General features: G+C 33.1%; 2 protein-coding genes and 1 non-coding gene across 3 annotated transcripts; 2 read left to right on the forward strand and 1 right to left on the reverse strand.

Annotated features, from left to right (window-relative positions):
- The first annotated feature begins 48,850 nt into the window (after positions 1–48,850).
- Trnak-cuu lies at positions 48,851–48,923 on the forward strand. The gene has a single exon. It is a non-coding gene; the product is annotated as a tRNA-Lys (tRNA).
- Positions 48,924–56,396: 7,473 nt separating this feature from the next.
- On the forward strand, positions 56,397–67,332 carry LOC124359210 (regucalcin-like). The gene is made up of 6 exons (XM_046811773.1): positions 56,397–56,483; positions 64,337–64,524; positions 65,276–65,476; positions 66,110–66,337; positions 66,879–66,985; positions 67,065–67,332. Exons 1-6 carry the CDS (start codon positions 56,434–56,436, stop codon positions 67,311–67,313), a joined length of 1,023 nt encoding a protein of 340 aa, XP_046667729.1. The 5' UTR covers positions 56,397–56,433; the 3' UTR covers positions 67,314–67,332.
- A 2,295-nt stretch (positions 67,333–69,627) lies between these two features.
- On the reverse strand, positions 69,628–110,668 carry LOC124359211 (protein glass). Its single transcript, XM_046811774.1, has 7 exons — positions 110,473–110,668; positions 89,691–89,854; positions 80,585–80,777; positions 74,288–74,458; positions 73,807–74,198; positions 72,547–72,651; positions 69,628–71,309 (listed from the first exon to the last, which is right to left on the reverse strand). Exons 2-7 carry the CDS (start codon positions 89,852–89,854, stop codon positions 71,063–71,065), a joined length of 1,272 nt encoding a protein of 423 aa, XP_046667730.1. The 5' UTR covers positions 110,473–110,668; the 3' UTR covers positions 69,628–71,062.
- Positions 110,669–127,692: the final 17,024 nt, after the last annotated feature.

The following is a 127,692-nucleotide window of genomic DNA, read 5'->3' on the forward strand; positions in this document are numbered from 1 at the left end:
TATGTTAACATATGAGTGAGTTGTTGGTTTTTTTTGAAGAAGATTGGACGATTTTATAGTGTAATTAATCTTTTTTAAGCTCTCTTTAAACATGAACACTCAAAACACAATAAAAACTTCTAAACACCAAATATTTAAAGTTTTAAGCGAATGTCTCGTACGAATACAATTTTATATTTAATTGCATCATCTTATAAGTACAGTTAAATTGCATTCAAAAGTACGCAAATAACCTGAGTTGAATTTCAACAAAGTAAATTTAATTATTCGAAATAAACTTAAACCCATTATAGGTGACACTAATTTCAAGTAAATGTCAAAAGTAAATTACAGATAAAAACTGCGAGTATAGGCTTCCTAACATATCATTTCCAAACTAAATTTTGGCTCAGTTTTAGTTTTAGTTATTGTATATTAATTTTACTCAAATCAGAAGTGTACTAATTTTATTACAGTTATGAAAAACAGCAAAATCAGCAGGTTCTGATCCATTTCAACCAACTGTTTTCACATACGGTATACTTAAACACTATTAAGCAATGAAAGGACAATATTTTGTTCATGTGTTAAAGTGAAAACAATACTTTGTCCAGAAGCCAAAATCTCTACTAAGTCTGTCTAACATTAATCATACAGACTGTCAAGTGATGTAATTAATATCACTTAGTCGATGTTTTGTGGAGTTCCACACTTTGTCATCAAAGAAGCAAAACTGTTTGCTACTTTTCCATGTTTTCCCCTTTAATAATAAATAATCTTCTAATTACATTCTTATGTTAACTGATATTCGTAGTGCTGTTTGATGCATAAATGTTAATTAGTTCGAGTCCAAACCCTGGAATATTAGTAATTTTACAGTATATAAAAGTGCATGTACTATAACATACCTTAACTGAGAAATATAACCATTGTTATAGGTTTCCTACTTTCTTTGTTCAGGTATTAGAATTGGAAAATACCTACCAAAAGCCTTGTTTTTTCATCAGTATAGGAAACGGGAGACCAAAAAATTACCCTACGGGTATAAACTTAATAGTATAATCACTTCAATAAAGCGTAGGTTGTATCATCATTGATAGACGTTCTTATAAATCTTATACTTATACAAGAAGTTTTTAGCCTCCAACAAAAATATATCCTATCGTTAAAATAAAATAATAAGCAACCACTACATGCACCAAAAATCCCTCCAGAATAATTTTAATTGCAATCATTTGGTTATAAAAATATTATTCACCGTACACGTATGGACGTGATAAATGTTACACACTTTCGTGCATGTGTGCAGGTGTGTGTTTTGCATATTATTTTATTTTAACGAAAATAATAAAAGTTTAATATCTTGTACACTTAATAAGGTTTTGCGTGAATTATAAAATTATTTAAATCATTGAATGAACTCATTCTTCTAATGATTCGTGGCTCGTACCCTAGTAATGAACTAAACATATTAATTCGTTTATGGTATTCACATTCGATTTCATGTATTGCAGAATAAGATTTTAAATATAAAAAAAGGAAAGTAGATTAGGTAGAGTTAAAAGTTTTTATTATTTTTTTATTGAGTGGCTTAAGAATTAAATTGATAAGTTCGCAATGCTATTACTTGATACCAATAATTGAACAAGTACCTGCAGAAGTACGCTGTGACCTTTTGACCTATAAATCAATAGAGTCCTTACTTGAACCAAGGAACCTATGTCTTAAGTTTCAAGGTCATTTCTATCAAAGGTTGTCAAACAGATAGACAGACAGTGACATGATTTATAAAAGAACCCAGTTGGTCCTTTATATTCTTATTTCGCAGCAATGCACGCTCAATCCCAACTCAATCAACTCTAGTGTTTTATTATCTACAACGTTACGAGCTAGTTCGACTATAATAGTACATGTCTGCTCGATAATGTATTCGTTTAAAATGTCACAGTTGCTGGCACTGAACAGAGCTGGCGTGTAGGAGTGCGCAGCGCGGCGTGGCGTTAATCGACTGAAACAAAGGGTTCCATGTTTAGACTAATTAGAACGTGTTTACATTCGGCCAGAGACATACAAACTCGTGCGAGCTGACAAAGGTTAACACGCTTGATAAACTAACGCAAATATCGGTTAACTGATGTACTTTGTACCTAGTTGTAAACTCCCACAAAATTACATGCATTCTGCATTCTTATACTTTATTAATGATTTAAATTCAATTATTTAAAATTTGATGAATCTATGATTATTAGTAACCATAATTTACATTACATACGCTACAGCTACATTAATAATAAAATAAACTTATCAAGCATATACTCCTGAGGCATATAAGGAGGTTTTATAGTATATATTATATATGTTATGTAATAATTCATTATTTTATTGGAGTTAATGGAAGTTATTTTAATACATTAAGGATAAAAGAATTAATCTTAACCATGGCCAACGATAAAATTGATTCTAAATCACTTGAATGTTATAGTGCATTATGTACTAAGAATAGAAATATATATCTAGCATTATCTATTCTTTACATTTTTATTAAACTTTCTTTTATACTACTGAAAATATTAAATATAAAGCCAACTGACAAAATTAATAGCCTGGATGTAAAACAGAGGTAATATCTCGTGTTAAATTAACCAGCAGTTCAATTAACATTAAACTACAATAATAATATCCCGTTTTATGTAGAACTTAACTGGCATGATTTTATTGTGTTATCGCTTGACAAATGAGGCATTTGTGTAAATTTTTGAACTATAAATGTATCAGTAAATGTTTTTTACAATATTCACTTTTCTATAGCAATCATATTATATTATTAGGGTACATAATAACTCCATTAACTTATCATTATTAGTAAACAATTTTACTAAAGTAAATCCCTTACAACCGTACAAACTACTCTATTAACCACCTCAACAAGTTGAAAGTAATTTAGTTTTCGCCTCTTTTAAATCGAAGTTCTCTTACTATATTACACAAAGCTCAAAATAAATATTGAAGATAGGCTTTACACATTTTTGTTCGTTTTTTAAGTCCTAGCTAACATTTTTTTATTGGTACCTTTGATTTGGAGACAATAAATCTAGAATAAATAAATAAATAATAGAATAAATCTAGAATTCCATCTTCAGCCATCTACATGGTCACAAACATGGATTATCTCTGGGTTAAGCGTAATACTTGGAATCATACGGGCTTAGCCTATAAGGGGATAGTAATACATTTTGAAAAGTACTCAACATCATGATTATGACTTAGTTCATCTATGAACGTAGCTGTGTGAGCTACAATACATATCAATTCCAATGTTGGTCGGCAAATAACTTACAACTCGGGAGAATTGCCATCCGGCGGAAGATTCCATATTCACTCGGCCAGCCCAAAAGTGGGGCTTTTATAGTGAATATATACTGTATAATGTGGTTTGAGCATGAGGATAATTTTCTAATAGGCCCAAACAAAATTTACCTAAAATAGAATAAAGGTAATGAGACATTGGAATCGCTAGCTCGTCACCAAATACACATTTCCAAATGGATTAAATTTAAGGTGACAAAGTGAATTTATTAAATCAAATAGTATGTGTACCATTCTACCTGATTCATTCTTAATTTTTATTTTCTTTGTTGACGTTCTATGTTTATCGTGTTCTAATAGCCATTTATAAATATCTTCTTATTTCTTATTTTGATGATATATATATATATATATATATATATATATATATATATATATATATATATATATATATATATATATATATTCTTTGATCTTTGCACTACAACACTGAGCAAACTATGCGTACTTAATATTTCTTAAAACGTATAGTTTTTCTAAAACGTATAATATTTTTATCTGGATCAACTCAGAGCTCAAAATTGTTTGCAGAAAAAATTAAAATACGTTTTTCTTATTTGCCTATGACAAGAAGCTGAGAAATCGCACTTAGTCCTAAAAGGGCCTTTACGCAGCTTCCTGAGTGACAGGATATTCTGATTGGATAAGTTTGGGGGCAGGGGCCGCCTTATGTCAAGATTCATAAGGAAGAATTTTAGGCATTAATCTAAGTCTTGTTTCCTTGGAAAAAGACGAAGATAGCTCTGAATCAACCTCTCCAGTCAAAGTTGGCAAAGTTGTACACTCTTTATGTCTAAGCTATGAACTGCCTTTAACAAATAGGGAGTCCCACCAACTCCAACAGTCTTATCCCCCTTTAGACTTAATCTATCAATCTACTTTTACACCCCGAAAACTCAACATTTGCGCTTAGTGATGTGCCGATAATGTACACCAGTAGGATTTCCTATGTTTTAGTGGCACATCTGTCTTTGCTGTACCCAGTTTAAATTCAACTGGAAAGTGTAAACAGCCTGAAATGAATCGTCCTGTTGCAGGCTACTATCAAGAAGTTTTGTTATAAAGACTATAAATATAAACAAATTTATAATAATAATTAAATTAATTACACATTGTAATGTCATAAAACAATGTTGTAGACAGGCAATGTTGATTACATTTACAGGCTCTTACAACCTCTTATTTTCTTTTAAAGTACACTCGTCATACAGTGGGGGGGGGTACCTCGGAGGGATTTTCAAAATGGGAATATGCCTATACTAGCTAGAGACAATCAGAATGTAAAATTTCAATATGTGTGAGAGATTTCATAGTACACACACACATATATGGTAAGCAGAATATCATATGAAATTAATACTAATTTCTTATAAATACCGAAAATATCTGTCTTATATTAACTAACAATACTACTTAAAAATTTAACTTAATGTAACCTCTCTATAAACAGGGATTATTCCCTGGTCGTATTTGTTCGTGGCAGCTATTTTGGACTAACTTAATTTACTCTTATAAATTATTTGATTACATAAAAGTCCATTTAGATACCAAAGTATGCAAGAACTAAAAATAAAGGCACTCTTTTAATTTTTTATTCTTTTCTTTTTTGAAAATAATGGAAATTTTTATGTTATATGTTTTGCTGTCTATAAATAAACTCTATTTCATTGCATATATTTGATAAAGTGGTGTTTTGATTATTACAAAGTTATACATTATGTTTAACGTTGCTTATAGTTATCGTAGTGTTGAATTACAAACAGATAATAGTTGGCGTTGAGATATTTGGATATACGTAACATATATTGTAGAACATTAGCGGATATGGCTCAGCAATGTATAATGTACTTGTATAATCAGTTAGTAATGTCAAAAAGAAACATCAAATGCAGGGTTTAGCTGACACAGCAATTGTGGTGTTTACGGTACAGCAAAACTACACTTATCACTAACTCAATAACGTCGACAAGTTACGTTACCTACACTATCCAGAAGCACAGCAATTTTAGTGTTTATGGCAGAGCAAAACTACACTTATCCACTAACTCAATAACGTTGGTAAGTGAAGTTACCTACACATTCCAAAAGCACAGCAGTTTTAGTGTTTATGCAGAGCAAAACTACACTTATTACTAACTCAATAAAGTTGGCATTTGATGTCAACTACAAGATTCAGCTGGCACTACAGTTACACATAACGTAGCTATGATAGAAAGTGTTAATTCAGTTTAAATTTTGAGTTTACCTCCAGTTCACCTTCATTTTTATTGTAGCGTCTGGTACCTGCATATAAAAAATAAAATATAAATCTTCATGCGATTACAACCCTATTTTACTTCTACGGATATTTCATCTTTAATTTAAGTCCTAACCCGTATGTTTTCTAAATTTAAAATTTTTGATATGTTGGGAAATTGGAGAATTGGTGAGTAGTAGTTACCCACGTCTTCGCACGTTATTTCAAAAATTGAAGGGCATAATCGTGTTATTTAAAGATTTAATAATTAATCTGTATGAAATCATTCAAACAGATCAGAATAATTTTCAAAAAAAAATATATCTATATAAATAAAGATCCAGGGAACCTACTTTCGCCAATAGCGTTAGCTTCGGTCCAGGAAATTCACTTCCAGTCTAAGGTATTTCAAGTACCATAGTTCAGTTATCCTCGTACCCTTAATCAATGAAACACATACATCAACTTCGATCAAAAGGCATGTGCTTTCGTTCCTTTTACTTAGTTTCTGGTGAACTTCCGGTATAAGGCATTTCCAGTGTCATAAGTTGAGTTTGCCTTTTTAAAACGATAAAGTAAGTCTTTTTATACATACTTACAACAGAACAATTACTGCGGGAAAAATGTTTGTATTCCAGCCGTTTGAATTATTTTCCGGTCTAAATTATTTACGGTTTCATAGTTGGGTTTCCTTTGTTGCCCCGACGACCAGGAAAAGATATACCATTACATTTATGCATTATATAGGTATCGAGGATCAACTTATATTAAAAATGCGTCTTCTTCCAATCTAAAGTTTTGATTTATTTTGCCATAATTGATTTTAATTATTACCCCAATCAGGAAAATATATACGTAAGCTAAAATAACACCACTTTAGGTCAAAAAAAAGGAAAACCCTAGAAACTAAGTTTATCCAAAATTTCAAAATAATCATTAATAAAAGGGTTTAGGCGATACAAGTCTTGTTTTTCAAACTGCATTATTAGAAAGAATGAATATTTGAGGTGTGTGTATCTATACTCCTGTTATTCCTTAAGGTACAGTAAAAATTCCATGCACAGTATGGACGAGGCCAACCAATTTCGAGTGCTATATGTGCCAAACATCCATTTTTTCATCAAAGTGTTTTTTTTTTTTTTTTTTTTTTTTTTTTATAACAGCGTTTTTACAATGTTTCCAATTTATTACAGTATAAATTCATCATGTGTGCAATCTGTAGTAAAACGTAGATAGTAAAACAGTCTTTGCGATGTACATTACATTTCTGATCAAAGACTGTATGTTTAGTATTTTCTGACAATTAAATGTCAACAAAATTGCAATTATTTTTCGTAAATATCATCATTATTTTTTCCTGATTCTAAAATATTCCGAGAAACTTTTCCTACTTTTCTTTTCATAAAAACCTTCTCGGACTCAAAGGAATGTTGGAAATAAATTACCGACTTGGTCCACCCACTTTCTGGTTTAGCGCTTAGCAACGCATTTAGCAATTTATTTTTATTTCTAAGATTACCACATAAAACAAAATTATATTAATTGAATAGGAAGTATTGTTAGGAGACGTGAATAAGAGAATTCTGAATTGTCTGATAGAGGAATTTTGGTTAAACGATTCAAACTACTCGGTTGAAATCAAGGAAGTGAGAATACCCCTTGCTATTGCATTGGTCTCCATGTATATGACAAGACAAATTACAGCTGAAGTTATCTAGCTACTTTAACTGGTCATCATTGTTCACTAATTACTAGTCTACTAATTATACTTATGGCAATAACTTAAACATTTATTTACATTAACTAATTAATATTAAAACTAATAATTACTATAATTTATTTTATATACTATTAAGTGAAATTTATTCATTGCTTGTATAATTCCTTTATAACAATTCCTAATATGTACATATATATATATATATATATATATATATATATATATACATGCTGAATCAATAAATTTTTTCGAATTCAATGAACGATTTGGTATTGTATTTTTATTGTTTCGTAATTATGTACTACCTTACCTGAGGCACGTAAACAAAGCTCCGTCACTTCTGAAATTCATAGCAAAGTGTAACAATACGAGTACAATGACATCCCCATGCATGACTATGTATTCTCGCGTAACCAGATCCGATGTTTTATTTACATAAACGTTAAATGGTATTGCTCCCAGTACTTCGAACCTCGGGGTAACTAAATATTTAATCAGCTATTTCATAATTCCAACAGTTTTCTGTAACATAACTGTATGTTTGTTCTATAAATACTGAATAATTTCTATAAAGTAATTTTCAGAAATTTCCTGTAAAGTTACGGTTTTAATTCTACATTTTGTGCGATTCCAAAAGATTTAGAATTTAGATCTTGTTTTTTGCAATCATGACCGAACTTATAACAGTGATATAACTAAAACAGTTTTCACTAAAAAACAATACTTAACTTTAATTTGGACAGTTTATTGTAGTGTTTTTCGTTCTATTAGTGTATTAATTATTTTATTCCTGTATTATATTAGTACAGTCAACTCCCGATTATCCGCGGAATAGGGTGGCTTGGCGGCCGCGGATAACGTGATTCACGGATAATCCGCAAAACGTAAAGAAAAGCAAAGAAAAACTCGAAATAAGCAAAGTAGGACATTTAATGACTTATAACTAAGTTTTTATTACATTTAAAAGGCTGGAATAAGTTCAAAGTTAACATTACGTACCGGTATTGTATACCGTTACGTAAGCCTACAGTTAAAACAGTATCGAGTACAAACAATTTTAAAAGTTAGTAGTACTGTACTGTACATCATAGCTAACTAAAAATATACATAGTCGGGAATGAAAATACAGTACTGTTCTGTAAATACCCTACTCTAAATAATAAAACTATTTTATATTACATTAACTGAAAATTAATTTGCTTTAAAAAAATCAGTAAGTTTCTTCTGTTTTGTTTTGTTATGGCACTTAACCCTAATTTATGATCTAAGTTTACGTAATGTAAGATCGTCTGCAACTGTCCCGAAGTCTTCGCCCTCTAAATATTCAATAAGTCGTTCAACATGTTGTAGAGCTACATTATGTAGTTAATATTCCACCATATTACTTATTACTTAGTTATTAATTCATTTATCACTAATATGCATACAGTAAGTACAGTACATAGGCTATCGTTCGCGGATCGCGGATAATGCGCAAAGCGGATAACCCGCCCGCGGATAATCGGGAGTTGACTGTACTAGCAACCCGGTTCAGCTTCGCACGGGTCCAATACATTTTTCATTTATATTGATTTACTCAATCATAAAAAAATCATTGATTTTTATCTTCAAGATTATGATCTTGATTAGAATCTTCCCATAAAACCTCAGAAGAATATAACGTACTATTCTGGCCAATAATAACCAACCGCCTTACTAATCAAATAATATTATGAAATTAGATAAATTTATACTATAACTTCTAAAATTAAACTTTAGACTTTTATTATTACTAATAACTACAAATTATTTTTATACACCATACTTACAGCAGTTTTTCGTTGGACAACATAAATAGGTTACTCTTGGAAGTTAAGGGGCAACATGTGGTGTTAGCCATGTTATCCATTTTATATTTTATTATATTCTTGTAGTATAATAATATGGGAAAATTTTTAACAAAACGTGAATACTTGAATACTTAATTATAGAAAGTAGGAAATATCAGTAAATATTATAAAATCACTTGGATAGCATGAAATTCAAGTAATTTAGTATCGTCTCTATTTCCATTCATCAAACTATGAAATTATGAAATATGGAATTTTAGTGTTATTTATGGTTCAAAAATTAGTATGGTTAAATTTAATTGAAGAGGTAAATTCCCTTACGTAAAGGGGTTTATTCAATGGACAAGATGTGCGTTTAATAAACACATTGCATTTGGTCTCTTTGTTTTGTATTTTACAATATTTGGAAAATGTCAAAGATATGGAACATACTGTTCTAAGTAGACGTTTAGATAACTTCATCCATAAATCAGAATGAATACAAATTCTACGTTCAAGCATGAATTAGTATAATCTTAAAACCTAAGGTTTCTTAAATAATATCCCTCAGTTACAAGTCAAACTATTGCCACTGCATTTTTTTCAAAATTATTTCAACGTTTCTATCAGTGCTCAACAGTGTGAGAATAGTATCATATAAAACATACTACTAGGAGTATGTTTTTATCCATGATAGTATTAATCAGTTCAGCAAGGTACTATTAAATATTTACCTGAATATAATAGACTACCACTTTGATATTGATTGATGTTCTTCAATTGGCCTTCCGGAATATAAAGTCTATCCGAACACTCCAATAATTTTGATACATGGAAAGATAAAGAGTTGCTTCTATTACTGGATTGATAATGTATTATTTTGATAGACTAGAATATCAAAGCTTTTACTTGAGAAGTGGTAATAGAGGTAACAATTTAATTTATTCTACCAGAAGTATAAATCTTAAACTGTTTAGGTTACCATAAGTCAATAAATCACAATTCAGGCAATCTTTTTCCTACGCTGGTCAAAAATATTTAATCAATTGCCTTTGTACATTAAGCAGATAGAAAACTTTAAGGCATTCTGTAGCCTACACAAGTAAAAAAAGTGGCTTTTTTAGAAAACCAGAATTAAGTTGTTTATTTAGAATACTATTATAACTATATCTGTAAATTTTTACATGTTGATAACTGTATAATTTAATAAATTTTAATAAGAAAATAAGTAAAATTAGTGTAAACAATTAACTATTAGTATAATATAATAATTTATTTAGGTTCGCAAAATTATTGTGGACGATGCAAAAGCTCATATTTTTAAATATGTTTTAAGAAGCTAGACATAGAAGTTTATTTTGTTTTAAACCTGTAAATTGGAAATTAATTGTTGTATCCATTTTAGATTTTTATTTTTTTTCTCGCTGACCTCACTACTTGTAAAAGAGGTCAGTGTACTTTTCCTATCATTGATAAGTTAATTCAATTTTGTAAGTTTAGAGGAAATAAATCATTTATTCATTTAATATATGTTATTAGAAAAGGAACAAACGTAAATAGCCTACTGTAAAATGCTTGGATAAGTAATAACTTTTCATTTATAAAGAAAAGAATCTCTAAAACTTTAAGTATAGGTTAAAATTCACCAGTACTATTAAAGGTTCATGCATCACATGGCAGTATTAGCCAATATTGGAAAAGGTTATACATTTAATGGTCTAAAATTATCTAACTGTAACTCCATTATTGTTACTGTATCGATGTGTATTTTATTGACATTTACTTGACATCTGATGACTGTGTACAGTAACTATAGCTCCGAGCTACTGAGAAATAGCATTCATTGTGTTATAAATTCATGTAACATCCATTTCATTGTTTTGCTAATTTTACCATCATTTATAAAATACTTGTATAATACTCATTGTTGTTAACAATTTTAAAAACAAAGAAAAGGTTAGTATAAAAATAGTTAAACAAATACATCAGGTGGCAGAAAAATAATAACGACTGGTACATGTATGTTGGTACTAAACTGCCATCTTCGGCAGTTTCAAAAACGCAAGCTAATGGATCTCGATGTTTTCGTATTTAAGAACATAAACACATAACAAACAATGAAAACTTATTACAAATACCTACTAAATTAAATCACATAAACGTTGACATCGACGTTTAATTTATCAATCCAGGTGGCGGGGGACACTTATTCCATTTGTGCATAAAAAGGTAGGTATGCAACTCCTTAAATGATAGCTGTCAAATTTTTATATGTATTCAGGTATTTTAAAGGTTCATATTTATTTTTATATCCTGGATTTTTATGAGTTTTAGATAAGAAGTTACAGCAGGCTGAAGTAATAAATTGTTAGGAGCAGCCTGAATATGATGTTTTGATTACCGAGACAGGATTTTGTTAATATTCTTGAATAGCATGATAAATTTCACTATCAACCACTGCTGAGTCATGACAATTAAAAATAAAAATAATTGAATGAGCGTTAGCAAAGCCTATAAGTCGTGGGGCTGGGAAAATCACACTTCTGTCTCCCTGTTCGTACAACATCCCAAAAACGAACTGCTCTATAAGAATTAAATTTAGCATCAAAAACTACATTTCTATATTAGCAGTTCTATAATGGAACATGTCACTCCATGAGTTTAGGGTGAGTGAATATTACTACATTGGTCTTATGGGTAACCATTATGTCTACCAGAAAATAGCAGATAAATAAATCTGTAAGCAAATAAAGTAAACTCATAAGATAGTTTGACATGTGACATACTAACTAATTGAGCCTAACTATCTCAACATCGCCAAAACGTTATTTTACGATCGGTTTATAGACATTTATTAATTTAAATACTTATAAGAAACTCAATTCAATGAAGTAAACTCATAAGATAGTTTAACATGTGACATACTAACTCAATGAGCCTAACTATCTCAACATCGCCAAAACGTTATTTTACGATCGGTTTATAGACATTTATAATTTAAATACTTATACGAAACTCAATTCAATGAATTAAACTCATAAGATAGTTTAACAAGTGACATACTAACTCAATGAGCCTAACTATCTCAACATCGCCAAAACGTTATTTTACGATCGGTTTATAGACATTTATAATTTAAATACTTATACGAAACTCAATTCAATGAAGTAAACTCATAAGATAGTTTGACATGTGACATACTAACTAATTGAGCCTAACTATCTCAACATCGCCAAAACGTTATTTTACGATTGGTTTATAGACATTTATAATTTAAATACTTATAAGAAACTCAATTCAATGAAGTAAACTCATAAGATAGTTTAACATGTGACATACTAACTCAATGAGCCTAACTATCTCAACATCGCCAAAACGTTATTTTACGATCGGTTTATAGACATTTATAATTTAAATACTTATACGAAACTCAATTCAATGAAGTAAACTCATAAGATAGTTTAACATGTGACATACTAACTCATTGAGCCTAACTATCTCAACATCGCCAAAACGTTATTTTACGATCGGTTTATAGACATTTATAATTTAAATACTTATAAGAAACTCAATTCAATGAAGTAAACTCATAAGATAGTTTAACATGTGACATACTAACTCAATGAGCCTAACTATCTCAACATCGCCAAAACGTTATTTTACGATCGGTTTATAGACATTTATAATTTAAATACTTATACGAAATTCAATTCAATGAAGTAAACTCATAAGATAGTTTAACATGTGACATACTAACTCATTGAGCCTAACTATCTCAACATCGCCAAAACGTTATTTTACGATTGGTTTATAGACATTTATTATTTTAATACTTATATGAAACCCGATTCAATGAAGAAAAATGTAAAGGTATCTGTGATAAGACATATCGAGAAATGTTCCATCTGTAATCTAAAAATGGTTCACGATAATTAATTTCTACATAGATAAAGATGGGTTCTGTGGTGCGGTGCATGTCCAACTATCGAATTTCGGGTGAGCGTCGTACTCAGTAGCATGTACAAACTCTTTTCCGTAGGATTGACTGTCGCTCTATCTGTCAATACGAAATGAGCTATAGATTGGAAGTTTTTCATTGAACATCAGCGGGTGTGGCACACTCTTACCTTGTGCTAAAATAAAATAATTCAAAAAGGATCAACATAGGAATCTGAGGTAAATGTTAGATTACCGAGTACTGTAGAACTATAGTGCAGACCTAATGAGTTGTAAGATGAGACCAAATAGAGCTTAGTCAGGACAAGAAATGCTATACACTAAATTTTGTGCTGTATAACTGACAAATTGATCGCTGAAAGAAGTCAAAGATCGAAAGGACGTATTGTCCAGGTAGGTAATTGGGTGGCAATGGGGTAGAGAGAGAGTGTGAGGGGGAGGGTGAGAGGCACCGATTGACAGTTCAAAGGGCAGTGCGCCGAAAAATTATAAAAGAGGTGGTTTTTGAGGAGAGAATGGAAAGGGGAATGCTGATGGCTAAGTATTTCGTGTCAAAATGCTAGCAACTTTTTGTGAATTGGATAAACAGTTGATTTGATTATTTATTATCTTCAAAGCACAGTATAACTATACCCTGTAACATTAATGTCACTTGGAACTTTTCATTTCAACATAATACAAGAGATTCCAGTGTCACTTAACTTGTTTAAAAGTCAAATTAAAAAAATACTAGAAATGTTAATTAACATGAAGAAACAGAGTTTATAATTCCGTTAGTGTCAGGATTAGATCCAGTTTATTGAGATGGTAAAATAAAACCTAAATTTGATACTAATTTTTTTGATGTTAGTTATATTAAGAATCTATTAAAGTTTTTTATTTTCAGCACACGTGTAGCTTAGCCAGTATTATATGTAAAATTAAACGATATTATAATGAATTTTAGGATGATTATTTATGAGTACCTAATACAGTTAATTTCAAAGAGCCTTACACACAACACACAAAGTAATTTTTAATCTTATTATAAAGTAACATATAAAAATGAAGTACACCACAGGTAACAGGTTTCCTGCCAGTTCCATGCAAATTTCAGGCCTATAGCTCAATTTCTTTTCGAATTACGGAGGGTTAAGCAACTCCGACGCTTAGCCAAATCCCTTGGAAACATCGACTTTGCCTGTGTAAAATTAAAATTTATTGAAAAATGGGAAAATGTTAAAACTAGGGCTCAATTCATTCTCGAGGCTTCATAATTTATTTTACAACTTTACCACTAAATACTTGTATGCCCCATCATCAAATTCGACATTGCCTGTATAAATTATAATTTATGAAATAATGGGAAAATGTCAAGACTATGGCTCAATTCGGTCCCGAGACTTCATAACTTATTTTACTTCTTTACCACTAAATACTTGTTAGGATTCGGAGATAGCATATAGAAAAACTCGTTTAAGTATATTCACGAGGAATTATAACTACAGTGTCATCCACGTGTACGAGATCGTCGGATTCAATTGAGTTCAAGCCAGGGATTTTGTCTCACATTCTTCCATTAAAATATTGGGAAAAACAGGTGATAGAGAAGACTCATTTATACTCACTCATCTTATTTCAATTTTACCCTTAAGTTCAAAATAGTTGTATTGAAGGAATAATTTTATATGGAGCATAAAATTAGTTTTCATTCTTATTTAATTATTATTACTTTTATTTTTATTATTCCCCACTCAAAATTAGTTACAATCATTGTTTGTAAAACGAAGTGTGTTAATTAACTAAACTGTTTAAACAATGTTCTAGTAAATTATTGAATACGTAGTGTGGTAAAACAATTCATTGATTTATTAATCTGAATAAAACTATTTCTATTTACACAATTTATAAATTTAATCAAATAAATATAATAAAAAATAATATGAATAGAAGTAGTCCCTAATGTTTCTATTAAATGTTGTTAGTCTGTTAAAGTACCATGATATGTTGAACTTACTTTACGGGTTAATACACAACACTACACATTATTTATAGATTTCAATATTTCACAAAGTTAATTACGCACAAGTATCTAATAGCCTTTGAATCTCAATTATGATCCTACTGTGTAACAGGATACCAGGGTAAAGCAGTGCCTTCATGCAACATGAAACATAGTCCTACTCTCTACACTTTACCGGCAGGCTCTCTGACAAGCATTACGTAACTTACATTACACAAGCATTACGATACTGTATCAATAGAAAACACTATATAGCAGAATTCATCATTATATCCGGTAAATACGATAGAATAGGCATGCTATACGACTAGTAAAAAGACCGCGAAATGTGTTAAGAGCTGACGCAGTGAATTGTTTAAGCCTGAATTAGTTATATAGAAAAAGATTGATAAACGAAAATTACTTCCTTCGCTGGGACTGGTAGACTATGTATATTTCCAGATAAGAAACTATTTACAAAGCTATTTTTATTTTTAGCCGCTTGTTAAAAGCGTAACCTAAGTTGCGACGATGCGGGTTTCTAGCGTGCCCTCTTAACTGAAACAAACTTTCTCTCTCTCTTATTATGCATTGATACATGCATACCTAGAGGAAAGTGTTAGAAATCAAACTCCATGAGGCTAACTCTTCTACAGGACGGTTATCAGAAGCCTTTATTCGATGACAAGTACTATAACATATTGGTCTTTGAGGAATGTTTCATTCCCAGACCATATCCTGCCTCGGTACAACAGTTTTATAACTTTCAACTGAAAGTGTGATCAGCTGTTTAATCTTGTAATGTTACAACAACGTTTCGAAGATTAGAATATATGCTTTTCTTCAAGTGTAAAAATACTAAATAAATATAAGCACAAAAGAATACAAGGCGATGAACTAGCCAAAATTGAAGAAAATACACAACAAGTCAGAAAAATTCAAACATTGTGAAGTTTATAGTTGTGTGGAGAATCACAACCGTGGACTGCACTATACAGGTGCGCTACACATAAGATTCAATTCAAACATTGTGAAGTTTATAGTTGTGTGGAGAATCACAACCGTGGACTGCACTATACAGGTGCGCTACACATAAGATTCAATTCAAACATTGTGAAGTTTATAGTTGTGTGGAGAATCACAACCGTGGACTGCACTATACAGGTGCGCTACACATAAGATTCAATTCAAACATTGTGAAGTTTATAGTTGTGTGGAGAATCACAACCGTGGACTGCACTATACAGGTGCGCTACACATAAGATTCAATTCAAACCACGAATGTGAGAGACACACACTCATTCGTTAAAACAAGTGCATACGTTTTTTTGTGTAATACATACGTATAAATTGTGAGGTTCTAGTTATTAGAGTCTTTATATTGACATGAAAAACTTGACGTTAATTTATATATGTTTGTTCTTCTTTGAGTGTCAAAACAGAAAAATGTAATATTTTCTCAGATTAGTTCTTACTACTTCTCTCATTAATTAGTTCTACCATGCATTCTCTCATTAATTAATAATTGAAAATTGAGAAATAAAAACATTCACTTAATCTAAATATATGAAATTCCTCATATTTTTCTCAAGCCTGTACAATTCCTCTTTTGTTTGAATGGAGACAATTATATCTAGACTATCATCTATTCAAGTAGACTATTACCCGTGTCAAACTGTTTACAACTTCAAGCGTTTAATTAATATTTTATAATTACCAAAAAAATTGTTTACATTATTTGGCCATCGAATTGGATTGTTTACCATTGAAGGAATATTAAACAAACAATCAACTGGAACTGACAGCTTTATGTATTGGTTATGAAGAATAAATTTCCAAGTTAATTGCAAGGAATATTTACACTGTCATAATTATGTATCAACAATGTATCTTTGCACAAGTAATGGACTCGAAATCTATGATTTAATTATAAAACATATCCACCATACAGTTCAAATAAAATATAACCAACGTTATGAAATTTTTTATTGAGACCAATTCATGTAACTTAGATGTGCACATTCACAAGTCTTGAACACGAGAAGTCAAAGCCCAACAGTTCTTGAAAAAATGTCCTTGCATAGGCAATAAGAAGATAGGCTTTCCCCTTAAGGATTATATCTTTTTAGTTTTTCAAGACATGATATACTTTTAGATGCATATATAACCCTCTGGCTTTAATATACATAAAAATATATCTTACACTGTCATTATCTATCAGAAGAACTATTTGAAACTGTTATATTCTATTGTGCTCACGCATATTTCCGTCTGACTTTTATTTTTGAGATGCAGATCAGAAATGCTTATACCCCCTAGAGATATAAAAAAAGAAACTGTTATAAGCTTACTGATAGGCTTCAATGACGTTCAAGCAAATTCCATTGCTTGACATGCACCATTCTTGTCTATTAATAAGTTTTACGCTAAATTTAGAGTCTATGGATAAAATTGTTCTCGCTAAAAATTTCAAGTTTTATCATATTTTATAATTTTATGAAAAGCTAAATATTAACATATAAGAATAATAAAACAACCTATTAAATTTTAAAGCTAAGTTTATTTGAACTAAAAAAGAATTTTGCAATTAATTAATTCAATTGTTTTATGTAACATTGTGAAGAAAAACTATTTGAGGCTGCAATGGTTCATATCACAAACAATGGGAAGCATCTTTATCTCCTTGGTGTTTACCGTCCCCCAGGTGTAAATATTCAAACTAGCTTGGACATCCTATCGAACATCCTGGACCATTATCAAACTCATAATAAGTCATTAATTCTGGTGGGAGACATAAACATTGACAGTTTAAAACCTAATAACCATGACAGCCTGATGCTTGAAAATGAGTTGGCAACACAAAATATGAGAAGAATTCCTCTCCCAGCAACTCGCATTACACCTGACACAAGCACATCAATTGACTGCATATGTACTAATCTTCCAGACCATGACCTTAGTACAACAGTCTTACAAACTGGGCTATCAGATCATACAGCTCAAATGTGCAGTCTGGTCTTCAGCAAAAATAATACCACTTCACAAACTCTAAGGCGGCAAATGGGTAGGAAAAACCTTGACCAGCTGAAATCCCTGCTCTCCATAAAAAACTGGGATGCTGTCCACAATGCCGAAGATGCAGAATCAGCCTTTAACAATTTCGAAGGAGCACTGCGAACTGCCTTGAACATATCTTGCCCACAAAGGAAGAACAAAAATAAAACAAAAAGCAAGCCTATTGACTACTATGACCGAGAATCAGCTGAGATCAAAGCTGCCTACTTACGGGCCCTGAAAACCTATGAATTAACTGGAAAGGCACAAGACAAAGCAACAATGGTAAACATAAAAAAGACGTATGACATCACACTAAGGACATTACAGCAAAATGCTAATACACAGAAAATAATTACCTCTAACAATAAGTCAAAAGCTGTATGGGATCTTATAAACACAGAAAGAAATGCCAAACAACCTAGTCAAAACTGCCCTGAGCTCAACATCAACAATACAGTTGTTGACAATCCGATTCAGGTAGCTGACCAATTCAACACTTACTTTACTCAAATAGCAGAAGTAACAGTTCAACAGAACAATCAACAATTGCGAGGCTGCAGACTGGAAGAGGATCAAAACCCTTCAAACACTCCTTTAACACAATCATTTTATCTGACTCCCACAACATGCAAAGAAGTAAATCAAGTCATACATAGCTTAAAAAACAAACCATCCAGTGGCATAGATGAATTCTCATCAAAAACCGTAAAACACTGTGCAGAAGAATTAACTACCCCTCTCACATCCATAATAAATAAATCTTTCTCATTAGGGCAGTTTCCAACCAAACTGAAAGTCTCCAGGGTATATCCAAAGCATAAAAAAGTACCAAAAACCGACCCAAAAAATTACAGGCCCATATCATTAATTTCAACTTTTTCAAAAATTATAGAAAAAATAGTACTAAACAGGTTAATGACCCATCTCAAAAATCAAGCCTTAATTACTGACTGTCAGCATGGATTCCAAAAAGGAAAATCAACTATTTCTGCCATCATAAGCCTTGTTGAGTCTATAATCGACAGCATAGATGAAGGACAATTTGTAACAGCCTTATTTTTAGACTACAGCAAGGCTTTCGACTGTTTGGGACATGAGCTGATCCTAAAAAACTTATAACTTTAGGAGTAAGAGGCTTAGAAAACAAATGGTTTGTCAGCTACCTTAAAGAGAGATCCCAAGTTGTAGACATCCAACATACTACAGCTGGCCTTACTACCATGTTCAGATCAGATCCTAAACCAATAACAAGAGGAGTTCCTCAGGGATCCGTGCTGGGACCTATTCTATTCATTTTGTTGACTAACGACTTCCCAGCTCTAATTCACAACTACAGTACCAGCTGCATAATGTATGCAGACGATACAACCCTCCTTTTAAAAAATGACACAGCTCAAGAATTGTACGATAACTCTGTTGGATCTCTTCAAAAAGCCATAGCCTACAGTAAACAAAATGATTTAGCAATAAACCCTGACAAGACAAGACAAGTACATTTTAGCAGAAAAAAAATTCTACCCACTAGTATCCCCAATGTAGCAGTGGCTGATCAGATTAAGTTTCTAGGAATAACTCTAGATAATGGACTCACATGGGCAAACCATGTAAACAACATCTGCAATAAAATCAGCACTGGTGTCTATATTGTTAAACGCATTAAATGGGTTGGCACTCAGGAAGCGGCAAAAATGGCATACTACGCTCTAGTAGAATCTCATATTAGATATGGTCTTACAATCTGGGGAAGCTCCTCGGGAAATCTGAAGAGAGTACTTGTACTACAAAAGAAGGCAATTAGGACAATTGCAAACCTGGAGTCCCAGCAAAGCTGTCGTCAAGCCTATCAGACCCTAGGCATACTAACAGTACCTGCGCTCTACATCTATGAAGCCATTTTATATGCAGACACACTAAACCTGCAGACTCATATGGACCTTCACAGCTACCCCACACGCCATGCCTCTAGATTCGTCCTACCCCAACATAGAACAGCCCTCTTCGAGAAAAAACCGTCATACGTAGGCCAAAAACTGAAAAACCTCCTTCCAGACCACTTCCGGACCCTGACTGGCAACAGACTGAAGAGCTTGCTTAAGAATTCCTGTTGAAGAATCCTGTGTACAAGATAGAAGAGTTCCTGGAATTAATGAACACATCTCCTTAATTCTACTTATTGTAACTTGACAAATTACTGTTCTTAATGTTCATGTAATAAATAAATAAAAAAAAAAGTTCGTTTTTGAGTTAACGTGACAGACACAAATGATATTTATCCAGTCCCTCTATTAAAAGGCTTCGCTAACGCTCAGCAAAAAAGAACACCTGACAATAAATTCATCATAAAGTCACTACTCTTCTCCTATTATTGCTGATATGTGACGTGACTTCCCTCACATTTCACGAGGAAAATGAAACGTTATGTGTTGTCAGGTACTTCATCACGTGTCTTTATGACTCGTACAGCAGTATCCACCGTTACGTCATACATTACTGTAATTGCACTGGCATGACAAGGTATTGGACAATGTGTAGTAAGTCCCCAAGTACAAGCTAGTTCAGAGTGGAGAGCATTACAACGCCACATGATCCGATACTCCACACTGGGCTCGTTGTTCATTACACCTAATTGTTCCATGTAACGGGAAAGAGTTTCTTTTGTGTGCAATGATCCACTAGCACAAGTCACGTAATTAAATCAATTATCGTAACATAGGAAACTATAAATAAAATTTGATTGCTTAGTGATGTACTTTTCACATTTTAAGTACATACCTTAGTTTTTATCACAAATATTATGCTATCTATCTACAAACGTTCAAAATTTTAAAAAAGCTACGATTAAATTATTAAAATTTACCAGTATTTACTTTTATGACTAGTATTTACCAGCTAGACGCTTCATAACTCGCGTAATAGTCCTCACTGAGGTTGAATGAAGAAACGTCTATTGTTCATTTCATTACGCTAGTTACTACGGCACAAGTTAAACTTACATATGATTATACTTATTCACAATAATCACAGAATAGTACAGTACATTCTATTCTGTGATTTACTCTTGGCCATCATGGTTGCCATAACACCAGTGTATAAATGTTCGCTAACGCTCAGCCGGATCCCAGGAAGTGGCATCCACCATCACCTAACTGTATGCTGCTTGTATTGAATTGAAAACATGCAAAATTTTAAGCCAGGTCGTTCTAGAAAAATAGTGCGAACTAGGATATAGTTTTCCAGCACCGGGCCAACCTTCGCATAGGCTTGCCAAATAAAAATAACTATGAAAATAACACGAATTTCCTTGTAATTCAATTTGTTGACATTATTTTATACACGCAAAATCGTATAAGACCAAAAAGTCTTTAACATGTGTTAGTCCAAATCAACCTTAAACACAAAATTCGTGAGAATCCATTTAACGCTTGTAAACCTTGTAAAAAATCTAATTGAAGTACATGCAAAATCATGTCCTGTAATCAAATTTTTAGCAGTAACATAACTAATCAAACGTATCCATTAAATGAACTACTGATTGCAATTCAAGTAATATAATATATATTATTTATTTATATATGTATATATATACTATTCGGCATAAATAAAAGGTCACAGAACTGTGGTGCCAAACATATGTTTTTCATGCGTAAGAGTATGAGTAGTTTTTTATTCAAATTGGTTGTATACACCATGAATCCCAGAGTATTCAGAATTTAAATTACAAAGAACCCAAACACATACAAACTTAATGTGTTAGGATTTCAGTGACTTAATCAGAAATGTTTAGATTTATGAATAAAAGTTATAATTTGATCTATAATTTTATTTTTTACCATCAAATAAACAAAAGTTTGTTATCTTTTATATATACTTTCATATTATGTTTTCAAACAATACAATGTATAAAAACAGGTTTGTTCAAAAAAATAATTTGTTATGGGATTGATAACTTTAGTTTCTCATTCATTTAATGTACTATGAATAATCAATAATAGCCTAGAATACTACTTACTCAGTAAATAAAAGTCGGCCCAAGCTTTGTTTGAGATAATTAATTGACGTCTAAATCCCCGTCTCCCACAAAGCCACCGCTAACAACTACTGCTTGCTTTATACTTCTTGTAGATCTCTAGCTTTCCAAGTATAACAATAATTACCGGTATATTATTTTTACTCTACATGCATTACCAAAACACGAGGCTCGAACTCCCCAATACATATATTATATCTTATGATGCAATACGTATAATATATTAATGCTAAAATAAACATAGGGAACTCAGGTGGGCCATACTCTATTATAATTAACTTATATTTTGTAACATGTTCAGAAACTTGAATATAAAAAAAAAACTTTATATATGTGTGGTATAGTGTTAAATAAATGTTTGAACATTGTTAAATACGCAAATACATTGAATTGAATTAAATTGAATTACTGTTAGTCCTGAAATGATACATTACAGAGGCCTCGCTGCGTACAATACTTGTAGAGGGGAACCTTTATAACTATACTCTACTTCTGTTAAGAAAATAATTACATTCAATTATCTCACAAACCCTAAATGTAGTATTTTTAATTTATTATGGTGAACTCTGGAAAATCATACGCATTGAAATTATTAATTAGGAGTGATTTAAAGATATTTACTCTATTGTTATTATAAGTATATATTAAATCATTTTCATTAAAAATTCTATTCATTAATTTTTAAATAAACCTGAAAAATTTAAAATGAATAAATTAGGCAAACAGGTCAGTGGTATTGACTAGTGTGAATAATCATAGGACTCGGTTAACTAAATGACTCATTAGTCTTATAGGGTATTACCCATTCCTATCAGTCAGTGTAATAATCGATAAAAATGTATGGTTGTCGGAAGAGGTAGATAAAAAATTATGTACAGTTAAAACAAGTTTTAGAATGATTACTTGTCGTACTTTACTATTGGGCAGCATCCAACAGTTATGTCGTGCACATAAAGATTGCTCAAGGTGAATTGAGATAGTATCAATCAGTTATGTGTCTATTAATTTTTATATCAATTGAGATTTATTCATTTTCTACAAATTGTTTTAATCAAATGTAGTCATTACAATTTTATAACTTTTTTCTCGCGAATTTGATCACATGCTGGCGAATTGTGTGTCTTTGTTATATCAGTGTTAGGTGTGATTGAAAGTGTTCAATTGTGTAAGTGGAAATTTGAATACTCAATTTTCCATGTAAATAAGATAATCATGATAACTACAGTTTTATAATTATTAATTTTATAATTATTGGAACGTTTGTTGTAAAAAATTAAATATTTTCTTCAAATAAGAAGAACCTAGTAAATAGTATATGTACAATGGAAATTCCCATAAAATTACTATTACTGCTATTGCAACCAGAAAAACACCCACCAAAACTGTTATAGTTTTCAAAGCTTACATTTATCTGTATCTATTTCCAAACATTGTGCCATTTAAATAAGACAGGTTAACCATACTTATCACAGAATACTAAAATAAATACTTTTTTTACAGTCCTATCTTATCGAGATCATCTTGCTTTTTAATAACCACTACGTTTTTGTTGTTTTCATGTCTTTGAACTAGGATTTTCCCGTACTGAAACTACACGAATTTCAAGTTATAAAATTTAACTCGAGCTATAGTCTCTCTTAACGGACACTTGTAGAAATAAGTATAATTTGCATTTGAAGAAGATCTTGTTACCAGTATTCTTTTCAGAATGACGAGCTTTGTTCCTTACTTCAACCATATATCGCGATCTAAATTTGAAATAAATTGTACAATGATAGTGGTGGTTTACCATCCATCCTTTTCTGAAGTATACATAATTTATGTATTTCTTGTGAAACAAAAGGGACACAAATTTCACTTGCCAAGTTTTTTACCACGAGTGGTATCTTCTTATCCTAATACTCTCCCTCTTATGGACACCGCCTGCATCTCGAGGTTAACGCGGTAACCTATTGTTCGAGATCATTCACGCTATCAGTGGGAACTGTAAAAGAGCCTTCACTTATGTTTAGCCTCAAATCCCTCAGTCCTTAGTTTTTTCCATTTTTTACTTAGCTACCTGATTTCTTCGATTAATGCATCTTACTTACTTGACATAAACTGTAAGGAATTCTTCATTTGTTCACGGATGGAATGATGTCCATAAGGCTATCAAGTTTCCTGTCAATATCTCGTGTCACCAACTCCTTCCTTCTAAAAGAAGAACACAACCCACTTTCCTTGACCAGTCTTACCCAAACTCCTCCAAGACTGAGATTTTATGCTACATTCCTCAAAAATATAATCAAGGTCATATAACCTACAAACCATAAGTCAGAAGACTATCTTTGCATAGTCAACATTTAGGATTAGTTCCATCGTTCCACATTGTAGAACATGTTAATTATGAACGAACTAAGTAAGGAAAAACTATATTCCGCACAAACAATCCAATTTACACGAAGTTCGGGAGCACACAACCAGACAAGTACCAGACAACGATTTGATAAATTATTATTACTATTATTATTAATTATGTGTGTATATATATACAGTATATATATATATATATATATATCATTATTATAATGTATGCCAGAATATAACTTTTAGTTCCTTAATTTTAAAACTATGGCTTATCAACAAATATATTACTACTATATTACTATATTATATTATTAGTACTTATAGGAGTTTTAGCTATTTCCTCCATATTATGGCAAACATAATTACAACCGCTGTAGCAAAATCCCAAAATATTTATTGGTAAACGGTTCTGAGGTAGTCTCTGGGTTATCCATCTTACAAAAATATTGTTATATAAATATACTATAGTTTTGTTTTTAATTTAATATGTATTTTCAATGCAGCTTTGTATTAATGCCGATTGCTTTATTACTTTAACAACAAATAGTAAATAGCATTTTTATAAATTTTCTAGCTTCGTTGCTTGGATGTGATGAATATTTATACTATCAAACCGACATTACACCTAAGATGCTCCCTGTTAATGTAGTTTACTACATTTTTACCATTTATGAACTTGATGACTATTTGATTTCATATAGTGATATTGAATGATTACCCAAGTTGATACGATATCAATTAGAAATGTACTTAAGTACGAAAACTGTGAAAATACAAATTTAATTTTATAGTTACTAGAAAGAAATTTACGTCAATTAATTTAAAAAGTGTAACGTAACAACATACTTGAACAGAAATATTATGTTTTGTACACAATCTATACGGAATAAAATTGAAAACTCAACAACCACACACATTTATCCAATCTTTACTTTCTCAAGGCTTGGTCAAGTTTAGAAAGTTGTTTACCACACAGTCGTATGGCTTCATGATAACAGAAATAAGGACACTTAATTTGGAGCAGTTCTTTAAATGAATACAAACCATTAATAGCAGAGAGTAAACGGGTCGAATATATTGAGTAATTGAAACATATGTGATAATTAAGATTTACAGTATAGTGTGTTGATTAAATGTCAAAGCTTCTTAATATTGTTGGAATGCCAAGTAACGAACAAAATTATGTTCTATATTTGCATATTAAACTTAATAAACTCATATTATGTATAACAACAAAAGTTTCCTCAAAATCGTCGCTGAAGTCTTCAATGCCTTAGTAATCCTCTTAACGATTGCCAGCAAATTCATAATCTCTGTCTTGGCTATACTTGATATTTTTTTATATAAAACTAAAACCTCCGCTATTTTATGCAGAATCCCGTTTAAATAATACATTACATTAAATTTCTGTCTTGATTCAAACGATATTAAAAATCCATTTATGGGCAAATTTGTAGTTTGTTTAATTGTATACGATGTATAAAGTTTAAATTGTGAAATGTAAGATTAGAATTACCGACCAATTATATGACCAAAAACTAACAGTTCCATACTAACAATACTTGAAAAGATGAAATTCAAGTATACAAAACTAAATTTACATTTTTGCTATAAGTACAAGAAACTAGTTTTTAGATGAGGAGCTCTGTGTTAATCCACATTACCTAACTGGTGCCTGTACAGCACACTCCAGTTTAGCGTATTAACTGTTTTAGTCGGTATGACACCAATATTCTACAGGCAGATATGAGTTTGCTACAACTCATTAATTCTTCTGGGGTTTTTTATAGTATAAATAAAATGGCCCACTGAAATATACCTATCCAAAGAGCGCCCAAAATAACATTCTCAAGATAGCCCAAACGAGATTGTCGCGTGTGATAACCCGAATCGCGTGAACGAAGGAACACTATCGACCTATCGCGTCCATCTCACAGAGCAAATCACAGAACAGCTGTGTGTCATTGTTATTGAATTATACCCCGCTGTATTCAATTAATTTGATGAGGCTTTAAATATACTAAAACTAAGGAAAAATCATGTATGAAATTAAGATCTAAAGGTGTCATTTAGTTTGTAAAAATTTATTTTATATAACATTTTTAACACCACATAAATAATGCAGATATGGGTTTAAACATGTCCTAAATTATCCCTTTCTGTCGAACATTATTTAGTTTTTTAGTGGATCTAAATTTTCACTCATCTTTTAGTTATTTATTAATTGTTTAAAGGAAAGTTAGATTACCTCTGACAGGCTTGGAGATTAACGGCCATTCTCAAAAATAAGGGGAGAATTTGTGGAAACTAAAAAAATAAATAAAATAATTATCAAAATAAATAAGGAGAACAATACGAGAACAACCATAATGTAGTGAAATCGTTCCCACAACGAAACTCTCCACCCAAGTAATTTTATCATAAAACAATACATCTTCTAAATGGAATTATTTTTGTATGTCAACTTATGTGAAAGATCCAGATAAAACAAAATCAAACTTATTATGAAGATTTATTGTGATTAACTTTAGAGAACGATGGCCTCGTCGTGTCTGGTCGTCGTGGCAGCGTCATCTTACAATTGATTAGACGTGTGTACTACATTCTATTCAATGTATTACAGAGTTTCTTCGACAGTAAAATAGTACATTAACTATTCTATTTCTTTATGCATATATATATATATATATTATATGTGTATATATATATATATATATATATATATATATATATATATATATATATATATATATATTCATATCCCTTTTTTAAACTACATAAAGGGTGATCCCAACCAGCTAAATATTTCAAAAACTTTACTTCCAGCATATTCCCTCCGTTTGGAAAAAAAATTTTGTACCTAATTCATTGTGTATTATACAAAAAAAAAAACTGCCAAGATATTTCTATTCATTATTTTAGGAGAATTTTCCCTATCTGCTATTGTGAGCCAAATTATTATATTTTAAGCGAATATTAATTATTACATGGATAGCTAAAGTTATTTTTCATTTCTGCTATAAATTATAAACAAAAATTAGTTCCTTACAGTATTAAATGTTTATCTTATATGCATCTTTAAACATGTTTAGTCATTTGTTTACCAGATAGGTATTTCTTAAAATAGCGTCGTTTTTTATCGGCCGTTGCGATAGCTCTTAATGGAAGGCTCCTAGAGACTTGAAACTTGGTACATAGGTTCCTCTTGGTCCATGAAAGAACTCTATTGATTTTGCTGTCAAAAGGTCAAAGGCCAGTAAAGTTACAAAGGGCACTAATCGGGAATAAGTTACAGTCGGTTTGGCAGATTTTCGTTACGTTCTGTCAGCCCCGTCGATACTCCGCAGTATCAGTTTATTATTTATTTACTGGTTTTGTGTATTCGAATAAACGTACATTTGTAACAGTGTACGTTAAATAGTTCATTCCAGTTTCAACTGTGCCTCAATATGTAGAGAGTTTAAGACAAGAAAGTAAATCCAATTTGAAAATGCTTAGATTAATGTCAGTAAATTCGTATGAGAGTTCTAGAAAATATTGTTGAATTCGTCAATAGATTGATTGATACTCTTGTTCACTCTTGAAACATGTATAACTACTTTACGTATCTCCAAGAAGAAAAAAAAAATAAAAAAAAAACTGAAAAATGCTCCTCTATCAACCATAAAATATTGGGGTTTTAAATTCTTATACATTGGATTCCATATTTGTAATAGTATATGTAAATAAGTAGTTAATATATGTGGAAGTTTATTTCGAAAAAATGATTCAAATATTATTAAACTGATGAGATTTATCTGAAATATCAGAGTTTTACGTAATCGGATTAATACAGTAAAACCGAACCTCATTTATAGACTAAACAAAGTAGGTTACGTTATAGAAAAGAACGTTAGTTATTTTGGTGAACCTGACATTGTCACATGTTTTCGACAACAATGAATGCGTCTGTCCACAACATACGCTAAAGCATTGTCATTGTAGAATCTACATATAAATACAAACTATTTTCCTATTTTTTGTAAGGTAAATTATTTATATTGTTGATATTTATTTAATATCTATATTTATTCACAACTTGTGCTTAAAACTAATTAGAACGTGAAGAATTAATTTTTGTGGAAAACGAAAACAATGTGTGTGATAATGGTGTACCACTTTTGAACGCTGTATAGCCTTCATACCGTCTAGATTGTATGTACTAAGAATGTGCTTTGCCTGATAATCCAGAATTTATTTAATTATTTCCTATTCCTTAATCAGAGGAAACCTTCAAAAGGTACCGGCAGCGTCTCGGTGATGTGTGATTCTTATAATTTTGATAAAGTTACATTTTTCAAACTCTGTTCAATATAATGAAGTAGAATTTTGTATTTGTACGGTGGCCATACATGCATACAAGAAAAATGCAAATTCATCCTTTACAAATCAAAGTTTATAAAAACAGTAGTACGTCTAAACCAAACATGTTTATATTGGTAGGAATAAATCCAAACTATATCATTGCACAAAATTAGGCGCGTTACACAACACATGCTTACAATTCAGAGAAGGTGAGTTGATGGCACATGAGGAACGGAGTAGATCGCACCTCTAAAAAAGGTAGTTCTATTTTTATAACATGTAAATATGGCAAATATTGGAAATCCTGTTATTCTTTCAGATGAATACGTTCCTGAATTAATTAGGTAACATATTAATATAAATAGTGCTTTAATAAAATAATCTTAATAAAACTGTATAATCTTATCACACTATTAACAGTATACGGTATTGCTATCAGCTTTAAACCAGGTACGATTTCAACCAAGTAATCTGATATAGGGTTTTATCATCTGCAACCATCTTCTCCACCTACAGTGATATGTCACTGTCCTGATAATCTTTGGCAACGAGATTAGTCTTACTGCCACCGCACCGGCGAGGAGCAGCACAGTAATTTGTTCTTGTAATGCCGACGACACAATCCAGTTCTAACTCGGAGACCAACCTTATCACATGCGACCATCTCTTCTGTCCATTCTTTAGAAACATTGCGATGGTACAGTAGTCTACAGTGATAGAAAAAATACCATTCTTTATTTCTTATTCCAATACACTAAAGTCGTCTGAATACATTAATTGTTTCAGTTTTCACAAACAATAAAAAACGACAGCGATTACAAATCAAACATAGATATTTTTCCCAATATAAAACATTTACACTAAGCGTCGTGTCAATCAGCTGGCAATCATCTTATAAGGAAAGGTACAAAGACACTCAAGTTAATATCAATCGAACAGAAAGTTCCACTTTTATCAGTCAATTACACTGCTTTACAATCGACTGCTTTATAGAACTTTCTCTTAATAGAATTTTTTACGTGGAATTCAAGACCATTGCGTGAAAATTTTATTTTAAATTCAAATTAACTATCAATTCAACTCCATAAACAGCACTGACTGACGTAAGTTAATATAAACCAACGGGATTTATGACAAAACATTTTGTCAGTTAAAATATATCAGCTGTTTGATATATATTTTGCTCCGGGCTTGTATGATGGTATGTATGTATACACGGAAGGGCTTGAGCTTTATAATACGAGTTTATGAACACGATAACTGCCGTAAATTTTGCAATATCCCTACTAAAGCTAACTCAGCTAAAGAAAGTGTCAAAATATTTTACTGATGCTGAAAAAAACTTTGAAGAAATGAAAATATATGAAAATTAGGGGTATGGTTTGTTTGAAACGGTTACTCAGCTAAAGAGTGTGTCAAAAGATTTAAATAATGCCAGAACAACATTGACAAACTGAAAATACTTGCTATTACTATTTATTAATCTTGAAAGTGTATGGGAATTCAGTACCACCTTCGAAAAATAGAAAAGCTTTATCAAGATTAGAAATTAACATATACTGAAAGACACATTCAAGTATCTGTATTTTATGCAATTCTGCACTCTGTGATTTCAAAATTTACAACCGGGTTTGAACCTGTAGGAGAATTCAGCAATGTATTCTCAATTTTTTCAATGTTTCTGAACGGTCACTGGGATCTCAAAACCCAAGAAACCAAAGAGAATAAATACAAAATTGTTATTGACATAAACATGCAAACAAATGTAGATCCAAGAATGTAGATTCAACAATATAGCAATATAACTGTTTTATAAGTATGCAATCGCCACAATTCAAATCAAATAAATTTGTGTTTAGTAAAACCTGTACGGTTTCTAGATGAATGTAGTATTTTACTTTTGAAGTATTTAAAAGAATAATTTTGTTCTTTAACAATATTTAATAAATAAATACATATTAAAATATTACTTATTTCAATTTAAACTTCCAGGTTCGTTTTTTCCAATAACACTGCTAACAAAAACTGTTCTTGCAACATCAAAGGATGAAACTTTGAATGGGCTCTCTCGGTAAGTGGCTATTCAGGTAAACTTCTTCTCGGAGACTTCTTTTTCTATTTATCTTAAAGCAACAGTTTGCAGGTTTGTACTGTACTCTTAGTATAATGTATTGCGGACAAATAAATATGATTTCAAAAGGATCTATTCGTTTTCACTAATCATTTATAAACATAAATGTTATTCATTTACGTGTTTTCTTAATTGCTAATCAAATAGTATATTGATGCTATGCCAAGGAGAGACACATCAGTGTGTGCTTTGTAATACGTGTAGTGTACTAATTAACGGAATAGAGGTCCAATATCCTTCCCTATTCCCAAGTACAGTCAGTGAACACACGCTAGTACACCACAAACAGTTTGGTTTGCCCTATTAAATTCCCTTATTTTATGAAATTGTTAACAAAAATGAAGACAAAAAAAGGATAATCTTAAATTTTATTATAAAAAGTGTGGCATTATAGTGGTTTTAAATATTTACACTGGTGCCTACCGTCTTTAAGAAAAGTTCTACATTCTGTAAAAATAGTCAAATAAAATTCGTACTAAAATTGAACTTCAACATTGTTCAGGAATGTATTCATGGTATAAACGCTATCGACAGAGAACACCACTTAAAGTAAGTCTCGTAAAAACCAAACCAAGAAATGGCGTTAATTCAAATATGTTACTATGGTAGAGAATTTACAGGTAGGGTAGAAGTCACTAAATGTGATAACTTATCAATACAAAGACAATACGAGAAAATGACTAGGTGAAGAGCACAAACTTACTCAGTATTGCTGGTATTAAGTTACATAATACATAGTGAAGTGAGTTTTTGAAACTGAGACTAATTGAGGCTTCATACATAATAAGGATATACAATGCTCTAACATCTATCTGTAGAATTTATGCTTCGTTATTTATTAACAGTTTATAACTATTTTAGAATACCCAAATGAGGAATCTCAGCCAATAAAGTTTGGTCTTACAGCTGTACGACGTTTTATATCCAGTTGAAAAACATTGGAATATATGTAAATGCGAAAGGGTTATCCTTTTTCGTCATTCACTCCCGCCACCAAACTACAGACGGAATCCTGTCCTGTCTTGAACTATATTTGGGCGTCACCAAACCTCTGCTTCACACTGTTAACGCTAGCACGAAAGTCATGATGCGGACATAATTAGGAAGAATTTCCCTTCTCACTCCACTTACCTCCTGCGGGGAGTGAATATTGTTGCAGCAATGAGTCTGTGTTCGTACTCTTATTTTTTTTGTAAATCTTGTAATTTTTTGCTGGGTCCAACTGATGTTTTATTTTCAATGTATAACTTTTTGATATAAAACATTATTTTGGCGTATTCTTTGCTACATTTTTTTTAATTTGCATTCTTAACACGAATTTGACACCTGAAGAGGAGGACCGATACCAGTTCTCGAAACGTCGTGTTTCAGGTTATAATATAGATTATTATACACAAGTTGTAATATTTTCTTACGTAATAACTCGTATTTAATTTGAGATGCACTCTTTTGCCTATCTAATTCTCACTCTTACTATACTTAAAATACAATGTAAAAATTTAGAAAAGTAGCTGGTGAAAATTACACTAAATGTGACTAGGTACTTCAAAAATTTCAAGGTAATAATTTAGCAAGTATTTTTCCTCCTCTTTATCGTTATTTGAAATTATGCAAAATTGAATGTTTTTAAGTAAACTAAACATTATATTAATTTATATAAAAAAATACAAATTTTATAATCTAGACCTAAAACAGGATAGGTTAATGAAACATTTATATTAACAAATACGAGTTAAAGAGCTACATAACTCACTTTAAATTGGCCATAGACGTTGAAACTGTTCTTTTTTAAATTCTATTATTCAGTGATTCAAACTACTCGGCCACAATCGCCTGTAAATGAACCGTTTGACAAAGAACGAAGCAATAAACATTAACCCTAATAAATCTAATACAGCAAACGTCTCGAAATTGTTTTTATCGCAATTACAATACAGATTGTAACAGAAAAGAGGGTCACAGATATTTTCAAATGGCAAGATAGGTCATGTGGCTCATTATTTTGAAGATCGCTGAACTCTGAACAATTTGGAACAACATATTTTTTAATGTCTTAAACCTTATCCAGGTATTGCAGGGATTTTGGAGATAGTATTTTAATCGTATTATGGTGCTTTGGTACTAAAACTCATGAGTATCAATTTTTTATTGGAACGAGCACAGAATAAGTGGTATGACATACAACCAAAATTTAAATATACAAATTAGTTTTATTTTAGTGATTACTAGAAAACATTCTTGAATCGAATTAAAATATAGTATTTTTCAAATAAGTTGGAAACTATAAGAGACAGATATTCATTTAAATTACCTTTAATTTGATATGCCACACGACCTTTGTTCTTATTTAAAACTTTTTTTGGACACAAGGCTGTAGTTTTTCGAATTTGAACACTTTGATGCTAAGAACTTACAAAATGGTAACACTACATACCGTTTTAACGCTTATCATGATCTCTTTCAAATTAAAAAAATGACACCCGCAAATTTAAATACAAAAAACCATAGTAAAAACGAAAACTCAAAAATTCCCGCTAAATGGACAATACTTAAGAGGTTTTCAAAAATGTTGTACCAGATAGTTCAGTGTTCAAATACCGTATGAGATTTATTGGTTTTACAGGTTATTGCATCGCTCTATGTCAAACGGTTCAACCACAGGAAATTGCGGCCGGGTGGTCTGAAACACCCTGTATATTGTCTTTAATAATAATGTATAATATTATCTACGTCATAAAAAATAAATCGTGAAATTGCATGCTAAGCGCTAATTTTAAGAACGGGTGGACTAATTCATTTTTGTTTAATATCAAAATTATATATCATATTAACAGTTATTAAATACTGATTTGTTTAAACGAGGAGTAAAACGGTATTTTTATTTGTACATCCAAAGTAACATCCATTTGTAACATCAATTTTATGTATTTATCCTATTCCTCATTTACTAATAAAGAACTCATACGGGACTTCTTCAACATTGAACTTGTTTTATTCTGACGTTTACTAACAAATAACGTTTTTAATGTATACAACATTGTTTTATAGAGGTTTGAGTAATTTTTAATTACATTTTACCATTGATAGCTAATACAGTGGCTTAAATGTGCATTTTTATCAAAATTGTTCTTTAAAAGATAACTTATGTGCCAAACTTTGCCAAATATTGGAGTTATAGAATAAATTGGGACTCTGAGGTGTAAACTTAAACAATTAACAACTCTCTAGTAGTGTGAAAATGGCAAAATCAGGGTATGCAATATATAAAATATGAGAAGTTTTGTGGCAAGCTGACACTGTTTATTCCTCTGCTCATCTTATTCCCCAAAGTCTATGCGCTAGGAAGGTAACGAGCAAATTAGTCGGAGAGTTGGTATGCACTACGAGGAGAATATAGTGCTGAGGTAAAGTGCTGTCATCTAATTACATGTAGAACTTTGCTGCATACAACATGTACTCTAATTTATTTACCAACGTCAGCACATATCAAGTGGAACATGCCGTTAATTTGGGATTTTAACTCAACAAATAACTTATCAAAGGTGGTTCTGGATAGTACTTTGCAGTTTTTAAAATCACATTTTTCTATTTTCTGTTACCAGTTTATCGATCTCCCATCCACATTTCATACAAAAATAATGGTAGTACACTCAAAAACTCACTTATATATTATATGTATATATATATATATATATATATATATATATATATGTATATATATATATATGTATATATATATATGTATATATGTGTGTGTGTGTGTGTGTGTGTGTGTGTGTGTGTGTGTGTGTGTGTGTGTGTGTGTGTGTGTGTGTGTGTGTGTGTGTGTGTGTGTGTGTGTGTGTGTGTGTGTGTGTGTGTGTGTGTGTGTGTGTGTGTGTGTGTGTGTGTGTGTGTGTGTGTGTGTGTGTGTGTGGTGTGTGTGTGTGTGTGTGTGTGTGTGTGTGTGTGTGTGTGTGTGTGTGTGTGTGTGTGTGTGTGTGTGTGTGTGTGTGTGTGTGTGTGTGTGTGTGTGTGTGTGTTAAGAGTAAACTTTACACGGTGCGTCACCTACATGTATTTATTTATGCGGCCGAAATGTATTAGCTTTCATTGTCTCGGTCACAAATTAGAGCAAATAAATAGGAGATACAATAAAACTAAGTCTACGAGAATTATATCTTATAACTACAGTATGTTATGGAAACATAAAATATCAGTATGGTAAATAAATTATATTAATTATCAAATTAAATTACGAAATGAACTGTGAAATTTTTGTATCACAGATAAAATTTTCAATTATATATTTCATATAAAATATCTTTGTATTATGAAATATCAGGATAGCGGGAGGATGGCGGTTGCCCATTAAATCTACATTCTACCGACTGTGCCGGATAACTCTACTCAATAATGTAGGCCCTAATGGTCGAATCCACTCAGTTGATTGTCTGAAACTAACTTATAATACAAACTTTGTTAGCATAAAATTGTCTATACTCTAATAAATTGGCTCAACCATTGACATGCCCACAAACAAAAGTATCCAACATTATCCAATATTGAACGTATGTGAACCTTAACGAACGTAAGTTTCAAACCAACGAAACACTCATCACTGTTTTCAATATTATCTTTTGCCCACTCCTCATTTTAGTTTAACTCGAAATTTGGGTTCATCTAACTTGCATTTATGGAAGTAAAAACTCAATGTAGAAAGAAAATGTATCATAAATTATAAGAAAATGTCACTTTATACAAATATTGTTGGTTTTTTAAGTCTCATTGGCTTATAATACTGAATCTTTGAAAACGTAATCAGGTTTTCAATAAACTGCACTAATATCAAATATTTTTTATACATAAGTCGTGTGATTTTTTCGTGACCTTATAATAGTGATCTGAAAAATCAATTTTTTCAGGTTTTTGCATGCACTAATCTAAAATTTTGTTTCAGTACAAACGAATACAAACTGTTTTTACACGTAAACTTGGCAGTTCGACTGTGTAAAGCTACTATATAAAAAAATTAAATAAACTCTTGTCTATACGTTTTAATTTAATTTTCAGTATTAAGAAAACCTTGTTCATCACATGGAGGAAAAGTGTTTCTGTGTTCATGCTTATTTCCATAATTGTACAAAAAACACACACTTTTTCTCCTAGCTATTAGATAAACTATTTTTATGGAATTAATCTGTTTAAATATATATTTAATATATTTGATAATATTACAGAATGGAGAACGTATAAATGTTTAACAAGTTATAGAAATACAATTATCATATGTTATATACGTACGATAGTTATCACAATTCAGTTAACACAATCTCATTCTTATTCCATGATTCTACATAAACATTTCTGGAGAAGTATGAAAGCCACCTTCACTCTATTAAAAGTTTCACTGAGACGACAACCGTTTATTTTGATAAAAACTTTTCTCTCTATTTTTCAAAGTACGCTATCCAATTAAATGTTTTAAAATGGTAGACATTATAATAATACAACATTTTATCTACGTTAAGGCTCAAACCAAAGAATAAATATTCTAATTTCTCTAAATATTTCAATGTTTAAAACTACTTATGGTCTAGTGAAGTTGTAAATAGTCTGTTATGTTCATGGATTACTATTAGCTTATCTACTGATTCAGCGATTAATTTGAAAATGACAGTATCGTCAATATTAAAAACAATATTATGTCAAATGAAAATTTTGTTTGCCTGATAAACGTAATAACCAGGTTTCAGTTAGAAATATATCGGCTATCGAAACGATATAACTGGTAGATACTACACTGAATTCCTACTTTTGACATATTGTATACATATGTTTCATTAGTCTTCAGACACTTTTTCGTATGTTAGATTATTGCACTAAAAAATATAATAATTTCATATTTAAAAATTAAATTTCTTAAACTTACTACCAAGTTTCTACCACAAATCTAAGAGTAAGAAATATAACAAATTTAATGTTTATCAAAACGTATTTTTATAGTTGTCCTACCTATAGAAATAAAATTACTGCTGATATGTTGGAAGTTATGCAACATTTTAATTGATTTTATAAAATATTTTACAAACATTCCCAAAATATTTTTGAACACACCCAAAGTTGGGAAATATCGTGGTCTCTTAAACAATATTTGACTTGAGGTTAATATTCTTTAAACATTTTTATATTACACAAGGGTACCTTACTTGTTTGTGTATACCGATTACATAAATGACACTAATAAATAATAATAATAATAATAAACGGGTTATTGGTAAGTAAATGTTAAGCTTATATAAAAATAATATCCAGAACTTTATGCGAGCTGTAAATACCTATCCGACCTACCGATATAGGATGTCTCAATTTGGTCGTAAATAATACTACAATTAAAGATTTTTTTCATGAGAGTTCAATTGTTTATGGCTAAAATAAAGAATTTAATTTTTATAAATGTTTGGATTTTAGTTTTTATTATTCTAACTATGACCTGGAATTATAACAATTTATTGTTATTGAAAACAAAACTAATAAAATAGTAAATTAATAAAAGGGGAGTGTTAAGACACCGTATGGGCGAAAACTATCTCTACAACTCTCGTGGTCCGAGATCGCAACTATCTGGAAGATCATGTGCACAAACAAATATGAAATTCCGAAAGAATCTTCAGAAAATTATACTATATCTCTGTCTTGACTCATGTATTCCATCTTATGACACATCCTGACAGTCCGTTGTCAACGTCTTATTTACCTCAAAAACGATAGTCAAATTGTGCTGATTTTCGACACTGAATGAGTGGGAATTGTGGAGATATTATGATGAAACCCAAATTGAGATGAGCATATTGTGGGATTGGTTTCAAAGACTGAGTTTGTTCCACGTTGAGTTTCAATTCAAACTCCTCACGGTTATATGACAAAGATGGTAGTTTTTAATTGCTGATAATTTTCTAGGTTACCCCCCCCCCCCCCCAAAGGGGATACATAAAATAAGTAACCTTGTTTTTGTAACAGCCGAGCGTATGACACAAGGTACTGTTCGTACAAACATAGACGTACAAAATACGAACTTATATACAGTTCAATATTTATAAAGCTCGATATTTTGTCCCTTGGTTAGCTAATTTTGGGTTTTCGATCACAAAGTACGGCACAAACACATGAAAGCAATCTGTAAATAATTTTCTTAACAGTAGATGAACGCAGTTTTCACGAATATACATCTATTTTGTTTTGCATATTTGAATGTTATGTTACTCCTCATACATACTCTAACGCCAAAGTAGATATTTGTTGTTGTTACAATTGAAGACAAACTATTAAAGGCATCAACTTGAAATCTGACAGAGAAGGCACGATCTTTCACATAAGAAATGTATAAGCTCTCCAATTTTCTTTGTCTGCTGGACTACGATTACCTTTAACTTAGAAGTTTCTCAGTACCAAGTATATATAAATGTAAAGTCAATACCTTTTTACCATGGATGGTACAGTTCGAATTCTAAAAAATATTGAAATGTACAATAAGTAATACTTAAATAGGAAAAATATTTTCCATTCTCAAATTATTAACATATATTCATTAACTCGAAACAAGATTGTATAATCTATAAATTCAAGGAAAAAGATAGAGGATGTGATTTGTAGTTCTTAACACGTCATTTTCTTCTTTTTTTATGTGTTATCGGATATTCTCAAAAAGTTTTGACTTAAGTTATAAAATAAAAATAATATAGGTCTACTTCCAGAAAGCTACCCAATTAAGTTTTAATATTACAGCATTTAAACCCATTCCGTGCGATTGCTCTTGGCCGCAGCTGCATTGGTAGGATAGAAAATTTCCATATTTGTCGGTAATGGTGACCACTCCCCCTCCAACCACCTCCCTCCCCACCAATAGGTCATCTTAGATTATGCCTATGGTAATATGTAACATGCACAGAGACGGTATAAGAGAAACAAAATTATGCCATGCAATTGCTATTAACAGATTTGGGTTACACTCTTACACTACAGCGCTCATAGTGACGAGAGTATACAACTCAAAGATCGATAAAGCAGTTTGTTCTACTTGTGCTGCTACCTACCACCATTCTTTGAAACTTACGCTTTTTTGCCTAATAAGAGTACGCTGTAATTGCATTTTTAGAATATAATCATCACAAACTATCTCGGCTAGCTTTTCAATATTGGTGTACATTTACTTCAACTAATTAACTCAACCTTAATAATACATCTAATAATGAAATAGATCTTAATGTTTTAACATTGAACATATGGGGGCATTGTGAAAATGTTTGTGTGTTATTATACTAAGTGTTTAATGTTTCTCTTCATATCTCAGTGAAATGAATTCTTCTCCTGGGCTACACTCAACACAGTTAATGTTGGGATATAGTGTCAATAGTTTAAATTCTTTAATATTCCGTAAATAAATCTGAAAAATGTATGTTAATGAATGCAATTGGACGTTTTTCTTTGGATTGTGTTTCAAGGTAAGTTTTTGGGCGATATCAAAACGTCTCTTTCAAACGTCATGAATTTATTGTAAACCGTTTTGAGTTAATAATCTTCTGCAAAACTACGCATACAGACAGAAAACTAATTTAGAAAGGACATATTGTATCATGTATTATTTTGTTAGTTTTTACCCCTTGAAAAACATGATAGGGTTTGATCAATGGTTGCGATATGTACTGAAATCTTTGCAAAATATATAATTTTATTACTTTTGTATTTTTAAAATTGTTTAAGTTACCAAACTGAGATTAATAACGTTAATAGTTTATGAGAAAGATTTATTGCACAGCCTATTACAAGGAAACAGCTGTTAGATACCAAACAGCACTATATAATCATTAACAGTTATTTAAAACTATTTGCTCATTGTTGTTTAAACTCTTGAGTCACAACGTTCCACTTTATTTCCTTGTAAGAATCTTCTTTCAGTGTGTCTTCATACTACACATTTAAATGCCTCAGCCAAAACAAATTCAAACTTAATACAACAACTATTGACGGTTATCGGAAGCTGGTGCACAAACTAAAAGAGTTGCAGGTCACCTTTCATACCTACCAAATCAAGCAAGAGAAAGCATATCGCGTGGTTTTAAAAAATATGCACTTTTCCACTGATGTTGCGGACATTAAGATTGCTATTGAATCCTGTGGGTTCCAGGTTCGCAACGTAATGAATATGAGACAGCATAAAACCAAAGCACCTCTTTCAATGTTCTTTGTTGATCTGGAACCAAATCCGTGTAACAAAGATATATTTAATATCGGGTACCTCCTTAATGCAAAAATTACCTTTAAACCACCGCTCAGGAAATCCGAGATCGTTCAGTGTAAGTGATGTCAAAGTTATGGACACACCAAAACGTATTGCTGACACCCTTACAGGTGCGTTAAATGTGGCCAGAACCATGACACACGGGCATGTTTGAAATCCAGTGATACCCCACCCACCTGCGCTCTATGTGAGGGGAACCACCCGGCGAACTACAAAGGTTATTCTGTGTACCGCGAACTTAAACAAAAATCGTTTCCCCCGATCAGACCCAAAGTACCTGAAAGTAAAACTCATGATCAATCACCTCCGGGAGCCCAAGAAGTGGTAAGACCTCCCAGTCCATCCACTGTTCGAATCCTGCCGGGACGATCATATGCACAGGTGGCATCCAACTCGATGTCTGAAGATAACAGTACTCAAAACGCTTTAAGTAAAAGACTTAACGACTTTTTCAGCAAATTTGAAAAAAATAATGATACAACAGGCTGAACAGATAGGTACTTTAATGAACCTATTGTCTTCCGTCATTTCGAAGCTAAAATGAATAATTTTTATAGAATAGCACTTTGGAACGCCAATGGCTTGAGTAACCATACTCAAGAGGTTAAAATATTTCTTGGTCTTCATAAAGTTGATATTATGCTTATCTCCGAAACTCACTTCACAGATATGAAACATTTCAAAATTCCTTTTTACTCTCTGTATCACTGTAATCATCCAGATAATACTGCTCATGGTAGTAGTGCGGTATTGGTTAAAAATAGTATAAAACACCATGCCATACCAACTTATAAGTATAATTATATTCAAGCTTCCAGTGTTGTGATTGAAGACTGGTCAGGTCCACTAACGGTATCTTCTGTGTATACCCCTCCTCGTCATAACGTTTCATACCAGCAATACAGCGACTTCTTCAATACCTTGGGTTGTAGATTTATTGCGGGGGGTGACTTTAATGCCAAACACACCATGTGGGGCTCTCGGCTATGCAATCCCAGAGTCTCCTCAAGACTATCAACGACAATAACTATCAATATTTTTCTACGGGAGAACCGACTTATTGGCCTACTAATCCCTTAAAAATTCCTGATTTGCTTAATTTCTTCGTGAGTAAAGGTATTTCCCAAACGTACACACGTGTAGAATCTTGTCTTGATTTATCCTCAGACCATTCTCCATTGATCTTCACTTTAAGTTCATCTGCCATTACTACAGAGGGTCCACTGTGGTTAAGTTCTAAATATACTGACTGGGACCAATTTCGATCTCTTCTTGATGAAAACTTGCATTTACACGTTTCCTTGAAGACAAATGGTGAAATAGATGAAGCTGTTGAATTGTTTAACAGGACAGTCAGAAGTGTGCTTGGCAATCAACGCCGTATCAACGAAATGGAACCACTAATGGCCTGAACTACCCTCTTAGCATCAAGAAAAAGATTGCTCAAAAAAGAAGACTTCGTAGGATTTGGCAAAATTCCAGGAATCCTCGTGATAAAAACAACTTCAATAGAGCGGCGCGGGGATTTACTGCTAGTCTAACTCCTACAGAAGACACGAAATATTCAATGTGGAAAACTACTAAACACATGACTAGTCCAAGAGTGCCGATTCCTCCGATTATCTTGCCAGGTGGTGGCTGGGCCAAGAACAACAAGGAGAAAGCTGAAGTATTCGCTACGCACTTACGCGATGTGTTCAAGCCCAGTGACTCAGCTCAAGCTCCTGACCCAGAAATTGAATACTTATTAGAATCACCTACCCAACTATCACTTCCTGTTGAGCCCTTTACTCCCTCTGAAGTAACTGAAATAATTATGAAACAATTGAAGCCGTACAAAGCTCCTGGGTATGACCTCATTGCAGGAAGGATTTAAAAGAACTGCCGAGGAAAGCTATTATGTTTTTGACTTTTGTCTTCAACGCAATATTGAGAATTGAGCATTTTCCAGCACAGTGGAAATTATCGGAAATTGTCATGGTAGCTAAACCTGGGAAGCCTCCACATCAGGTTAGTTCTTATAGGCCCATAAGTCTATTGCCTGTGACTTCAAAAGTTTTTTAGAAGCTTTTTCTAAAACGATTTTAGCAAGTTATTGATAGCGGCAACCTTATCCCCAACCATCAGTTTGGTTTCCGCCAGAAGCACTCTACCATTGAGCAGATTCATCATGTGGTCAATTTAGTGAAGGAAGATCTGGAAGCAAAAAGATACTGCTCGGCTGTTTTTCTTGATATCAGTCAGGCTTTTGATAAAGTTTGGCATGAGTGTCTCCTCTATAAATTAAAACTAATTGTTCCTCATTCTTTCTTTAATGTCATCAAGTCCTATTTGTCAAACAGGTTTTTTCGAGTCAAATTTCAAGACGAATACTCCGACCTCCACAAAATTGGGGCGGGCGTTCCACAAGGCAGTGTATTAGGTCCCATCTTCTACACCCTCTTCACATCTGACATACCTGTACGAGCCGATGTCACCATGGCCACCTTTGCTGATGATACCGCTATACTAGCCTCTCATGAAGACCCAGGAACTGCATCCCAACGACTACAATCTGAGCTGGATGACTTGTCGGAGTGGCTTGTGAGATGGAGGGTGAAGGTTAATGAAACCAAGTCCACTCATGTAACTTTCACAACAAGGCCTGCTAACTGCCCACCTGTCTCTCTTAATAATGTCCTCCTCCCCCAATCTGAAGAAGTTAAATATCTGGGTATGCATCTAGACCGAAGACTAACTTGGCGTTCTCATATCTGGCACAAAAGATTATTTTTAAACTCAAAATTCAAAAAAATATCCTGGTTTTTAAACAAGAGGTCGAAATTATCATTAGGAAATAAGTTGTTAGTATACAAGGTGATTTGGAAACCTGTTTGGACTTATGGTATACAGCTTTGGGGTACAGCCAGTAACTCAAAAATAGAAATTCTCCAACGTTTTCAGTCTAAAGTCCTTCGGAACATCCTGGAAGCTCCGTGGTATATAACTAATCAAATAATACATCAAGACACCAAATTCCCACAGTAAAAGAGGAAATAACTCGCTACAGCAAGAAGTACCAAGACAAGCTGTATTCTCATCCGAACTACCTTGCGATGAACCTGTTGGATAATAGTGCGTCAGTTACACGTCTGAAGAGACACTCAATCCTGGACTTACCTCTTAGGTTCTAATTTCAAACTTTCTTGTTTATTTGTGTTAGCTCTATCGCTTGATAGAGTCTAACTCGTGTTAATTTATTATTTTATCTAATTTACTTATTGTTTTAAGAATGTCTGAACAGATTGTAAATAAAATTGTCAAAAAAAAGTTATATTTTCATACAATACACTGTTTAGTATGTTTTTTTTATTAATGTTTACCTAGTTTTACATTTCAAGTATGATTCCCTTTAACTAATGTACCCTTCTATTGAGTATTTCGTGATTAACTAAATCTTTACTTAGCTTTTATAGTATAAGATTTGTAACTATGTAATATAATACATTCTAGTATTAAGTAGCAAGTTGGGCTATAGTTTATAAGTTTAATACCTGCGTGAGTTTGCATGCTCTTTAAAGTTTCGTAATCAGTGTTTTTTGTAACAATTTAAAAATAATTACTATTGGTAAATATTAAAAACCTGTTTAGCTGTAATTTACAAAATAACAGCAATTTCATTACAGTAAAAAATATATTTAAATTTTGACAAAATAAAAGCATCACTTTTATAAATTTAGAAACTAACATACAGTTGTAAATTACGACAATTCAGTAACAACAATAAACCATATATAATATCTTTAAATCATTAATAGTGTAAAATAAATAATAAAAGAGTTGTTACATAACTGCATGATAATTTATAACAAAATTAGAAAAACTATTATGTATAAGCTGTGTCAAGCAATGCATATTATGTTAGTCAAAATGTAATATCTACTACAATTAAACTTAATAATATACCATAATCTTTTTGGTTAATTTCAATGCCAGTACCAAAATGGTCTTTAAAAGATATGATGTAGTTAACGTACAACTGTTTTAAGTTATTAAACCTAGTTAAGTTACCTTAACTTATTTTCTTACTATATACTAGTGTATAAATGTAAAATAGTTACCGTATGTACTGAGCTTAGCAAGCTAAATTGTATTTGGCTAGTAATTGTAGTAGATGACTGGAAGTTCACTTACGAATACGACCGAAAAATATAATTCACCCGGAGTAAATCGCAGCAGACAATCTATGAAACTAGCTAAAGAGCATGATAAAATGCGGGAAACGTTAAAATTTTAAGATCAATTAACGAAGAGTTTAACTGTAGTTTTTAATTGTATTTTTGTTTGGGTAATAAATATCACGTTATCAATACTCACTATAAATTAGTAAAAAGGGGTTTCCACCTCAAATGCAGCTTTCACCAGAGCAGAATGTAGCTGTGGAAGGAGAAGGGTTACGTGAAGAGAAAGAGGTTGAGCACTGGACGTTTACTTGCAGTACCTCCATGGCCGTCTTCATCTTACTATCCTTTGCCTTTGAGGCTCTCCTGTTGCGGATTGTGTAAGTAGCACTATAAGTCGTTTTCATATAAAAATAATAGGTTACCTACAGCAAGCACATATTTGCCCGTAATATAATAAGAATATCCACCTTTCTTAAAAGATTTGAACAAGATTTTGTAAACAAGTGATAATTATTAGAAGGTATTCACATCTTAAGAACTACTTCCGAGTTATGTATTTTAATTGTAAAGAGCTCGTTATCACAGCACTGAATTGGAAAACCGATTCATAATGAGCAAAAATAAAAGTAACATTTGCTAAATAAAATGGATTTTTCAATATTTTAATACTTATATGATATATTTTCAACTTTTTAATAGTTTTTCATTTAGAAAGCCAATAGTAGGGAACGAGGATTGAGAGATCACGCGTTGTTTCTTGTAAGTTCCAAAAGTGACTACAATGTGTATGAAAAATTTACGATATGAATATTTCATAAGTAGATTTTTTATACATCGGTATTTTGGTTTAGTATATTCTCTCTTTGTGAAATGAATTCAAAATTAGCAATACTAAATAATTTATTTAAGAAAAAATTAGGTAACGTTAGTCTCTTCTGAGGCATTCAGTTTAGTATTTCCTTAGTTTTAAGTAATAAGGCATGTTAAATCATTTACATAGTCATTTATTTGACACACTGGAATATTATAATTTTGGGTGTCTAAATATTAAAGATATTTTATTATTTTATATTTTAATAACAATACAGTATACAATTTTTGCAACGATATTCCAACTTTATTTAATAAATAATTTCGATCAGAAAACAGAAGATAATAATTTGTTATAAATAGTTCAAAGCTACTAGTATTACATTTTTTTAAATAATAGTAATAAAATTTGCAGTAATACAAAGTATTGCAAATCTCGGTATTTGTTTATTTAAAACCTTTAAGGTCCATAAAGAGGAAAACTATGGACTATTAGGACTATATAATCCTAATGTTTACTTCACCTAGTAAAATAAAGGGTTCGTTTTAATTACTTATTCAAAATCTGTTTTTGTATGTAAAAAGTCTGTATAAAATTGGTATTCAACTCAACGTTCTGAGATTATATGAATTAGTGAGTTATTGAATAAGTGTTACGGCCTCCTTTCCTTATTTAGTAATTCGCCTCAGTTCAGAAGCGCTGACGTGACAGGAGCAACACCCAAACATGTGCACTATTGTCTGATACCCGAGGTTTCGCTCTCTACTTTGTTCTAAACCAAGGTATTCTAGGCAGCCTTTTTAAATGATAACGTTTCTTAATACAGTAGTACATAATTTTTAATCTGTTCTAGTTAGCATTAATATTCTATTACATTCATTTTTATATTTTCTGAAATCTCTTTTCTGCTGATGAAACATTAATTCGCGTGAGACACAGGCTTGGAATTGGGATCCATACTCGTTCCTTAGTGCTCATCTGTAAGGTGGCATAAACGCCCACTTATTAATTTCAGTTCATTATAACTTGAATAGTGTCAGATGCATATATGCCTGAAATCTATGAACACATCCATTTTTAGGTGACCATTTAGAAGTAACATAACTTGTGTCAAATTGTAATAGTATTTAGTTTAGTTTTGTATTCTATTACATTTCAATCGTAACGGCATTTCATAAATTTAACTTGATTTTCAAATCGTTATTCAAATCATCTGTGGTGATGGCGAGTAAATCCTTGTGTAATGTCAACTTTCTGTTCATTACTTTCCAATGTAAAGCAGTAATACTTTACCGTTCCAATGTTAAGAAATAACTGTTTACTACTATCACTTTGATAACGTTTTTCAGTCATGGGAGTTTCTGAGATAAACTTGTCCTAAAAAAAAGTATAGGTTAAAATCATTTCATTATTTTGGAGTTTTAACTCAGTGTTTCTAAAAGTTTTATACATTATTTTTTTAAGAAAGAAATACAATTTTATTTGGTTGAATTTGACTTGAGCTGAAATGATAGTACAAGCTTACAACTGTGTATTTTTTTATATTTTAAATATACTGTGTAAAATCGCACCACCGAAAAAAATTATTCTTCTAAATTAAAACTTCTTTCTCAACTTTTTTTATTTTCTTTCACAGACTTTACTTTATTACTTTATCGTCCAAAATCCAAGACACTGTACTTCCGATTTCTAAAAACAGAAGTTTTGTGACAAATTTCAAAAAATGTAAAAATTAGGCTGAAGATTGTCTACATAACATTAATACATCAAAAATACAAGTATTTTGGAAGCTACGATTGGTAAACATTTCACTATCCCGCACTTGAATGTTACTACGTGTGTGTTACTACAAGGGTGTGTTACTACCAGGGTGTTACTAAGACGATCACAATAACTCGTTTTGCTGGCAGTCAACGTGTATATTTTCACAAATACGAAAGCATAGTTCAATAAAAACACTAATCACTATATCTTTTTAGTTACTGATATCTATTAGTATTATTTTTAAATACACACACGTTTATATAATGGTATTGTTTGGTGCCTAGATATTATTATAACAAAAGGTAATAACTAATGTTAATACAAACCGTAAATGATGATCACAAAACATGACGAAGGAGCATTGATTTACCATAACCAATTGACGAAGAGCGATGCGATTCTCCGCGTAATTCGCTTCACCTCAGCTCGGCCCTGATGACGTAACAGTTACTGACGCACGACGGTACGTCCACCGGAACTATCGTAACTTGGCCCAGGAACTGTTTATATTTCTACAGTAATTTCGTTCTTTTCATTTGTTTGTTACTTGTTTCCGTAAAGGAAATGTCACTCAAAAATGTAGAGAAGTTTTACCAATTTTTCAACCTCTTCTCTCAATAGTGAACAATAACAATGCCGTCATGGAATTATTCCAAGCGTCCCACAGTTTGATGGTTTGACAACTTTATACAAGACAGGTGTGATAATTTCAAAGTGAACTGTTGTAAGAGTTGTTTTTATCCATAACGGTGGTAAGGGAGGAAGTAAGGAAAGTATAAATATGTTTAAATCACTACTGAATTTTAAACATTTACCATCGCCATAACAAATCATCTTCCCAATTAAAAGTTTTAAATACAGAGTGTGTTGTTCTCTTCTTGTTTCATTACAAATGATTTTAGAAAGGAACTAAAAATTCAGAAAGAGAAACTAAGGGACGTTTGGACACTTGCTAGTGTAACGTAATAAACGATCTCAACTTATGGGTGGCGGAAGAGTTAGGAGGATTCGAAGACACTTCTTGTGTTTTCGGTCTATATCTCAGTTAGGGCTGGTCCTACCGATAATTTACACGTATAAACAATATAAGCTGATAAAATTAAGATCAAATCTTTCAACGTTGATGACATATAAACTCTCGTATACATCCAATGGCAACACATTTTGCCAAACTTCTGTCTTTAGTGCCTCGAGTTGCTATGACCTAGTTTAGAAAAATAGAAATGAAATTAAATAATTTATTACAATTGTAAGTAATAATGTATTAAAACTAAGCGCTTCATATGTGTGTGTGTGTGTGTGTGTGTGTGTGTGTGTGTGTGTGTGTGTGTGTGTGTGTGTGTGTGTGTGTGTGTGTGTGTGGGCGCGAGCGCACGCGCGTGCTTAACATTATAATGTAAACTTACTAGTAAAATGTAAAATATAATGGTATAAGTACCTTTTATATGTGAAACAAATTTTATGATGTTGACGAGATGTTATTCAGATTATCCTTTAGCATATATTTCTAATAAATAAAGTATTATTAAAAAAACGAGGATACCAATCTCTGTTCCCGAACATGTATTCCATTGTAATATTATTTAGTTTAGTTTTGTATTTTATTACATTTTAATCGCAACGGTATTTCATAAATTGAACTTGATTTTCAAATCGTTATTCACATCATCTGTGGTGATGGTAAGTATCTCCCATATTTGTGGTAAATGGGAGATGATGATATGGACATGGGTTTAAGCTCCCTAAACCCTAATACGGGATACTCCACTGAATCTGTGACTCTGTATGACTTCACTAATCACAATATTTATCTTTACTTCAGCAAAAAATGTCCTATATTATGACAGCACTCTTAACTAATATGTAATACAGATTTACCTACTGCCCGGCTAGCTCAGTCGGTAGAGCATGAGACTCTTAATCTCAGGGTCGTGGGTTCGAGCCCCACGTTGGGCGTCTTATTTTGCTTCCATTAGAATTTTACACCATTATTTACAATATTTAATTTTTGTAAAGAAAGTTTCACTTGCATAACCTGTAATAATAATTTGAATTCGGCTTCCGTGATTTTTGTTTAGTTATTTTAGATATCGATAACTACTATTATGTATCAATCGAAAATCCTTATGTTCAAATGAACCTTTTGGGGGTTTCAAATACATCCGGTTACACAAATTTGTGACGTACGCCTATATTGTAAAAAAATCAATATTTTTTATATTTTTATCTTAAAGTATAGATTTTTCTGAGTTCAGTAATATATAATACATATATATTTGGGTTATATTTATATGCTAAAAAAATAATTATAAACATGCTAGTCGGGCGCACGGATCCGTGGTCAGACGTATCGAAGACGTTCTGAACGATAGGATATTGTTTTGAGCATTTTAATATACATAACTTGCACTTTTTAATATTACTTAATATTATTTTAATATTATTTTCACCAGACCTGCTTAAAAAAAAGTCTCCATGGTCAAACACAGAATGTAAACGAAAGTTTTAATTCTGTGTTGTGGACGCGTATACCTAAATTAAATTTTGTAGGCCTGCAAACACTAAGATTTGGTGTTTTCGACAGTATTATTACTTTTAATGAAGGAAGTCAAGGCAGAATAAAAGTGCTTAATGATCTAGGTATAAAGCTAGGCCAAAACTGTGTTTATACCCTACGTCAGATTGATGAGGACCGAGTGAGGAAAGCCGAAAAAGCTGGTGAAGAAGAGACAAAGCAAGCTAAGAAACGGGCAAGAATGGTGAGGAAGAAACTAATTGATGATGATAAGGCCAAGGAACAAGACTATGAAGCAGGAATGTTTTAAAAGGTACTTTTCAATTATATTTTTATATACATAAATGTGTTTTGTGAATTACCGAAAATTTACTTTTTTGACATAAATGTTCCTTTTTCTCAGGAACTAGTTGTCCAATCTTCATGAAATTTATATCATATATATAACGTACGTATTCATACAAGCCCTGCCACTTTCATAAGTCTAGGTCAAAATATAAAAAAATAAAAATTTTTTTAAAAAACAAATAATTGAAAAAAATATTGAGTATTCTTAAAAAATTTCTAAAGCCAAAAATATTGATTGGAAATCTTTAAAAGTGGCAGGGCTTGTGTATAATAGTATGTTTTAGAAGTGCTAAAAATTTCAATTCGTTAGGTATCATAGTTCTTGAGAAAAATGAACATAAATATTTGAAAATTAACATCAGCTGGTATAGGGCGTACATCTCCCCTTAATGTAAACTTGCAGACATTAATGTTCTATTTCTAATCGAAATAAAAACCCATTAGAATAATAAGTTTTTAAAAAGTTTATATGTCATTAACTGTGACATATACAAAGAACCTATAAAAACAAAATATGTAGAACATTTTATGAGCTGTCAATTTGTATGTGTGGAAATTTTCTGCAGGATCAACCTTTAATGAGATATAGACCAAAAACCGAAACAAGGGACCTTTGACCCCTTCTCTTAAAACTACTCTTAGGGTTCAGGACTTTTAGTATGTTATATTACCAGGTACTCCGAACAGCGACCTGTGGTTTTTTCCCGCTTAATGACTGAGTAGCCTTCTAGGCCTCTCCATTTACCATTCGTTGACTAGACTATATAATCGACAGTTTTTTTATACAAATTTTGAGGTAGTCTATCAAAAATATTGTAGAACAATATGCTTACTTAGCATATGCTACAATTGTGTGCTACATTGCAATTAATTTGTAGCTTACAGGGAAGCGGAAGAAACCGTTATTTGCTTGTAATGACTTTCTCTGTTAATTTATTTTCTTTTTTGTCCTCCTCTACATTTCTTGCCACTCCCTGCTGATTAAACGCCCAGTGCGTCCTTGCATCACAAAATGTTTTGTTTTTTTTTTTTTAAGTAATTCAGTTACCAGTAATAGATTATTACAAATCTGTTTCATCTTTTCTTTACAATATTCCACACTCCATTAGTAAGTTCTGAGTTATTTGCATATCAGAATAAATTGCCTATATTGGATGAGTTTAAATTATTATCATAAATTGAAAATGTATTTAACTTATTTGTTTACGAACTGCGTAAAATATTTTACAGTATTTCAACAAAATCTATTGATTTTACTTCCATTTGATCAATTTCATATTTTTTTACTGTGTGACAATTTTGCCAGTATATTTTCCTCTATTTTTTTTCGTGTGTATAGAACTAAAACTGCTAAGTAAATTGATTAAAGATAGGTTTTGATAAACTTTGAACATTTTAGATAAACATATATCAAGTTACAAGTTAGAGAATTATATACTGTTTACTTTATTATTTTAAATAATACAGGTTATTAAAACTACTATTATATCATCGTACATAATTTTATAGATGAGTTACTGTTAACCAATAATTTGTATAAGTTAAGGGGTGTCGGACAGGTCTATCTATCCCATGCTATTTTGTTGATTTTTAGGAACACATTTATCCAAAACTATCTGACTTAGGATGCTGCAATTTTTTTATTTTAAAGTACATGTATTTAAGTTTTGTATGAACGGAGGGTTTTTATTAAAGTATTAATTTATATTTTTTACAGATTTTAAAACTTTTTTAAAAATTACGATGGAAAAAATGATTTAAAAATTGTGCAAAAATATAAATATGAATGATTTTAATGATCTCTCTGTTTAAAATGTAAAGCTATTAAATAGAAACAAATTTAAAAAAAAATCAAGATGATATCTTTTGTGGTTCTTGAGATATATGTTCCTAAAATAAAAAAACGCAAGTTTTCGGGAAATCGCATTTTAATATTTTTAAGAACTGATGTAAACAAAAAACTTACAATCAATGCATTCCAGCTCCATATGTTGGATTGTCTGGGTCCTCCATCTCTTCATAAGTGTCTTCTAGTCTCTTTTTAGCTAAGGCACGCTACTTACGGCACTTTTCATTTCTTTTTTCCATTTCTTGCATCGCTTTCTCTGCTTTATTTTACCCTTAGCTCATCCAGCGACTTCATTACCACAATGCATTGATTGCCTGGGAAAATTCCTAGTTTCTCTAAAACTTCTAATCTAACTATGTTACCTTTATTAAAGGTGGCAATAGCTTCATATACACCAAATTGTAGGGTTTTCTTCATGACGAATGTTGTCTTTGGGATCCTTGTCCATATAATATTATTCAATGACTCGTTAGGATTTTGAGTTCCTTTGTGCAGGCATTTTCGTAGCAATTCTCGGTTTGACAAATCTCTGAAAATGGGTTTAATTTCCTCCATTACTTCTAAAGGTAAGTGGGTGTGAGCAGCATGGTCATACATTGTATTTTCAGCTATCGCTCGCTGGTATTTACACCAACTTTCGTCACCGTTTGGACATAAACCGTCAAAATTGGCGCTGCATCACTCTACTAATATGCTTATAGAAAAAAAACTAATTGACAAAAATCTATAAATGTGGTATGAAAAGAAAGCTAAAATCACAAGCTTTAAAATTACGTCAAAAACAAAACAAAATATTTTTTTTGTGAAAATTCATTTCCGACCCCCCTTAAGAGATATAGTTAGAATAATAACTTTAAATAAACCACCTTCGTTGCGTCACCTTTTTCAACATTAGCCGGGAGAATTAATTATTCCAACGGTTAAATGTACAGCGTTTTTTGGTTTAGAGATATGTTTGCCATTGTTAGCACCCATGACTCCATTTAGTTTTCAAAGCACAACTCATTTTATGAAGTAATCACTACGGCTATCTTGATTAACTACTTTTATTTTATCTATACCCAGTATAATCTGCGTTTCTAATCAATTACAAGTCCATTGATTATGAATCCACATTCATTCCCTCACAACACGGGTTTGTGTTCCTTCACAATATTTCATCACATTTTATATCTTACCCTTTGAGAAGGTTATATTCGGTTAACACTTTTATGTTTAGCGACATATAGGTGAGAAAGTGATGAGAGCAATTTGTTAAAGAAGAACTACTATTATGAAAATAGTGTCTTCTCAGAAAAAGTGACGGCGTACGCATTCAATTTATATTAACAAAATTGTTGTTTAGTTACGTACATGCCCGCGGTTTCGCACGCAATTTCCTGTTGACATTTCTATATATCTAATTTTTGTTCTAATACGTCAATGGAAACTTAAAAATCAGCTGCAATCAGCCAATGATCTAAAAACGTGAGTGTTAGGTTAAAATGTATTAACCGAATGATGATGGCCTTCCGCCATTTACGAAGGCCTCTGGAACACTCCATACTACAAACAACTATATTCTAAGACTGTATGTTAAACAATGAAATATATGAATTGCAAAATTTCGTAATGAATAAAGATAAATCTCGAAATATTAAAACTTATTGGTGTTTTTATTGAATGTATATTGACTGTCTCTTCAAATTTTTCTCTTCTATAAGAGTATTCATTTGTTTTCGATAATAAAGCTATATGTTGAACAGTGAGATGTTGTATCTTCTTCCTGGACGTGACAAGTTGCGTGAAGGCAATTTTATCACGCTTATTTTTTATTATTTCATAAGGAATTTTCTAAAAAATCACATCATTATTTTGACTGCTTACTACAAGTACTTTACAATTTTCCGTAAAATTTAGCCAACGTAAGAGGTCTTTATTAAGTAATATCAGTTCACGCAATATCAGTGCACGCAATTTCCTGTTGAAAAACGGGACATTATATTCATCGTGTCATATTCTTTTTCCATGACATTCTAAACACTCCAGAGATAATTAATAGTCGCTCCAAGATATTCCAACCTCCTGATCCATTTTAGATTTTTTTAAAGAACAGTGTTTTGTGACCATGAAGTTGTGGAGTGAAGCAGTTTTTATATGATTCAAATTTATATACAACATGCCATGATAATTTATTGGATTGCTCTGACGATTTCAGTAACAATTGAACTATTTTAGGCCGGTTTGGAGGAATCCGCTGAAGACAATTTACTAATTACTAATACAATGGACTAATTATATGATGCACAGTGGCTTACCTTACATATATATTATGTTAGTGTCTATGGGTAACAGCTTGAAACGATAAGCAAAATTGCTAAAATATTTAGACCCTGCGTGTAGGTGAGTACTTCTGATTTGAAAGAATTACATTTTCTACACCATGTTTGAGTACGCCACGCTGCCACACTCAAAACAAACAAACTAAACGTATATACTTATAGCCATTGTAGTTTAATCCGGTCGAAGGTACTTCTAATGCCATAGTTGAGTTGGTCTTGTTTCCCCGGTCAAAAAAACACACGCGCACACACACGCACGCACGCACGCGCGCGCGCACGCACACACACACACACACACACACACACACACACACACACACACACACACACACACACACACTGGTTTTTGTAAAAGTCTTTAAATCTGTAGCAAAAGATAGATAGTAACACTATCTTTAATTTCTGCATTACATTAATGATCAAGCGCTGCATTCTCAACATTTACTAAGGATTTCATTTCAAAGCATAGTTTACTAAACCTTCCAATTTTATTACCTGGATGACGTCTGTGCTGGATAACGTATAAAAGTGCTTAGATAAAATGTTTAAATAAGAATTATTTTTATTTTTAATCTATACTTTCAAGGCTATAAATATTAATACATTTAAAATGATGCTTAAATTGATGAAATATGTGGTTGTATTATATTATTATAATGTATACATAAGAACAGTTGAGTACTTTTTGACAGGTACTTTTAATAAATCAAATGTATTTGCTCCAATTCATTTCTTATGGAAATTTTGACAACTTTATCACCAGCCCTGATGTCACAGAGATCATGCAATAAAGCACTGAGTGATAGTTTAATATGTTCTAAAATTTAAATATAAACAAATATGCTGCCTGTTTGATGAACTCCAGCTGAAAGTGATAACAGCTGTTAAGTACCAGTTCACTTTGTATTACGTGTCGTAGCGCAGTCTGTTGGATCCAATGTAAAACATTCTAAAACCAACAACAATCTATGAATAAAAATTAATTCAATAGAAATTTAAATTGGATCGAATTGTGTAACACTAAACCATTCTCGAATACACCTGAAGACACACATAAAATTTCATTAAAATCGGTCCAGCCGTTTAGGAAAAGTTCAGTGCGTACACATACACACAAAAGAATGATATCTTAGAAAGAATTATATATCTACTTCTGTCAAAAGACAACTAAGATAGGTTTCACAACAGTCTTTAAATACATAGTAAAAGCTAGGTTAGAGTATTTTGTCTTTTATATTTACATTGCTACACTGTTAGCAGTTACTGGTTGGAACGCAATGTAGTAGGCATGCACTGCACGTGTATGACCACTGCTGGTTCAAGTGAATTTTATCTATGACACCAATTTTGAGTATGCCTTGTTGCCAGTGAGTGATTTATTATGAATTTATAAATTTAAATGTTTATATCAGAGAATATTCCCAAATTTTGTGCAGGAGACAACGCATGTTTTAGAAAAAACTGCCGGGGGTTACCTCTCGCATTTCAAAAAATTCTACTTGAGAATAAAATGATAAAATATCAATACATTTATTTTGTCACTTGTGAATACTTATTTACATAAAACTACATTATTGACATACAAATGGTTTAGGGTCTCCTAATTCTCACAAATAATCACATTTTTCCAATGATATGTGAAGACGTTCTTGACAAATATACTTTTCACGATCTGTTTTAAATCTTTTAATTTTTTTAAACAAAAACTTGACATTTAATAAAAATTAGCAGTAGCTGCAGAAAATATTATGTTAATTAAATTGTATTATATTTTATTTCTCGATTATACTTAACTTTTCAAATATTTTATGTTTTGAGCATATTTTACGAGAAGCAATTACAAAAAATGTATGGAATTGTTTTAAACGCATTTAAATAGGAACTATATATGACCATTTCATTTTCAGTAGTTTAAGGATAATCTCAGTTTTTCAAAAATGGTTTGTAAATAATAGAACAGCTGCAAAATTAATGGTTCACGTAATGTGTGAGAAGTTTTGCGAAAAAATATCATTGGAAAATTCTATTACCACATTAGGATCTAACAAATTTTAAACTACTGGCATATGTTAGAAATACAAGTTACTCTACAAGCACATTATTTAAAAAAAATTGCATTACAGTAATATATTAAAACATATATGTTGTGGAATCAGCTACATGTTGCAAGTACTCATTTCATGGTCGGTAGATAACAGATGGTAACAGGTATGACTGTTGTAAGGCATCAACATTATCAGAAGTACACAGACCAATTACTATTACCGCAATTACTATTAATTAGCAGCAACAGTAAACGGTTGATATCCCATGTGTAAACTGGGACAAATCGCAGTCGGACGCGTGACGGCCGTGACCCTGGAGTCGTAACTACTGTCCTTGCCGGGAGTCGCGGTCAGTCAGTCAAGTCAGTCAGTCAGTCAGTGAGTAGACATGGCGACCGTAACCACCGCAGTTCTCTGGGTAGTGCTTACTATACTTAGGTAAGCTAAATTGTTTTTATCTATAATATAATTTTATATTCCCATTCTAGGATACGAATTACTGACATAAAACGTTGTAAATAATAATATGCTAATATCCACTCTATTATATACGAGTACTTATCACTTCGCCTTCTCCTTATAACCAAAAGAAGGACATCTGTTTTATCTACTTTTTGCCTTGACTCGCATATTGTGAGTCAATGCCTTGAATTCATTTCCGTCCGTATATTGTATCCTAAAATAGTCCAGTACTCGTATTTCGAACATTTTTCGATTAAAACCGTTTAATAATCTGCAAAATTAGGTAATTTATAAATTTAATGTATGCTGTTGGAAATTTAGTACTGAATTTTATTTAAACTTTGAAATATGGTTTTAGATGTTTGTATCAGTTGGAAAATGTATATAGACTATTGGGTTTATTCTTTAAGACTTTAAAAACTGAAAATGTTTATTATATAAAATATTTATTACTAACTACGTAAAATTGTACATATTGGATTACCAAACGGAGGTTTATCAATCTGTCAATCGATGTAGTTACGTTCGGGTTACAAGTCTGGAACTTATATTTGTATGTACCTATAGATGCATATATCTTAATTAAGATACAGGGTTAATAAACAGTCTGGAGACCAGGCCCGTAGCTAGGCCCTTGGAGGCCCCGGGGCAGAAAGTCCATTCGAGGCCCCCCTTTGTTATATATTTCGCACTTTTTTAATTAATAGATATAAGCATACAGTAATTGGATCTTTAGGCTTAGAATTTATGTGCATTTTTTTTATTATTATCCTATTATTATTATTATTACCTTTTTTTTCTTATTAAATCTATAATACTTAATTGTTTGCTTAAACTATGTTTACAAATTTCTACGGTTAAGTCATAAACTGGTAATGATTTTATATGCAAATTTGTATGACTCCTGGCCCGGGTGCCATTAGTTTGGTTTTTAGAGCCATTATTTTTTCAGCTTACCATTGTGATTGGTATTCTATTTATAGTGCTGAAAGGAAAATGAAAAACATAATTATTTTTTCAAATTTTATAATAAAAATATAAATATAAACAATAATAAAAAAATATATAATAACAATATATAATAAATAAATAAAGACATAAGTGCTGATGTCTTAAAACTTTTTAGGTCTCTTCTTAGGCCTACATCCAAGCAATGTAGTTTAGTAGATAAACATACAAGTAATATCATTAATTATGTAATACCTTTGAATACACAATAAATTGTATATTTATTTATGGTGTTTATGGTAATACTGGTAATACCATTAATTATATATGATCAATGGTGGTAATACCCACTCATTCTCAAGTTTAAAAATTGCCCAACTAGTTTGATAGTGAGAATGCAACTGAACTTACTAAAAAGACTTTCTTCTTGACTTGACACTAGCAAAAACATCAATAATTCGGTCAAAATCTAATTTTTCGGGCTCTGTCATTTTCAATAGACAAAAGAGCCAAATCAGTGAGACGTTGTTGGGACATGGAGCTTCGCAGGTAGTTTTTGATGAGTTTTTTAATTTTGAGAATGATCTCTCTGCCTTTGGCTACTGTAACAGGGACTGTGAGGTACATAAAGCATGCTGTTAGTACATCCGGGTAGGTTGATGCTAGGGAACTGTTTTCAATGAGTAGGAGATTTTGCAACTTCTTTTACTTCTTTGAAATCCTTTAATTTTGGATTGAAAAAAGCATTCCTTACTGATATAAAATCTGAGCTTTGAACAATGGCGTTACATCATCTGAAAATCTGCTTACAAAATTATCAGCTTCACAACGCAGTTCTTCATCTGAACATGAGGCCAGGAAAGAAGGGTGAACAATTTTATAGGCATCAATCACTTGCTTCATGCCTTTAAAACGGTTGTCAATTTGTGACACAATAGTATCAACCATTGGGAAGAATATTGTCACTCTGAAATTGCTTTTAGGATCTGTCAGTCTTTGGTCCTTCACAAAGTTCATCAAAGTGCTTTTTTACCTTTCTTGCACGTTGGCCAATAAATTCATGGGTAATCGTAAATCCCCCATTTTGAACATACTTCTTCTGCTTCACTACAGACTTCTTCAAAGGACCAACGAAGTTCGGTTACTTTCAATAAAGCATTGCCTAGGAGATCGTACGCTGTCATTAAACAATAGATTCCGTTTGCAAGGATTTTGAGGCAATGTTTATTTCCCCTAATATTTTGCACTGGACAGTCAAGAGCAAAACAAAACTAAAAGATTCTAACCTTTTTTTGAGGCCCCTCAGCTTCATTCCTTTCCTTTGGCTTTTTGCTTGTCAAAATTATTTTTATTTAAGGCTTTCATTACATCACCGAACCTTTCCTTTAAAGCGTACACAGCTTCATATCTCCCCTGCCCAACGTGTAGGGTTTAAAGTCTTTAATGTTACCTTGTCTTTAGGAACAGGAGCCTTCGGATTCTCTGTACAACCAGAAACGACTTTTAGTTCTTGCCACCGAACAATGCTGTGGCCAAAAAAACTGTAAATATTTTTGCACCGTCTCAAAAAATTGTGCTATTTCTCGATTGCATTCAACGGCATCTTTAAGAACCAGATTCAAATTATGGCTGGCACAGTGAATGAAATAGGCATGGGGTTGCAAGTTCTTGGATTCTCTTTTGTACTCCATTATACACACCACTCATGACCGATGCACCATCGTATCCTTGTCCTCTGCATTTTTGTTATGTGAAGGCCTTTTTCTGAAATTGATTTTATGATGACGTCTTCTAGCCCCGAAGCGGTTTGGTCAGTAACTGCTGTGAAAGATGTAAACGTTTTCACAAATTCTCAACTCACAAGGTTTTTCCGAGTTGGTCATGGTCAATCTTTACATAGCGAAAAACTTCGCTTAGCTGATCTACTTTACTTACATCTTGTGTTGTGTCGTAAATTATGGAGAAAAAAGGCGCACTCAAAAGCTCTTCTTTAATTCCACTAAGCACTTCACTAGCCATCAGAGAAATAATTTCATTCTGAATTGTTGGACTGAGATAATTAACAGTACCACTTGGCCTTGTAATTAGATCTTCTAGGATAGTGTCATATTTTGACAGCAATTCAATCAATGATAGAAAATTACCTTTATTTCTATCAGTGATATGCCAACTGTCTCCACGAAAAGGAAGGTTGCATGTTGCCAACATAAGGGAGACATCTAAGACCCTCTTCAAAAACTTTCCTCCAAAAATTCCGCTCCTCCTTCAAACCTTTTTCTAGTGCATCGTCTATTGAGCCATGACGTCGCCATTGCTCATAAACCAAGCAGGAATCAGCATGGTGCTGTGAATTCTCATGTGTCTTTATGCGATCAGACAAATGTTTCCAGTCCCTTAATCCTGAATCCCATCCTCCTACAGGTCCTTTCTGGGGAAACAACCAGCAAGGTTGGCAATAAACACAAATCCAATTTGGACGAATAGCACAACCAAAGTTCTTTTCAGTTTGAGCCCAGACTTTGACTTCAGGGTAAAATAATTGTCTGAAAAGGACCTATCCTTGTTTTCCATCATATGGAAATGGGCCAACTGGTTGATAGGGTCCTAGTCCTAATTCAATAATTCGTTTTTTCACCTCTGGATCGATGATCTGGTCTGGAAAATGGGGTTCTCCGGTGTTTAAACAAGTTTCATTAATTTTATTCGTCCGGCTACATTCCACCTGTAAGTAGATTGTAATGCATTAGTATTTTTTTTCTTACAAACATGATCATAACAATAGGGAGTTACTGTAATTCCATGTTTACATGGAAGTAATACTGTTTACTTCCATGTAACCATGGAATATTTTATCGTAGGGATTCCATGTTTTAGGGCGATAAAAACAGCATATGTTGTTATGTTGAAAAATATAATATAAGTATTCTGTACTTGGCATGTCTACTTACTTGATCATTTACGCCGATCAGTTCACTGCTTGACGTAGGACTTGTTGGAGGTTTGGCACAATTTTTCTTGTTGATGCCCTAGCCCTAGGCATGTTACTTCTTCATCAATACTTTCTTCAGCGTTATCTTGAGCTGTTAACTTCCTCTTCAATCTCATTTCCTGGGACTGAGGCTGCAATAAAAAATAGCAAGTCAAAAATAACATTAAGTTACATATAACATATAATTTAAAGCCAATTTTAATAACATTGTAAAGATATAATAAAATATAAAATATATAAAAATATATAAAAAAAATATATAAAAAAATATAAAAAGAGTAGATTACATGGCCTCATAAAATAATGAATGTGCAAGCGAGTGTGGTGCATTTTTTACATCATATTATCACAAAAAGATATAAAATTACTATGATAGATATTCATGCTGTGCTGCTGTGCATGTATAAACAAATAAAAATACCTACACAGAAAGAAGTAGAAACCAAAGGGAATCATAAAAATCACATAAAAAATTAAATGACCACTACACAATAGTAGGTAATATGTAGCCTATATATGACTAGTGATAAATTCACAAACAAAACATTGCTTATGTAGATTAGAATAGATTGCAGTCTGAGTCAGACACAGTGGTCTAAACTCAATCAAACATCCAAACTCTAGTTAAATTTTAAACACAGTTAATTTTAACATAGTTAAATTTTAAGATATTAATTATATAGTTATTGGCCAAGCTAATTAATTAGGCCTAAATACCGTATCTAAATTCAAACCACTCACCAATTATTGGTCTAGTTTCAGTACTAGATGTAGATGTGACATTAGTACTTTTAGTTGTAGTAGTACTATGTTAGTAGGACATAACCAAGCAGATAGGGTGGAAGAACACTTTGAAGCATCCTCTTCTCTTTCTTCTTGTCTTGCCTTTTCTCTTTGCCCCCACTTTGATAGCTTCTTTTCATTTTTAATAAATACAAGAATAAGAATACAAATTGTATAACACTTTAACACCGTAACAAACGAGTAACGGACGAACGCCAAAACGTCAGTTTTTGGTGTTAGTTTACCATCAACATAACATAACCTTATCCGGGCTGTCTGTCACTAGCTCACTAGTCGTAGTCACTCTCACTGTTCGTCTGTCAGCTGTGGCAGAGGCAGTCGGCAGACGGAGCCGTCTACGTCACGTCGACGTCAGGACGAGTTTATTACTGTTGGGGATGGGGGAGAATAAGGTGAACTAAAAGTGCAAACTGCATTTCTTTAATTGCGTAACAACTGACAGGCTGATTGATAGTCTGTCTATTTTTGTTACGAAATCTCTGTGAGAACAATATCTGTCCATTATTTTATATTGAAAAGCTATTTTAAATATTTTTTTATATAAAGACATTTTGATGATTCGATGAAATATCCCTACGGACCCTACAGTAATCAATAAATTTTCACATAAAACTTTAATTTCATTTTCAATTTTTCCACCTTCATTTGGGGGCCCCCCCTGGCCGGGGCCCCGGGGCAATGCCCCGGTTGCCCCAGCCTAGCTACGGGCCTGCTGGAGACCCCCTGTACGAATTGTAACGGCTCACACTACAAACCTAAACACTGCCTACATTTATATCATGTTATGAAGTACTTTTTGGAAATATTACTACTTCACAAACCCAAAATGTGGGATTTTGGAGGCAGCCCAAAAATTTCAAACGATAAACCCATTGAGTGATTAAAGTCGTGACAAAAGAAAACTAACAATGCACACTAGAGGCATCTCAAACCAGTATAGATAATTTAATTGATAATTCAATAGTGGATAATTGAAAGTTTTAAAATACAGAGTTAACTTTTAACAACCTATAAGCATAAGTAACCTTTAAAATCGTTGAAAATTTTTATTTTTTAATTTTTTTCATCACCACTAAGTAACTTCTTTTTAAATTATTAAAATGGAAAAGATCACAACAAAGTTTGTATTAAAATATCAAACATGTAAAATAACAACAGTTAATATAATTATTGGGAAAGTACTATATTGCACAAGTTATGGACTTTGACCTGTGTAATCAATCGTTTTACTAGACTTATCAGAGGCTTATTATATTCAATACTATTATATAAAAAATGAAGAAACTGTAAACATGACTTGTTTATTTACTGACTCTACTCGTAACAGCAACATAATACTGAATCACATTACTGCATAACAATCGAATCAACTGTTTAAAATGCAACAGCTGTTTTTAATGACGACACATAAAATACCATCAATGTCTTGCCGCACTGACTCGAGTCACATTGTTCTTTACCTACAGCATGGAGTTAAGCGAATAGGAACGTATTACATTGTCAATGATGTGTGGAAACGTTATACTAGTAGGTAGTACTTCGTGAATTCATAACAATGATAGAAAATTGTCATTAGATTTCTTTTTTCCTTCATTGGTAGCATTAAAAATACGGGTTACAAAAATATTTACTTTTTCTACTTTGTAACCTTTTATTGAAACATGAAAAGACACAGTGTGGGGCTTAAAAATTTTAATATTTTAATTCCTCTAAAAGGTTACTTATGCTTACTTAGGTTGATAGTGGTAAATTATGACTTCTAAAAATTTCAATTGGTCGCTATTTTGTACTGGATTCAGATAAAGACCTCTAGTTTGAGTTGTTACTTTTCTTTTATCAGGACCAATAGATCCAACCAAGTAACTCCATTACACTATGTCACATTATAACATGTCATATGACTCTACTCAATCAGTTTCCAGATTTGGGTACTTTGGTATTACACCGATCACATCGCTATTGGGGGGAATTAAAGTGTTCTATATACAAACAAACGTTAATATTCCACAATTACTATGTCAACTTCAATTTTGTGCTTGTATTACGTAATCTTGAATTGAAGTATGTAGTACTTCGAGGGGTTTATCTTTTTCCGCTAGATTAGCTGCAGGGACGTAGCCAGCAAGGAGGTCAAGGGGTTCTCCAAAATAATCCCTCCAAATTTTCAGCAAACGATTTTTATTATTTAAATAATTCAGTATTACTGGCATGTACTACTGAAAGATCGTTCTCAACAAAGAAACGGGTCAAGAACTTTATGAGAAACAAAATGGGGCCTTACTCTCTGTCCACTACGGTAAAATATCAGTTGTCTGGATCCCCCCAAAATTCTTTCCTGGTTACGTTCTTGATTAGCTTGTTGGCGCTGAAGACCGAATTGATGGCTAGAGGCATATCTGATCGGTAATTTCCCGAGCTCAGATCACTCTCCATTAACAAACACTTGTACAGTACAGGAAAAGCAGCGGAAGTACACTATTATAATAGCGACGCACCGTCAAGACACTGTTGCAGCATTGTACAGTAATTGAGTGCTCGACTTTGAACCACCGTGAGGTGAGGAAGGATTTTACCGTAAGATAATTCATAATATTCAACGACAAACATTGGTTTACACCACTCTAGTGAGCAGATCAACCGAAATCCCACACCGAAGTAACACACTGCGATTTATATCTTTATCCTGCGATTTTCTAGTTTCCGTCATTTTAACCATAAAACTAATACATTTTTCTAATTTTATTTTTATATAATTTTTATTTTTTTTAATGAAGCTCTTTCTTAAACGAAATAAATCTACATACGAAGTATCAAGTCTCAAGGAACTTTCTATCCAGTATTATGGACAGTCGGACGGACGGAATATCTACTTTAAGGGGACCCGGGAGGGTTCTGAATATCATAAAACCTGCTGAAGTGGTTCACTACTAAACTTTATGTTCGCAATAAATGATCTGTGTTTCTTCCGTAGTGTCTGCTGTCACTTCGCAATAATAAGTATGTACTTGTATTAACTGTTTTATCTAAATATGTAACTACTCGAAGCTAAGTCTTTCATTTTATTGTGCTACGGTCAATTACGTTTCAGGTCCTGTCAGTGTGAGATCAAGGCTGTTGGGGATGCTCCGATTATCTCCCGGATCAGTCAGCCGATAGCACACGGCGAGGGTCCTCACTGGGACGACACCGAGCAGGTACTGTACTACGTGGACATCGCCGGGCAAACCATCCACAGATATGACCCTAACACTCAGCTGGAGAAGACCATTACGTTCAGTAAGTTACCGAACTTTACTACTGTATACATTTCCGAGCCTTCTAAATCTAGTGCAGTTGAGGGTCAATACTTCGTAGAGCGTTGTGAAATTATGTTGTTTTCTTGAACAGTGCACTCCCGATCATGATTACATCTGACAGGATTCAACCCTATTGGTCTTACTGAATAATAAGCCTCTAACATGGAGTATTGAAGGTCTGGACAGAACGTAAAGACAATCAGACTAAGCTAAGATGTTCCATCTGAATGTAGAATCAGCCAAACCAGGCACGTGTTAAACTTGCTTAAAAATGTCATTTTATAAATTCATAGTATATTCTATTTCTTTACTAATTTGTGCATTTTGTGTTTCCCTCCTTGCGATCATGGTTACCTGTAAATGAAATGTAAAGATTAAGGATGGTTTTTAACAGTTTGAGCACAAATTCAATATAGTTCTTTCTTGAACCAAGTGGATCCTATGTGCCAAGTTTCAAGTCTCTAGAATGTTTCTATCAGGAGTTCTTACGCGTAAGGACGTGTTATACGGACAAACAACAACACGATTTTACGAAGGCAATGTCGGGTCCTTAATCACCTTCAGAAGATATTATCAGGTCTTTCGACCACCCACTCAATCAAACAACATTCATGATAGTGGTACCTCAGTTGGTTACTGAGTTTTAAACAGTATTTACACAACCATTTAAAATATTGCTAAGTATTTGTTCTATCCAGAGTAAGAAGTCCACCTCGTATCTGTCTGTGAAGGTAAGCCGGTCAGCTTGGTGGTACCGATCAAAGACCAGAAATACAAGTTTGTGGTGACCCTCGGGCTGGACATGATGATTCTCACGTGGGACTGGGACTCGGGCTTCAACTACGTCTCGCCCCTGGTGTCCGTGGACCAGCACTCTCCCAGGAACCGCTGGAATGACGGCAAAGCGGACGCTAATGGTAGAATGTGGGCAGGTACTATAAAAATACAAACCTATCTGTCATATAAAACGTTGTAAGACTTCTCTTAGAATTATCCACATCAAACAGTGGATGAATACAAAAGAACAATAAAGTTTGATGTACATTGATTTTATTATTTAGTAACTGAAATTATAAAACCCTATATTTTGCATGAAATTACATGTTTGAAATTTATTATATAACTATTGTAACGTTATATTTTGCCTGAAGCGTTACTATATACATGTATAAAAAGACGAGTAACGCCAGGATTAGTTTCTCTTTTTAATTAAAAAAAGGTTGAGTCCTAAAGTGTTATTACATTTTATTCCATTAAGTATGTTAATTTGCTATTAATTAGTTTATATAAAGTGCATAAAATAAAGTAGACATACGTTTTAAATACTCGTTTTTTCTGTTCGAGTGTAGACCATAAATTATAAACAACAAATAAAATCTAAAAATTGAGTTGTTATAAACTTTTAAGGATACCAAATGCACTGGAAAAAATAGTGCTATGGTGTAATGCTCATCACATATATGAAAATCTGCTAAAGGACAATCAGTGATAGCCTGTACGAGCATTAAATGTAATCATTTATTTGATAATAATCGTAGTAGACACATGGACTTCTTATGTTGCAGGCACTATGGGGTTCGAGGAACCGGTGGGGGTGGTCGCGATGAACACGGCCACATTCTACAGGGTGGACAACAACCCCTTGGTGCCGTGCCGTGCCGACTTGATGCGGAGACCTGTCAGCATCAGTAACGGGCTGGCCTGGAGCAGCGACAGTCGCACCCTCTACTACACGGACACGCCCACCCGCAGAGTCGACGCGTACGACTTTGATCTTGCCCAAGGAAATATATGTATATATAGCATATTCATTTACTAACCCCTGAATTGAATCAGACACTAGCGATCCACAGAACAAAATTACTTTTGGTTCTTAAAAATAGCAGTTATTTGAATATTATAAATGAAATAATGTACTCTTGTGCCAAATTTGTTCCATAAGGGGTCTGAATTTAAATATGAAACTCAATGTTATAATATTTAGTATATTACATATTCAGTGAATTAAACAAATACAATTTAAGACTACTACACACTTTACTTTAACTTAAAAAATCGGTATTTTATTCAACTTAGTCCCAATTTACGTGCTAAAATAAATGTGAAGTAAATAATGTAGGTGTACGCCCTACCAGTTCGATTATAGTAATGTTTCAACACCATATTATATTTCATATTAAATTAACTTAATTAGATACAAACTTCAGCGTATTTGCTTGTTTTCATATAAATCATGTGTACTTGCCTGTCGGAAAGAATCTTTAACCAGTTGTTTCGTGCCAATCGTGATTCTAAGAAAATGAATATTTTTAACACCAGTTTTTATGGTTGCAGCAAACCCCAGAACAGTGTTTGAGTTTGGCAACACTGCAGGGAACCCGGACGGAATGACGATCGACTCAGATGGGAACCTATGGATCGCTTGTTGGGGCGGGTCTCAGGTAACCCATGCTACTGTCCTTAACTTTGTTTTACCCCTGTTCCCTTGTGTGTGAAAGAGACTAATGTGGACTGCTCCAGGTGATCCAGATAGATCCAAACACAGGCCGACTGCTGCGCCAGATTAAGCTGCCAGTCGAACGTGTGACATCTGTAGTGTTCGGTGGCCCCAGACTCGACACCTTGTTCGTCACCTCTATGCGCGCGGGGCTCAGCCCCAAGCAGCTCCGTCAGCAACCACTGGCCGGGGCTCTGTGGCAAGTCACCAATCTTCACGTCACCGGCACAATCAGCAACCCCGCTATAGTCAACTGCAAGTGTAACAGTTAATAAACACGCACACCACTCAGTTGTTTTCGTTTTCTTCAAACACAATGTCAATGGCTCTGCATGGCTATTTGGTGTGACAAATTTAAACTCCCATCAGACTTGTTCACAATTGAAACTTTATAAGAATAGTACTCGTATAATGTTGAAAGTAACCATCTTTAACGTCACACTTTTTGTTGTTCATATTGCAGACACTTTCAGCTTTAAAGTGTTTTTTTTCTAGTTTTGGTACATCGTAGAGTCATGATACTTGTAGTAGACGCTATAGTCGTAATTTAAAATATTGTAGATAATTATGTCATAACTACTAAACCTGATAAGGTCCAATTCGTTTTAGGTTAATATTCCTAGAATAGCTTTTCTAGAAATCTTTTACATATGTAAAAACCAAAACTTTGCAAACAATCTAAGACTAGACGCCTTACTGAGGTTAATACTAGGACCAGTTAACAGAGTTCGGTAGTGTTGCATTATATCAGTAAAAGTTAGTTTAGGCTCTAGCCACAGGAAAGCGCTGAACACTATTCTTCAGAGATTTCTTTGTTTGGTGTTCTTATATTATTAGAGCTTGTCCCTCGGTAATATGGCATTGCTCAATTTACGATACTGGTACCCATTATAGACGGAGAACAAAGTTATGACCGAAAACCCCAAACATTGTATAAAACCTTTAATTGTACAAGTTACAAAGAAAATAATCATTCATACGGATGATATGTGCTGAGATCGGGGGATTATTTTAGTTCTGAGAAATGAAGTCTGGACTTACCTTGATAATTGACATCCCTTCCATACAACAAAACCACATATCGTCAATATTTTAACATTGCAAGCAATAATACTGGTATGTGTGTGTGTGTATATATATATATATATATATATATATATATATATATATATATATAGATGTGTGATGATAAAATGAGTTACATGAGCATAATGTTTCATTATAGATTTTTACTCGAGTTTCAATTAAGAGTTTTGTATGATTTAACCTATACTGCTTATATAATAAACATCTAATCGCAAAATCTTCATTTTTTAGTTTCTATTTATTTACATATATAATAAGTGGCAAATATTTCACAAAAGGTCAACACTATCTACTCGGGCCGACCATCTCGTTTGGAAAATACTATGCAGGGAAATCCTATATGTTTTTCTAAGCATTCCCGTCTTTGAACGCTTCTAGAAAAGTTGTGTGTAAACAACACACAATAAAATTAAACAACCCATAGAATGTGATCACTTCATCGCAACATTAACTCTACAAAGTTCAGGCTATGTGCAGTACAGATGCTATAAAACGCCAAATTGTTATGTTCAATTATGATGGTTTGATAAACAATTCAGTTGTTAGTCGGACCAATAAACTCAAAGAACTATTAGGCTTAATAGTCGACAGGAAAAGGTTTCTCATAGTAAAACTATTTTCTGAAAACAAACAAAAAAATATTCGCTCAATAACCTGTATATGTTTTATTAAATCAGAGTTAAATTAATCTTCTTACAAGTTGTATACAGAATTGTTCAAAACAAACCACGCAAGAACATAAAACCAGCACTGAATTTGCGAGCTTGAAGGAAACATAGGTTCGGTATCGTGTTGTTTGACGTTTAGGTTGCAACCTGTGGCAAGGAATGGGAGGGTGGAAAAGGTTACATCTTCCGAGCATGCGCGGCGCGGAGCTCGCGAGAACGTGAGCAATCAGCGCCAGGCAGGCACCACGGTTCTTGAAAATTTCTCACACCCGCGCCACCACTCTTAGTGTTAACAATTGGTTTAGAATGAAAATGAAGCGACACTAACCATTCTCTTCACATTAAGCATGCTTATAAAAAGAGCAGCTGTAAAGCATTTGAACTTAATCTGTTATTTTAATTTTTAACAACGAACGTACATTTTAAGCACTTGGATGTGAATGGCCGGTGACAGGGAGGACAGAGGGGAAAGCCAATGCCAAAGTTAATAGCTGGCTGCACCACATAACTTTAATTGTTACCGTTTAATCATTTACTACCTGAGGCTCTGACTCCAAAAACCACTCTCCTTATCCGTAGCCCAATTTATAGCATTGCGTGAGATTGAACTACAATCCCTCACTTTCCCCACCACTGTGAAATATGAAATCTGAGATGACCCCCTCTCTCCACAATGTCAATGAATACGTTACTGACTACACATACACATCAGACATTTTACGTGCGTGGATCAGATATAGTTACGCACTCATATGTTTTAAACATATGAAGTGCATAATCGTCAGTCCTACCCACATGGGTACACACAAAGGTCATATTTAACACCAAATAATAGTTTCCATCAATTTATTTGAATCTGTAAAAAATTACTTATCACAGGAAACACAATATGCCGTTTTACACAAAATGACTAGAATAGCTACATTGACATGTTGTAATCTTTGGTTTAATCTGCCTTAAGTTAATTTACTTAGTCTAATATATATACTTACAAACTATGCTAATGTTAAATTTACATCTTATTTGTCACATAAAATGACGATGATGTTGTTTTATATCCAAAACTGTTGGAATATTTTCAAATTGTGTAAATGTATTCGATGTACGAGAACGAATTCTTTTTCAAAGTTTTCGACCACTCTACACTCAGATATTTTCAGTCCAGTTTTCGTTAATTAAAAATTATAACTAATACGTCTAATAAACGTGTAGGTAAGACACGTATTATGGTTACAAAATCTCAATTATAATACAAGGATCCCCAATCGAATATTATGCTGAGATCAGACACTGAGATCGACCGAAGTTAGCGATGGCCATTGTATATAAAATTGTGGATTTTCTGAAAATAGTATAAACTCAATTTATACTCAATTTTATCTGGTAGTTAGAAAATAATTGGGGGTTTTTCGGGGAAGCACCTATTTTATTGCCAAGCAGTCGATTATTGTGTATAACTACTTGTTTCGTTATCAGCATCATTGTTACATAATAGCACACAGGAAAGCAACCATCTTTTCGTCCATTATTACTTATTAAAGATCAAACAACTACAACCAGTTAATTTCAAATCAGTAATCACAATAATTGTATAGTCAATCAACAAAATACTAGAAACAATGACGAATGTATTTATTGCCATTGTTGTAGGCATGAAGTTCAACCCACTTTGTGTCGGGAATATACTAAAAATTGCGTGAAATGTGTAAGAAGTGTTGGCAAATTTTAAAAGGCATTAAATTTAAAGCTTTAATTGTTTTTAGAAAAACGTAAAGTTACTCAAACTAGTTAATATCTTGCAGTCATTTTTGGAATGGAAACTTTTCACATTTCATGTGATCTTATACTAACACTAAACACTAGTTTATTTACAAACATGCATTCTAAGAAGGCACGTTGGATGGGTTTATATTTTAAGATTGATATCAATGAAGAAGCTACTTTTCATCAAAGAAAGCAAAATCTTATTTATTATTTTAATCCTCTGAAATTATTTTTTTCCTCTTGTTTTCTCCTACCTTCGACCTATATAAATTATATGTAACTGTTGTATCATATATTATAGTTGTGTTAACTTTATATGTAAATTTTTTCATACATACAAACACTTTCCAGGAGCGCTTATTGTTCTTCATTCTCTTACTTTTGGAATGACGAACATTCGATAATCAATGAAAGTAGTCTTCTTGATTGATAGTGGCTGATGGTTAGTTCTGACACCAGCAGTTGAGGTGTGAGCGACTCAACAGCCAGGAGGGCTTGCACTGTCACGCGGGCAGCAGCAGACTGCCAGCAGCACTGCCATGCACACGCATGTGTCTATTCAGGTTACCACTTTGGGAGAATCTCAGCAAGCAGAGCTTGCACTGGTACGGTTTTTCCCCCGAATGTATCCTGAGGTGTTTGGTGAGCGTTGATGAGTCAGAAAACGCCTTCTTGCAAAGTCGGCAGCGGTACGGCCGCTCGCCCGAGTGCGTGCGCATGTGTGTGGTCACTGAGGACGATTGGGAGAACCTGCAACACCATAATAAGTGAGTCATCGCATACTAGGAGTCATTACAGCTTACAACAATACAGCAATAATGTCCTGAGCAGTCCTACAGTGACTATTGCGTCTAGACGGTCATGTGTTGCGTCATACAACACTGTGGCCAGTGTTACGTGTATGGAAAATTACTGATCTGTCTCATCATCTGTTGCAATAAAAAGGAATCAGCTGTTCTCGTAAACAAATACACACTTGATTCATTCATATGTTTTGCAGACAACATATAAAAAAGCAGGCAGTATGTGACCATAGCATGTCACAGTGGTAGTCCTCAACGAATCATAGTTTGTTGGTAGTCCTGCTGACTACATATGGCAACACTGCCTCAAGTGTCATTGGAGTACTTTCGTGCAGGTTACAATAGTGACTGTGAGTACAGTGCGTAAAGGTATCTAACATTACAAAATGAATTCCTATGACCTTGATTCAACATTTTTGCACAATCATTTACTACAGCCTAGGACAGTATGTTCTGAAGATTTATAAAAATGAGAAATAAAATATGGACATATGTCAAATCGAAGTACTTTAATGTCCATTATAAAAATTAGTGAATATAAATTAAAATATAAATTAATTCTGTTTCGTTCATACACATTAGCGGGCAGGTCATGGACAAGAGAATACATGTGTACAGGATAGTGTTAAGATCATTTTTGTCACCATGTGAGAAATAATTTTGAAAACAGAATAGTAGTACTTAAAGAGATTATTTTAAGACAAAATATATTTTCAAGTGCCTTTGGTATTCAGCCACCAATAGTCACATTGGGTTACTAAATAGACAATTAATATTGTCCACTTGCTACTAAAAATCTAAATTGACATATGGAAGTATATTTCGGTACATTGGTATTATCCGGAGGCCACAATTTTTCAAAATCTATCTATATTTCAAAACTGTGAGAATTATATGTCATTTACACCATCGGTCTTGTTTCTGCCTTCCAAGAGGAACTATTGGCGAGAAATAAGCCACTCTTCAGATACTTTCAAGTAGCTTGCATTGGCAGTTTAATGGAAATTATACAATATTATTTCATCCACTTTACATCAACGAGTGCTTTATCGACCTATGTTTTAAACACTACAAGCAATATTTCTAGTTCTAACCACTTATAAACTAGTATATAACTGGCAAAGTGTACTGCCAGAGATGAATGCCCTTACTAACTATAAGTAGTACGATAATATATGAGTTACCTCCTGGCACAGATGGGGCAGCGGAAGGGCTTCTCGCCGGAGTGAGTACGGACATGCGCCGTGAGGTTCGCGGCCTGGCTGAACGACTTGTTACAGTCGTCACATCTGCACACAAGAGCAAACTTCATTCATTAATAAACATAATATGGACATATAATGTTAATATTAACCATCTCATTAAATAAGGCAAAAATGTATGTATTAATATCTTCACGCAATCTTCAATCTCCAAACGTATATCCTATACATACAGTTAGAATTTGGGACCACATTATAAAGAGCTATGTACGCTCAAAGTTTCTGTATTAGTACAGACATCAAATATGTCTATTACCATAGATTGTGACTCTGTCAATAAATATTGGAACTGGGGAATACAACTAGGTTGAGCCTCCTGTTATGAGACAGAACGATTATGTAAACCAATGTTAACTACTTTGTGATAACTTTTGGTATACCTTTCACCATAAACAGGATCCTGTGATAGGATCAGTATAGTATATAATATCTAAAGTGTTTTCTTTGTATAGGAAAAACAAGGAAGCTAAAGCTGAGATTAAATTAATATATATATATATATATATATATATATATATATATATATATATTTATTTATATGTATAAAGGATCCATGTATATACCAAAATTAAAATGTATATAAATAAATCTCTTATTTATAGAAATGTAAACTTATACAAAATTACGCGTTTCTTCATTAATCACCAAGATATTAAACCCAAGAAATGTCAGCTAAATACTGCATTAATAGTTTTCTGTGTGCACTATGTAATTAATTAAGCGTAGATCCCAATGGTGTAGTATGTGATCATAATACATAGTCCGAATATGCACCCTATTCTACGTAATTTTCTAAGGACTTTTTATAAATATACATTAGAGTTTAATTAAATCCAAAAGTATTGTACAAAAAAGTAATATAATATAATAAAACAAAATCTTGAAGTATCTTGAACACCTTTGAGTAATTCCAAAAAATGATACGTTCACAATTGTAGTTAATGAAGTTTTTGATATTTCTGTATTACATACTGTAAAATATTAAGTTTGAATTTGATAGTATATTATTTATTTTAAGTTACAACTTTTCCAGCCTCGGTAGAAACCGATTTTTATTTTACAATAGGAAAATTAAAAACAAAATGGTTTTATTGTATCTGTATGTTTATAGCCATTAATCAGATTATAGTTACAAAATTAGTTTTACTCTTACTTGATTTTTAAATTGAGCTTGAAACTGACCTGTAAGGTTTCTCGCCCGAATGTGTCCGTAGGTGGGTCTTCAGTGTGCTAGGTCGAGCGTAGGTTTTGCCACAAATGCGGCACAGGTTGGGTCTGGACGAGTCGTTTTCCAGAGAGCCTAGGGCGGGCGGCACCTTGCCGACACTGGGCGTAGGCCGCTTGCTGGACCTCAGGCAGGAATTGTTGGGCGGGAAGGCGGCAGACTTGTTGATGACGGGCTTGAAGGAGGACGGAGTGGAAGAACAGATGAAGGGTTGGTCGGGGGGAGGAGGGCGGAAGTCGGCAGTGAAGGAGTACGTGGCACCCCCTGGGTAGGCGGGCTGAGGACTCAGCAATGCCTGACTCTGGTAGACTGGCGAGGGGTTGGACGGCGCCGCGGCTGTCCATTGCATCTGTTATCAACATTACACTGTTATAATCATTTGAACGTATCACGATCCAGAACTAAGCACGTACAGTATCACACCAAGGCGCAGTTTACCTGAGGACACGTCATCTGGTGCTGAAGATTGTCAGTCATGGTGGGCGGGTAACCGTGCATGGTCATGTTCATGCTGACGTTCACGCTCATGCTCGGGAACACTGGCGCCTGGTGATGGTAGCTGCTCTGCTCGTATTGTGTCGGAGCATAGTTTCCTCCCGGTGACATCATCTAATAACAACCACTCCGACTTATTATATTATAATGGTTTTCGTTAAAAATCATTACTCCCACTTGTAATACAAAAAGAGAGTATTGAATTTTCTTTACGTTTGTAGGGTTTGATTAAATAACGGCAGAACAAAATCATTACATATGAATATTTATTTTTAGGATTCAGATACGACTACAGATATATTTAAAAATTTATAGTTCAAAAATTTGTAACTATTGACTTTTCCATGTTTCTACATCTTAAAAACAACCTTATATTGTTTGTATAAATGTGCCTTAACCAGAGAACGAGACATACATGAATATGAGACAAGAGGCAGAGGTAACTACCGTTCTGGAATGCACAGAACGGTGGTTTATGAACATTTGCCTTCGCAGGCAGGTGTTAATTTTATAAACAGATTGCCGAACAAAATGAAAAATGCCTCAACGCCTAAGGTGTTAAAAACTCGTATCAAACTCTGCCTGGCTTTAAACGCTTTCTACAGTGTTGATGAGTTTCCGGCATTCAACTGGGGAACCACGCGATGAGCAAACTGACTCCAGCGCCGAAACTGGGCGTAATTGGCATGGAATGAATGTTTGAATGTTGTAAGTTTAAAAGTGGCCTTGATATGGGGTGAATACAAAATATTAGGTATGAAAATTGACGTTTTCTATGCAATGTATATTGTTAACAGCAATTAAACTATTTGATTTGATTTTATATTACTCTATGACCATATTTGTTCATTAAAATTAATTGAGAACATTAGGTTTGCAATTTAAATACATCAAAAACCTTAAAAAATCAAGTTTATAAAAAAATTAAGTTTTTGGGTAATTTATAAATTTTCAAAACAATATATACATAAGGGTGGGCAGAATAAAGCTTAAAAGGTGTGTGTGTGTGTGTGTGTGTGTGTGTGTGTGTGTGTGTGTGTGTAGGTTTTTTATTTTCAACAATGAGGCCATGAGATGCCAAGTGGGGTAAGTGCGCATTTTTTTGGTCAAAGTGAGTTAAGCACAGGAATGCACAGCTTAAGATACAGAAAATTTGGTAGACAAGTGAGATAAGTGAAAATAGTGACAAGTGCTGCTATCTAGAATATATTGTGAGAACAATCTCAACAATCAGCTGATTTCAGTTAATGGCCAAGTGGGATAAGAAAGTTTCAGAAGCCAAGTGGTGTGAGTACCACATGTCTCAGTTGGCTTCCAAACAAGACTGGATTTCTTAGTTTGTGCAAAATCATGGACCTTCTGGAAATGGAGCATTTGAGTTCTTCTGAAGAGCATTATTCCCAGGTAACACATTTTTATAATTTTAATTGTAACTTTATTACGTCTGGTGCAAAAGAATGAGCGTTATGCACTTGGTTATAAAATATTTCTTCTAAAATATTAGTATAACCTCAAAAGATAAATTGGTGGGATAGAGATTCAATGGCCATACACATCTTGTTTTAAAGCAAAAGATTTATTTGCATACTTAATAAAGGTAGTCCTAATTTACAAATCTGGCCAACACAGACTATATTAGCCATGAACTATGAACCAATTACATTAATTAGGGTTAAAAATTTCTCTGTTGCTTTTATTTTTTTTAGGTAATAGTTTACTTTAGCTTACTTTGCATGAAACAGTGATTTTCCTTATTGAAAGTAATTAAAACGTGTTTAGGAAAGCAATAATGAAAAAATAAAAGTCATCCTTAGCTACAGTGGTGTTAATACATAAGTAGGCTACATTAATTGTTAGCTTCATATTTCTTATGTTCCTTTTATTTACTATTTTTAAATTAAAATCTGGAGTTTTGCTTACATTGAGGGTTTATCCCTCATGCAGGAATCGTTTTTAGTAGGTCTTTCCTCAATTTTTTCTTCATTATTGCTTTTCTAAGCACTTTAACACTTTAAGTACGTACTTTCCACAGAGAAAATCAAAATTTCATGCGAAGTACCGCAGCTAAAGTAAACATTTACCCTGTTTTGGATTAAAAAATTCTTATAATAAAGTTAGTAAAAAACCGTTTTAAAAATAAACATAAAATTTAAATACATTCAATTCTAAATTTGGTTAAAAAAAAACATTAGACCGTGCTAAATACTTCACCAAAAAATTCAATTCTAAATTTGTGTAAAAAAAAACATTAAGACCGTGCTTTAATTTAAAAAAATTGATATATGTACAAGTAACCCGTGCTATACTTAAGTTTAGCCTACAAGTTTCAATAAACCATTACTTATATAAATATTTATACCCAAAATCTACTTCCAGGAGATGATAGGGATGATCAAGACAAGACCTATGAGCCTGAATCGTCAGAAAGTGACAGCAGTGACAAAGAGCAATTAGCTAACGTTTGAACCAGCTTAAATCGAGCGCCCAAGGAAAAGGCAACGTAAAGAAGGGATGTGGAAAAGGAAAAGGGCGTCCACATTGAGAAATAGTGGTCTGGAGCATAAGGATCGGTAAAGGTAGACTTCGTGCAGCGAAAAAAAAAACTGAGTATGTTCATCAGTTGCAGGTATGGCTGTAATGATAAGTTTAATGATAAACAACGGTCTCAGATTTTCAGTGAATACTGGGCACTTGATAAACTGGAATTTACAAACATCTTACCTGTTCAATTTAGTTGCTACAAATGAAGTAGATAGAGAAAAACTTAATGCAAAAAAAGTTAGAATGTTAGCGTTCAGTGCAGTTTTGGGGGGGATAAGAGTTTGCAAAAAGTTTCTTTGGTAAAAACTCTTGACATATCTAATCGACGGCTGGATTATGTTGTTCAAAAAAACCTACAAAGTACAGGTGCTGAGTCTCTCCAAAGGATTTGAGAGGTAAAGCTATACCAGGTAATAAATTACCTGATGATAAAGTTGATGAGGTAATTGGTCACATTCGTCCTTTCCAGTCTACATAAGTCACTATTCTCGTAACAAAAATCCGCATGTGCGCTATTTAGATTCAAGTTTAAACTTGAAGTTGATGTACAATAAGTATAAAGAATCAGTGCCAAAGAAAACAATAAATCTTCTGTAAAAGAGAGCTTTTATCGTTACATTTTTAATACTAAATTCAATTACAGCTTCAAGAAACCCAGCACTGACACTTGTAACACATGTGACATATTGAAAAATCAAATCGATCATGCAAAAGCTCCTAGTCAGAAATCTGAGAATCTTACCAAGAAGGAATTGCACCTTAGAAAAGCTGAAAGTGCGCATAAAGCAAAAGAAGAAGCAGTGACATTAGTAAATCAAGATGAGTCCAAAGTTGTCATAGTCTTTGATCTCCAAAAAACATTACCAACACTAGTTCTGCAATGTAGTAAAGTATATTACTGTCGGCAATTATGGACATATAACCTGTGCATACACAATGCATGTACAGGAGAAGCAACTATGTTCATGTGGGATGAAAGCCAATATTCTAGAGGCTGCCTAGCAATTGCTTCTTGCATATTAAAGTTTGTATAAACAGTTTTCCCCCTACAGTTAATCATATCATCGCTTTTTCAGTGACAACTGTGGGGGACAAAATAAAGAGCTCTGTGACTGTAAAGTTTTAGTCATGGTTAACACAATTAAAAAAATTGGTTGACCATAAATTCTTTGTTCCGGGTCATTCCTTCAATGAATGTGATAGGGACTTCGGTGTGATCGAGAAGGCCAAGAGATACAACTCAACAGAGATTTTTATTCCTCTTCACTGGAGTGAGATCATCGCAAAGAGTAGTAATAAAAAGTTCATGGTAGTGAAAATGGGAGATGAAGATTTTATTAATTTTGCCGCCAATATTGCCTTTTTTGTCAAATATGTAGTAGGAATCAGTAAATTTACTTGGCTAAAATTCAGAAAAGACCAACCTTTCACTCTTTTTTATAGTTCTTCTGTGGTAACAGAAACTGTTTGTTTTTGATAAAATGAATATTGCTGCTAAAAACATAGTCAATAACAAAGAAGTAACAGTCCTTCCTCCACTTGGAAATCAACAGAAAAAAAAACTAAATTCAGTACAAAAAGTACATTGACCTGCATCTACCTTTCAAACCCCCGATTCAACATGATTTTTTACATCAATCTACCACATCTTAAAAAAGGTGAACGTGTAACTAAGCCAACTACTCGCCGAACACCAACTCAGGCTGGATCTTCAAAGGAGACAAATGAACCCCTTGAAAACGAGGAAATTGAATTTGATAAAGTAATGGAGACTGGAGAGGAAAGCATCATGTAACATATTGAACTTAAGTTGACATCAATTAAATTAAATGTATAACTTCACTTTGTATCACAAATTAATGTTATTTTTCTCAGAAAATTTGTTGGTTCTTATTTTTCAAGAGTAATGTATTCCTTAAAAAATTGATTTACAGATAATTGTTGATCTGATGTAGAAAAAGATGTGGCCAACAGTACTGGTTACCTGATCTATAAGGACAATACTTTAAAAAGCCAAGTGGGGTAAGTACTTGTTAATAAGAAACCAAGTGGAGTAAGTGATGCCCTGAAGTAAATAAAACGGTGATATAAATCAAAATACTGATTTTCTGAGTTGATTTTTATGTAAAAAATTATCTAAATAAGATATACAGATGACTACCAAAATATATTTTCAATCAAATAAAAATTAAAGTTCTGCGGCGTAAAATACTTTAAACACATTTATCTCAAAATAGTGAAAAGTGCACCTATCCCACTTGGCATCTCATGGCCTCAAATGTACTTTTACTAGCTTATATTCACATATGCACGCCTCTCATTATTACACTTTTAAAACAGTATCCTAAGCACTCCTGAGATATTTGCTTGTCATTGGAATACATACAAGCACCAGAAGCACTTCCGTATTATAACTGTTGAACTTTAAGGTCAGTGGGTCAAAGCATCGAAGATGAATAGTGAGATTGTTTTATGTACTTCAGGTACCTTCAGACTACGTCTATGAAGTAACACGAATAGCTATACAAAATTTATTTTCGATTTGTTGAATATATCTCAAAATTTGAATAGTGATGCTAAAACATTTTTCAGTGGCGAGATATTAGAAAATGTCTGTTTCAAGGAGAAAATTATGGCCAAATATAAACTGTGTTTCAAACCTAGATTGTATTTAGTTTCACGTTTTCTACTATACAACAACTTAGGCCAATAGAATGGAGTTTTGAGATCAGATAATAATCCTATGAAAATCTCCAGATCTTGGGTTGAAGTAAGAGCGATCAATTTAGCTCGTGTTTTGGTCGAATAGGTCACTGACTCAGCAACTAAGGTGAATGGAGGGATTGTGAATGGAAGCTGTAGAGCTTCCTACAAGGGGTTTCTTCCAACAAATGACTCAACCTGCCCCACTTCGCCCACTCTTTCTTTCTAGGAAACAATTACTAAATAGACACATGCAAAATTGTTTCCCTGTTTCATTATGTTCTTAATGTTTCACCAGTAGTTCCAATCTCCAAATTTAAAAGTTTAATATCATTACAGTACCTTAACAGAGATCATTATTTGAAACGTTTCCTCGTTTTATTATTGTTATAATGACTTTTTATACCAATGCTAACAATTTCTAACAATCGGATCATAAACAAAAGGGCTAGTTCAACACTTATGAAGGTTTCCGGTAGTAAAAAATTGCGTAAAATAAGCTATTATCTCGATTGGTACCATTCCACGTAATTTGCGAATAGCGCGTTTAAGTTGAATACTTTGAAATAATTCGTGGTAATGGCTAAATGTCAATTCAATCAACTAAGGGAAGGAACAAATTAGGATTTAACTGCTAATCAGGTATAAATATTGGTAAATGAAGTGAAGATTGGCTTGTAGTTTATGATGATAGAAAATAAACAAAACTCCTTATGAGTATTTTGGACTGTATCAGAGTTTGTGAGTAAACTCTTTCAAAACTAAGAACTATTTTGTGTAGTTGTTATTGTTTTGGTTGTTTGCCCTTATGCAGTTGGCCACTTTTGATCTATTACCTAGAAGAAGGGCTTTGGCCCGGAGACAGCACCAGAACGACGATTCTCCCATTATCAGTTTTACACTTTAGAATCTAAGCTAACAGACAGAGCTAACACTCCACAATATCAGTTAACATGCAAACTAAGAGTACCCTCTTAATCATGATCCTGGTCTCACCTGGTGGGGGTGCACAGTGTAGGAGAGCGATGCAGAGGGGCTCGAGGTCACACCACATTGTGTCTGCGGGTAGTACGAGGGTGAGGTCTGTCCGGGGTGTACGACGGCATGCTTCAGAGACAGCAACACGTCGGCCACGTCGTGAGGTTGCTTGGCCTCGTGTTTGGGCTCGAACAGAGGTCCGAAGTCAGACCTAGTAACATATTCAAGTTTATTTCTTATAATCAACGTTTTAGGCTACATGAGTAAGTACAACGAATAACTCCAATAAAAACTTAAACTTTAATTAAAATTTGGCAACATCACAGCTTTAGAGACTTGCAAATGGATGGTTGCCATAACTTAAACGGTAAGTATATTTTCATAGCCAAAATACTGACCATTATTTAAATATACCAATTCTAATACAAATCCGTAAAATAATTCATTTTCATGATCATTCAGCTGCATCTTGTAGTTCAGAAAAGTGATCTCTTATTTGAAAGTTATATGTAGATGAATGATTTCAGTTAACGGTGAGAGATGGGAGATGCTCATTAACATAAGAATTTATACGCTCTAAATATTTTTGTGGTGTGAATTTAAACGTTGAGGTAAAGTAATGAGGAAGGAAAAGTGCTGGCATAGGTTGGTTAGGTAATAGTTTTCAAAAGTGGGCGTGTGTTTAAAAACTGTGAAGATGTTTTTACTAGCAGACATTTAGTTAGATGTTATCTAGTTAAATTGATTGTTACGTTCTCGCAGAGAAAAGGTAGACGAGTTACAAAGATAATTTGATTCTTGAAAATTGTGATGATAATGATGCGAAAATCGATTTATCGATTTATTAGATGTTTCTATGTTTTCTGCCTGCATAAAAAAGAGATGAATACGTCAAGATGGTCACAAATATTTATTCAGTGTCGGAATGACATGAGGGTATGCCTGAAGTAATTTAATGCATACCTCCATGAACATCTAAAATGACTTCTAGCATCTATGAAATGACAGCATGAGTTAATAAGGAACGGAGATAAGACTGTATCACCTACACACTGGAGAAGGCCGTTGGTTGTATCTGTTGGAACTTTTTCAAGGGAGGAGGAGATAAGAGACTCAACTGACAATTATAATGTACGGAAATTTGCTTATAGAAGAACAATATGTAAAGATTTTGGATAAAAAGAATCTTACAATGATACATGTGTCAAAAGGAAAAATTTACGTTGACAGAAAGAAGTTTGGTTTCAAAAGTTAACTCTGAAGATGCGCATGTAGAAACTGAATCTCAGTTCTTAGATATTAGCGACTGGTTTCATAACTTATGTATAACTTTTTCGGTTCTCACACACCGCAGAACACAATTTAATTCTTAAAATATTTCAACTTTGCTGAGGAAATTCATTTTCACTCAAACAGATTTTAAACCGAACAGTAACAGACCAATGTGTGACCCGGAAGCCTTGTATGTTTGAAATTGTAAATCTACTGAATCGTTAACTGTAATAAGCAGAGATGTTCTACCTCCGCCCTGGATAAAGTGTCACATTTATACAGTTATAATATTGCTTTATTAAATGGCTTTGCACTCTATTATATTTACAGATAATAGTTAAATTTAAGTGAGCAAGAAAGTTTTGTTATAAATTAACGAATGTCTGTAAGAAACATCTGTAGAGGATGGTCAAAATTAACTACGGTAGTTGAAATTTGTTTTCTAATGAACATTCTTTCACCACAACGGTGAAACAATTAGTGTTACTTTCTGTCTGGATACAGTGATTATCACTCACAAATAATGTATTCGATATTCAGGAGCTTATTTAAATCATTATCTTAGTTTCGACCAGTGTCTGGCTATTATATAGCTTTTCAAGTTAGCAGCCTATCTTAAACTTTTCTCAATTCATTTAAAAAATACTTCTTCACTGTAACCTGGATCGTTGTATATTCCAACTAACTGACCCGGCCACATTTCGCCCTGCCTTCGTTACCATATGATTAATATTGTGTATAAATTATGCATTATTTAGTAGAGTATTAAATGCAAGTACAATAAATAATATGTAAATAATAGCAAAATTCTTTATAGCTTACGTATATATTACATTATGAATTTTGTCAGTCAGGTATAAAAACGTTGATTTTTACTTCCAACTATTACTCCTAGTAGTTATTCGAGGCTTCGCCCGCAATATATTTGCACGTGTATTGGCTCTCCTGATTCGTTGAATTATATTTCCATCACCAATGTTAAGTTTGCCTTATTGCCACGATCAAGAAATTCTGTCAAAAAGTGTGTATTTACAGCCATTCGAAGTTTACTCTGGTCTTTGTATTTTTTGTTCCTTAGTTGACTTTTCCTTGTTTTCCAATCAAGACATATATATACACAGAGACGACTTGCCTACTTCTGTCAAAAGTGCAGACTAAGTATATAGTAAAATTAGATAGTAACTTTATTTTTTATATCAACATTACATTATTAATCACGCACTGCAAACTTTACATTTGCTAAAACGTACACTTAAATGTATACTTTTACTAAACTTTTTAACTTGCTTATCTGGATATTTCTTACTGTTTGCTAATCAGCTGTTGCAGAGTAGATTGGTATAAGCAATCAATTTATAAACGTTTTCGCAACTTTTCGCAAAATAAAATACACCAATCACGCTATTATAAATTGCTTAATTAAAAATGTTCTAGAATAAGTTCTTAATCCTAACAATATGGTAGCAAAATCATGTTCATAGTACAAACATAAAGCACACAGTTGTGTGCATATTGCGATATCGTAACGTTGGTAGGTTTGGTATCTTTTAATTAAATATAGATTAATTGGTTGAGCGTTAGCGAAGCTATCCACTTGGGGAATTGGAAAAATGTAATTTCTGTCTTTATGACTGCCCTCACAATACCTCGAAAATAAACCTATGAACTTTACGACGTCTCAATACTACACAATATTATACTTTATTTTGACCTCTGAACATGATTTGCTAGTTTAGTCACACCATAGTGTTAGCATTGAAGCTTCATTTCTATGTGAAGAACATCGAGTGGTTTCGATGATGGTGAATAAGACTCCAAGAGATATGGGCTGAACGGTATCAAACATTTTAAAATTGGTCTTATGTGTAACTCAACTAGAAAAATTATAGAATAAACAAATTTGCAAGCCCCTGATTTGAATACATTCATAATAGATTTAACATGTGAAATTTTGTGGATTTACTGGCAGACTTACGTTACATTCTATGGAGTCTTTCTGTACATTGTTGCATCTGTATAGTGACTTAGTTCGAGATATAGAAGACTTTCCATGTCCCACCATGTGATTTGGCTGAGTGTTAGCAAATCAAATAAATCAAAGCTCGATCGAGAATGAATTGAGCTATAAACCTGAAAGTTTGAATATTTTGTTTAGCTATCAATTATGATTCTAAGAAAATTCCTCTCCCATCTACCTGTCTGCAAGCCCGTTTTACCGAATAGGCACGGTAGGCACGTGCCTAGGGCGCGAGGCAATTGGCATTTTTTGGGGGGCGCGAAAAATGGAAAAAATTGCCGTGGTTGTATTTTCATGCATAATTACTGTACCACTGCCGAAAGCCGACATCTGCCGGGGCTCCGTGCTGTACCTGACGTGGTTATGGTCATACACTACCTTATAATAATATATTTATTATATTGATAGGGCGGTTTTATAATAAAGTCGTGTGTTATTGAGCATCTCAAATGAATCGTAATGAGTTCTTCAAAGCCAAATGGTTCCAAGTTTCGTAGACAAGTGGCTGAAAAACAGCAAAAAGAGCAAAATGTTTTTAAAAAGATTCCCAAAATATCCGGATTTTTCAACGTTGCGCCAAAACCACAGATAGGCCTGCAAAATCCGTCTTCGTGTAAGCCAGACAGCAATGACCCCCTAGGAGTTCTCATTCATCCATCAACGTCGGCCGCACTGGATTCAACAACTGCTATCGCACACATCATACCTAACTCAGAAAAAACCTGGAAGTAGAACGTCCGAAAATCAAGCCTACGGACTCTGTTGAAGACCAATACGATTTTGAGCTTAAAGAGAAACACCCTATTCATTCTCCAACTTCGGCCGAAATAAATACAGATATTGCAATTGTGTACGAGTACGACAGTAACTGAAACTCATACACAAACCTCGTGGTAGAAAGTATGAAGCCCAAGACCCAGTTGACCAATGCGATTTTGAGCTTGAAGACCCGGCTTCATGGAATATCAAAAATGAATCGCAAGTAAATAAAATAAAAAGTTCTGAATTTGATCAAAATCTGCTGTAAGCTGATCTTTCAAGTCTGAACATCACGGCGATGGAAAAAGTAAGGTGAAACGAAAGCTTTTGGTCAACTTATTTCTTGTCACGCTTCCGAACGGAGAAAATATCAAAAAAGACTGGCTTATTTACTCGCAATGAAGAGGGCAGGTATTTTGTAAATTCTGCCTTATGTTTCAACCAGAGAACAAATCCACATATTTTAGCAAAGGGTTAATGATTGGAAAAATTCCTTTGCATTAGCTGAGAAACATGAAAACTCTGACGACCACAGGGCTAATGTTTTGAAATTTATTTTGAGTAAAAGACTACATCTAATGTCACCAAACAAATTCAAAGCCAACACCAGGAAGAAGTGAAATATTGGCAACAGTTGTGTCTGTTGTAAAATTGCTCTCGAGTAGAGGTCTCCCATTTAGAGGTGATAACCAAGCGATTGGATCTACATCAAACGGAATTTTTCTAGGCTGTCTTGAGCTGGTAAGTGAATTTGATCTATTTCTCGCCCAACACATCACAACGCATGGTAACAAAGGCAAAGGTAGTGTATCATACCTTTCGTCTGACATTTGCAGTGAATTTATTGAGATTATGAGCAAAGAAGTACAGAAACAAATCTTAAATTAAATCAAGCAAGCTCGCTATTCATAGACTCCACACCTGACGTGTCGCACACAGACCAATTGGCTGTAGTACTTCGGCATGTTACATTGCCCAATGCTTGCGCTAACGAACGTCTGATACAACTCTTACCAAGTGTATGCCACAAATCTGGAAGTTTGGAAGAAGCAACCCTCAGTTTAGTTGAGAAACTTGAGCTGGATGTCGATAACTGTCGTGGACAAAGTTACGACAATGCATCAAAAGCTATCTCGACACAAGATTTAAGATCTTAAAAAAGCTAGAAGAGAAAATTTCCAAAAAGGTGGCTTGTGGAGCTAAACTGTTAGGAGAAGTATACAAGAACGATATTGATGGGCAAGACTTTGGTCCGTGAAGTATGTTACACGCATTCCATCCGGAGGCCAGTAGATACCTCACGGGTACCGGTTGCCAGTCCGGGACACGGCGGGACCATAGGAGGTGGATGATTTGGAAAGGATAGTTAAGGGACATTAAGTCTAAAGTCCCTCCCGAACTAAAACTGGCATTTCTGACTAATTGAAAATTTACGGGGTATAGGGGTTATGGCAAGGCTGGTGGGGGGGGGGGCGTAATCAGCTGGGAGAGATGTAAAAAGGGGCGCTACTCTTCGTTGTGCCTAGGGCGCTGGCAAGGTGTAAAACGGGCCTGCCTGTCTGTCTTTATTTCACTGGATAGCTGAAGAAAGTATTACGCTACAGACATTACAATTGGCATCTAACGTCATTTATACACAGACAACGTCATGTTTAATGAGGGACAGGTTCCTGTGTGGAATTTAGGTGATCCTTCACGTAGCCTAACTGTGCGAAGGACATCTCAAGAAAGATTTCATGAAGATGCCTGGGAATTGATTGCACTTCATTGAAATCTTCCACTCAGTACTCTGGCACATTTTTCTTGCCGGAATTAGGGTTGTAAAATTTTTTTCTGATTTTCTGTCTGCTGGACATCCCGAGAGTAAAATTAAGATCAGACTTGAATATTTGCATACGACCTCAGCGAAGCCTGTTATATCTGGCGAGTCATACTCCTACCTTATTTTTTGTTTATATTAAGGTACATGTATCCTTTTCTTAATGTTTTTAAAAATCTATTTTTGAAGGTTGTTATTGTAGATCAACGTCTTAATTTGGTAGGCGGTTTCAAATCGTTTCCTGCAAAATCATTGAAAAAGGCAGCGTCACGTCGATTTTTACCCGTTTCACGATAAGCGATCTACTTGAGCAACAAACTTGAAATTTGGTTTGATTGCCTCTCTTCACGCAAGAAAAATATCGACAAAGTTTGCTTTCTGGATCTATTATAGAAAAACAAATTTTAGGGTAAAAAGGTGCCCTATGAAAAAGTTGAGTTTGTATAGTGCCAACATTTGCAAAAACCTTCCTTTACCTTTGTACTTATGGAATACTACTTAGATTTTTATGTGATTGATGATAATTAGTGCTGTTTGCAGAGTTAGTCGAAGTAAACGGTTCGAAGACAAAAGTTTTAAGACAAAATTATAATGTATATGTTTGAGTGGGAGTGCATTTACGAATAATCAATTAAGATGTACTTCTAATCAGCGATTTCAACTTGTTGGTAAATTTTCATTACCTACAAATGGCACCAGCCTCACGTCTATGCCCTATAGGAATGCAGTATATATTGACACAGGGCAGAAATATACATAGATACGAGATAAAAGCTCTGAGCGCTTTCGACCCCGACAGCATAGAACAACAGCATTTGAACGTCTCGCTTTTCAAGCTGGGATCAAATTCATTAAAAATCTCCCTGAAACACTAAATTATCGACATTTGGTGTTTGTGACATCCATTGGATTTCCCAGAATTATGTAATATATTAGTTTTTGTTGTAGCCAGAATAGGATCAATTGGGAAGAATGAACCAGCCAAGAGTGAATCCTCCTGGGCAAGTTATAAGCTCACTGATGTGTCGGTTTATAGTGGAAGTCTATCTTCAAAGCAATCGAGACGGATTAAGAAGTCGTCGGTGATGTGCCACTCGTGCCTAATATGACTACGCAAGTCAAATTTTAAAAGGGACTGATGGTGACCTGATGGACTTGGTTGAGATAATGTTCCATTCTAACGAAGTAATCAATAGAACTTAGGTTAGGTCTAAAGTATCCAATGTGTGGGGTTAACCCGAAGCCTGACACGGCAACAAGAAGGTGGGAGAACATCTACCTTGTATTTTTGTTATGTGTTAGTTACAATGATCTTTTAGGCAATTATCTTAACGTACGAGTAAAGATTAACCATTTTTAGGTAATATATTTTTGTGTGAAATCTGTTATGCTCAAAATATAAGTCTTTATTTTTACCTTGAACAACGCACACAATTCGTTAGTCAAAAAACTAGCAAAATACATTAGTTACTTTACTATTTTTAATATTTTTTTCAATTTAAGTTTGTTTCAAAGTAAATGGCATACTTAAAGAGATGTTTAAAATTTCGAATGCAAGACAATGTGACAAATCTTTAGTTATAGGAAACAAAGGCAGAAAATTGGCTCAAGCATTTTAAGAGACTAGTTATTCACGAATAACTAACTTTGTTTTATTAAAAACTGAAAATGAAAAGGACATCTAGGGATTAGTCCTCAACAATGCTGGACAAAATACAAACGCATAACAAAGACAGAAGGTAGATATTATTTTTATAACAGTTATAAAAATATGCAAAATACAAAATAAAATGCTCAAACCTGAACTTGTTTGGTAAATTTGTATGCTTATAAACATTATGGAATTTTGGGAAATGTATATACCTAATAATGTTTATAAAATGTGCAAAGAAAATATTTTACATTACATTTCTTGTTTAGTCATAGCATTTTACTTTCTAGTTAATTATTACTATCACAAAAATACAATATTGGATTAAGACCATTTGTGTTGTGGTTAATATAAATATTTTATATCCTATAATATATTTTTCGATAAAGTTATAGGTTATACCTCATTAGTATACAGCATTTGAACGCTAAGTATACTCTTTTACTATTTATTTCAGATTATACGTTATAAAGATTACACAGGAAGCAAATTAATCTAAAATAATTTGTTTAGAAATTTGCCATTGTTAAGAGAAAGAACAAAAAATAAAGCTAATCATTATTCAAATTTTTTCGTACGGGTATTGTTGGAAACGTTATGCCTGTAATGCTAACTCTAAAATCAATCTTATTGCTTTTGTTTCAGTCAATAATAATAATTTCTGAGAAATTAAATAGTCTTCATAAACATTCCATCATCGAAAATAAACAAACAAACAAAGGAATTAATTTATAAAACCTGACTTGTGGATTTGAAGTTACGTCGTTAAGTATAATTCTTCGTACAAATTGTTTATCATGTCATTTTTTTATGAAACACATATTATTTTGAAGGCCTAATATTCTTATAATATAGAAAACTCCACACTTGTATCCGTTACTTAGACAAAGTGTCGTGTAACAAACAGACTTCGCTCAGAAAATTATAAAAATATGCAAAATTTCAAGTCGTACCAAAAGCGTATACCACACGTTAAAATTTCCCACGACAATACTCGGATTGTTTACAAATTTATTTATTCTTCATTGTTCTCGTTACAATCGTTGTTACCCATTAGGCCGATTTAAAAATGTTTACTTGGGTTCAGCGAAATACCATGGAGTGGCATGCACCATTACCTAACTCGATGTTGTCTATACGACAACATCGTATATAGAAATGAATCTTAATGCAATATTGCAAGTGTGTTTGTTACTTCTCTAAATACCGTGCGGGCAGTCATGCGGACAGAAATCGTTTCCAGCAACTCGAGTAATAGTCTTCGCTAACGCTCAGCCAATTGTTTAGCTCACTGTAAGACACCAACTTGAATTTTCTAAAGTGATTTATATTGGAAAATTTGTTTAACGAAGTACTTTAAAAAAATACACAGTTTAATTGTGATATACACATCATATCAATTTTGCTGCTTATCATCAGCTACTTATATTAATTGGATTTGTACACTTGGAGAATTTATTTTACACCTAATGGGGATGTTATGAACTATTAGTAGCCTATCACTGTACTAATCCTGGAATATTTTCAATACTGATATTGTATTAATCGACATTACATTTAAGATACACTCTCCTCCAGATCAAATGTAATGGGATATTTGACTCACTTGTAGTTAGAAGGGCTGAAGGGGAAGAGGCTGGGCAGCGGGTCCAGGTCGAGGGGCGGCAAGGAGAAGGATCCCATGTCGTCGGTCCAGAGCGACTGAGCGGGAGGGCCTCCAGGCTCCAAGCCGTAGTGCGCCGGGTTGTTGGGCATATAACAACCCTCCATCTGCACACCGATACACATCAATAATATCATACATCACACCCACCTCCAGTCCCTGTAATCCAGCAATAACGACGTAACAATTCTTATATATTAGTACGTTGTTCACATCACAGAACAATATAACACATTAGAAGTACCAAATTATTATAACAAAAATGTGCAATTCTAGTCATTTATTAGTCGAAAAATTTACTCAGTACTGAAACGTATAATAAGACGAACACTTTTTTGCTCTTATTAACACTGAAATGGTGTATCAATGTAACGAAATGTATTTTGGAAATTACGTCTGTTAACAGCCAAAACTGGTCTGTACTCGAAACGAACACCTGCAAACATTCTGCAGCTTCTTTTAGACAACACATGTAGTATATATCATATATTTAAATTCAAGACTTTGTTGTTTTCGTGCCTAGTAAACATTCGTGGCCATGTAGCTGACAATGTAGATGTACCTAGAGAACTTAGGTTCCTTCAGGCTGGGCGGTGCTTCATAAATGTGTGTCGCTTAGTATAATATAAAACTTAGGTCTTTCGCAATCCACGTTAAAATTGATAGCCCTTCAGGGGACCCCTACACTGCACTATACTGCTCCTGCCCTCCCGAACAAAACTGTCCTCTTTCCATAATTACATCACTACATACTTATTATTTATTATAAGCTTCACATAGGTTTATAATTTTCAGCATAGCTAAATTTAACATATGGATTGTCATGGTTTAAAAAATAAACTAATGAACCAATCTAAACCAAGAAATTTCTAATCAACTAATAGTTGCATATCTGCAAAGCTTAGTAAGCTTAGTCTAAAAATTCAATAATAAGTACTTGTAAACAACTGTTATTCGTTTAAGTATTCATAAACTCAATAGTATGTCCGGTTAATTAGGTAGCATTTTAGGTGTATTCAGTTTTAAATGTATTTATGGAATTCTCCCTCTTTAGATTTGGAGGTAATTTATTTTAGATTTTGAGAGATTAATAATAAGACCCTGCTCGAATAGTTTTAATCAATGTATGGGGTATTGTAAGGGTTGATTTCTGCTGTTATAATGGTGCAAAACTTGATTTTTTTTTAAAGAGTTGTTATTAGTTTTAGATAGTAATAGGGTTTCTAGAATATATAGAGATAGTTATGACTAGAATATATAGAAGTGAGAATGTTATGGTTTTTTTAAGGGCAGTCTGACCGAAGAAATTTTTTTTGTGTGATTTTTAGTTTATAACACTTTATTTTTCTTTGGAATCTCCTCTTTCTAACGATATATAACACATATGGTACAGAAAATTCTAAACAAGTGAAAAAAATTATTTAAAATAACCTTGCACACCAAAAATTCGATCCAGCCCCGCTACTATAGTCAGACTCATAAAAGCGACCCGTGAAAATGATACATATGACCACACCAAGCACTTCCATTTGCCTGATGTGATACTTCAAGAGATCAAACCTATATTCAGGGATCTTGCCAAGCCAGAACTGTTGCAAAAATGTCTCAGAGGTAAATCCCAAAACCCCAATGAATCTTTGAACAGTGTTATCTGGAGTAAAATACCTAAAAGAACATTTGTAAATCTTGAAACCCTGAAATTTGGTGTATTTGAAGCTGTTTTGACATTCAACAGTGGACACTTAGCTAAAGTAAATTAATGGAACACTTAGGCCTACAAATTGGAAGGAATTTACTTCAAACTGCAAGACGTCTCGATTTCGACCGTGTTTCCAAAGCTGAAAAAGCTGTTTCCGATATGGAAAAAAAATTAGACAGTCAAGAAATGTTTCCAAAAGGAAGTTAGAGTACTTGTATGAGGCAGAAGATGATCCAGACAATCCTAGTTACTGTGCTGGACATTATTAAAAGTAAGAACATTTATTTATTAGATATTTTTTTGTTTTTTTGCTGTTTACCGAAACTTAAATTTTTTTTAACTGTAACTGTATAAAACCTACACCGATTGAGATATCTTAATGAAATTTTTAACACACATTCCTTGGCTAAAAAGTGCCCTAGGAGAGGGTTTTGGGATATAATTATCCTACTTTGATTTAAAAATATTTATATATTTAAATTTTAAATTTTTAAACACAAAATTTTTAAAAATTCATAATTTATTTATTAAAAGAAAAAACTACAAACCTCTCCTAGGGCACTAGAAAAATACACGATCTTCAAAATAAAACCAAAAGCAGTAAGCTATCTTAAATAGTTTTCAAGTTATGCAACATATAGTTAACATTGCGTTCTTATGGGAGTCGGACTTCCCTTAAAGTGGTTTATAGCATTGTCTCTTTTTAAGTTTGAACATGATTCTAATGATATGTCTGAGTTTTTAAAATTTGTTTTGATAACACCGAGTTTAACCAAAATACCACCCCATACCTCAGATGCGAGTAAAAATAACCATAGTAAACTTTCACAGTATCTAAACTAGCCACGTGAGAGATAGTTCTCAATGCGAAACAGGCTGAATGTAACTTCTTTTCTATAAAGGCTGTGTTCTCTTTCCATGATATTGAATTATCCTCAAATAAACCCAGAAATTTACATGACAATGTTACTTTAATATTATTTAGATTAAAGTTAATATACATGCTTGCCGATTGGAGTGTTGAGAATATTAATAATTGGCTTTTACTTTCATTGAGCAGTAGTCCATTTGCTGAGAACCACTGTCCTGCTTCGTCAGTTGCTTTATTAATTTTATTCTCTAAATCATCAAGAGATTTAGTTTTTATAATAAGAGTGGTGTCGTCAGCAAACAGAACTACAGATGATGTAGTTAGGTTATGTGGAAAATTGTTCACGTAAATTAGAAATAGTAGTGGACCTAGCACGGATATTAATATGAAGATAATAAACTGTGAACTGAGCTTCTTAAGCCATAAAATTATAATTTCTTTAACAATATTTAATATATACATATATAAACAATATATATATATATATATATATATATATATATATATATATATATACTTACGTTACTAAAAAATCATTAAATTAATTGGCTATTTGGAAATTATTGACTACGGGAGATTTATTCATTATTAGTTCAAGATCCTCATCCGCTTTAATTTTTAACTTGCCAGTTTCTCTGTTAACCACCTCCCACATCGCTTGTGGCCTGTTCCTCGCATTCAATATGAATCTGTCATTTGCCATTTTTTTGAAAGCAATAATTACTTTCCTTAAGATAGTACAATACATCTTATAATACTTAGTGAGCTCTGGACATTTCAGTGATTTCTGAGCTTCATATAATTTTCGTTTTCTCTTGCATGATGTTTTAATTCTCCCGGTCATCCAACCTGCTGTATTCCTCTTGTCTTTTACAGTTGAGAGTTTAATTGGAAAACATTGTTAAAAAAGTTTTAGAAATGTTGAATAAAAATAATAAAAAAATAAAAATGCCTTTATTTACAAGCGTTTCTCAGTACAGTTACTGTTTTTCAGAACAACTCAGTTCACTGAATGCCTTAAAAACTACATAACAAAAACTAAACTAAACTTAATTTAAACAGGTACAATAAAATCTAGTGGCTAATTTAAAACAATGCAGTGGTAAAAACTGTAACATTTCTTATTCTTACATACTAATAGCTTAACTAAGTTAATTGTCAACAATCAAAAGTTTCCTTTTAAATGAGGAACAACTGCACTCGTTTAGGCTAAGGGGGAGGTCGTTGTACAACTTAGGGCCGAAGTATGAGAAACTCCTTCTTCCGATTTCATATCTGACTCTACGAAAGTTTAGCAGATAGCCATGGCGGGTGCTATGTTGCGAGACCTCCTCCCGAAACAACAACCGCTCACTCAGGTACCGTGGTTTCTTGTGTGATATGATTTTGTGGACCATGCAGCACGTCAGCATCCTGCAGACGGATTCCATTGGCAGAAACTTAGCAGCATCCCGAAAGGGGGATACGTGATCAAATCGTCTCAAATTGAAAATGAAACGTATGGCAGAGTTTTGGAGTCTCTGAATGCGATCGACGTCACTCCGCGAGATGCTGTTACCGAAAGCAGGATAGCAGTAGTAAATGACAGAAAAGACCATCGACTGCATAAGCTGAAGCTTGGCGAATTCCGGCAGCAGACTTCTGAATCTGTACAGGCCTCTTAATCTTCCAAGAGCACGCTGGATAGCATGAGTGACGTGATCAGAGAAAGTTAGGTCACTATCAAGCAAGATCCGATACAATCAAGATATATCAAATTCAGTCATATAATAATCGAAAATATTCTGTTGTAATTCAAGGCTATTCAAAAATTACTAATATTGTAATTATTGAATGTTCTTTTCTTTAAATACTTTATTTTTTTTAATTTGGTTTTGATTCTTTTTTATTAAGGGATATTCTAGTAACAGCATTTGGTGATCAGACAAAGAAGGCTCCATCAATTTTCTTACATCGGGGCTAAAACTTGTGAGGATGGAACCTTTGTTATTCTCGTTGCATGTACAAAGTTTATTTTCAGACAAAAAGAGGTCATAAGATTTTTAAAGATTTTGGCATTATTTTGATTGTAACAAAATGTCTATATTAAAATCTGCAGCTATAACTATCTGTTTATGTTTTAAAGAGATTAGGGTGAACGCTTCCTTGACACTAGTTAAGAAATCTAGAGCTTTGCTCTCAGGATTTCTGTACAAAGACATTACTAGAAACGAATTATCAGACTAAGTACAACCATACGAAACACGAAACAATTCACTTTTAAAAAAACTTCTAAATGATCCCATCGTTTTATTACAAACTTGACTGCAGACTTATGTGTTTGCTTAGAAAGAATAATACATTTACTTTTGGAAATAAACTATTTTATTGTTGATCCAGCCTACTATTATTTTGCTGTCCTAAACACATATATTTCTAGGATTTTATATTTTATATCAAAAGATGATGTCAATAAAACCATTACTCTACTAATTAATCATGCACTTGGGGTAACTATCCTGCCTTCCTCATCGTGTCATTCCGCTTTGAAATTGGTTCGAATACATGAGGAATACGACCGACCTTTTTACCTTTATTGAGGAGTATACGAGATTAATATATTTATTTATTTATAATTTTAGTTTTAACCTTTGTTGAACCAACAGTTTATTATTATTATTATTATTATTATTTGAATTTCTCTTACGTTAAATTTATGCTACCAACATATTTTGTAATTCTTGCTAGTGTCTTGTTGCTATTATGTGTTATGTTTCGATATATTTTTATTGTTATTACTTATTGCTTATAGTTTAATTCTTACTTAGGAAATACATATTATGCGTTGGAAAATTGTATTGCTAATATTGTAATCATTATGTATTTTATTTGTTTAATTTATTATTATGGTTTTTATTTATAATTTAGATATTCCATATTAATATCTGTTATTTATATCTTTAGTATAATGATTATGAATGTAGTATTATGTGTTGTACAATAAAGAATTGAATTATTATTACATTATATTGGTTATATATTTGCGAAATAGGGAATATAAGACCTAAATTAGGTGACTTTAATGCCTCACGATTCTATAGCTGGTGCCCAGTCATGGTTGTAATGTAAAAATGTGTTATCTAAATTTCAATAGGAGCTCAAACAAATATGACAAATTTTATACATTAACGAAATACATTTGTGATGGTTTTTTCATGCAAGATGAAACATAGGACAGTTTGTTTGAAGACAAACAAAACATTTACAGTAAAAAGTTACTGTAAATACAATGTTATTTGCGTTGTAAAATGTTTTAATATTACAAACTATAATTAGTATTCCTCGTTTGGGCACTCCTTCTAAAGATACGACAAAGTGATTCAGAAAGGTTGTTGAAAAGGAACGCAACTGCTACTAGAGTCCGAAATTTAAATCTTAGTCATCCAATTCCAGTCTCTTAATCTCATTTAATGACGTTATAAGTATTGATTTAGATGTCTGAAAACTAGTTGAGACTAGTTCGTGGGTTGTAGTTTGACTTGGCTCAACTTTCCTTGCGTTGATAGTGACCTCTGACGACCAAATTATGGTTTCAGATTTTGTTGATTTTGATTTTTTAGTTGTTGTACGAAATTCAATAAAAATAAAAATCTGTGATTGTATTAAACTTTACCGTTTTTGTTGTGTTTTTAATAACAAAAAATACAATGTGCTACAAAGAATGCTCTTGTGTTCCTCGAAATATCAATAACACTTGTGTTGGAGTGTTATATGATTTATGTTAAGAAATTCATTTAGAAATTTCAAATTGTTATGAAACCTTAAGTAATAAACTAAACTGCAAGAGATTTTGTAACACGTTAATGCACATAGAATTTTTTAATTTACCCTCCTTTACTAAAATCTTTAAATGAGTATATTAGTAATTTCGAGGTGTGAATAAGTTGAATTTTCTCTTGTGTTGAATGAGCTTTGCATACTTTATTGTCTCCTTTTTGAAAATATTAAGTGTGTTTAAAAAGCAAATTTGATGTTTGATGTTTAAGAATAAAATTAATTTTTAAATAGGCTACAAATAATAAGATTATCACTGTCTCAATTTGTTTGTGTAATTATTTCATATTAAACTTTACTAAATTTTACAAGCTGTGTGATTTAAGACGAATTGATTTGTACCTTCATATTTTATAGACTTAGACTTAGCAGTATATTAAATATTTTTTATTTATTTTAAACTAAAAACTACCTCAAGGAGAAAGAATTATACACACGTAAAACCATTGTTCAATGGTGCCTTCTTGCATACGCCTTCTTTTAGGCCGACCGCACAACACGGTCTGTATTTGAATTGCGGGTTGGTGCCGTTGCTTTCGGCTGTGTCGCGATTGGTTGAATTTTTTTCTAACAATTCCACCACAGAAAATAATACAGGTTGAAAACATTCTCTTGTTGTTTAACCGGTTGTTCATGATCGCAATAGTGTGAGTTTAGATCTACAAAACGTATGATTTCGTTCTTTCTAAGTTTTATGCCTTCTTCAATTAAATTCATTTAATTTTGTCAATTGATGTCAAAAGTCTTTTACAGTTTTAACTCTCTTTTTTCATTAGGGAGTATAACTAGCATTTTTCGTTTCTATACTGAACTCTTGTTTAGTTTCAATATTTAACATTTTCTGAAATGACAAATTATGAAAATTATTTGCCCTAAATATTCCAATTATTATTGGTATACATCAATGCAGTTCTGGCTTAAACAGCCCTCCATTTTAACCTGTATAAACCCATGGGGTCAGTTTCGACCTTTAGTACAACTGTTTGTTACAATAAAAGTTTATTTGCTCCATATTCTGGGTATGTAATTGTTATATGTACTAGTACACTAATACTTTAACCTGGATAAGCCCATGGGGTTAGTATCGACCCTCTACTAGTACAACTGTATGTTAGAGTAACAGTTTATTTGCTCCATATTCTGGGTATGTAATTGTTATATGTACTAGTACACTAATACTTTAACCTGAATAAGCCCATGGGTTTAGTATCGACCCTCTACTAGTACAACTGTATGTTAAAATAACAGTTTATTTGCTCCATATTCTGGGTATGTAATTGTTATATGTACTAGTACACTAATACTTTAACCTGAATAAGCCCATGGGGTTAGTATCGACCCTCTACTAGTACAACTGTATGTTAAAATAACAGTTTATTTGCTCCATATTCTGGGTATGTAATTGTGATATGTACTAGTACACTAATACTTTAACCTGAATAAGCCCATGGGGTTAGTATCGACCCTCTACTAGTACAACTGTATGTTAAAATAACAGTTTATTTGCTCAATATTCTGGGTATGTAATTGTGATATGTACTAGTACACTAATACTTTAACCTGAATAAGCCCGTGGGGTTAGTATCGACCCTCTACTAGTACAACTGTATGTTAAAATAACAGTTTATTTGCTCAATATTCTGGGTATGTAATTGTGATATGTACTAGTACACTAATACTTTAACCTGAATAAGCCCATGGGGTTAGTATCGACTAGTACAACTGTATGTTAAAATAACAGTTTATTTGCTCAATATTCTGGGTATGTAATTGTGATATGTACTAGTACACTAATACTTTAACCTGAATAAGCCCGTGGGGTTAGTATCGACCCTCTACTAGTACAACTGTATGTTATAATAACAGTTTATTTGCTCCATATTCTGGGTATGTAATTGTTATATGTACTAGTACACTAATACTTTAACCTGGATAAGCCCATGGGGTTAGTATCGACTAGTACAACTGTATGTTATAATAACAGTTTATTTGCTCCATATTCTGGGTATGTAATTGTGATATGTACTAGTACACTAATACTTTAACCTGGATAAGCCCGTGGGGTTTAGTATCGACCTTTAGTACAACTGTTTGTTATAATAACAGTTTATTTGCTCCATATTCTGGGTATGTAATTGTGATATGTACTAGTACACTAATACTTTAACCTGGATAAGCCCATGGGGTTAGTATCGACCTTTAGTACAACTGTTTGTTATAATAACAGTTTATTTGCTCCATATTCTGGGTATGTAATTGTTATATGTACTAGTACACTAATACTTTAACCTGGATAAGCCCATGGGGTTAGTATCGACCTTTAGTACAACTGTTTGTTATAATAACAGTTTATTTGCTCCATATTCTGGGTATGTAATTGTGATATGTACTAGTACACTAATACTTTAACCTGGATAAGCCCATGGGGTTAGTATCGACCTTGAGTACAACTGTTTGTTATAATAACAGTTTATTTGCTTCCATATTCTGGGTATGTAATTGTGATATGTACTAGTACACTAATACTTTAACCTGGATAAGCCCATGGGGTTAGTATCGACCTTTAGTACAACTGTTTGTTATAATAACAGTTTATTTGCTCCATATTCTGGGATATGTAATTGTGATATGTACTAGTACACTAATACTTTAACCTGGATAAGCCCATGGGGTTAGTATCGACCTTTAGTACAACTGTTTGTTATAATAACAGTTTATTTGCTCCATATTCTGGGTATGTAATTGTTATATGTACTAGTACACTAATACTTTAACCTGGATAAGCCCATGGGGTTAGTATCGACCTTTAGTATACAACTGTTTGTTATAATAACAGTTTATTTGCTCCATATTCTGGGATATGTAATTGTTGATATGTACTAGTACACTAATACTTTAACCTGGATAAGCCCATGGGGTCAGTATCGACCTTTAGTACAACTGTTTGTTATATAATAACAGTTTATTTGCTCCATATTCTGGGTATGTAATAATAATAATAATAATAAATTATTTATTGCGTAGAACATAAAAACAATGTTATAGCAATCGTCACGTATATCGAGCTAAATTTTCCACTCGTTCTACCATCGAAGTCCCTTCCATACATACAATTTTTGCGTTCACTCTCTCTCTCACTCATTCGAATTGATCCACCACTTCCCCGGTCAGTCAGCCAATTGAGAGGTCTCCCAATTGTGTGCCATAAACTCGTCTATACTGTAGAACGCATGTGTAATCAATGTTGTTTTTAGACGAGCTTTGAATGCCTTCAGCATGGGGACACATTTAATCGAGTTCGGCAAGTTGTTGACAATTCGAACTCCTGCCTGAGAAGGCAAACGCTCGTGAGCTACCGTCCTGTGTCTTCCAGTTCGGTAGTCATCCCTGCCTCTAGTTGCATAAGAGTGTAAATCACTACCTCTTGTGTGTTCGCATTTGGATTTGAAAAAAAGACACGTTTCCAAGACGTAGAGGCAAGGTAATGTCAACAATTTTAGATTTTTGAAATTTTAGTTGTGTATGTAATTGTGATATGTACTAGTACACTAATACTTTAACCTGGATAAACCCATGGGGTTAGTATCGACCCTCTACTAGTACAACTGTATGTTAGAGTAACAGTTTATTTCTTTTATATTCTTTGGATCTTAATTAACTTTTACGTTAGGTTAATGAAATCAAAAATTATTATCTTAACATATTACGAAACCCGTATATAATTTAATAAACGTACCTTAATGACGTTTTGAGTTTAGAAATTAATGCAATTATGGTTGATAATTCATATTATTAAAGCGCAATTACACTTTTGGGTTAAAATAATTAGCTTTCTGTTACGTTAATCGAGTAGCAATATAAAGTAGTAAATATTTAACAAAAATGGTATTATACTTAATATTCACAAACATATACTAGTGAAACTTAGAGTTTAGGAATTAATGAAAGTGTGGTAGGAAATAATTCATACTATACTGCATTAAATCATAGAAATTCATTATGGAAACGCTACCAACAGTTAACACAACGTTTCATATTGTTAAAATAAATGTAAAAATATGCGGATGGTAGGTAGGTAGCAAGAAATAGAATAAAATTCACATTTTAAGTAGCAGTTGGGCGATAAGTCAATCACAACATTTAAAATTGTAACAATTTTGGTATGGTGTATAAGAGTCATAATTGTTATAAAAACATTGCGATACCATCGCTGTAGCCTACATAAAATAACTTAATATTTTACTTTTAACCGTCTTTTTATCCTCTGCTTACACCATTTTTTCCATGTTTATTTTTAAATATAGTATGTGTTTAAAATTATATTGTAAAATCAAAACGTTGCTTTGAACTAAAATGAATGTAATTTTTAATTGGTTCTATAAAAGAGACATTTGTACAATGTTCTGGTTGTCCCCCAGCTAAGGGCGCGCGCACCTGATCGTTATCAGGTCTGGCGCCATTTTGTTGGTCACCCCGGCAACCCCAGCAAGTCTAATCCCATTGGTCGACCGTCACAGCACCCGGCTCCCCCATTTGAAGGGACGTAACCCACAAATTAATTGAACCACTGTTCTTCCAGTTTTAAAGTACTTTGATTTTTACACAGTAATTTTCTATTGTCTTTCAACAGTGAATGACTTTGTTGTAATTTTATCTAACCATTTCACGTATTTTACATTAAATTATAAAATACACGGAATGAGACTCTAAAAACACTTTATGGTAGTTTAAAACCTGACCATTGTTTCGTTCAATACATTTTAAATAACTCTTATAGTAAATATTTAGTTAGCTAGTTATTAACTTTTTTTCCTCGCAAGAAGCGCAATTGTGGTACAAAATTCTAAACTCATCAAAGAAATCTACGATATGATGCGACCAAATTCTGCAACACGTCATCTTACACGAGAAGAACGTCAATCTATTAGTTTCTTGCAATACAATAAACGCATATTTACTGTACGAAATTAAAAACATCAATGGCTGTGCGACCTGGGATGCCCAATTTCTGCACTACGTCATCATGTACGAGAAGGACATGATATAAATGTTGTACTTTTGAAGCAGAATCTACTGTAATGACTTATTATCTAGATATTTGATCATCCTTTCATTGCAGAAATTACTCAATACACGATTCAATGTTCACAATTGCAACTTCCCCTATGCCACAGCTTGCGATAAAACATACAGCTTTCCTATTATAACATTAGAACGTTTGACCACCACAGAGGTCTGTGACAACATTGCGTAAGTAGCAGACACAAACGTACTCTACTGAAGTGTCGAAGAGGCAAAAGATTTCTACAAATATCAGTGACATTTTGAATCATGCTCCCACCTATAACACAAACGTTTCATTAAGACAACGTTATAACTGAGGGCTTAATAATATCGAGTCTCTGATCAACAATTATATAGCAAATAACGAGTTGTGCATTTAACACTATGCATAATTGCTAGTTTGTAATAAAAGGGCTATGAAAAATGAAGAAACAGAAAAGGATCATTAATATCCATTAATGAAGCACAAGAAAGGGTGATAGGCCGTTACTTAAGGTTCTCGAAGTTGACTCCCGCGTCTTTGTAGATGGCATTAAGCTATTCAGGATTTTTCTCATGATAACTAGTTATGTCTAAGATAATGTTAACGCTGCATCTTGCTGATGTCCCATGGAACGACATGGAATTGAACTTAAAGCGTGTTCTTGTATTCTGCAGGATAGCATCGCCTATCATGCATGATTGCGAATTCACTGATGTTCCTTAACACTTTTTTCAGAGAACTTCTCAATACACTTCAATAATTCTCTTATTTTGATAACATTACATGGTGCTAATATCCGCCAATCACTTGTTTATTACTACTCACTATGGTTGCTTCAGCAATCTACATTAGTCATGAAGTTCAATTTGTTCAAGATACTCGTGGATTCCTGGGAAATCGACTTGTTTTTATCGATATAGATGTTTTTCTAAGATGTAGTGAAAGACATATCCAGCTGTATACACTGAAAGTAAGAAGATATATTCAGATGGCGAAGTTTTTCAGAGGACAACAACACCATTGAACGTTTCGACGACTTGGAAGGATAATCCCACCTTACATCGACTTTTCGCTCAATATATACTTTTAAGAAAGATATTGTAAAGGTTTTGGAGTAAATCATAAATTAAGCACGGTGAATCATGTATGTGTAGTATTTGTTTGTTATTCAAAGTCAAAGTCTTTATTGCAACAAAGAACAAGTTGGTAACTCATACAGTTGACGTCAAGTTGCCACAAGGCATTACACAACAAATAATAGTTAATACTACTTATGTCTTTACAGATACATCTTCACTTAGAGTTAAAATAGAGTTCAAGTAATGAAATCAATTCTTCACATAAAATTAAAACTAACAATCAACAAATGGGAGCATAGATAAAGCGGAGTACAACAATTGAAGTTAGTCAACATTTGATGTTGACAAAACTAATTAAGACTTAAAATTCCATTTAAGGTAATGCACAATGATAGAAAAAATGTAAAAACATGCATTTAAAAGATCCTTTATATACACAGAATTCAAAATAGTTAATTAATATGTCAAATAAGGGAAGGTCATCAATTAATAAAAGTAAAAATTCCATTATATACAAAGCATTCAAAATTGTTAAAACAGTAATATCACAGATAAGGCAAGGTCATCAATTAAAGCTAATGTCAATGGTTGAAAGATCTAAAAACTCATTTACACTGTAAAAAGGATTCCTCAGTAGCCAGCTGTACAATTTTGTTTTAAAACATTTAAAATCGATATCACGAGCATTTCTAGGAAGTTTGTTGAACATATTTAAGCCTACGTAAGAATAAGAGTTTTGTGTCTTGCTAAGCCTAACATGAGGTAAATCAAGTCAATCTCTGTATCTGGTGTTGTAGTTGTGAATGTCATTCCTAAATACAGTAGAACCCCTCATATCCGGCCACCACGGGACCGAGCCCCTGGCCGGATAACGATTCGGCCGGATAAACCAACCTACAGTACACAGCACTTGACGAAACAAAACAATTGTACTGTACTGTACTAACCGCACTGGAAATAGTCAACGAACTGTTTACAGGTTAAACCTATTAGCTCAACTGAGGACAACACAGGAAAATGTAAACAAATAGATACACCAAAATAACGCAAGAGTCGTGGGAGACTAGTGCGTGCAACTGCGCGTCTGCAAGCCGTGGTAAATAAATTTCGATATTGGCTTCCGAGAAGTGGCCGGATAAACCGAGGTGCGGTAAAACCGAGGCCGGATATGAGGGGTTCTACTGTAAGGAAGAATCAATCCTCAACTTAACTCTAACTAGACAATGAAATATGTACAAATTATTAACCATTATTGTTTTTCTATTGTTATTTCCGTTCATTGTAACAAATTCAAATCTAACCTCATTTCATTCTTGAGATGTCCTACGGACAGATATAAAGACTCAGATAATTATACAAAAATACATTTTTACTGGGATCCGGCAAGATATTTTATCAACCTTCTGAATGGGTAGACTATAGAAGTCAGTCAACTTCCATGATTAGACATGCACTATAATAGAACTCATTCCTTTCTATGTAGAAATTAAGGTACATCTAAATTAGCAGTTTACAGATGAAATCTTTCTCGAGATATACATCCATATGATATATTCACATTTTTGTTCATTCATTTAAGTTTCATACCAATGTTTCAATACTGGAAGTTTCTGTGACTTAAGGAAGGTTACTAAAACACTAGAGTGCGCTGAAATCAAACCTTGTTACTAAATGAGAACTTTTATTTTCCACTCAACTATTTTTACTTATACCTCAATTAATAAAAATTTCACGTGTTGAATCCTCATATGATTTTACTCAGTTTGTTTACAAATTTATTTATCCTCCTTTTTTCTCGTTATTATTATGGTTACCCATAAGACCAATGAATAAATATTAGCTAATGTTTATCGAAATTCCTTGGACTAATATGCGCCATTAACAAACTCAGTGTTTCTCATATAAAACTGAAGCTTCATGTCAACTTTCAAATTTGTCGGTCCGTTCGTTTTAGAGATATCATGCAGACAGACAGGCAGAAATAAACAATTTTTTGCCTCACGGGTGATAGGCTTCGCAAACGCTCAGCCAATTAAGTAGGAATACAAGTCTTACAGGCTATAATATGTTTAATCTAATCATTAAAGACAGGTAATAATAAAAAAATACTTGTTCGTAATTTTTGGAAGCGTTAGACTAGTATAGTCCTAAAAAGATAATTATATCTATGAGTATGAAACGCCTCTTCGTGCACGATTCACAATTATATGAAGCAATTTTCTGAGATCCACAATTCCAAATCTCTTTTAAAAATCAAAAAGGTTTTAATCACAGTTCTACAAGTATCTAAAGTTGTATTCATTCCTAAACATCTCCTGCTTTCTAAACGAACATTAAACTAAAACTATTAAACAAATTATTATTAATGAATTTAAATTTGAACTAATATTCTATAACTATCATATCTTATGTAAAATATATTTAAAAGGTTCTTTCTAGTTATAATTCACATGAACATATCTTATTTAAGTAAAACTTTAAAAATAAGTTGTAAAGGTGGTGATATTTGTTTTTGGTTGGGATATTTTAAAGTCCCATAAATCTTTAAGACAACTTTCTGAAGACAGAGAAAGACAAAAGTGTTTGATTTGTTTCTTTAGGAATTATAAAGAAAATTTAGGCAATTTTTTAATCAGGTTTATAAAACAACCAATGATAGTATGTTATTTTAAAGTATGCACATTAGGTGTAGTTTTCATGTTTAAGACGCGTGCAATAATTTATATATTAAGGAATTTAAATTTTTTTATTAAATATTATCTAAGAAAACGTGTTATAATAAAACGTGTTAACGAAGATTACGACTAGATTTCGCATCAAATTGTGAAGCACGACGAAAACTGATAGTGACTAGTCACAGTACCTTAGGAGTAGTACCGATCTCAACCCCGGACCTCAATATTTGACTTCAATCGAGACGTGAGGACCACTCAACACACGAATACTACTCATAACGTAGATGCCAATAACACCCAAGTCGTCAACGTTTGGAGGCACATCCATACTTCTCACTGTCCCTATTCCACAGTCTAGCGAGACTTAGTTTGAGAATCGATCGACGACATACCTTTTACAATGTTTTTTTTTTTTTTTTTTTTTTTTTTTTTTTTTTTTTTTTTTTTTTTTTTTTCAAAAAATACCAGTGTGTGAAATATAGTTCATATGTTCAATGTCCACACATCATGTGGAATCTATGTTTAAATGTTTTTGAGTTTGGATCTGATTACTCTCTTAGTTCTTATTACTTTAAGTTTCTATTTACTAAGAAAAAGTAACAAAACGCAAGATTATTATCAGTTATTAACAACTTAACAACAGTTATACATCGACTAGTATAACTCCCTTACTTACGATTTACTTAGGAACTCGCCATGTTTTTGCTGTATTCTGAGAATTTAAATTCACATTTCAGTTAGTACATGGTAATTGTATTATTTAGTGTCTTAGTGCATTTACTTTATAAAATAAAAAGTAAATACTTGTGAACTAACAAAAAGGTAATGTAACTTTTACAACTTTTTTCATAGTTACTATTCTTTACGTATACTTATAACGAAGCAAATTCAGGAATAAAAAACAATTTTTGTATATATACATTCCTTAAAGATAAAAAAGAATGATCCATCTACTATTCTCAAATAATTACTTTCCACAACTGAATTAGACATATTGTAGTTAAAACAATTATATTGTTTTATTGTACACAATATTGTAGTTATATTTTATTACAACTAAATTTATTAATAATTTTGTAAATCAATTTTTCACGTTGGCTTTTTGACTTATACCCAATGCAATGTATTACATAAAATCTAGTGATGTTGTCAAAAAGATTGTCCAGTCTTCAAAGTGTTGATAAAGTTGCTAACATGAGTTAGCGTTGAGCACAATGATACATATTGTGACTAACAATCTTTCTGTGGCAACTTCATTACACCAGTAGCAGTCTCCAGTCGTACCAACTGTAATGTAAATTGTCCAGTGTAGATAAAGTTGCTAACATGAGTTAGCGTTGAGCACAATGATACATATTGTGACTAACAATCTTTCTGTGGCAACTTCATTACACCAGTAGCAGTCTCCAGTCGTACCAACTGTAATGTAAATTGTCCAGTGTAGATAAAGTTGCTAACATGAGTTAGCGTTGAGCACAATGATACATATTGTGACTAACAATCTTTCTGTGGCAACTTCATTACACCAGTAGCAGTCTCCAGTCGTACCAACTGTAATCTAAGTATCGTCTTTCTTTACTATTATTAGATGGCAGCTAATTGGTACATGGAGCAGAATAAAATAGACTAGACTTGGGTGTGGGTGGAAAAATACAAATAGAACCAATCCAGGTTGTTGAAGGTAATGCCATTTAATCTATCCTTAACTTCAAAACTATAAATTGGGTTCAGATTGTGAATAATTATTGCAATTTTTAATTTGAGAAATTTGAAAATATTAACTTTTACATGTTATAAATATTTTGTAGTCTATTACGGAGCCGACAATTCCTTCTAAAAACCATGCCGTTACAACTAAAATTTAAATAAATTGTGAGATAATAAACATTATTTTATCTGTATTTGATTTTGAATTCTAAATCAGGACTTATTGCTACTGATGTTTCAGCTAGGCCTCGTTATATCCCCCTCCCTTTTCCTGCCTTTAACAAAAAACCCTATTTGTCAAAGAATGAAATAAGTTAAATTTGGAGTACTGGTTGGCTTATTGCTTTCTGTGCAATAACTTTTGATTTAAAATATCTAGTGACTTGAAACTTAGTATTTCAGTACCTCTTTGTCCTTATGGAATAGAACAATAGAATGTTGCTGAATGAACAAATTAAGTAGAACAATATTGAACGCTACTTGACTAAAACAAGTATTGTACATTTCTATCAGTCTCTTAGAATACACTCTTGTATATACCGATGAATGAACAATAGAATGAACAAATTGAGTAGAACAATATTAAACGCTATTTGACTAAAACAATTATTGTACATTTCTATCAGTCTCGAACAAAACGCGGTATTTATAAACACATATTTTCTTTAGCATAAATATCTTCATTTTTGACATTTATTTTCGAGTTTATTCTAACTCTTTTGTCAGCTTCTTATTCAAATAATCTCTCTATCGTTTTATAATAGTTGCGTCGAGCGCAACTAAATATTAATGTCTTGATCAGTATGAAGACCTTCCACAATTATCTTCAGTTCATATCGTTACAACAAACAGAATCTCTAGCAATTTTCCAGCTTTTGTGAGAAAAATGTTTACGTAACATTCGAGATAGATCTGAAGGATGTGTTGTAAGTAAAAGATACATTATTAACTTGAAATGAAATTCCACATCGATATATTACCTGAATGTTAATTTATAACAGAACATTTCTAGCTTTTTGTTTCGCTTGACTCATCTTTTTGGCTAGCCACTAATACTATCACATAAGACCAACTACTCAATTGTCACCCACTAAGGGTGATCTTTAAACAGTCATTTCAATGGCACTACCATTTCTAAGATTGCGTATTCATTTTGTCAAAATAGTTATTTCTTACCACATAAAAACTTTATTAATACTCTCGAGTTTATACTTTATGAAATGCTATTTAAAACTATGATATGGCTTCATAGCGTTCATTTAGTTTGCTGTTTGGTAATGTAATTATCATTAAATAACAAAGCATTAACAATGTTATGAGAGAATATTTTAACAAACATAATTGTTACATTTAATTTCAACTCATTAATAAGAGTTTTTTAATTAAATCAAAATCTATTTCCAACTCGAAGTAAAGTATTTATAACGATTTGTTATTTGCACAAAAACTAGCAAAGAAAAAAACTATTTCTGACACACGATCCTCATATGGATGAGGTGGCCTCTTTTAAAATTATAGACACTTTAATGTAGTACCTTATTAGTCACATTTATTTATTCTAACCAAAATAAAAAGATTTAGAGAAAAAATATTCACGCCTATATTAGCAGCTACATTTTAGATTTTAGATCCAAAGACAATGCGACGTAATAACTATTTCACAAGAAGCGTATCCAGATTTGATTTCCACATTGTTTTTTAATTTCGGTCCAGAACACGATTGAAAAGAGTTTGTTATATTTGGAATAGATATATTTCTGAGATATTATATTAACTTATAGAATAATTCTTCTAATGCGTGTACAGGATTAAGGAAATTCCGATGTACATAAGACATGGTGGTGCTCAACTACATTGTATTTTACTAAAAGAGAGTTCCATAGAATGTAAATTAACCAGTAGAGTTACAAAACACGAAGTAAATTTAAATCAAGATGCATAATTTCGTATTGTAAGAAAAAGTGTCAGAATTGCCAATTAAAGTTAAATAACATTCTGGAACATTCTTTGAAAACTTCACTCCACTTTAATCCAAACCGAGAGCAGTAACATAATTGACTCTGTGTTTTTCTCACGTACACACTGCCTGTTATCTCTTCTATAGAAATAATGTTCAAACTTTGCAAAACTCTTTGCTTTGGAAGAGCAAACTCATTTCCATGAATTTAGATCCATAGGAAGGGTAAACTTTAATGTAAAAGTGTCCAATAAATATTTAATGGGAATGTCTAAAATGGCAAGAACTAACCACGTAGTCATAATTTGAAATGCAGTGTTAAAATAACTATCCGTTCTAATATCTATTACAACGCCTTGCTATTATTCTTTAGCTTCAGTCAAAGCTTTAAAATATAAATAATGATCTCTTAGTGTATTTCAAAAATTAAACATTTAAAATTTTATACTGTGATATTACAGCAATTAACAATAAACACAACGCTAATTCAAAACAATCGTTATATACTTGTATATTTTTCGATATAATTCATATCGTTTAATGGCCAGCAAAACGTTCTAATTGATATAAGTATATTAGATTTTAAATATCGTAGAGTAAAACTGAAATGAGCTTTTATTAATTTTCACGTAACTTATAACAACGTTCTTTACACGAGTACATTATAACTTTTAAAGTTCAAAAATGGATGCCGAAAACAGATTTGAGTAGTATACGACTAGTCTGCATAGTATAGATATGAATGAACGCTATCGATATCATAATTTCTAAAGATTACAATCTGATTATTGTATTCAATATGCCCTGAATGAGTTTTAAAGAAAGTCACATAGTTATATTAATTTATGAATCGTTTTTCTGGTTATTTCATACTTAATATATTCCGTAATATTATGGGTTCTTAAATTCACTCAATATTTTTTATTTATGATATGACCATGTATAAAGAAAAAATATAGTATTTGATCATTTTCATTTTTTTAATTAGTAATTAGCTTTATAGATACGTTTTTTAAGTTCAAATATATCAGAGTTTCCAAGTTTTGAAAATAATATTGAAGACTCGTTATAGAAACAACTTGGTACAAAAAACTACTAAGTACTCTTCGATTTTATGTTTCGAGATAGCAGCGTAGACAAAAACTACATTTCTTCAGACTTTCCAAAAAGAGGTATGTATCAGCAAGAAATGAATTAATTTTGTGAAAAGTCCAAACTGAAACTTTAAAAAGCATTTGCTAATAATAGTTTTGGGTACCCTTTCCATTTTGTAAACATGCATTACATTCAAGCTTGTTTGATAAAAGAATTATGTATTTTACATCATACAAAAAAAAACTTTGTGCATATCAGACTTTTTAATTAGATTTTTTTTGTCTAAGTTTAAAATTCGAAATAAATTTATTTTGGTTATACTTAATTGAAAGAGAACTATGATAAATTATACCTTAATTTCAGTATTAAAATATATTTATAATAAATTCATATATATATATATATATATATATATATATATATATATATAATCAAGCTACAACTATTTTTAATTTATTATGTATTAACTTTAATATTTAATTATACTTGTTTCTTTTTTCTTACTAAGGGGTCTAGTGTGTAGAATGTTCACGAAAAAAGAATAAACATTGACGGTGCTAAATTCAATCCATGTGGAACGCCCTTAACAAGTTTTTAAACTCCATATCAAAGTAAACAAATTTGTTTACGTTTTCTAAAATATTACTAATACATTAAATTCAATTAATAAATATATTACATATTTTCGTGCTTTGTGTTTAATTTGTATTTTAAATACGTGTTTGTTACTCAATTAATTTTAACTTTTTGTATCAATTTAAGAATGTTAATTGTTTACAAACCTTGTTCTGGGGTGGCAGGTACAGTATGTAATCCAGCACATGTGCTCGGACCGTGGCGCACTCACATACTGAGAACCCTTCCACGCAGGCTGACCGGTCCCGGCTCTACAGCTGATTGTGGTCGTGGGCTGGGGGTTGGGTTACACCATGGCGTTGCTGGTGCCGTACCGGTCGTTCTCATTCAAAAATAACCTCAGAAACAGGACAGTTTGAAATAAAGTAATTTTCAAAATTACAAGCACACGAACCTTGGACATTCTTTCTTGTTATTAATTAAAAGTGTCCGTCAATAAACTCTAGTTGTTTTAAATCCTTGACAAGATAAACATGAAAAATTGTAACACTGATAGCTTTTGCAAGTTGGATGAATGCAACGTGAATTTATAATCTCGTTCTAATATTGTCTGCATGGTTATTTTTTGGAAGAATCACGTGTATATTCTTCTGTATAAAATCTCTCCAGGATGTATGCATCATCGTATTCTACTACGGTTCATCACTGTTATGATGTTATTTTCCATTTAAACCATCACCATTTTCGAATCAGTTAGTTATCTTAAAGGACCCGAAGATGTGTCTGTAGGCTCTACACTTACCCAAATGGCACTCAAAGAGTTAACATCGATAACTACAGCTATTCAGGAAATGTTATGTTATTTTCTTTAAACAATAGTAATGAAATTAACGCATTATGCCTAATATGATAGTAAATTGATAATATTTCAAAACACTTTTTTACACTTAAACCAGTGAACTAAACTATTGAACCAAGTTTTCTAATCCTTTATTTCACATACAAGTATGAGCTCAAGCTTTAATGTGGCCCAGGGTAAAGTAGATAATAATTAAGACGAAGGGGTGATCTATCACGAACGTGCAACAGTGTTCTTTGCGCAATACCCAGAGTAATCGTGAGTTACTAGTCTAATAATGGCTGTAACTACGGTGAAAGTTATTTTTATTTATTATCTTGTGATTTATGAAAATATCAATATCTGTCTTTCTCTGTAGCCAGTTTTCAAAAAATAGTTATAGGTAAAACAGACAACTTCTTTGTTTATAACTATTTTGTTGCCTTGAACAAATATACAAAATAAATTAAATAAAATGGAAACAAAGAATATATTTATGTACTTGCGAAGCGTAATTTGCTTAGACTTACATAACTTTTATTTTTTTTATAGATTAAATATTTGTTCTCCCTTACAACGCGTTCGAGTTCAATACCTTATACATACTATTTATTAGTAGTATAAGTTGAATTCGTAGGTCCCATGAAATTCTGGACATTTAACCTGTCATAAGAAGGTTTTAATAATTGTTTTTAACCACATGTTTTGTGTTTACTTTTGTTTTTGTATTTTGTCTTGTTTATGATAATACTTAATAATTTGAAATTTGATAATAAAAATTATTTCAAAATGTATATTTTATTACTATTGGACCTTGCATTGGCAGACACTATTTCTTTTTAATGTCACAAATTCTGACAGATAATAAATAAGATATCCAATAAAACTAATCAGTCATTTGATATATGAAACTTAGGTTTGCAGTACTCAAGGGTACAACAGAAATCAACGTTAGCAATTTCATCCTCCAGAAACTATTGTTTTTAACATCCAAAAATTTGAGAGAAGCTATTTAATCGTTTTGAGAGGTAAAGGCTTGCCTAAAGAATAGGCCGTTGCCCTAAAGAAAAACAGGTAAATTCTCAAATTTACTGTATTGGATTTTATTTTAAAATATTCTTTCATTTTTCATATAAGGACCAAAATTATGACGAGACAGAAAGAAAGACTTTCGGTACTGTATTTATGGAGTGATCCGCTAAAACCACAACTAAAATCAATAAACGTCGTCCATAAAACTTGTAAGAAATGGGGTATAGTTCAATGCAAAGTCGTTTTCAGCAAGAATATTTCAAGCAACTATATTTCTAGGAAGGCAGGAAAGATCCCTTACAACTGATTCTAATACATGTATTTCCGATCGGAGAGCAGAGGGAAGAATTGTTGAAGATCCTACACAGTGAACACAAATGACGGTTTATTACATTGTAATGGAACTATCTTCAGATTGTTACAACTAGTGAATTCTCAATAGTCTTCAAATAAACTAATTATTCTCCTTTGAACAAACCACAAAACAACATCAAGGGTTAACTCTCTAACATAGAGTATAACTCTTAAAACAGAGCAAGTAAAGAAGTCATAGAATGGTTTTAACACTTTTTTAACCAGATGTTTTGTATAGACTACTGAATATGATATTTGATATAACTCTTGTTTATGACATTAAATAATACAAATTATTTCAAAGTATTTGTTACTACTAGACTACCCTACAATTTGTATTTTAGAGAAATAGACATCATGTTTACTAGAAAAAAATATTGCAACCACCTTACTTGGACTTGGACTTGGAGGTCTAATGTCGAGCTATCCTATACAGTTCTGAGGCTGGTATTACAAAGTTTATGGTAAGTCAGATTATTCTCAGTGTCATTATAAATCTGGTGATGTAGGAGTTTTGTGAAACTTGTATAGTTCCAACACTATTATAAAGATGGCGTAAGATTGTTGGTAATGCTTGTCCTTTCCTAACAGTGCTGGGTGTCTGGAAGGAGAGGAAAGGTAGTGGAACGACCTAGGTTTAATTGATTCTAGCAGGAATAGCCAAACACTTTCTAGTAATATTTTGTTTTACTATGTGAAAAATTGCAAGGCGAAAGCGTTTTATCTAACTTTCGTTAGTAAAGTTCCACATTACTGTGAGCAAGCCGCACTTCTATTAAACAAAGAACAGACAGATGTTATAAAGTATATTCTATCGACCCGTACCTATAAAAATCTCTTTTCGCGTTCCTATTAATTGGTGGATATAGCTGAAATATTATGCCCGAAGCTTTGTATACCTCACTTTCGGTGTTTAAAACTTTGGCCGGTTGCTTTTACAGTGATACTATATGAAATCTTTAAGAGAGATTATAGGTAGAATATAAAACCACATAATATTCGTATTTATTTGAGCAATGCACATGACTACTTTTAGTAACTGACCCGTTTAAGAAATTTACTGTTCAATAGTTAATCGTCTCGCATTTTATTTAATATTGACATTGTGAATATAAGAAACGAAAAAATATGTAAATTTTCTAAATGAGGTATTGTGAGAAAGGCAACTAACATCGCTCATATCTTTACATTAGAATAAGAAGATTTTACTTATTTAAACAACTTTTAGTTTGGTTCCAAACCCAGCGAATTTCGTTTAAGTAACTTTATTCAATATAAAACATAATATTCTTAGTCTATATCTTACGTGGTTTATTATATTAATAGTACTCCAAAATCTGGTACTGATTGATCATAATTGTGAATACCAATATAATTATGATCATATAAAACTTTTGAAATAAGTAATAGAAATATGATGGATAAAATAAGGATTATATTGTTTACACATTACACTATTAACAATAAACCTTGTATTTTACAGATAGATTCTGGAACAAGATTTTGTCGCAGATCTGTTGGTGGCAAGCCATGAATGGGCCTGTCGACTCCTACAATATTATCGATTAAGGATGTACCTTGGCTCAGCACGCGGGGAGGGTGGGGAGGGGTCAAGTTACGGCGGAAGTGTAGCGGACCAGCGCACACGTCAGCGCAATCAGCCGGCTCGCTGGACGAGACCACCTTCACTACAGCCTCCTTGGTCTCTCGTCACTCGGACCCGGGAGCTAACATTACTGATAGGTACCACCTCAGCCTCCTTGGTCTCTCGTCACTTGGAGCCGGGAGTTAACATTACTGATAGATACCACCTCAGCCTCCTTGGTCTCTCGTCACTTGGAGCCGGGAGTTAACATTACTGATAGATACCACCTCAGCCTCCTTGGTCTCTCGTCACTTGGAGCCGGGAGCTAACATTTCCGATAGATACCACCTCAGCCTCCTTGGTCTCTCGTCACTCGGACCCGGGAATTTAACATTACCGAGATACCACCTCAGCCTCCTTGGTCTCTCGTCACTTGGAGCCAGGAGCTAACATTTCCGATAGATACCACCTCAGCCTCCTTGGTCTCTCGTCACTTGGAGCCGGGAGCTAACATTTCCGATAGATACCACATCACTTCAGCCTCCTTGGTCTCTCGTCACTCGGAGCCGGGAGCTAACATTGCCGATAGATGCCGCCTTCACTATGGCCTCCTTGGTCTCTCGTCACTCGGTCCGAGAGCTAACATTGCTGATAGATACCACCTTCACTATGGCCTCCTTGGTCTCTCGTCACTCGGTCCGAGAGCTAACATTGCTGATAGATACCACCTTCACTATAGCCTCCTTGGTCTCTCGTCACTCGGAGCCGGGAGCTAACATTGCTGATAGATACCACCTTCACTATAGCCTCCTTGGTCTCTCGTCACTCGGAGCCGGGAGCTAACATTGCTGATAGATACCACCATCTCTACAGCCTCCTTGGTCTCTCGTCACTCGGAGCCGGGAGCTAAAATTACTGATAGATACCACGATCACTTCAGCCTCCTTGGTCTCTCGTCACTCGAACCCAAGAGCTATATTTGCTGATAGATGCCACCTTCATTATAGCCTCCTTAGTCACTAGTCACCACGACCAGGATATATTACTCAAGATAGATGCCATCATCACTACAGCTTCCTGGGTCTCTCGTCACTCGGGCCCGGGAGCTGACATTGCTTATAGATGCCGCCTTCATTACAACCTCCTTAGTCACTAGTTACTAGGATCCATGAGCTATTTATTACCCTTTATAGACGCAATCTTTTTAGCCTCCTTGTCTTCCGTCACTCGTCCCCAATAGCTAATATTGCTGATAAATAACATTGTTATACCTAATATATTCTAAACATTGTAATATTTAAAATTCATCCACTTTATAAACTAAAATTTTCATGAATTAGAAGGTTATATGGAAGTTTTTTTTTTTCAAACAGTTTATTGTTTTTAAGGCTACATATCACATCAAGGATGTAACCGTGACAACACAAACAAACATTGCTTAGTAAATCACCTTTCACGCGCGTTTTTCGTTGTTCAGCATGTAATACAATATTCTACATATTCGAGTAACATTGTACATAATATTACAACCATATACTTCTTCCCCAACACTACCTACCAGTCACAGATCCAGAGTCAGGAGTAAATCTCGGTTTATTTGAAGTATCAACACCCCTCCTCACCTATTGAGGCGAGCGGTCGCGTGCCCGTGGGCAAACACAGGTGTCCCAATATTCCCACTTGTTCCCTCACGCTCGAGCGAGTAGCCACAGATGAAATCACTTGTATGAGGTCGGGGACATGGAGATTACTAGTAGGGTAATCACCTCACCAATGTATTACTGGTGTTTATTGTGCAGTTGATAGGTCTCTCCCCCAGCTTGTGTGCTTTCAGTTGTACGGTATTTTATGCAATGCTCCTGTAACAAGTACAATACACTTACAATACAATAACTTAACTATTTACGAAATAACAAAATATTTTATCTATAAATTGAATTGATGCTTTTAATCAGACAATATAACAAACTAGTCTAAAGGATTTTCACTCGTCTATAACCTAATTTTTTCCTTAGACTGAGTGTAATTTTAGGGAACGAACACTATCTTAAATCCACTTTTTCGTTTAACCCCAAAACAGTAATCCAGAAATTAACATTAATATATTAAAGGATCTTATAATGGTGTGTACAGTATAATGATTTTGGTTTTAAATTCTCTAAAACGATACAAAATTAAATAGTAAAACTAAATCACATTATTTCATGAATAAAACAATTATTTTAAGCTAATGCTGTAAATAGCTAATTTTAAACTAGATATTTAACCCTTACAGTACCAAAGTAACATGTAGACTGTGAGGAATATCTAGATAGTGTCAAGTAACGTGAGGTGTTGGCACTCAAGGTGTTAAAATATCTGGTCTCGGTTGTATTTCCTATAGTACATTTTGAACGTCTTCATCGCCGACTGGCTAGCTTGGTTGTCAATCATTGGTCGACTCATCATCTCAGTATGTTTCGGTGCGTTCAAACATACTGAAATCATGGAAAGTACTGAGGCAGGGTGTTCTTGCTGGATCTTTTCAGATGATGTGATGCCTTATGGACCCATCAAAGTATTACATAAGGCTATTTTATAGGGTGGTAGAAAGTGGAATAATTCAAATGCCTATTTTAGGTGAAATGATAAAATAATAGTCATGGCTTAAGAATTTGCAATAGAGGTGTACGGCATGTGGTACCTCATTTTAAGATTATTTTGAAAAAAAAAATTGTTTTTAATTCAAATCATGTGTCTGTGTCTATAGTTTTTTAGTAAAACCTCTGACATTGTTTTTTAATGTTTAAAATTAATCATTTCCGATATCATGGCTAAAATTATAACAATTACATCTGTGTATACTAATAAAGTGTTTGAGTATTAATATGAAATAATAAATAATTTTCAATAAAAAATGTAATTTTTAACTGCAAGCTTTTTTGATGAGACAATATTTACCAGGTATTATTGACAAATTATTACTTTATAGTGTTGTTTTAGAAGGTCGGTATGTGAAAAACAAGTAAACAAATACTTTTCATGAAAATTTTCTAAAAACTATGAATATCTCATAGTAACTATTACTAAAGATACCAATCTGTAAAAGTTGATTTTTATTATTGCGAATACTTCTACGCACTAATATGTGGAATTCAAATAATGGCAGGCAATTCCCACTTAAATTATACAAATCTTGCTGCCAAAACTTGGAAAACATTCATTTACCTTATACAAATATTAATCTAGAGATTTAAATACCAAATTCTGATTAATGCATGATAATTAGGTAATAAATGTGTTATATTACTTTCGAAGCTTCGGTCTATTATATTCAGTTACTAAATAAGAGCACAGTTCAGATGTCCAGGGTAAGAGTATCGGGGAATGTTCGAGTCTGCGGTCACTAGACTGTCAAGGCTGTGTTTTTCTTCGGATCGTATGATTTTCCAGGAACATTACTCAACTTCCGATGTATAAAAATATCTAATGACTACATCTTTGGGTTTTTCAGTATCTAAGGAACTTGTGTTTTTACTATCCACACTACCCCTTTTTATTCTTCTTTACTTGTACTTCTATTTTTCTTTTTGAAACCTTCATTATTTTAGTTATCTACAGGACTCCGTCTAGAGTACATTGAAATCATTGTCCTCTCAGTATCTAATTAGCAACCATTACGCCTCTGTGAGCCTGAGTTGCTTGGTCCTTCATGACTCTCGGCTTGGGATTTTTTCAGACATTTCATCCATGACATATAATATGGATGTTTGAGATCTTGAAAATGTAATCAGATATCCAACCATGAATACTTTGAGTTTTATACCAAATATTAACATTTCTTTTATAATATACAAATATGCCAAACGACATGACGCGTAACAGGCTTCGCTGTGATTAAGAACTTAGCCAGGAAAAACATTTCGGGTGGTCCCGACAACCCTCAGTGGACCAAAATTAAGGCCCCATTTTGTTCCTTAAAAAGTTATTGACCCTTTCTTTATTGAGAACAATCTTTCAGCAGTACATGTCAGTAATACTGAATTATTAAAAAAAAATAATCGTTTACTAAAAAAGTAATTGAAAAAGTTTTAAAAAATTGGAGAGGGCCCGGACCCCCTCGCTGGTTAAATTCTTGGCTGAGGTTGCATGCAAATTTAAATAAATGTGTGTATACCAGTTTTCAAATAATACAAGTTTCGGTGAGTTAGGGAGGGTACTGCAACGAAAGAGTGGGATGAAATTACATCTAGTCACTGACTTTTACTTTGACTTACCAAACTATTTTTATTTTACCTTACGAATAAAAGAAAAAATAACACTATCGTGTGTTTTATTGAGAGATTTTACGAACTTATTTATTCTAGTATTTTCTAGCTACCATCGTGATTACCCATAAGACAAATGTAAAAATGTTCGCTAAAGCGACATTTTAGTCAAATTGCTGGAAGTGACATGCACCATCATCGAACATTTTGTACATACGCTATACGCTATAAATAGAGCTTCGTGCAAAATTTCAGTTATATATGTCAGTTCATGTTCGAGATATCGTGCGGACAGATATATAGGCTTTGCTAACGCTCTGCCAATTACGTTTTAAAGAATAAAATAACTTGAAAATAGAGTTTAAATTTGAACCACATAACCGATTACTATCACTGCTCAAATAGTCAACAGATCGAAGACTATACTCAATAAGATTATGTTTATCCCGCGTAACCCAAAACATTTTACACTATTATTAATTGTGTACAAATCTTTGAAACAAAACCTGGAACACACTTTTCCTTAATTCTACGTGAATTATGGGATATATTCCTATAAGCTTGACAGACAGCTCGGTCGACAGCGCGGTGGTGACTGGTCGGTCGGTTGTCACTACATCCTGCTGCCTTCCGCGGTGTTGGGTGTCTTTGGTCCGGTCAGTCTTTCCGCCCCTAGCTTCCGTTCCCACCGCCTAGTTCTACTGGATTCTGGCTTTCCCTGAAATACCTCCATAGTCGCAGTGCCCGATCATTATACAGTATATAAATCAATTTTGCATTTTTGGTGTTTAAGGAACACGTGACTAAAACCCATTCTACCAAAGGTCAAGTATATTTCAAACTATCTACTAACTGAACTTTATGAAAACAGCACTTTAAAGTTCGTTTAAAAGCCACAGTACTTGAAACCACTAAATTTATTAGAAGCATCCATCACTCCAATGCTATCTTTGGGACTTAAAGATAGTAAATCATATATCTTATGATTAGGTTACTAAAAATAGTGAATTTAAAAAAATCAAGAGTTGCTTAAATATTTGTTTCATTATGCATTTGATACACAATTCTCGATTACCATCTCCCTGCTTGTGGGAACAGAGCATTCTACTAGGTGTAAACCTTCAATAAGCCTGATAACCTGAGATAGCCATTAAGAAGCAAAACGAGAGTTTGTGCACTATATTAAGATAGAAACTGAAAATAAATTTTATCAATTCAAGAACTTGTTGTGGATTTATATGTATGGTTGTAAATTTCGTTTCTGAAAATGTGTGTAGTATTTTAGAGTGAATATTTCTGAGAGAAGGTTTAACGCGATCTCATTAGAAAGATCGATTTGTAAGATTGATGTTGGACTGAAGCGAGCCACAATGTTTCGTAAATTACTGAGCAAAATAAAAATAAAACGTCGATATCATTAGGTTTTCTCATAGATTTCTTTTTGGTTTTTTACCCTTGAATACCTTAGTGACCACACAAAAGCTACAAAAATTAAGTATTCAACATTTACTAGGCATTTGTTACCAGTGTAAATATTTACACAGGTTTCATAGAAATACTTGGATATATTTCCCAATAGTGACCTTCAGACCCCAAAATCATCACCGCTCTAACATTTATTAAACGTATTTTTTAATGCAATGTAAATCTTTAAATACGATAAACGGCGTAATTTCTAATTGATTCAGACTAGGAAATCGTTGCCCTACAAATTCGGGATGGATTGTTATCCAGCCTCAGACAGTAACATGTTTCAACACAGCGTCGATCGTACTTTTGCTAAGCTTTTATCACAGTCATTGCTCAGCAATGTCAAAGAAAAACGTGTTTTCAAAATATTAATAAATTAAAAACAACTTTATAACTAAACATTGTTTGATCCCTTTTAACGTATCGAGATCTTAAAGGAGTCTTAAAGGAATAGTTATTTTTCAACTATCAAGAAATTGTAGGAAAAATAAAAATCAGTCAAACTCTGCTATATAACTCCAAATCTTAAACTTTTTTAAGGACAAATAGCAATCTAAAATTATTGAAATATTAATTAAAACCAAGAAAAATAGTCTTTATGATTGTTTGAACTAGATTTCAAAGTATCCCTAGTTTCCGAATGGTCTGACAGTAATGCCAAAGGCCATCAGTGCAACCCAGAGCGCTGCGGCTGCACCTTACGTATGAACATCTCTCAAGATATTACCTATAACACAACATAATACAATTCTAGAAGGTGTGATCACAAATACATTAGGGAGCTATCAAATATAATAAACTCATTTACATAGATGTGTTCTATAGGTAAAATTGGAGTTCTAAGCCCCTTGTGACCAGTAGAAAGCCGTTATCTTTATAGCGATATGACGTTTGCTACTTTCACTGATAACAACTTAAAACGTTATTCTAGTAATCTTCAACAGTGTAGAATAAAGTATAAAATAGAATAGAATGTCTTTTATTTTTGAAAGTAATTACAATCCATCACAACTAAAATAATCTCATACAAACTTATGAAAAACATACGAGTACATTTATAATTACATTTAAACTTAATATTTCAATTAAACTATACAACAATATTACAACAATTTTTTTTTAGCTATAAGGAATGTGATAGTCAATGGCCTAATAGAAATTTTTAACTTTTGTAAGGTACGCGTATATAACTGAATTTGAGCCAAGAATTTTTCTAATTCTCATCTAACTAAATGTGAAAAGTACATATTTACAAAGTGTCGATAAAATTGAACAATATAACTGTCTTAATTTCTAAATAATTGTATATAACTTAATATGAAAATAATAATTGTCGGTATCTTGAAAAAGTTTAGCCACCTTGATTAAATATAATAGAGTTTGAATATAATTTCAGCAAGCGATCTTGATGACAACGCTCTAAATTTTATTAAACTACTTGCATGCTTTTTCAATATCTATTTCAACATCTTATGAGGTTTCATGATGGTAGAACTTCCAAATTTCGGAAAGAATCTCTCACTAAAGTCGTCACTAAAGTGTTTCGTAGCATTGACGATGCACACATTGATTTTAAAAACTACCAATGAACCTTTAATCTAAAATTTCTAAGAAGTTTTATAGTTTCAAGCTCTCTACACTAGCTAAAGGTGACGTGACGTATTATTTCATCTTGAGTAGCTCTGATGTCATCTTGTTCCACCATAGTTCTAGATAATGTAGTTACATCGAAGAACCCCAGATGTTATAGTCCTCATCAGGAAGCACAAACTTACCATGATACGATTATATCAACTTACATCGTGTCTGCACTCTAGGGTGATGCCAAGTACGATGTTACGTCACTAAAACTTAAGAGGTAAAATACTCTCACGGCTTGTATTTTATTTTGTGTATAAATAAATAAATAAAATAAATAAAAATGCCTTTATTACACGAGCGTATTTCAATTTAACAAATTGTTTTTCAAATCAACTCAGGTCAACAAATACATAAATATACAAATACACAATAAATTAATACTTCAACATCACAAAACAACATAAAGATTTACACAAACAATCCTATGGCTAACTACCTATGGCTAAAATGTTCCTTAAGTTTAAGTTTGAAATTAGGAACAGATCTAATTTGTTTGAGGTTAACAGGGAGGCCGTTGAACATGGTCGGACCGAAATAATCAAAACCTTTTCGCCCAACCTCAAGGCGTACTTTAGGGAAGTGGAGCAATCTACGTTGCCGTGTGCTCCGCTCAGACACATCCTCCCGACGAAGGAGTCTCTCGCTGAGATACTCGGGCTCCCCGGTTGTTAGTGCCTTGTGGACCATGCAGCAAGTCATCATTCTGCACACGTCCTGAATTGCGATGATATTAGCATCTTTTCGAGAAGGGGACACGTGATCAAATTTACTGAGGCTGAAGATAAATCTTATGGCAGAATTTTGCAGCCTTTGAATTCTGCCAGCGTCCTCCTTTGTAATACTATGTCCGTATGCAGGATAGCGGTAGTTAAATACAGATAAGACCATTGACTGCATGATCTGCATCTTGGCACACTCTGGCAGTAGTGTTCGGTATCTGTGCAGCCCTTTCAAACGACCTACAGCCCGCTGAACACTAAATGTTGCGTGCTCAGAGAAGGTGAGTTTGCTGTCAAGCACAACGGCGAGAGTTTTAACACTATTTTTCACTGTCAACCTCTCGCCGCCGAGCTCAACACTCACACCACGTTCACTGAGGGTCTGCATCAGAGCTTTTGGACCTGTGTGAAGCACGTTACATTTGCCTATGTTTAACTTTAGGCCATTTTTCTGAGACCAGTCAGAGATATTCAGCAGATCAGAATTTATTTGTAGGATAGCTGTGTTTGCTGCTTCATTATCATAGGACAAATGCAACTGACAGTCGTCTGCGTAAAGGTGAGCTGTGCAGTGTTTTACACACTTCGTCAGATGAGACGTGTACAAGTTAAACAATATTGGGCCCAAGCAACTACCTTGAGGCACGCCTCGGAGTCTGAAAATGGGGCTGGAAAACTCATTTCCTAATTTTGTTACCTGCAGTCGTTCTTGGAGATAAGATTTCAACCAATATCGAACGCCTTGATCAAACCCATAATAATTCAATTTTGCAATCAATAATTCATGGTTTATAGAGTCGAAGGCTTGTGAATAATCCAAAAGAACCAAAGAACTATATTTTCCTCTATCTTTAGCTCTAAATAAATCCTCAAACAAATTGACCAAAGCTGTACATGTGCTGTGATTTTGGCGAAAACCAGACTGAAGTTTTGGCATAATATTCTCTGATATTATGAACTGATTCATCTGTTTGATAACAATTGTTTCAATTATTTTAGACATTGCAGGTAAAACAGAAATTGGTCTTAAATTCTGCACAGTAAATGGGGGTGTGACCTTCGGTAAAGGGTGTACAATACTCATTTTCCAATTGGTAGGGAAGCTTTGAGTGGCCAAACTCAAATTTACTAAATGGGTCATGCTTTTTAGGGCATAGAAGCTAGCTGCTTTTATCACTTTAATCGATATTTGGTCGCAGCCTACAGCATCTGATTTGATGCTATTCATAGCAAGCATAACCTCGTCTTTGGACACCCTACTAAAACTAAATTTGTCATCATTTTCTTTCAAAGAGTTTGATTTGTAAAACCTCAACAATTCATCATCAACCATTCCATTGTTCCCCATATCAGCAAAATATGTATTAGCTTCTTCAATTTCGATGTTAGATGGAATGTTTGATGATTTACCTTTCTTAATAACATTGCCTCTTTTAAGGCAATTCCAAAACTCTTTGGTAGAGGTATTTTCAGAAATATTCTGTGCAAAAAAATTTTTTTTCGCCTTCCTTATCAAACCGTTCAGTCTGTTTCTTATATGTGAATAGTTTTTCCAGTCTGTAAGGTCACCACTTGCACTGTAAATCTTCTTTAACTTGTTTTTTTGATTGGATAGTTGCTTTATTTGGTCAGTTCTCCACGGAGCTCTTTGTTTTGTCACCCGTTTACATACTACTGGGGCCAGTAGTATAATTTTGTGTTGTCTTTTTTTGTATTGTCTTAAGAGTAGCCTAATTAATAAAGAGAGATGGGCAACGGTAACTATAATTTTGAAAGTATTTAAACTATTGATTCTTAATAATGTTTTTCTCACATAATATTCAAACAGCCTTAGGAAAATAATACAGTTCTAACAATGCATAATTCTACTAGGTCTAATTATACACTTTATCAATTTCTGGCTTTCAGAGTTAAAAAACTGTTGTATTAATTTGTGGATTATCAATATTAGTATGAGTTACTTTCCCTCAATACTAAGACCGAACGAAACATCGGTCAGTTCAGGAAATTCGTGATACTTTAAAACATTATCATGGTATTGCAACTTGAACATTTACATTCAATTATTTGATCAGAAGAACCCTTTTTCAATATAAACATGTTTATGAATATCATAGAAATCAGTAAAACATTGGACAGCAATGTAAATCTGGCATTATTAGTTAACTGTTTGGTTAACTAAAACATATCTCTCGTACCTGATCGTATACTTCACGTAAGTTAAGCCTTGAAATTTTCTTTAAACCTAAAACTGGATTCTGGAGAATTTTCATAGATGTTCGTTATTGATGTAAGTGTAGTGAACATGAATATGCCGCCAGTTCACGTTATCCATCGTGACGTAGTAGATAGGGCCCTAATTGCATATACTTCAAGGTGCATGACGAGACCATATAATGGTAGAAGTTGTTATTGTTGAGGTACGTACGGTTTCTGGATAGTCAAATAATTGCACCTATTTATCAAAGGTTTGGTCTATATTTTCCAAAGAATACTGTATCTTTAATGCATAATACTTATAAAATACGAAACCCCTCTATCCTCACATGAAATATGATTTTGAATTTGAACCCAGAACTCAAAATCCGAGCCTCTACACTGTAGTTCAAGAGGTCAGACGTTTGTATGTAGATCACAAAATTGTATCCTTCTTGGTTAACTTTCCAGAGATGAAACCCCTTTACCCGTCTCACGTACACGAGGTCCCGATTTAAACATCTTTGCCTGATGCTTGGCATATTATCAACACTTTTGGCTTCCTTAGCCAGCAAAGCTGATTCTTGCAACCTGGTCCATGGAAGTTTCATTAAGGTCTAACGTTGAATAATTTCCTAAAAAAATATTATTATAAATAAAAAATTAAACCTATTATTTACCCAGAGCTATGATTCATCCTATGGTCATAGATGGCTTCTATATGCTAAAAATGAATGGATAAGTGTTTTTAAAAACAACTGACTTGAGAATAGTGAGATATAATATCACGAAATGTCACGGAGGAGAAGGCTATAGAACAACCAAAAATCGCACAGTTTATAAATGACTCAAGACACTACAAGTAAAGCACAGTGTCACATTGTGAGGTTTATGATAAAAACGTTGAGATTGTTCATTTTTCAAATGTTCCTGTCAGGTACCCAGGTCAGGTAATGTGGAGCCGAGGCGACGAGAGGTCTGTGGAGACGAACCGGTCCGGATGAATGGGGAACAAAAACTGCGACAAGATGTGGCTAATCAACTGTGGGGCAAGGACATCAGCCCCCTTCGGCAAAAAATATTTTTTATACTTGCAATACTGCCTGTTTTGGTAAACTGACAAAGCCTTTATTCGGAATATATTCTAATCGTGGAATGCGGAGATCTAATATGTGTATCCATTTCGACCCTGTACTAGTTCTTGCTAATTCAAAAGATTGCTTGAATAAATACAACTCGAATTTGACTAAAAATCAAATTTTACACGTGGTTACTAGAACTAACTATATCTATGTTATGAATAGTAACAACTTTTACAATCACAAAATGACACTCCAAATAGATGTGAATCCATTATTTTCTAACCCATTTCATAGTGGTTTACTGAGGACAAATTACTTCCTGGACTTCCCTCAATGAGTTGGTTATCAGTTCGTATAAACATTTTATACGTTTGGCATACAAAAACGTCACAATTATTCTAAGCCCATTAATTGATTCCATTTTGTTCAGAGCCAGGTTTTTTACTGTGATATCCTTTATCTAAATGGAACTTCTCAAAGTCCCAATTTCAAAATTTTACAAATTACAATATTACAAAACATAACGTAGATATGGTAGGAAGGGTTGATTCAATCGTATTTTCATTTTAGCTCCAGTTCACCTTCCTCTTATTGCACCGTCTGGTATCTGACATTACCTCATACTTGATTCCTGAAATATGGAGTAATGTTCGTCTGAAGAGATCCAAAGAAAGTCGACGACGAAGAAGCTCAAAACGAAACATTTACATTGTTTCGACATTCGAGACACCTATAAACAGGTGAAATGGTAGTCACATGGTCTCATCACCGTCTTCTTCGTCGACTTTCTTTGGATCTCTTTAGACGAACATGACTCCAGATTTCAGGAGTCAAGTCTGAGACAGCGTCAGATACCAGGCCCTGCATTGAGGAGAAGGTGGACTGGAGCTGGACTCGGGATTCAAGAAGACAGTATTTGAACAGACTATAGTAACGATGCGACGTATTCGTCTGCTATTCAATGGTTCTAAGCATTAGTGCGAGCCAACTTAATGGACAGCCAATTGTTGTACTGTTGTACACTTCACCTATCTCTTCAGACGAACATGACTTCAGATTTCTGGAGTCAAGTCTGAGGCAGCATCAGATACCAGACGATGCAATAAAAGGAAGGTGAACTGGAGCTAAACTCAATATGCAATACAATATTACTGATAAAAGTAACTCATAATTATATATAAGAGCGGTATAAAAATTAAATTTTAAGTTTTCATTCATAAACTTTGTACTCATGAATGGGAATAAAACTTCTTTTGCTTAAAAAATTACATTCACTGACATCAATTTTAGGTTACTCGTAGTGATAAACACGGTTACACGGTAAAATAACCATGATGGTTTCCAAGGTAAGGGGTAAGGGGTGGTCGAGCTGCTAAAGACGTACTCAAGCTTCTACGTGATAGGCTTCAATTAAGCTCAGCCAAATTCTATAGTTGGACACGCACCATCACAGAACTCCTTCCGGTCTATGTAGAAATTAAGTTTCATGCATCATTTAAAGTTTCAGAATAAAACTCTTTCTCTAGATATCTTGCCACATGATAAGTTCATATTTATTTTATTACATAAGGTTTCATACTGGTGTCTAAAATGTGAAATGTGTATTGAATTACGGTTATTTTATAGAAGTTAATTAACAATCACAGTTGATTATCGTATAGACTCATATTGATAATATTATACGCGTGTTGTTCATTTTAACTGCGTCGTCATTGGTATCTCAAAAAACGTCTGAAACACAAAAGTTTGAATAGGTATCTTCACAACTTTGTACATTTTCATTTAAAATATGAGTTTTAAATTTTTTTCCACGGCTTTTGAAATTTTAAGCACACTGGGAAGTACTTTCAAACGCAATAAACATACAGGTGATATTGTTAAGTTAACTATTCGTATCGTGTCCAAAATCACTTTTAAACCCTTTGTTTAATTAATAAATCGCTGACACAGTTATAAAATTAAATATTTGTGCTGTTTTATGTGGCGATCTAACTTGCATTAGTTATAGTTATAGTTAGTTGCAGTTGGCTGTGGGGCTCATTACTTTCTTACTATTCCACTTGTACACACATGGTGGCGGTTTATTAATTACACTAAAATTTTAAAACTGATATTGCTCACGAAACTTATATTTAAAATAGCAATAACGTCATTCGCGTTGTTACTGCGTTTCAAAGTACTTCAAAGCATGCAGTGATGCTTAACATGCCAATATTGTTTTTATTGTTTTATTATTTATTCACATCGTTTTGATGTGTTATG

This window comes from Homalodisca vitripennis, chromosome 4 (assembly GCF_021130785.1).
Source record: "Homalodisca vitripennis isolate AUS2020 chromosome 4, UT_GWSS_2.1, whole genome shotgun sequence".
NCBI lineage: Eukaryota > Metazoa > Arthropoda > Insecta > Hemiptera > Cicadellidae > Homalodisca > Homalodisca vitripennis.

Bases quoted from the DNA above. Each gene is read 5' to 3' on its own strand.
- LOC124359210 (XM_046811773.1), top strand. From the start codon at position 56,434: ATGGCGACCGTAACCACCGCAGTTCTCTGGGTAGTGCTTACTATACTT. The intron at 56,484-64,336 runs GTAAGCTAAATT...ATTACGTTTCAG, and splicing joins GTAGTGCTTACTATACTTAG to GTCCTGTCAGTGTGAGATCA. The intron at 65,477-66,109 runs GTACTATAAAAA...CTTATGTTGCAG, and splicing joins TAATGGTAGAATGTGGGCAG to GCACTATGGGGTTCGAGGAA.
- LOC124359211 (XM_046811774.1), bottom strand. From the start codon at position 89,854: ATGGAGGGTTGTTATATGCCCAACAACCCGGCGCACTACGGCTTGGAG. The intron at 74,459-80,584 runs GTGAGACCAGGA...GGTTGTTATTAG, and splicing joins ACACTGTGCACCCCCACCAG to ATGATGTCACCGGGAGGAAA. The intron at 74,199-74,287 runs GTAAACTGCGCC...TGTTGATAACAG, and splicing joins ACCAGATGACGTGTCCTCAG to ATGCAATGGACAGCCGCGGC.